At 38.7% G+C, this 144,179-nt stretch overlaps 1 protein-coding gene across 3 annotated transcripts; it reads right to left on the bottom strand.

Annotated features, from left to right (window-relative positions):
- Positions 1-52,416: 52,416 nt before the first annotated feature.
- IPO8 (importin 8) lies at positions 52,417-132,062 on the bottom strand. Of its 3 annotated transcripts, none has more exons than XM_055394441.2 (25): positions 131,769-132,061; positions 127,537-127,618; positions 120,482-120,638; positions 117,816-117,974; positions 116,678-116,834; positions 109,168-109,257; positions 107,488-107,582; positions 106,970-107,054; positions 100,835-100,969; positions 99,883-99,982; positions 92,553-92,629; positions 92,151-92,267; positions 91,449-91,538; positions 89,880-90,045; positions 88,681-88,841; positions 88,102-88,227; positions 85,949-86,015; positions 82,674-82,799; positions 81,922-82,019; positions 78,189-78,284; positions 65,910-66,130; positions 62,878-63,083; positions 57,856-58,059; positions 55,476-55,592; positions 52,417-54,395 (listed from the first exon to the last, which is right to left on the bottom strand). In XM_055394441.2, the coding sequence occupies exons 1-25, from the start codon at positions 131,850-131,852 to the stop codon at positions 54,298-54,300; spliced, it is 3,114 nt and encodes a 1,037-aa protein (XP_055250416.2). In that variant the 5' UTR covers positions 131,853-132,061; the 3' UTR covers positions 52,417-54,297. The 3 variants fall into 3 exon arrangements, with proteins under 3 accessions (XP_055250416.2, XP_055250418.2, XP_055250417.2); XM_055394442.2 differs by having other exon boundaries at positions 54,354-54,488; positions 131,769-132,062; XM_055394443.2 differs by lacking the exon at positions 117,816-117,974 and having other exon boundaries at positions 131,769-132,062.
- Between the last annotated feature and the right edge of the window lie 12,117 nt (positions 132,063-144,179).

Below are 144,179 nucleotides of genomic sequence, written 5' to 3'. Positions count from 1 at the left end.
GAGTCAACTCGTTGCATGAGGTGGCCAAAGTATTGCAGTTTCAGCTTTAGCACCAGTCCTTCCAATGAACACCCAGGATTGATCTCCTTTAGAATGGACTGGTTGGATCTCCTTGCAGTCCAAGGGACTCTCAAGAGTCTTCTCCAGCACCACAGTTCAAAAGCATCAATTCTTTGGCGATCAGCTTTCTTCACAGTCCAACTCTCACATCCATACATAACCACGGGAAAAACCATAGCCTTGACTAGACAGACCTTGGTTGGCAAAGTAATGTCTCTGCTTTTTAATATGCTATCTAGGCTGGTCATAACTTTCCTTCCAAGGAGTAAGCGTCTTTTAATTTCATGGCTGCAATCAGCATCTGCAGTCATTTTGGAGCCCAAAAAAATAAAGTCTGACACTGTTTCCACTGTTTCCCCATCTATTTCCCATGAAGTGATGGGACCAGATGCCATGATCTTCGTTTTCTGAATGGTGAGCTTCAAACCAACCTTTTCACTCTCCTCTGTCACTTTCATCAAGAGGCTTTGAGTTCCTCTTCATTTTCTGCCATAAGGGTGGTGTCATCTGCATATCTGAGGTTATTATAGAATAGGAAAAACAAGAGATCTTTTCAAGAAAATTAGAGATATCAAGGGAAGATTTCATGCAAAAATGGGCTCGATAAAGGACAGAAATGGTATGGACCTAACAGAAGCAGAAGATATTAAGAAGAGGTGGCAAGAATACACAGAAGAACTGTACAAAAAAGATCTCCACGACAAAGATAATCACGATGGCGTGATCACTCACCTGGAACCAGACATCTTGGAATGTGAAGTCAAGTGGGCCTTAGAGAGCATCACGACAAACAAAGTTAGTGGAGGTGATGGAATTCCAATTGAGCTATTTCAAATCCTGAAAGATGATGCTGTGAAAGTGCTGCACTCAATATGCCAGCAAATTTGGAAAACTCAGCAATGGCCACAGGACTGGAAAAGATCAGTCTTCATTCCAATCCCAAAGAAAGGCAATGCCAAAGAATGCTCAAACTACCGCACAATTGCACTCAACTCACACGCTAGTAAAGTCATGCTCAAAATTCTCCAAGCCAGGCTTCAGCAATATGTGAATCGTGAACTTCCAGATGTTCAAGCAGGTTTGAGAAAAGGCAGAGGCACCAGAGATCAAATTGCCAACATCCGCTGGATCATGGAGAAAGCAAGAGAGTTCCCTGGCTTAGCTTCCTGCTTATACTGACACAGCAAATGTTTTAGGTTTGTTCCTTTCATGTGGGCATGTCATCTCAGTCAGCCGCTCCCACACCTGAGAGCCCAGCTCCCTCCAGCTCAGCTCAGCTGTTGAGAATTAGACAGAGGGAACCAGAGGAATCCGGACGAGGGTGGAAGAGGAAGCACCAGGAATGGGCTCCCCACATAGACAGCAGCTGTACAGGCAGAATCTGTCTTGTGGGACAGTGCCAGCGCCTCCAGAAGAGACAAAAAGGATGGAGGCCTTGCTTGCACACCAGCAAGGAAACAGCCAACAAAACCCCCCTCTCACTCTGAATTCACAATGGCACATTGAGGACATATGTTGAGAACCCCGATGCTGAGAGACTTGCACTTCCGTGGCAGAAAATATACAGAGCAACTAGGACAGGAAAGCGGAGGGAAGCAGCAATGTTTTATCCATTTCTGCTTGGTTTCACATAAGCTTCTACTCATACACTTTTTTACACTCACAATATGGAGATCTAATTCAATCTCTCAGCCTTTAATGTGCAAAGACACAAGAGCTTGGATGCTATGAAAGCAGAGCACTTATTCTTGAAGGAGTGAGATATTTTGAAGAGGTCAAGTCTTCCAGGGGTAAGCCAACTGAGGAATGCTAGCCAGAGAAGGTCATTGAAGTCTCAAGAGACATGCAGTATTTAGGACATCCATATACTGAAAAAATGGTCATTCTTTATCTGAAATTCAAATATAACAAGGTATCTGCTTTTCATTTGTTTGTTGTATATCTGGCAATTCTTCTTTACCTGGGAACACTCACTGACATATTTGTCATTTTTGACCCTCTATCTAGAATGACATGTTGGAGAATAATCAAGTCAGTATTCACATTCCTACTGGAAATCTGGCTCCAGGGATGATATGAAAGTAAATTACATCACTTGGTATCCAGAGAACTTGCCCAACACCTTGCGCATGACCATCACTCCTGAAATCCTTGTAGATGGTTGAGGAAGTGAACAATACTGTGGGGCTTTCATATGATTGCTACAGCAGGGCATGTAGGAAGCATAGATACAGATCACAGTGGTTTCAAATTGTCTTTAGGGAATAGGATGAGGCTGGTAATAAAGTTTTTCTTGGGAAAAAAAGATAGTATGCAGAGAGATAGGAATTCCATTTTGAGGGAAATAAATCTGACTGAACCAAAACAAAAACCATTACTATTTTGGTGTGTGTTTTCCCACTGCAATTTGATGGCTTAGAAACAGAAGTTGCTGGCCCATTGTTCTTTTTTTTTCTTATTTGGTTGAAATTTGCCACTTCTTCATAGGTGGTATTTAAATAGAAGGCTTTTTAATTAAGGAGGAAAGTGCTTATCTGAGTATATTTCAGGTATGAGGCCTGCATCAGATTTAGAGCTGAGGACATCAACTGAATTGGGTTTCAGGCCCTGAAACATTGTACTGCTGTTCACCAGTCTTTTTGAAAATATGTTCAACTCCAATAAATTCAACTATCATTTTTGGAGAAACAAGTGTTGTGGGCAATGGTGTATGGACAGAGATTTGTTAGTCTCCCCATAAGAAGCCTGTGGAGAAAGAGACCACTTATTCCTGCCCCTCCAGGAGATCACTCCAGCAACACCCCTGATAGCAGCATTGTAACCAGGCAGGACCCTGTGGGACCTTCCTAGGATAGAACCCTCTCCCCATGTCTTCCACCTGCCTTTTGTCTGTAGAAAAACTCTAGTCAAAGAATAAATTTAATCAGAGAAGTAAGAAAATGCAGAAAGGAAAACAATCAAGCAAGACAAAAATGATTGTTTAGCCATTAAACAAAGTCAAGGACCTTTGGTTCCTCCTTAAGGGCTACAGATAGTATTATGAGCCATGCCCTTTGTGCTGTTTTACAGATACTGAAACGCCCACCAGTGGACAAAGTTAACTGTACACTGCCCACAAGCATGTTGACCCCAGACTTGTTGGAACCAGGTTGATGATGTTGACTCCCAATTACCTCACCACCAACTGGTCAGAAGAACATCCACGAGCTGATCACACACCCCACAACCCTCCTTCCTCACCCTGTCTTTGAAGACTTTCCCTGAAAGCCTTCAGGGAGTCCAGGTCTTTTAAGCACTAGCTGCCTGAATTCCTTGCTTGGTGCCCTCCAATAAGCACTTCACTTTCCTTCACCACAACAGGTGTCAGTAGTTTGGCTTTATGCACAGATGAGTGGGCCCAAGTTTTATCTGGTAACAGCGCCATCACTTCTCTTCTAGGCTGCCCCATCACATACAAACATGCCGCTCTTTCTTCCATCTTAAATTTAGAAAAAAACTTTCTTTAGACCATACTTTTCCTTCTCTACTTCTTTTCACCAAAACTCCTAACAAGATTTTCTAAACTCATTGTCTCCAATGCCTCATCTCCCATTCTCTCTCAGACCTGCTGTAATCAGTTTCTAGCCACCCATCCCCAAGTCTCTGACACTGATTTCTTGTTAAGTTCACTGATAGCTCGTTGTTGCTAAATTCAGTGTCCATTCTCAGCCCACAAAGTATCAATAACAGAGTTAATAGCAGTATTTGAAATCATTCATTGCCACCCTTCCTTGAAGCACTTTCTTAACTTTCAAAAATTTTCCCAGGTGGTGCAGTATACCTACCAACGCAGGAGATACAAGAGACATGGGTTCCATCCCTGGGTCAGGAAGATCCCCTGGAGAAGGAAATGGCAGCCCACTCCAGTATTCTTGCCTGGAAAATCCCCTGGACAGAGGAGCCTGGTGGGCTGCAGTACATGGAGTCACAAAGACTCAGCACCCACACACACAAAATAACTTTCAAAACCACATACTCTCTAGGCTTTCCTTCTTATTCCTCAAATTTTGCCCGCAACAACACCGCACAACAGTCTCAAAATCTCAGTAGCATGAAAATACTGTTTTATTTCTCACTTACAGTTCTGAAGGTGGGCTGTGGCTTAGTTGTTCTAGATTGGGCTCAGCCGGGCCAGACTTCTGGTTCAGCTCTATAGAAGTTTTTAAAGGATTCTTTTACTGAGTGTAACGTTTTTGAAATTTAACCATGTTGTTGCCTATATAAGTAATTCTGAATTGATTATTTTAAAAAACACATATCGTAGCTCTATCTATTGAATGGATCTAAAAACAATGACATCCTGACAGCAATGAAAACAAACACTACTCAGACCTGATTTCTAAATACCATCCCCACTAAAGGGAAACAAAGCTCATGGGAAACACAGCTGATTCCAAGATTGATTCAAGGAAAGTGGAAAGTGAATCTTGAATACTGTCTACCAGAAAGCAAGGAAATGCTTAAAGACTAATGGAAATATGTTAAAAGAACACAACAGCACTTTAAAAATGTTCTCATTTGCCCAATTAATTTATTGAATTGTTAAAAAGAATCCATGAGTCTGTAAAGAGTAATATATGGAATGAAACAGGTGATATTATTCTTTATATAATACCTCCTGTGAATAAATATAAAAGGAATAATCACCATTTTGCAATCTCCAACATAATCTTGATTTAGACAAATATCATCAATGGAATGCTAAAACCATTTTGCAGAACAAGATACCCACACAGTCTCCAACCATGATTTCGCAGGTGATTATTGTCAATTTCTAAGTGCTACTAATTTTAAAGGGAATTAGTACCTTTACTATCAAGAGATCTGTCAGGCACCCGCATAATCAAGTAATCAAACACAGAATTACCAATATTGGGACAAACTAACAGTAAGTGTTTCTTGATGTAATAGCATAGGAAGTACATATCACCTCTATATTATTCTTGCCAAAAATATTTAATCTGAAAGCTAAACATGAGGAAACTATCAGAAAATGCAAACTGTGGGACATTTTATAAATAAGTTGACCCAAGTTTGCCAAAATGTCAATGTCACAAAAGGTTATTTTTTTTTTTTTAAACAAGATTGAGAGAATGTTCTAAATCAGAAATTCTCAAAGTGTGGTCTGTGGCTCCCTGGGGGTCCATGAGACTAGGGAGTCCACAAAGTCAAAACTATCTTCATAATAATAATAATAGATTGTTTGCCTTTTTCACTGTGTTAAGATTTGTAGGGATGGTGCAAAAGCACTGGTGTATTAAACCACCTTAGCAATCCAAACTCTGCAAGTAGTAATATTCTTCTCCAAGAGGTACCCTAGTTTTTAAATGTCAATTTTACTTAAGAATATCTTTGAAGCAGCCAAAATTATTAATTTCATAAAATTTCAATTCATGAATAAACATCTTTTTAAAACTCTGTGTGGTGAAATAGGAAGTATACTTCCAAAGTACTTCTGCAAACCAAAGAGCAATGGTTGTTTCAAGGTAAACCCTGTGCACACCAGTTTGAACTGCACGTTGAACTGGTCACATTTTTCGTGGAACATAATTTTTACATGACAGAACTACTGACAGATATATGGTTTTTCAGGCTTGGGTATTTGGCAGGCAGTTTCTCCAAAATGTACAAAGTGAGCTCATCACTTCAAGGAAATCACTGACAGTATTTTGTTTCCAATAATAAAATCCCAGCTTTTAAGCAAACAATTGAATTTTGGAAAAATCTAATTAATCATATTCATTTACATTCAATATCAATTTTTCAGTTCTCAAAGACTTTTTGTGAAACTGGTGGTATCGGTGTATGTGATTTCTTGATTAGTATCAAAAGAACTAACATTTGAGTTCTCACTATCCACCACACATTGTGCACGGTAGTTTACATACTGCACTGTAACAATTCAGATTTTCTACAAGTCTATGCATGGCTTCACTTCCAAAACAACTGGAAAGAACAGTAATAATGACATGGGGGGAGCTTTAATATAGTTTGGGAAATGCGTTAGATGCAAGGAAAATAAAGAGAAAGGTCAATAAGATGTTAATTAGAAGTTTCCACTGAGGCACTAAAATACAACGAATACTAAGAGTGTCAGGCAGACCCACCCTCATAATATGGTGATTTCAAAGAGTTGAGAGTGTTGATGCAGAAGAGGCCCTCAACGTATTTGCAGAAAACAACTGATGTCCTGACTCATCCTTATGGGAAGGGATGGGTACTCTTCCCTCAGCTCAAGCTTAGGGTTAACAGCTTCAGCAGGCCACCTGGAGAACCTTTTTATGTCTCTGCAGTTATAGGGGTACAAAGGACTGTGCCTGATTCATGAGAGGGACAACAAAAATGGCCTGCACAGAACACAGGACCACATCAAGAGCAGCCCAGTGCTCAGAATTTGTCAGAGCAGGGGAGGCAGGAGTGGTTCCCATGGACTGTAAGTGAGCAGGTGACTGGAATCATTTTGACCACTGCCTGAGAGGGTAATTGGACTTCAAATAGTGAAAACCTGTGCAGAATAGACTATCAGAAAAAGTGGGGCTGAGGGAGAGAATTGTAGAAAAGAAAGAGAATACACCATCCATGTCAAGACAGTTGTAATCAGAGTTTTTAACCAAGCAAACCAGGAAGGCATTCATAGGAGCCAGTTTTAGATTTCTTCCAAGGCCCAAGGATACAAAGCCAGTATATGATGGTACCATTCAAGTAAGAACTGTCTTCTCCCTTTTCCTTGCTTCTTCCAAGTCACTGGCTACAGGCTGCAAGGGGAGATAGGGGAGAAGTCATTTTTAAATCAAGATTGAAGTATTCCATAGTATACTGAACTCTACATTCTAAATTATGAATCCTCAGGATTCACAAATTCTTTCATTTTTTCAATGAAGTCTTTGAGGTTTTCAAATGACATCAAACTTTGCCAAGTAGTGAAGAGGTGGACTTAAAGGATAGACCAGAGCACTGTAGAAAGGCAGTAAGTTATATCCCAGATTGAATGAATCCTCACTGGTCTATAATTCCCTCTGGGGTTTTCCTTGTGAATTGGTGTTTCCTGGAGTGCCTACATATGGCCTAATTTTAAGGAATGTTTACAATATCCACAGTCTACTGTTCAGAGTTAGTTTTATCACATGACACCAATAATGTGGACACAATTCACCCAAAATACTAGTCCTTGACCAAAGATTCCATCTAAAGGCTGGCTGACCAGAGGCCCATCTCACATGCCCTGTCCAGCAAGTGCTTCCTAAACTAATTCTGTTCTCCCTCTTGGGGTGTCTGCTGCTGCTGCTGCTGCTGCTGCTAAGTCACTTCAGTCGTGTCTGACTCTGTGTGACCCCATAGACAGAAGCCCACCAGGCTCCCCCATCCCTGGGATTCTCCAGGCAAGAACACTGGAGTGGGTCGCCATTTCCTTCTCCAATGTGTGAAAGTGAAAAGTGGAAGTGAACTTGCTCAGTCGTGTCCGACCCTTAGCGACCCCACGAACTGCAGCCTACCAGGCTCCTCCATCCATGGGATTTTCTAGGCAAGAGTACTGGAGTGGCTTGCCAGTGCCTTCTCCACTTGGGGTGTCTTAAAAGGCACAAATACAGAACTAAGGGCCTGTGAATAGGTTGAAGATGAAGAAAAGCACAGAGTAAAGAGGTAAATAGAAGTCATGACAATTCCTTTAAAAAATTAAACATAGACTTTCCAGTAATACACGCAAAGCAACTCTACTCTCAGGAATACGCTCAAAAGGATTAAAGACAGTATCTTACAAAGATATCTGCACTCTGCATATCTGTATTCATTGCAGCATGATTCACGAGCCAAGATTTGGAAATGCCCTAAATTTCCATCTATCGATGAAAAGATAAAGAAAATATGGTGCCTACATACAGTGGAATATTCAGTTCAGTTCAGTCGCTCAGTCATGTCCGACTCTTTGCGACCCCATGAAACACAGCACGCCAGGCCTCCCTGTCCATCACCAACTCCCAGATTTCACACAAACTCATGTCCATCGAGTCGGTGATGCCATCCAGCCATCTCATTCTCTGTCGTCCCTTTCTCCTCCTGCTACCAATCCCTCCCAGCATCAGAGTCTTTTCCAATGAGTCAACTTGTCACATGAGGTGGCCAAAGATTTGGAGTTTCAGGTTTAGCATAAGTCCTTCCAATGAACATCCAGGATTGATCTCCTTTAGAATGGACTAGTTGGATCTCCTTGCAGTCCAAGGGACTCTCAAGAGTCTTCTCCAGCACCACAGTTCAAAAGCATCAATTCTTCGGCGATCAGCTTTCTCCACAGTCCAACTCTCACATCCATACATGACCACTGGAAAAACCATAGCCTTGACTAGACGGACCTTGGTTGGTAAAGTAATGTCTCTGCTTTTCAATATACTATCTAGGTTGGTCATAACTTTCCTTCCAAGGAGCAAGTGTCTTTTAATTTCATGGCTGCAATCAGCATCCGCAGTGATTTTGGAGCCCAAAAAAATAAAGTCTGACACTGTTTCCACTGTTCCCCCATCTATTTCCCATGAAGTGATGGGACCAGATGCCATGATCTTAGTTTTCTGAATGCTGAGCTTCAAGCCAACCTTTTCACTCTCCTCTTTCACTTTCCTCAAGAGGCTTTTGAGTTCCTCTTCACTTTCTGCCATAAGGTTGGTGTCATCTGCATATCTGAGGTTATTGATACTTCTCCTAGCACAGTGGAGTATTACTCAGCTTTAAAATGGAATGAACTCTGAAACATACTGCAACATGGAAGAACCTTGAAAACAGCATGTTAAGTGAAATATCAGACACCAAAACACAAATATTGTCTGATTTTTTTATGAGGTACCCAGAAAAGGCAAATTCATAGAGACAGAGTAGAATATGGGTCACTAGGGCTTGGTGGGGAGGTAATGAGGATGGGGAGTTGATGCTTGAGTTGAGTTTCAAGAAGATAAAAGGCTTTGGAGGTAGATGGCAGGAATGGTTGCACAACATTGTGAATGTAGCTATTGTCACAAAACTATACATAAAAATTGCCAAATGGTAAGCTTTATGTCATGTATATTTTACCACAATAAAAACATTTACTTTAAAAATTTGTTCCAAATTTCTCTCCAACAGTTTGTTTCACTGCAGTCTTTTATGAGAATGTGTGCTCATCTTCTCCTGCGAGAACTCCAAAATTAAACTCACTGCTGAACAACCATCAACAGGAGAATGTTGGACTCACCAAAAAAAGATACCACATGTCCAAGGGCAAAGGAGAAGCCCCAGCAAATGGCAGGAGGGGTGAAATCACATTTAGAATCACACCCCATAACCTGCCAGAGACACGCGGAGGTCTCAAAACAAACCCTGTGCTCACCAGGACCCAGAGACCCCACAGAGACTGAACCAGAACCATGTTTGAGTGTCTCCTGCAGAGATCCGGGTCAGCAGTGGACTGCTGCAGGGGCAGGGGACCTGGGTTCTGCATACCTGGGTGTGGCGAAAGCCCTCTTGGAGGAAGTCGCCATTAACCCGACCGTAGAGTCACCAGAACTTACACGGGACTGGGGAAACAGACTCTTGGAGGGCACAGACAAAAGCTTGTGTGTGCCAGGACCCAGGAGAAAGGAGCAGTGACCCCACAAGAGACTGATACAGATGGTCTGTGAGCGTCCAGGAGTCTCTGGTAGAGGCATGGGTCGGTGGTGGCCTGCTGCAGGGCTGTGGGCACTGACGCAGCAATGCCTGCATGGGACCTTTTGAAGGAAGTCACCATTATCTTCATTCAATTCAGTTCAGCTCAGTCACTCAGTCGTGTCCAACTCTTTGCGACCCCATGAATCACAGCATGCCAGGCCTCCCAGTCCATCACCAACTCCAGGAGTTCACTCAAACTCATGTCCATCGAGTGGATGGTGCCATCCAGCCATCTCATTCTCTGTCGTCCCCGTCTCCTCCCGTCCCCAATCCCTCCTACCATCAGACTCTTTTCCAGTGAGTTAACTTGTCGCATGAGGTGGACAAAGTATTTCAGTTTCAGCTTTAGCATCAGTCCTTCCAATGAACACCCAGGATTGATTGCCTTTAGAATGGACTGGTTGGATCTCCTTGCAGTCCAAGGGACTCTCAAGAGTCTTCTCCAGCACCACAGTTCAAAAGCATCAATTCTTTGGCGATCAGCTTTCTTCACAGTCCAACTCTCACATCCAGACATGACCACGGGAAAAACCATAGCCTTGACTAGATGGACCTTGGTTGGCAAAGTAATGTCTCTGCTTTTTAATATACTATCTAGGTTGGTCATAACTTTCCTTCCAAGGAGTAAGCGTCTTTTAATTTCATGGCTGCAATCACCATCTGCAGTGATTTTTGGAGCCCCAAAAAATAAAGTCTGACACTGTTTCCACTGTTTCCCCATCTATTTCCCATGAAGTGATGGGATCAGATGCCATGATCTTCATTTTCTGAATGTTGAGCTTCAAGCCAACCTTTTCACTCTCCTCTTTCACTTTCCTCAAGAGGCTTTTGAGTTCCTCTTCACTTTCTGCCATAAGGGTGGTGTCATCTGCATATTGGAGGTTATTGATATTTCTCCCGGCAATCTTGATTACAGCTTGTGCTTCTTCCGGCCCAGCGTTCCTCATGATGTACTCTGCATATAAGTTAAATAAGCAGGGTGACAATATACAACCTTCACGTACTCCTTTTCCGATTTGGAACCAGTCTGTTGCTCCATGATCAGTTCTAACTGTTGCTTCCTGACCTGCATACAGGTTTCTCAAGAGGCAGGTCAGGTGGTCTGGGATTCCCATCTCTTTCAGAATGTTCCACAGTCTATTGTGATCCACACAGCCAAAGGCTTTGGCATAGTCAATGAAGCAGAAATAGATGTTTTTCTGGAACTCTCTTGCTTTCTCCATGATCCAGCAGATGTTGGCAATTTGATCTCTGGTTCTTCTGCCTTTTCTAAAACCTGCTTGGACATCTGGAAGTTCACAGTTCACGTATTGCTGAAGCCTGGCTTGGAGAATTTTGAGCATGACTTTACTAGCGTGTGAGATGAGTGCAATTGTGTGGTAGTTTGAGCATTCTTTGGCATTGCCTTTCTTTGGGATTGGAATGAAGACTGACCTTTTCCAGTCCTCATTACCTCCACCATATTTGGCCTTAGAGCAAACAACAGGGAGGGAACACAGCCCCACCCATCAACAGAAAATTGGATTAAAGATTTACTGAACATGGCCCTGCCAATCAGAACAAGACCCAATTTCCCCCTCAGTCAGTCTCTACTATCAGGAAGCTTCCATGAGCCTCTTATCCTTCTCCATCAGAGGGCAGACAAAATGAAAACCACAATCACAGAAAACTAACCAATCTGATCACATGGACCACAGCCTTGTCTAACTCAATGAAACTATGAGCCATGCCATGTAGGGCCACCCAAGATAGATGGGTCATGGTGGAGAGTTCTGTAAAAACGTGATCCACTGGAGAAGGGAATGGCAAACCACTTCAGTATTGCCTTGAGAACTCCATGGACAGTATGAAAAGGCAAAAACATAGGACACTGAAAGATGAAATGCCCAGGTTGGTAGGAGCCCAATATGCTACTGGAGATCAGTGGAGAAATAACTCCAGAAAGAATGAAGGAACAGAGCCAAAGTAAAACCAACACCCAGTTGTGGATGTGACTGGGGATGGAAGTAAAGTCCGATGCTGTAAAGAGCAATACTGCACAGGAACCTGGAATCTTAGGTCCATGAGTCAAGGCAAATTGGAAGTGGTCAAACAGGAGAAATCAAGAGTGAACATCAACATTTTAGGAACAAGTGAGCTAAAATGGACTGGAATAGGTGAATTTAACTCAGATGACCATTATATCTACTACAGCGGGCAAGAATCCCTTAGAAGAAATGGAGTAGCCATCAGAGTCAACAGAAGAGTCTGAAATGCAGTACTTGGATGCAATCTCAAAAACAACAGAATGATCTCTGTTCCTCTCCAATGAAAACTATTCAATATCACAGTAATCCAAACTATGCCCCCACCAGTAACACTAAAGAAGTTGAAGTTGAACAGTTCTATAAAGACCTACAAGACCTTCTAGGACTAACACCCAAAAAAGATGTCCTTTTCACTGCTGTTGCTGCTGCTAAGTCACTTCACTTGTGTCCGACTCTGTGCAACCCCAGAGACGACAGCCCACCAGGCTCCCCCATCCCTGGGATTCTCCAGGCAAGAACACTGGAGTGGGTTGCCATTTCCTTCTCCAATGCATGAAAGTGAAAAGTGAAAGTGAAGTTGCTCAGTCGTGTCTGACTCTTAGCGACCCCATGGACTGCAGCCTACCAGGCTACTCCATCCATGGGATTTTCCAGGCAAGAGTACTGGAGTGGGGTGCCATTGCCTTCTCCACCTTTTCACTATAGGGGACTGGAATACAAAAGTAGGAAGTCAAGAGATACCTGGAATAACAGGCAAAGTTGGCCTTACAGTACAAAACAAAGCAGGTCAAAGGCTACCAGTTTTGCCTAAAGACACCACTGATCATAGCAAATACCCTCTTCCAAGAACACAAGAGAAGACTCTACACATGGACATCACTACGATGGTCAATACTGAAATCAGACTGATTATATTCTTTGCATCCAAAGATGGAGAAGCTCTATACAGTCAGCAAAAACAAGACTGGGAGCTGGCTCTGGCTCAGGTCATGAACTCTTTATTGCCAAATTTAGACTTAAATTGAAGAAAGTAGGGAAAACCACTAGACCATTCAGGTATGACCTAAATCAAATCCCTTATGATTATACAGTGGAAGTGACAGATTCAAGAGATTAGATCTGATAGACAGAGTGCCTGAAGAACTATGGGCCAAGGATCATGACATTGTACAGGAGGCAGGGATCAAGATCATCCTCAAGAGAAAGAAATGCAAAAAGGCCAAATGGTTGTCTGAGCAGGCCTTAAAAATAGCTGAGAAAAGAAAAGATGCAAAAGTAAAGGAGAAAAGGAAAGATATACCCATTTGAATGCAGAGTTCCAAAGAATAGCAAGGAGAGATAAGAAAGCCTTCCTCAGTGATCAATGCAAAGAAATAGAAGAAAACACTAGAATGGAAAAGACTACAGATCTTCAAGAAAATTAGAGATACCAAAGTAACATTTCATGCAAAGATGAGCACAATAAAGGACAGAAATGGTATGGACCTAACAGAAGCAGAAGATATTAAGAAGAGGTGGCAAGAATACACAGAAGAACTATACAAAAAATATCTTCATGACCCAGATAACCACAATGATGTGATCACTCACCTAGACCCAGACATCCTGGAATATGAAGTCAAGTGGACCTTAGGAAGCATCACTACAAACAAAGTGAGTGGAGGTGATAGAATTCCAGTTGAGCTATTTCAAATCTAAAAGATGATGCTGTTAAAGTGCTTCACTCAATACACCAGCAGATTGGAAAACACAGCAGTGGCAATAGGACCGGAAAAGGTCTGCTTTCATTCCAATCCCAAAGAAAGGCAATGCCAAAGAATGCTCAAACTACCACACAATTTCACTTATTCACACGCTAGCAAAGTAATGCTCAAAATTGTCCACCAGGCTTCAACAATATGTGAACTGTGAACTTCCAGATGTTCAAGCTGGATTTAGAAAAGACAGAGGAACCAGAGATCAAATTGCCAACATCCGTTGGGTCATTGAAAAAGCAAGAGAGTTTCAGAAAAACATCTACTTCTGCTTTATTGACTATGCCAAAGCCTTTGACTGTGTGGATCACAACAAACTGTGGAATATTTTTAAATAGATGAGAATACCAGACCACGTGACCTGCCTCCTGAGAAATCTGTATGCAAGTCAAGAAGCAACAGTTAAAACTGGACATGGAAAAACAGACTGGTTCCAAATGGGGAAAGGAGTATGTCAAGGCTGTATATTGTCACCCTGCTTATGTAACTTATATGCAGAGTACATCATGAGAAATGCCAGGCTAGATGAAGCACAAGCTGCAATCAAGATTTCTGGGAGCAATACCAATAACCTCAGATATGCAGATGACACCATCATTATGGCAGAAAGTGAAGAACTAAAGAGCCTCTTGATAAAAGAGGAAAGTGAAAAAGTTGGCTTAAAACTCAACATTCAGAAAGCTAAGATCACGGCATCTGGTCCTATCACTTCATGGCTAATAGAAGGGGAAACAATGGAAACTGTGAGAGACTTTATTTGGGGGGGGCTCCAAAATTACTGCAGATGGTGACCACAGCCATGAAATTAAAAGACGCTTACTTCTTGGAAGAAAAGCTATGACCAACCTAGACAGCATATTATAAAACAGAGACATTACTTTCCCAACAAAGGTCCATCTAGACAAAGCTATGGTTTTTCCAGTCATCATGCATGGATGTGTGAGTTGGACTATAAAGAAAGCTGAACACCAAAGAATTGATGTTTTTGAACTGTGGTGTTGGAGAAGACTCTTGACCAACCAGTCCACCCTAAAGGAAATCAGTCCTGAGTGTTCACTGGAAGGAGTGATGTTGAAGCTGAAACTCCAATACTTTGGCCACCTGATCAAAGAACTGACTCATTTGCAAAGATCCTGATGCTGGGAAAGATTGAAAGCAGGAGAAGAAAGAGAGGACAAAGGATGAGATGGTTGGATGGCATCACCGATTCTATGGACAAGAGTTTGAGTAATCTCCAGGAGTTGGTGAAGGACAGGGAAAGCTGGTGTGCTGCTGTCCATAGGGTTGCAAAGAGTCAGACATGATTGAGAGACTGAACTGTGCCTTTTTTTGACAAGTCAGGCAACATGGAATATCTTTTTTAAGTAGAAGAAGAGATGCAATCTCCTTTTATTGATGCCTGCTCTGGACACATTCTTGCTTTTATCTCCAGATTCTGCACTTCTTTGGAATTTTGAGATAGAAATCAAGAAATGAACACCAGTAACAACATGGACTCTATAAAAGGACCCTGAACTTTCAGATGAAACACTGCAGGCTCGAAAAGCAAAACAGGTCACCTGTGCTCATCAAGTCCTCTCAAACTGTCCTACTCAGAGCACAACCCATGGACCCCAGAGAGTATCAGGAAGTAATCAGAGGTCATGACATCACAGACACAAATGTGGGGGCACTGTGGAGGCCATAGGGAATGACAAGAAGCCAAGGGCTTAGCTGGATCCAGATCTTGACAGGGTCTATGGCCTTACAGTTGGACAGGAGGACCAAGACTTCAAGAGAGGACAGCACAGCCATGCCACCAATGTCTGCAGGTGGGGAAGGGGAGTGGGCAGTGGATCACTGGTTGGGGATCACTGGTTGGGGCTCCTGGTTGGGGAAAGGCAGAAGGAGAAGGAAGGCTGGACATGCTGCCTATTGGGAGCTCCAGTCTGAAATGAACTTGTTTGGACAGAATTTCAGGCTATCTTCTAAGCATAAGGAAAGTCTCATCTGTCCACTCCAACTTCTGCCAGGGGAGGGACGCCAAGTAGAACTTTTTATGTTAAGGCTGTGATTATGGAAAAATTCCTTAAGGCAGACAATTATGTCAACATATTTTTCTAGTTTGTATTTTACATTGTCAAGTGTTCCCAGAGGCCTTGTGACAGACACGACTTTTATAAATATAAAGAAGTCAAACAGTCTGCGCAAAACTGCCAGCCTGCTTAAGCCTCCCACCCCTTCCCAATTTAACCCATCAGATTTGTTAAGGATGATTATGTTTTAAAATTTTAAACATGCAGCTAGTTAGGCTGGGAAATGAGAGTTTACTCCAACAACATTGCAAAGAGCATGTCCTCCAACTCTGTTTTTTTCAGCATTAAAGCCCTTTCCTTGAAATAAGAGTCAACAGAGCTCATCACATCACAAAAGATGTGGAGAAAAACCCAGCATGAGATAGGCATGTTTTGGAGTGATGAAGGGAGTGCAGGTTCTGCAGAGATGCCAAGGTTCAAGGCCCAGTCATGTCCCTTCTAAGAGGCATGCCTTGGCCAAGTTATTGAACTTGCAACTCGAGTGTTGGTTTAGTGTGGCAGGTGGACTTTCCTAGGTTCAAATCTTCTTGTGCCTCCTCCTTGCTGGGACTCCTGGCCGTGGGACAGTGACAACACAGCACCCAACTCATGGCATTATTGTAAGGTTATAAATGAGTTAGCTTTCACAGAGTACTTAAGAGAGTATTGTCATGCAGAGAACAGCATATAAATGTTTGCTATTCTATCACCAGTTTTGTTTTTTTTTTAATGCATATGCTCTCTCCCAGGGCACTTGTGATGCAGAGTAGGGCAATATAAGTGGATTCAAATCCTAAAATCTTAGCTCTACCACTTATTAGCTTTATGTCCTAGAACAATTTCTTCTACTTTCCTGTACTTTAATTTTGAAATTGAAAGAGACAATGCACTTTCAGAATTTAGCATAAGACCTTGTACATAGCAAGTAGACAGTAGATGTGGGCTGCTGTCATGTCATATCAACAAACAAGTGTTACTTTCTTCTATCTTGATCATTCTCACTACAAGATTTTTTTTTCTTTGAAGAGGAGAATATCCTCTGGTCTGTTGAAGTGAACAGGTTAGTCCCCAGATGAGGGTTGTTATGGACTGCATTAGGTCCTAATAATCATCACTTCATGGGAAATAGATGGAAAAACAGTGGAAACAGTGTCAGACTTTATTTTTGGGGGCTCCAAAATCACTGCAGATGCTGATTGAAGCCATGAAATTAAAAGACGCTTACTCCTTGGAAGGAAAGTTATGACCAACCTAGATAGTATATAAAAAGCAGAGACATTACTTTGCCGACAAAGGTCCATCTAGTCAAGGCTATGGTTCTTCCCGTGGTCATGTATGGATGTGAGAGTTGGACTGTGAAGAAAGCTGATCGCCGAAGAATTGATGCTTTTGAACTGTGGTGCTGGAGAAGACTCTTGAGAGTCCCTTGGACTGCAAGGAGATCCAACCAGTCCATTCTAAAGGCAATCAATCCTGGGTGTTCATTGGAAGGACTGATGCTAAAGCTGAAACTGCAATACTTTGGCCACCTCATGCGACGAGTTGACTCACTGGAAAAGACTCTGATGCTGGGAAAGGTTGGGGTCGGGAGGAGAAGGGGATGACAGAGAATGAGATGGCTGGATGGCATCACCGACTCGATGGACATGAGTTTGAGTGAACTCTGGGAGTTGGTGATGGACAGGGAGGCCTGGTGTGCTGTGATTCATGGGGTCGCAGAGAGTCGGACACGACTGAGCGACTGAACTGAACTGAACTGAATTCCTGTGTTGAAGTCCTAATCCCTAGAACCTCAGATTGTAACCATAAATACTTTAAAGAGGTAATTCGGTTCAACTGGGCCATAATCCAATATGACTGGTATCCTCATAAAAAGAATAGATTTAGACACAGCGCAACACCAGACACTTGCATATACTGTAGAAAGACCACGTGAGGACACAGCAAGAGGGCAGCCATCTGTCAGCCAGGGAGATCGGCCCCAGAATAAAACATGCTAACACCTTGGTCTTGACTTTCTAGCCTACAAAACAGAGAAAATTAATTGTTGTTGTTTAAGCCATCCAGTCTGTGGTATTTTGTTATGGCAGCCCCAGCAAATTAGTAGAGTAGAAGGGTTTAAATCTATTCTGCATATTTTTAAGAGAAAGATACTCCATTTTCCAAGCTTCCTAATGGGTGCTGATTTATTCAGCAAACATTTGTTGATCACCTGATATGTACGGGGCGCTGTTCTAGTGCTGGTGGTGCCACAAGGAAGTGCCATGTGTCCACAGGGAAGTGCCTTGTGTTCTCAGGGAGCACATGGTCCAGTGCCTCCATGAACATGTGGCCTCCAAAGCCATCACAGCAGGAAAAGAGCAAAAAAGGAGGCAAGTCACAGGCCTTACGTCGGTCCCACTCCCACTTGATTATCACACAGTCCCTAACTTCGCAAGAGGCTGGAAAACATCAGGTTTGGAAAATTTGGTGAGTAACTGCCTCAGGTAGATGCCTTTATTATATCCCCACTCTCTTAGCGAGGTTAAGTGTATTTTCCAAGGCCACACCACTCATAAGCAAAGGAGCCAGGATTTCATCCTACTGTCTGCTACTAAAGCCACATCTTAGCCACTGCACTGTACTGCACTGATTCAGATCATGCAAAACTTTTTATTGTAAGAAGTGTGGCATCATCTTATAGAAAATGGGGGCTACTGAAGAGTTTTAAGCAGAAGAATGGCATGATCATATTCTCCTTTTAGGTAGATCACATGTGCTGTGGTTTGGATGATGAATTTGAAAAAGCAAGACTGGAAGCAAGAAGACCACTTAGGAAGTTATTGCAATTGCTCAAACCAGAGCTGATGAAGCCTCAGGGAGGGCAATGACAGAAGGACTGGAGTGAGGGACATAGTGGAGGAGTTTGGGGATAAAGAGAAAATTAGTCAGACTTATTTAGTGTGGGGATAAGAAGGAGGAAATATTCAAGGAAAACACCCTTGTGTTTGAATGGTGGCCTGGAAGCATGACGTCACTGATGAAAACAAAATACAGAAGGAGGAACAAGTTTGCTGGAGAAAATGGTGATTTCACTTTGGAAATGCTGAGTTTAGAGAACATGGAAGACAAATAGCAATGCATGATCAACTGCTTGTGGAACAATTATTCCAAAGCTTGGGAAAGTTGGAGTAGGGAGTCACGAATATGCAGGCGGCAGTTGAATAAGAGAAGAATTGGAATCTTGTGAAAAACAATCATCAAAAGATCAAGTTCACAAGTGATGATAAAATCAAATGCAGTAGAGTCCCAATATCAATTGGATTTTGTCATTAAAGCCATTGATGACCTTAGTGGTAAGAGCTTTCAAGGAGTGAGAAGATGGGTGGGGGACAGAAGCCAGATCGCCACTTTCTCCAGAGTGAAAATGAATGTAAAATACTACCACTTTCAACCCCCTCAATAAGATGGATATTATCGTCCCTCCTTTATAATGAAACTCTAAGTGGTGGCTTGCAATACTGTGTAGTAGCTGGAAACTCAGACTCAGGAATGCAGCTATCTCGGACTGGGTTCCTTGAGTTAGACTGAGGTGGGTATTTGTATGTAGGCTTGTTAGGGAACATTGTCAAAAACACCTTTTAGGAAATGAGGGAAGCAGGATTGGGCAGAGTTGATGAAAGGACTAGTCTGATCTTTCTGAGAGTTCCTGAGTTGGAAGGGAGTTCAAGTCATCCTTAAGGTGGACAAAGAAGTTTTGACCAGGGTTTTGGCCACATATTGACCAGACATTGGATGTACTATCCCCAAGAAAGAATGTAACTTGAGAGAGGCAGCTTCCTTTGGCCAAATTCCAGAGAGGGACTCAGCTGAGAGGCATCAGGAGCCTGCTCTCCCAGCAGCTGGGAAAATGAGCACCTCAGTTGTGACCAGGCATCTGGGTGGTGATTGATAGCATCCATTACACTGCCTGTCCAGGTGCCAATCTCAGTCCAGCCACTTGCTGTGAGACCTCAGTTGATGTCTTAATTTCTCTGTGCCTCAGTTTCCTCATTTCTAAGGTAGGGATATCAATAAATGTGCCTCATAGGGTTGTTGTGAGAATTAAATGAGTTAATAAAACTGCTAGAAAAAAATGCCTGCATGTGGTCAGCACTTCATAAATTAAACATAGAAAAAACAATGTGCCCAGGTTTTCTGATTTCTAGTCCTGTGCCAGTTCTTCAGACCATTCAGCCTCCATTCTCATTGTTTCCAGTCTATGTAGTGGTAAAGAATCCACCTGCCAATGCAGAAGACATGAGAGACACGAGTTCACTCCCTGGGTTGGGAAGATCCCTTGGAGTAGGAAATGGCAACCAACTCCTGTATTCTTGCCTGGAAAATTCCATGGACAGAGAAGTCTGGCAGGCTACAGTCCATGGAGTCATAAAGAGTCAGACACTACTGAGCAACCAAGCACAACACAACACATACAGCACATTAGTACTGAGGACTGCACTGTGTTATCTGTAACTGTTTTGCATTTTATAAAAGTACATATTGATGTAGTACTACCTAAACAAAGATACCTGACAATTAACCTAGACACTTCAGTAGCTTGCAGAAGCATGCTGCTCCCTCACACATCTGTGGACTCGGCTGATGTGGTCTGGCTAAGCTGGGCCTGACTCCCAGCTGCAGGTTGCATCCAGGTCTGCTCCATGCCTTTCATCCTTCTTACATGAGCAATGTCCACATCATGTTCTTCTCATGGTGAAAGTCAGGAGTTCTAGAGACCAAAACTACATGTGCAAGCACATCTCAAGCCTTTGCTCAGCTCCATTGACATCCCATTGCCTAAAGCAATTCAGGTGACTGAGTCCAGAGTCAAGCCTGGCAGGATGGGAAGGCAGGCACAGCACCCATGGATATTGGGGGAAGAGAAGGATTGGAAATTTGCAGAACAATCATCTTCCATATATCCAGATGAACAAAGATTCTGTAATAGTAAAGAAGATACTTCCTTCCATTCAACTCACAGAAATGAGATATCATCATCCTTATCGATGTATCATGTATTTTTTGAACAATGCAGCACTTCTTTGAATAATAAACTGGCATCTTCTGCCATCTAGCATGCTTCTAAACCTTTACTGAGATTCCAATATGAGCACTGGTCTCCCAAGACTACCATAGAAAGCCAGGAAGATGCAGGAGTGGTGTCCTTAATAAACACAATGGCTGAAATCCAGTGTACTGCAGATTTCTGAAGCACTTGGTCTTCATATTTTGGGCTTCTGCTTATTTTGACAATACTGAGTATATGGTGAGTGATCCATAATTCCTAGTTGCATTTCTTGAATTCCCTATGTTTGCAAGAAGTTAGATTAAGTAACCAAACACTGCTGAGATCTGAAACCCCAATCAGCGACTGGCCTCTGTGAAAAATCTAACACAAGCTCATTGCCTATCTTAGTTACTAAACACTCCATTCAGCACTTTGCTCCTTAATTCCAAAACCTTATAGTTGGACACTACCTATGAAGAAGCAGTGAGTTTCCTCAGAATGGAGTGAAAGAATGATGGTTCAGCAAACTGTAGCTTTTGGTCCCCCAAAATTGTATTTCCAGTTCATTAAATTATAGTGAGACAGTGCCCAACTTTTACGGCTTCAGTGAAATTAGTTTTTACAAAGACAAAATCCACTTCTCTCTGCTTGCCAAAACCAAGGCAAAATTTCTTCATTCCTATAAAAATTTTATTGCTACAAGCACCAGCCAGCTCTTTAAACTCATTTTGAAATCATTTTGATCTCAGGAACTTTTTCATATCTCTGCTGTATTAATCTTACAAAAATGCTACAGGACCTCTAGTTAAAAAGTAGGAGAAACTCTTAGTGATTATATTAGTTTGTTGCTGCTGCTGCTGCTAAGTCGCTTTAGTTGTGTCCGACTCTATGCAACCCCACCAGGCTCCCCCGTCCCTGGGATTCTCCAGGCAAGAACACTGGAGTGGGTTGCCATTTCCTTCTCCAATGCATGAAAGTGAAAAGTGAAAGTGAAGTCACTCAGTCGTGTCCGACTCTTTGCGACCCCATGGACTGCAGTCTACCAGGCACCTCCATCCATGGGATTTTCCAGGCAAGAACACTGGAGTGGGGTGCCATTGCCTTTTCCAATATTAGTTTGCTAGGACTGCTATAACAAAGTACCACAAACTGAATAGCTGAAACAACAGAAATGCATTATATCACAACTCTGGAGAGTGAGAGCCCAAGGTCAAGGTGTTGGAAAGGCTAGTTCCTTCAGAGAGGTGTGAGGAAGAATATGTTCAAAGCCTTTCTCTTCTTCTAGTGCTGTGCTAACATGTGGGGGATGCTTTGGTCTATAGATACATCACATTCTCTCTGTGTATATATGTGGGTATGTGTCTCCAAATTTCTTTTCCTTATAGAAATAATCTGTTATGAAAGTGAAAGTGAAGTCGTGTCTGACTCTTTGCAACCCCATGGACTGTAGTCTACCAGATTCCTCCGTCCATTGGATTTTCCAGGCAAGAATACTGGAGTAGATTGCCATTTCCTTCTCCAGGAGATCTTCCCAACCCAGGGATTGAACCCGGGTCTCCCACATTTTAGGCAAACGCTTTACCATCTGAGCCACCAGGGAAGTAAATCTGTTATGCCTCACCCTAATAAGCTCATTTTAACTTGATTACCTTTACAGAGATTCTTTCTCCATATAAGGTTACATTCCAAGGTAGTCAGGGTTAGGACTTCAACATACTAGTTTGGGCCAGAGTGGGTACATGTTTCAAACAGTAACAGTGACCTTGCATTAGTTAGGCAAAGATATCTCACAAACTATAAAAGAAGAAAATTGATAAGTTGGATGTCATCACAATTACATACTTTGTTCTTTAAAAAACACTGTTAAGAAAGTAGAAAAACAAATGAGCCATAGACTGGGTGAAAAATGTTTTGAAAATATACATTCAATAAAGTACTTGTGTCTAGACGACATAAAGAGATTTTACTCAATAATAAGACCTAATAGGAAAAATACAACTCATGATACAACTCATACAATCCAATTAGAAACAGGCTAAAGATTTGGACAGATACACCATCAAAAAAGATACGTAAATGGCCACAATCAAAACAACGGACAATACCAAGTGGCAGCAAGAATGTGGAGCAACTAAACCCTCATGCAGTTACTCTGGAAACCAGCAGGGCAGCTTCTTTTAAGAGTAATCATTACCTACCACACAACAGTTCACTTCAGTCGCTCAGTCGTGCCCGACTCTCCGCAATCCCATGAATTACAGCACGCCAGGCCTCCCTGTCCACACCAACTCCTGGAATTCACTCAAACTCATGTCCATAGAGTTGGCGATGCCATCCAGCCATCTCATTACGGTCGTCCCCTTCTCCTCCCGCCCCCAACCTTTCCCAGCATCAGAGTCTTTTCCAGTGAGTCAACTCGTCGCATGAGGTGGCCAAAGTATTGCAGTTTCAGCTTTAGCATCAGTCCTTCCAATGAACACCCAGGACTGATCTCCTTTAGAATGGACTGGTTGGATCTCCTTGCAGTCCAAGGGACTCTCAAGAGTCTTCTCCAACACCACAGTTCAAAAGCATCAATTCTTCAGTGATCAGCTTTCTTCACAGTCCAACTCTCACATCCATACCTGACCACGGGAAAAACCATAGCCTTGACTAGATGGACCTTGGTTGGCAAAGTAATGTCTCTGCTTTTTAATATACTATCAAGGTTGGTCATAACTTTCCTTCCAAGGAGTAAGTGTCTTTTAATTTCATGGCTGCAATCACCATCTGCAGTGATTTTGGAGCCCAAAAAAATAAACTCTGACACTGTCTCCACTGTTTTTCCATCTATTTCCCATGAAGTGATGGGACCAGATGCCATGATCTTCGTTTTCTGAATGTTGAGCTTCAAGCCAACCTTTTCACTCTCCTCTTTCACATTCATCAAGAGGCTTTTGAGTTCCTCTTCACTTTCTGCCATAAGGGTGGTGTCATCTGCATATATGAGGTTATTGATATTTCTCCCAGCAATCTTGATTCCAGCTTCTGCTTCTTCCAGCCCAGCGTTCCTCATGATGTACTCTGTATATAAGTTAAATAAGCAGGGTGACAATATACAGCCATGACGTACTCCTTTTCCTATTTGGAACCAGTCTGTTGTTCCATGTACAGTTCTGACTGTTGCTTCCTGACCTGCATACAGGTTTCTCAAGAGGCAGGTCAGGTGGTCTGGGATTCCCATCTCTTTCAGAATTTTCCACAGTTGATTGTGATCCACACAGTCAAAGGCTTTGGCATAGTCAATGAAGCAGAAATAGATGTTTTGCTGGAACTCTCTTGCTTTCTCCGTGATCCAGCGGATGTTGGTAATTTGATCTCTGGTGCTTCTGCCTTTTCTAAAACCTGCTTGAACATCTGGGAGTTCACGGTTCACAAATTGCTGAAGCCTGGCTTGGAGAATTTTGAGCATGACTTTACTAGCGTGTGAGATGAGTGCAATTGTGCGGTAGTTTGAGCATTCTTTGGCACTGCCTTTCTTTGGGATTGGAATGAAGACTGACCTTTTCCAGTCCTGTGGCCACCGCTGAGTTTTCCAAATTTGCTGGCATATTGAGTGCAGCACTTTCACAGCATCGTCTTTCAGGATTTGAAATAGCTCAACTGGAATTTCATCACCTCCACTAGCTTTGTTCATAGTGATGCTCTCTAAGGCCCACTTGATTTCACATTCCAAGATGTCTGGCTCTAGGTCAGTGATCACGTTATCATGACTATCTTCGTCATGAAGATCTTTTTTGTATAGTTCTTCTGTGTATTCTTTCCACCTCTTCTTAATATCTTCTGCTTCTGTTAGGTCCATGACATTTCTGTCCTTTATCAAGCCCATCTTTGCATGAAATATTCCCTTGGAATCTCTAATTTTCTTGAAGAGATCTCTTGCTTTTCCTATTCTGTTGTTTTCCTCTATTTCTTTGCATTGATCACTGAGGAAGGCTTTCTTATCTCTCCTTGCTATTCTTTGGAACTCTGCATTCAGATGCTTATATCTTTCCTTTTCTCCTTTGCTTTTCACTTCTCTTCTTTTCACAGCTATTTGTAAGCCCTCCTCAGACAGCCATTTTGCTTTTTTGCATTTCTTTTCCATGGGGATGGTCTTGGTCCCTGTCTTCTGTACAATGTCCCAAACCTCCGACCAGAGTTCATCAGGCACTCTATCTATCAGATCTAGTCCCTTAAATCTATTTCTCACTTCCACTGTATAATCATAAGGGATTTGATTTAGGTCATATCTGAATGGTCTAGTGGTTTTCCCTACTTTAGTTCGGTAGGTGCCCAGTATGCTACTGGAGATCAGTGGAGAAATAACTCTAGAAGGAATGAAGGGATAGAGCAAAAGCAAAACCAATACCCAGTTGTGGATGTGACTGGTGATAGAAGCAAGGTCCGGTGCTGTAAAGAGCAATATTGCATAGGAACTTGGAATGTTAGGTCCATGAATCAAGGCAAATTGGAAGTGGTCAAACAGGAGATGGAAAGAGTAAATATAGACATTCTAGGAATCAGTGAACTAAAATGGACTGGAATGGGTTAATTTAACTCAGATGACCATTATATTTACTACTGTGGGCAGGAATCCCTTAGAAGAAATGGAGTAGCCATCATGGTCAACAAAAGAGTCCGAAATGCATTACTTGGATGCAATCTTAAAAATGACAGAATGATTTCTGTTCATTTCCAAGGCAAACCATTCAATATTACAGTAATCCAGGCGTATGCCCAACCAGTAACACTGAAGCTGAAGTTGAACGGTTCTATGAAGACCTACAAGAACTTTTAGAACTAACACCCAAAAAAGATGTCCTTTTCGTTATAGGGGACAGGAATGCAAAAGTAGGAAGTCAAGAAACACCTGGAGTAACAGGCAAATTTGGCCTTGGAGCATGGAATGAAGCAGGGAAAAGACTAATAGAGTTTTGTCAAGAGAACGCACTGGTCATAGCAAACACCCTCTTCCAACAACACGAGATAAGACTCTACACATGGACATCACCAGATGGTCAACACCGAAATCAGATTGATTATATTCTTTGCAGCCAAAGATGAAGAAGCTCTATACAGTTAGCAAAAACAAGATCAGGAGCTGACTGTGGCTCAGATCATGAACTCCATATTGCCAAATTCAGACTTAAATTGAAGAAAGTAGGGAAAACCACTAGACCATTCAGATATGACCTAAATCAAATCCCTTACCACATAACACATCAATCAAAATCCTAGGTATTTACACAAGAGAAACAAATATCTATGTTCACATGGAGACCTCTACATGAATGTTCATAACAGCTTTATTCATGGTAGCCAAGCCTGGAAATACTTTAAATGCCCATTAACTGGAGAATGGATAAACAAATTTTATATGTATGTACAATGGAGCACTGCTACTGCTACTGCTGCTAAGTCACTTCAGTCGTGTCCGACTCTGTGTGACCCCATAGACGGAAGCCCACCAGGCTCCCCCGTCCCTGGGATTCTCCAGGCAAGAACACTGGAGTGGGTTGCCATTTCCTTCTCCAATGTGTGAAAGTGGAAAGTGAAAAGTGAAAGTGAAGTCGCTCAGTCGTGTCTGACCCTTAGCGACCCCACAGACTGCAGCCTACCAGGCTCCTCCATCCATGGGATTTTCTAGGCAAGAGTACTAGAGTGGCTTGCCATACAATGGAGCACTACTCAGCAATAAAAAGAATGAATTATTTACACATTGTTCTAGAAAAGATGGTACCGTAGGTAGAGAAAATCAACCAGCGGTTGACAAGAGCTGGAACAGTGAAAGAGAACTGGCTGAAAAGGAACACGGTGGAACTTTTGGGGTTAATGGATGATGGTTAGATGACCATACACTTGCCAAAAGTTCACTGAACTATATTTAAGAAAGTAGTTGAATATTTTTTTTTGCTACAGTACTTTTCACTTTCTCAAGCATTCACAAACATTTCTGGAAAAATGCTTGCCCACTTTCCCCACCAGTCCTCAACAACTGAGTAGTGTACCTACTCTTTTTAGAAAAGGCAGAGGAACCAGAGATCAAATTGCCAACATCCACTGGATCATGAAAAAAGCAACAGAGTTCCAGAAAAGCATCTATTTCTGCTTCATTGACTATGCCAAAACCTTTGACTGTGTGGATCACAATAAACTGGAAAATTCTTCAGGAGATGGGAATACCAGACCACCTGACCTGCCTCTTGAGAAACCTGTATGCAGGTCAGGAAGTAACAGTTAGAACTGGACATGGAACAACAGACTGGTTCCAAATAGGAAAAGGAGTACGTCAAGGCTGTATATTGTCACCCTGCTTATTTAAATTATATGCAGAATACATCATGAGGAACTCTGGACTGGAAGAAGCACAAACTGGAATCAAGATTCCCAGGAGAAATATCGATAACCTCAGATATGCAGGTGATACCACCCTTATGGCAGAAAGTGAAGAGGAACTAAAAAATCTCTTGATGAAATTGAAAGAGGAGAGTGAAAACGTTGGCTTAAAGATCAACACTCAGAAAACGAAGATCATGGCATGTGGTCCCATCACTTCATGGGAAATAGATGGGGAAACAGTGGAAACCGTGTCAGACTTTATTTTGGGGGGCTCCAAAATCACTGCAGATGCTGATTGTAGCAATGAAATTAAAAGACGCTTACTCCTTGGAAGGAAAGTTATGGCAAACCTAGATAGCATATTAAAAAGCAAAAACATTACTTTGCCAACCAAGGTCCATCTAGTCAAGGCGATGGTTTTTCCAGTGGTCATGTATGGATGGGAGACTTGGACTGTGAAGAAAACTGATCGCCGAAGAATTGATGCTTTTGAACTGTGGTGCTGGAGAAGACTCTTGAGAGTCCCTTGGACTGCAAGGAGATCCAACCAGTCCATTCTAAAGGAGATCAATCCTGGGTGTTCATTGGAAGGACTGAGGTTGAGGCTGAAACTCCAATACTTTGGCTACTTCATGCGACGAGTTGACTCACTGGAAAAGACTCTGATGCTGGGAGGGATTGGGGGAGGGAGGAGAAGGGGACGACAGAGAATGAGATGGCTGGATGACATCACTGACTCAATGGCTGTGAGTTTGAGTGAACTCCAGGAGTTGGTGATAGACAGGGAGGCCTGGCGTGCTGTGATTCATGGGGTTGCAAAGAGTCAGACACAACTGAGGGACTGAACTGAACTGAATGGTGCTTTCTCTTTTCAGCTCATTCCTGGAGCCAGTTTCCTAACAGGAATGTAACAGATATTTGCTGAGCCTGTTATTCTCCATCTAATTATTCTATGAAATTTTTACCAAATGGAGTGGAGTCTGCCTGCTCCCTGCCCAAAAGCCAATAAACAGACCAAGTTGGTGGACAGGGAATTTGCTTCATTTCAGATGCTGGCAACTAGGGGTGGAGGTGGTGGACATCTGTGCATAGCCTGACTCTACCAACTGGCAACAAGTCAGGCAAGAGCTGGTTGGATAGAAGGAGGGAGCTACACACAGAAACAGCACAGTCAGCTGGGATAGTCATCTTCAAATTGGTCATCAGTGGTCTGACCAGTGTCACCTTGATTGTTTTAGGTACAGTTAATCTTCCTGAGTGAGACAGAAAGAGAGGAGTGGGAGATGAGATGGCAGAGTAAAAGGATGTGCATTCATCTTCTCCTGTAAGAATACCAAATTGCAACTAGCTGTTGAACAACCATCAACAGGAGGATATTGAAACCTATTTAAAAAGATAACCCATGTCCAAGGACAAAGGAGAAGCTGCAATGATATGGCAGGTGGAGTGCAATCACATTAAAATCAAATTCTACACCTACCAGGTGGGTGATCCAAACTGAGAACAATTATACCAAGGAAGTTCTCCCACAGTTGCAAAGTCTCTAGACCTCACATCAGGTTCCCAAACCTGGGGATCCAGAAAAGGGACTGGGAATCCCAAGGGAATCTTATTTTGAAGGTCAGCGGAATTTGATTACACAATTTCCACAGGACTGGAGGAAACAGAGACTATTGGAGGGCACAAACAAAACCTTGCATTCACCAGGACCCAGGGGAAAGGAGCAGTGACCCCAGAGGAGACTGAGCCAGACTTCCCTGTGAGTGTTTGAGGGTCTCCTGCTGAGGTGTGGGTTGGCAGTGGCCTGCCATGAGGACAGGGGCACTAGCAGCAGCAGTCCTGGGAGGCACGTGTTGCATAAGTCCTCTTGGAGGTCGCCATTAGCCCTACCATAGAGAATGCAGACTCTAGGATTGGGCGACCACAGGCCAAACAACTAGCAGGGAGGCAGCACAGCCCCACCTATTAGCAGACAATTGGGTTAAAGACTTACTGAGCATAGCCCTGCCCACCAGAGCAAGATTCAGTTTTCCCCCAAGCTAGTCCCTTCCATCAGGAAACTTGCACAAGCTTCTTGTCCTCATTCATCAGAGGGCAGACAGAGGAAACAATCCCACAGCCTCCAGAATGACACAGCCTCCAGAATGAAAACCACAATCACAGAAAGCCAACTAAAATAATCACATGGATCACAGCCTTGTGTAACTCAATAAAACTATGCAGGGACACCCAAGATGGATGGGTCATGGTGGAGACTTCTGACAAAATGTAGTCCATTGAAGTAGGGGATGGAAAACCACTCCAGTATTCTTGCCTTGAGAACCTCATGAACAGCATAAAAAGTCAAAAAGATATGACACTGAAAGATGAGCACCCCAGGGCCCTAGGTGTCCAATAAGCTAATGGGGAAGAGTGGAGAATTTGCTCAAGAAAGAATGAAGAGGCTGGGCCAACACAGGAACAACGCCAAGTTGCGCTTGTGTCTGATGGTGAGAATAAAGTCCAATGCTGTGAAAAACAATATTGCTAAGGAACCTGGAATGCTAGATCCATAAGTCAAGGTAAATTGAAAGTGATCAAGCAGGAGATGGCAAGAGAATATTGATATTTTAGGAATCAGTGAACTAAAATGGATGGGAATGGGTGAATTTAATTAGATGACCATTATATCTACTGCTATGGGCAAGAATCCCTTAGAAGAAATGGAGTAGCCCTCATAGTCAACAAAATAGTCTGAAATGCAGTTCAGTTCAGTTCAGTTCAGTCGCTCAGTCGTGTCCGACTCTCCGCGACCCCATGAATCAGCACGCCAGGCCTCCCTATCCATCACCAACTCCTGGAGTTCACTCAAACTCATGTCCACAGAGTCAGTGATGCCATCCAGCCATCTCATTCTCGGTTGTCCCCTTCTCCTCCCGCCCCCAACCTTTCCCAGCATCAGAGTCTTTTCCAGTGAGTCAACTCGTCGCATGAGGTGGCCAAAGGATTGCAGTTTCAGCTTTAGCATCAGTCCTTCCAATGAACACCCAGGATCGATCTCCCTTAGAATGGACTGGTTGGATCTCCTTGTGGTACAAGGGACTCTCAAGAGTCTTCTCCAGCACCACAGTTCAAAAGCATCAATTCTTCAGCGATCAGCTTTCTTCACAGTCCAACTCTCACATCCATACATGACCACGGGAAAAACCAAAGCCTTGACTAGACGGACCTTGGTTGGCAAAGTAGTACTTGGGTGCAATCTCAAAAACAACAGAATGATCTCAATTCATTTCCAAGGAAAACCATTCAATATCACAGTAATCCAAGACTATACCCCAAACACTAATGTCAAAGAAGCTGAAGTTGAATGGTTCTATGAAGACCTATAAGACCTTCAAGAAATAACACCAAAAAATATATATTTTTCATCATAGGGGACTGGAATGCAAAAGTAGGAAGTCAAGCGATACCTCAAGTAACAGACAAGTTTGGCCTTAGAGTACAAAACGAAGCAAGGCAAAGGCTAACAGAGCCTTGCCAAAAGAATGCACTGGTCATAGCAAATACCCTCTGCCAACAACACAAAAGACAACGTTACACATGGACATCACCAGATGGTCAATACCGAAATCAGATTGATTATATTCTTTGTTGCCAAAGATGGAGAAGCTCTATACAGTCAGCAAAAACAAGACCTGGAGCTGATTGTAGCTCAGATTATCAGTTCCTTTTTTGCCAAATTCAGACTTAAATTGAAGAAAGTAGGGAAAACCACTAGGTCATTCAGATATGACCTTAATCAAATCGATTATGATTATACAGTGGAGTGAAAAATAGATTCAAGTGATTAGATCCAGTAAACAGAGTGCCTGAAGAACTATGGACAAAGGTTCATAACATGGTATAGGAGGTAGTGACCAAAACCATTCCCAAGAAAAAGAAATTCAAGAAGGAAAAGTGTTTGTCTGAGGAGGTCTTACAAATAGTTAAGAACAGAAGTGAAAGGCAAAGGAGAAAGGACAAAATACACCCAACTGAAGACAAAGTTCCAGAGAACTGCAAGGAGATAAGAAAGCCTTCTTCAATGAACAATGCAAAGAAGCAGAGGAAAATAATAGAATGGGAAAGACTAAAGATCTGTTCAAGAAAATTGGCAATACCAAGGGAATATTTCATGCAAAGATGAGCACAATAAAGGACAGAAATGGTATGGACCTAACAGAAGCAGAAGAGATTGAGAAGAGGTGGCAAGAATACACAAAAAAATCATATTTAAAAGATCTTAATGACCCAGATATGATGATGGTGTGGCCATTCACCTAGAGCCAGACATTCTGGAGGATGAAGTCAAGTAGGCCTTGGGAAGCATTACTATGAACAAAGCTGGTAGAAGTGATAGAACTCCAGCTAAGCTATTTAACATCCTAAAAGATGATGATGTTAAAGTGCTGTACTCAATATGTCAGCAAATTTAGAAAACTTAGCAGTGGCCACAGGACTGGAAAATGTCAGTTTTCATTCTAATTCCAAAGAAAGGAAATGTGAAAGAATGTTCAAAATATGGTACAATTACATTCACTTCACATGCTAGCAGGATAATGCTCAAAATCCTTCAAACTAGGCTTTAGCAGTATGTGATCTGAGGACCTCAGATGAACAAGCTGTCTTTAGAAAGGGCAGAGGAACCAGAGATCAGATTGCCAACAATCACTAGATCTTAGAAAAAGCAAGGGAATTCCAGAAAAACATCTATTTCTGCTTCATAGACTATGCTAAAACCTTTGACTGTGTGGACCACAACAAACTGTGGAAAATTCTTCAAGAGATGGGAATACCAGACCACTTTACATGCCCCCTGAGAAACCTGTATGCAAGTCAAGAAGCAACTACAGTTAGAATAGCAGAACAACAAAAATTGGGAAAGGATTACATCAAGGTTGTATATTGTAACCCTGATTATTTAACTTATACACAGAGTACACCATGTGAAATGCCAGGCTAGCTGAATCACAAGCTGGAATTAAGATGGCTGGGAGAAATATCAACAACCTCAGATATGCAAATTATACCACTGTTATGGCAGAAAGCTAAATGTAACTAAAGAGACTCTTGAGGAGAGTAAAATAGGATAGTGAAAATGCTGGCTCAAAATTCAACATTCAAAAAACCAAATCATGGCATTCAGCCCCATCATTTCATGGCAAATAACTGGGGGAAAAGTGGAAACAGTGACAAATTTTATTATCTTAGGCTCCACAATCACTGTGGATGGTAAATGCAGCCATGAAATTAAAAGATGCTTGGTTCTTGAAAGGAAAACTATGACAAACCTAGACAGTCTATTAAAAAGCATAGACATCACTTTGCTGACAAAGGTCTATACAGTCAAAGCTATGGTTTTTCCAGTAGTCATGTACGAATGTGAGAGTTGGACCATAAAAAAGGCTGAGCACCGAATAATTGATGATTTTGAATTGCGGTGCTGGAGTAGACTGTTAAGAGTTCCATGGTTGTAAGGAAATCAAATCAATCAATCCTAAAGGAAATCAACCCTGAATATTCATTGGAAAGACTGATGCTGAAGCTGAAGCTCCAGTTCTTTGGCCACCATCTGAAGAACTGACTCACTGGGAAAGACCATGATGCTGGGAAAGGAGAGGAGGGCCACAGAGGATGAAATGATTGGATAGCATCACTCACTCAGTGGATATGAGTTTGCGCAAACTCTGGGAGATAGTGAAGGACAGGGAAGCATGGTGTGCTGTAATCCATGGGGTCACAAAGAGTCAGACATAACTTCACAACTGAACAACAACAATCTTCAGTTCCGGGGTCCACTTGTTCCTATCTCTTTGACGTCATTTCTCAGAATTGTGATAGTTCATGTCTTGGGTACAGTCTGGTGATCATGTAATTAATTTTCTACCCGGGGTTTCTGTATCTATAAGACAACTCACAGGATACGGCTCAGAATATTATCTATAGTCCTTGAGAAGGAACTAATGGTCCTTCATTATGCTTAATGACTACATTATTATTATTTGGCCCCCTTTTTCTATTTTCTTTTGTTTCAGCATTTCTCATCTCTCTCATTAAACTTATTATTTGGCCAAAGTTTTCCACAGACAAAAGGCAGGCAGAGGACATGTGGGGAAGGACCATAGGGTCCTGCTCTGTTTCAAAGTCAGATAAAAATGGTGAATGTTTCAACTCTCCTTTCTATCAAATAAATTGGGTTCTGATTCCATCCACTGCTTAGTTCCTTCCCCCTTCTTCCTCTGAACAGGATTAAGAATATTCAGTCTCTTGGAGGCAGAATTAGGAAAAAGAGTTGAGGACAAAAGGCTTAGTCTAGTGAAAACAAGAATGAAAGTGAAAAGGAGCCTCTGTCCCTAGGGAATCTCACATGTGGAGGTGTGGAAGGCTCAGTGCAATGCTGGGAGAGATGGGTTTGTGGTGGGTTAGACAGAATACAAGGCTTTCTTGGTGGGTCAGTGATAAAGAATTTGCCTGCCAAGCAGGAGATGTGGATTCAATCCCTGGTTCAAGAAGATCCCCTGGAGAAGGGAATGGCAAGCCACTGCTATATTCTTGCCTGGGAAATCACATGGACAGAGGAGCCTGATGGGATATAGTCCATGGGGTTGCACAAGAGCCAGACATGACTTACCAACTAAACCACCAGCAGAGAGAGTAACGGATGGGCCCGAGGGTGAGCGAGAGAGTTTTCTGTAGGAGAGGGGTGACACTGACAGGCTTGAGAGTTGCAGGCTGCTAGAGAACAGGAGGGGGAAGGGATTTTAGTAAGAGCTGCCTTAGAGTTCTGCATTTGATTTGTTAGTGATTTGAATTTCTCTTTGTTCTGTTCTCTAAACATGGTTCCAGTCCTGAATGAATTACAAGGGTTATGATTTTAGTGTGGTCATACATGTAACAAGCATTTATTAAGCACCTTCTGGTGATTCCCTCATCTTACTGTGCAGCTCAGAGGAGGCAAAATATATAAAAGACAATATTGAAGACATTTGGTGAGCTAAGAAGTGAAATTTACAATCATTCATAACTTTCAAAAATCTTCATTTGATACATTAATGTTCGATATGCTCTGATTTTATTGAACCCTTGTAAGAACTCTGTGGGGTAATCTGCACAGAATGTAATTGAATTATCTGAACTAAATGATCTTACGGTGGTTGATACTGAGCTCAAGGGCAAGAATCTGAACCCAGGGACTCCAAAGTGTGTACTCTTTGTTCTTTCTGCAACTTCTTGCTCTCTCTGGTCTGGGAAGAAACATGGAATACAGACAGAGACCCTAAAGCAGACACCTAGTTGCTGGCGTACAGAGTGGTTTTCAGGGTTACAAGAGACAAGTCTGGCGACCTTCAGTGACAAGAGTCTCTCTCAGAGATTCAGGAGCATGTTAATTTCACAAGTAATCCTCTTCCTCTTGGCAGTTCAGTTCCTCTTGATCCCAAAGACTTGGGTAAAGGGCAGGCCCAATGGAGCACCAGCCCGCATCTCAGCAAACATCAGGATACAATTTCCATTTCTGCATGTCTCATGGAATCCACATTTATTATAAAGAATCAAATTGATCAGTTTGTCACCATTCCCTATGGAGTTCCTCTGTAGAACACGGTTTTTGCCCAAAACCCCACAGAGGCATCTGGTCTCCCTCATTTTTTCAGAAGAGGACTGTAGGTGTGGGAGGGGGATAAGGCAGACAGACTGTGACTTCAAGGCAGATGATACAGGTAACCCTGCTATTGTGCTGTTTCCTGAAGTAATAAATATACAGGCTTATGCTTTGTGTTGGGGATGGGAGGAGGGTGTGGCACAATGTAAACTCAGCAACCTCATGTGCTCTTACATTTTTGTTCTAAAATCCTTTCAGGTATCACAGGACTTCAGACCATCTATCTCAATTCCCCCTATTTCTCACCCACTCACCACTTCTCCACTATATTCTCTCAGCTTGGCCACTCAGAGTGTGTTGATCCAGAATTTAGCCAGTAAGTGAGGAGAAACACCCATGCTATTATTTTTTAAATGACCTGAACCCATTTCAAGAGCAGCATTCATATGCAGACATCACTTATCATAAGGGATTATAAAAGTCGCCCAAATAATCATTTTTTAATACTGACACAAATTATCAGTGCATTGTATTATTCATTATAGAAAAAGTTTCCTTAAAAAAATTATGAAACAATCTAGTCTATGATTCAAAGTTTAAGTGTTTTCAAGATAAAAAATTTGATTTTTAAATATAAATATATTTTAATATAGTAGACAAATGAAGAGACATGCCTGTTATATTCAGAGTAACAATATAACTCCATTCTATAACTCTGTCATAAAGAAAGATTATCAGTTCCACAGCTGCACTGTATGTCCATTGTTGTTGTTGGAATTTAGAGGTCTACAAATTATTCCATCATATTCAACTAAACCAAAGCATATACAAAGCAGTTGTTGAATCAATATAGGATTCAAAAAGGACTGTTGGCATTATATCACTTTAATCACAGCTCTTAATCCCTATAATAAAGTCAATCATTACAATGTTTGCAAAAAAAAAGAATGAGATCATAGCACTGACCTTTTAACCTAGGATGAAACACTCCATCTGGCAAGATCACATTACAGCAACAGCTTTCGCTGCCATTCTCTTGCATCCCATCCCAGCATTCCATGGTAGGCCTTCCCATCTTGTCTGGGTGAGTTCATCAGGCGTTATTATGTCTAGACTCAGCAGTCAAAACTTAGTAAGCAGCCATCTATGCTGGGATTTCGAGATTATGCCCTTCCACAAACAGATCTCCTCTAGCTTCTATTAGTATATCTGATATCAGGCTCTTTAGGACTTCCTGACATTTTTGTTGCTAAAAAGGCTGGGTGGTTCTTTCTTCAAAGCACAAGACTTGAAGAGCTGACCTTGTCTTCTGATGGATGGTGATGCATACAACACTAGAACTGCAGGAGTTTGGAAAAGATAACAGACACATGATGAGGTTGATAATCCAGTCATTGATGGCTTTTCTGTTAAAATGTGCATGCGTGCTTAGTCGCTTCAGTCATGTCTGACTCTTTGTGACCCTATGGACTGTAGCCCACCAGGCTCCTCTGTCCACGGGATTCTCCAAGCAAGAATACTGGAGCAGGTTGCTGTTTCCTTCTCCACGGGATCTTACAGACCCAGGGATTGAACCTGAGTCTTTTATATCTCCTGCATTGGCAGGCAGGTCCTTTACCACTAGCACCACCTGGGAAGTCCCTGTTAAAATGAGTAGTAGCTAAATACACAGTATAACATACATAGCAAGACTTTTAAAAATTACATGATACCACTTTAACTGAAGTATATCAATTGAAACAACTTTCTCTTGGTTTACAAATTTAAAATGAAAGTTTTCTGGAAATACCACAAGGCTCTGAAACTGTTTTTTTAATCATTGTATTTATTTATTAATTTTTGGCTGTACTGGGCCTTCATTGCTGTGTGAGCTTTTCCCTAATTGCACCAAGTGGGAGCTACTCCCTAGCTGCAGTGCTCGGGTTTCTCATTGTGGTGGCCTCTTTTGTGGAGCATGGGATCTAGGGCATATGGTCTTTAGTAGTTGCAGCGTGTGGGCTCCAGAGCACAGGCTCAATAGCTGTGGTGCACAGGTTTAGTTGCTCCATGGCATGTGGGATCTTCAGGAACAAGGATGGAACCTGTATCTCTTGCATTGGCCCATTGATTTTTCACCACTGAGCCACAGGGAAGTCCCTGAAACTATGTTTTACACCAAAAACCCATCTGTCCACTTCTGTGTGCTTGCTTGTCTAATCAGAGAAAGAAATCACTTTTTTTCTGTCCTGCTCATTCGCCCAAAACATCATCTCCACTTGCATCTTCTATTCTGTTTGTAGAATTCCATTGCCTTTTCTCTTTCTTTGCATCTTTGACTTATTTCTCTAAGATTAACTGAAGACTTCACCAAGAAATGATAATAGTTTCATATTTGATATAGGTCCTGTTAAGGGGTTTTCCTCAACCTGCTCAAAGTTCACCTTAGACATGTGACCAATCTCTTGTAACATCACACTCCAATCCCCCTGAATGTTGTACACTGAAGTGAACAAAACGACAGACAGAACATCTGACTGAAACTCTGGGCCAACTTTGTTTTTGTCTTGTCTTTCTTCTGAACACCTTAAATAGATTTTAAAAATACACTAGAAATTTTTTAACATGTATGGGGGCTATTTGGTATAGTTATATTGTTCATTTAATGAATGTTCCCATGACTTCTCTTGAAAAACCACAGGAGAAAAAAAAAAAAACAGTTTTTCAAGCCACAAACTCAGTTTTCATGCAACTGGAAAAAACGAAAATCCCAATAAGTCTAAATTGAAATAGTAAGTGCTTTAAAAAACAGCTGAGCAGAATGCAGAAGTGAGAGAGCAAAGGAGTACACAGAGGGATGTAGGAGTAAAAGACCTCAGAAATCACCAGCAAAATATTCCCCCAGAAGGTGAGGACCTCACCCTGAACGAGACCTGTTGTAGACAGGACTGACTTTGAATAGATATCACGTGCTGGGGAAGAGAGAGAGAAAAAGATGGAAGGTGCCTATGGTTATCTGGAGTAGCAAATATGAAAAGCATCAGCCAAAATGAAGGGATCACCTTCCAAGGTAGGTACAGCATTGGGTGAAGAAACCAGGGGCGTGCAAAAGAAGGCTGAAGATGCCATACTGAGCCAGGTGAAGTTCAGAGGGACATACACAGAGGTGCCACTTTTAAAGAGAAAAAGGCAGTGTAGTGGGGGCACAGAAAAAGACTTTAAATAGTAATGATTGAGGTTTCCCAAGTGATCCGAGTGGTAAAGAACCCACCTGTCAATGCAGGAGATATAAGAGACATGCATTCAATCCCTGGGTCAGAAAGATCCCCTGAATGAGGGCATGGCAACCCACTCCAGAATTCATGCCTGGAGAATCCCATGGACAGAAGAGCCTGGCAGGCTACAGTTCATGGGGTCACAAACAGTCAGACACAACTGAAGCAACTTAGCACACACACAGTAATGACTTCCCACATTTGATGAAAAACATTAATCCACACAGCCAAGAAGCTCAACAAACCCTAAGTAGGATAAACTCAAACAGATCCATACGTAGACACATCATATACAAACTGCCAAGGGACAAAAAGAAGCTTTTCCACACAGCAAAAGAAAAGTGATTCACCATAAAGGACCCTCAGTAAGATTAACAGCTTCATCACAACAATGGAGGCCAGAAGACAGTGGGATGATATATTCAAAATGCTAAGATAAAAAAAAAAGTCAACTAAAAAGTATATATCTAGTAAAACTATCCAAAAATGAAGGTGAAATAAAGACATACCCAGATTTTTAAAAGACAGAGAAACTGTTGCTTGCAGATCTACTTTTACAATAAATTCTAAAAGATGTCCCCCTGGCTGAAAAATAAATAAATAAATTCACATGAAAAAGCAAAGAACATGGTAAAGATAATTACATAGTCTGTTAGTTTCTTATGGCTTTAGTTAGAAAGTGAAGTCAAAAGTGAAGTCACTCAGTCGTGTCCAACTCTTTGCGAGCCCATGGACTGTAGCCTACCAGGTTCCTCCATCCAAGGGATTTTCCAGGCAAGAATACTGGAGTAGGTTACCATTTCCTTCTCCAGGAGATCTTCCCGACCCAGGGATTGAACCTGGGTCTCCTACATTGTAGGCAGACGCCTTACTGTCTGAGCCACCAGGGAAGTCATGGCTTTAGTTAACAGATTACCAAAGACTCAGTAGCCTAAAATGATGCAAAAATACTGTCTCATAAGTTTAGAAGTCCAAAACAGATCTCACTGGGCTGAAATCAAGGTGTCAGCTGGTCTACATTCTTTCCTGGTAGTTTTAGGGGAAAATTCACTAAGTTCTCTCATTCAACTTCTATAAGCTATCTGCATTCCTTGACTTGTGGTTCTCTTCCTACATCTTAAAAGACAGAAATGGTGGGTTGGGTCCTTCTCATATCACTCTGATTTTCTCTTCTGCTTCCCTTTTCCACTTTTAAAAACACTGTGATTATATTGTATCCACTGGGCTAATGCAGAATAGTCTCCCCTCTCTTAAAGTCAGCAGCTGAACAGTCTTAATTCTATCTAGAACGTTAATTTTTCTTTGTTATATAACCTAACATAATCACAGGTTTTGAGGATTAAGACATGAACATCTTTGGGGAGTCATTATTCTGTCTACCACACATAGGTAAATATATAACATAATATAAATGCATTTTTTACTTATTTCTTCTCTTACTTGATTTAAAAGACAACTGTAGAAAATAATAATGATATAGCTATATTGATGTACTTCTAACTAACAAAGGTATAATCACTATGATAATGGGCCTCCCTGGTGGCTCAGCTCATAAAGAATCTGCCTGCAATGCAGGAGACCTGGGTTCAATCCCTGGGCTGGAATGATCCCCTGAAGAAGGGAAAGGTTACCCATTCCAGTATTTTGGGCTGGAGAATTCCATGGACTATATAGTCCAAGGGGTCGCAAAAAGTCGGACACAACTGAGCAACTTTCACTTCACTTACACTTCATTATAATAGTCCATTATATATTATTAATAATAACACAAGGGAGGAGGAAGGAAAGAGAGGTATGTTGAAGCAAAATGTATATAATCATAAAATAGATATTATGGAAAGCACAATAAGAGATAGGCAGGAAAGAAATGAGAAAAGCAAGCAAAATTAAGCCAAAATAGAGAAAAATATCAACAGGATTAGAGATAAAATCATAGATACAGAAGACAAGTAAAGTGTATCTTAGACATACAGAGTCCAAAGAAGAAAGTCAAAATGGTAGAATAGAATGCATATTTGAAAATATAACTATAGAAAGTATTTCTGAAATACATGATTTAAACCTACCTATTGAAAAAGCACACTGTATATTAGGAAAACTTGATCCACCTCCAACAAAACAGACATATCTTAGTAAATCCACTATCTTTAAAGAGTCAGAAAATCATTTGGAAATCCAAGCAAAAAGATGACATCATTTATGAAAAAGAAAAAAGAAATGAGGATGATGGTAGATGTCAGATTACTCAAAAATAATTTTCAATGTCAGAAGGTAGTTTTAACACTTAAACTCAAGGTCAGAATGAATCAGCCAAATTTTACTTCTTATATAAAGTTTCAAACTCAGGGTGTATAAAACTAGTCAGAATTCTTGGTTTAGAGCATATTTCACTCTTAGTCCATACATGTCCTCATTTATGTATTATACATATATTTATTCGATTTATTATAATTTATGTTAATTATTGGTTCTTAAAATAAGAAATGTTAAATAATAATCTAAATATCCATGAAACCAACATGAGAACTCAAACAGTAACTTTCATCTACCTTTCTTTCATATCTCATCAATTGGACTTCCCCCACCAGAAGGAATCACCATCCTGACTTTTTTTTTTTATCATCCCCTTGGACGCACATAGTATTGTCATATACGCTGCAGCTGTTGAGTCCCTTCAGTAGTGTCCGACTCTGTGTGACCCCATAGACGGAAGCCCACCAGGCTCCCCTATCCCTGGGATTCTCCAGGCAAGAACACTGGAGTGGGTTGCCATTTCCTTCTCCAATGTGTAAAAGTGAAAAGTGAAAGTGAAGTCGCTCAGTCGTGTCCGACCCTTAGCGACCCCATGGACTGCAGCCCACCAGGCTCCTCCATCCATAGGATTTTCTAGGCAATATTACTGGGGTGGCTTGCCATTGCCTTCTCTGATTGTCATATATACATGCTCGTAAATAAAATTGCTTAGTTTTAGTTGTTTCAACCTTACACAAAGGGCACCATATTGAATGTTATCTTCTGACATTTCATTATGTTACACATTATTACCATATGTCCTTGAATACAAGTCCCCATGAAATGTAAGATACAGTGTTATTTTATATAATAAGAAAAAATAATATCCTCTAATTAAACAATGACATACCATTAATTGTAATATATATCACAATTTTACAAGTGTTAAAATGACAAGGATGGAATTAGTAAAATATAGGACATTTCTAAGATTTTGTCTATACTACTGAATGTGACTATAGATTATTCATTTTGACTGATGTATAAAATTTGAGAAATATACCTTGATTTACTTATTGTTTGCTTTTTGGTGGTCATTCAATTTTTATTGTTATATAGAATTTTGTTATGAACAGCCCTCTATGTGACTTCTGAAAACCTGTGCACGAGTTGTCCCTGAGTAGACAGAGTTGTCCCTGAGTAGACATGAAATTTCTGAGTCATAGAGTAGTGAATGTTTAACTTGATAAGTTGTTGCAAACCTGATTTCCAGTGGTTGTACCAATTTATACTCTTGCCAGAAACAGAGCTTTTAGTCACATTCCTTCCAATAGTTAATACTATCAAATTGCCTTGAACATTCCAGAATTCAGGGAATAATGTTTGTGTGTCTTCTTCTGAAGGAAACTACTAGAGGAAAAACTGTAATCAGCCAAGGGATGACCGAGGAAGCCTCAGTTAAAAGGCTTCTCAATGGCAATAAATATATCTACCACCAGATATAAAATTTAAAAGGAGGGAAAATAGAGTGACAGAATAGAATATATGTGGTATATGACCTGACAACTTAAAAATAATTTTTTTAATGGAAAGAGGGAAAGCAGAAAAAGAATAAACTCACCGATTGCTTCATCTATAATAACAAGAAACCAAGAGATATTTAAAGTTGAAAATTCAAGTTTTAGAAGTAAAACAAATTTGACATTACAAAAGTCAACACTAAGAAAGATAACATTATTTACCAGAACTGTGGGAAGGAGAGGAAGGGATGAAGGAGAACAAGAAAATACAAGCAACTTTAATGCTGCTTATGTTAGGAAAATTTTACATATTATTCTAAAGAAAAAAGAGGATAAAAGTATTAAATAAAGATATAACTATGTAGCCACTATCAGAAAGAAAGAGTCTGCATAGAAGAGAGTTTTAAAATGTTACACATATCATAGGTCTAAAATTAATCATACCAATATGTGTAGGTTTAATTTACCTTATAAAAGAAAAAGATTGATTTTCAGATTGACTTACAGGTCTAGGTCACAAACCCAATTCCTAGGCTATAATACAGAGTAACAGTGAAAACAAAATTATTCAGAAAAGCTAAAAAGATGAACAGCAACAAAAAATACCAGAAAAAGCAAAACAAAAAGAAAGTGGCTAGTGTAATAAAATATTAGAGAAGGTAGAAATCACGCCAAAAAGCAATAATAAAGGCACTTCACAGTATAAAAGCATACAAACCAAAATGAAGATGTAACAGCTCTGAATACCTCTGTACTAAACAATATAGCAACAATGTTGATAAAAACAGAAACTACTGCAAGCACAAAGTGAAACAGAGGAAACAGTAGTGGAAGGCTACTTCATTTCTCTCAGTCCACATCAGATCAAACCGACAAAAAATAAAAGGCATATTTCTGCTTCCGGATATGATGGAATTCATGGCAGGAAAATGCTCCTACTGAGAACTACAAAACCCAGATAAACTTTTGTAAACCTTTAAAATTTTCTAAGGTAACAGAGAGATACAAAAGCAAACAGTACTAGAAGGACTAAAAATCCAGAGACTAACAGACAGAACCTTCTGTAAAGTTGTTGAGAATGGACAGTTGACTTTTCCAGGAGGTATCTGCCAATTCTGGACATGGGCTGGAGACTGAGGATCTGAGCTTGGTCCAGACAGGTCTCTTCTGGGAAGACAAAAGAAATTCACAGAGCTTTGTGTGGGCATTCAGGACTGAAATGCCAAAGCTGGAGATCTGAGACCTGGTCTCTGCCATCGAGGCATTTAGCTAATTCCAAAGATGTGCCTAATGGGAGATTAAAGAGCATTTCTGAAAACCACTGAAAAGCAGGGCAGAAATTCCCATAGTTCTTGGAGCTAAGGAGACCCAGACCTACCAATCTCTTAACTGAAATCCTGAAGGGCAAGTCTAGGTACAAGGGACAAGGAGTAGACTGAATCTTACCAGAACTGCAATCTAACCTCAAATCAGCCCAGTCGCTGTTAGTATTAAAATGTTTCCCCTTCTTCCAACTCTGTTTTCTTAGGGAAATTTTTGAACTTTATCCATGGAAAGACATCATCATGTGCAGCCTCTTTTATTTTTGGCCTTGTGGGATCTTAGTTCCCTGATCAGGGATGAAACCCGTGCCCCCTGTGGAGTCTTGACCACTGGACCACCAGGGAAATCCCAAGACTCTTCCTCTTTTTATTTATTTATTTTTTTTTGGTTTAAAGTTTCCAGTATTAAATAAGAATTTCTCAGCATGCAAAGATAAGAACCATATGACTAATTATCAAGAGAAACAAATAAATAGAGGAGCTTGGTAAGGAAAGGATCTATACAGAGTTTTCCCTAAGTGCATTTTAGAACTAGGGGCAGAGGAAACAGTCAATTTCTCTCATCCCAATCTCCCAGCTACCATTCTGTAACATACCAATTACCTAGAGTTCTTGCAACTTTTAACTTCCCCTGCCTCAGGTACAAGGCTCTTTTTGCCCTTCCTAATTCCTTTCTCTCTACATAGCTTGGCTTAAGCTGGGGGGCATTATATTCTTAATAAGAGATGATAGAGGTTTAGGAACATAAAAACCTAATAAAAATCACAGCAATGGCCATTTCCACCCCAAGAACCAGTCAGCAGTTTCTCAGGCAACTGCTTTCAAAATTTCATCTTGTTTTTTCTTCTTAAAGAAGCATCTACGTGAACAGGTAAAAAAAGATGTGATACATATTAAAATGGACTATTCAGTCAGTTCAGTTAAGTTCAGTCACTCAGTCGTGTCCGATTCTCCGCGACCCCATGAATCACAGCACGCCAGGCCTCCCTGTCCATCACCAGCTCCCGGAGTTCACCCAAACTCATGTCCACAGAATTGGTGATGCCACCCAGCCATCTCATTCTCAGTCGTCCCCTTCTCCTCCCGCCCCCAACCTTTCCCAGCATCAGAGTCTTTTCCAGTGACTATTACTCGGCCATAAAAAAAGAAGTGAAATTGGATCATTTGTAGCAATGTGGATGAACCTAGAATCATACAGAGTGAAGTCAGATAAAGAAAAGCAAATATCGTATGTTAATGCATATATGTGAAATCTAGAAAAACGGTACAGATGAATCTATTTGCAGGGCAGGAATAGGAATGAAGATGTGGAACATGGACGTGTGGACACAGGGTGGGGAAGGGAGGGTAGGATGAATTGGGAAATTAGGTTTGACATAAATATACTTCACTACCCTGTGTAAAATAAATAGCTAGTGAGAACGTGTTGTATAGCACAGGGAACTCAGTTCAGTGCTCTGTGATGACTTAGATGGATGGGATAGAGGGGGGGAGGTCCAAGAGGGAGGGGCCTGGGTTCACTGCTGGGGCTCAGGTTCAATCTCTGGTAGGGGAACTGAGATCCCATACCATGAGGCAAAAAAAAAAAAAAAATTCAGTGTGAACCAGACTGAAAAATCATTCCATCTCTAAAACCCTCAGTTCAGTTCAGTTCAGTTCAGTAGCTCAGTCATGTCCGACTGACCCCATGAATCACAGCATGCCAGGCCTCCCTGTCTATCACCAACTCCTGGAGTTCACTCAAACTCATGTCCACAGAGTCGGTGATGCCATCCAGCCATTTCATTCTCTGTCGTCCCCTTCTCCTCCCGCCCCCAACCTTTCCCAGGATCAGAGTCTTTTCCAGTGAGTCAACTCGTCGCATGAGGTGGCCAAAGTATTGCAGTTTCAGCTTTAGCATCAGTCCTTCCAATGAACACCCAGGATTGATCTCCCTTAGAATGGACTGGTTGGATCTCTTTGCAGTACAAGAGACTCTCAAGAGTCTTCTCCAACACCACAGTTCAAAAGCATCAATTCTTCGGCGATCAGCTTTTTTCACAGTCCAACTCTCACATCCATACATGACCACGGGAAAAACCATAGCCTTGACTACACGCACCTTTGTTGGCAAAGTAATGTCTCTACTTTTTAATATACTATCAAGGTTGGTCATAACTTTCCTTCCAAGGAGCAAGCGTCTTTTAATTTCATGGCTGCAATCAGCATCTGCAGTGATTTTGGAGCCCAAAAAAATAAAGTTTGACACTGTTTCCACTGTTTTTCCATCTATTTCCCATGAAGTGATGGGACCAGATGCCATGATCTTTGTTTTCTGAATGTTGAGCTTCAAGCCAACCTTTTCACTCTCCTCTTTCACTTTCATCAAGAGGCTTTTGAGTTCCTCTTCACTTTCTGCGATAAGGGTAGTGTCATCTGCATATCTGAGATTGTTGATATTTCTCCCAGCAATCTTGATTCCAGCTTGTGCTTCATCCAGCCCAGCGTTCCTCATGATGTACTCTGCATATAAGTTAAATAAGCAAGGTGACAATATACAGCCTTGACGTACTCCTTTACCTATTTGGAACCAGTCTGTTGTTCCATGTACAGTTCTGACTGTTGCTTCCTGACCTCCATACAGGTTTCTCAAGAGGCAGGTCAGGTGGTCTGGGATTCCCATCTCTTTCAGAATGTTCCACAGTTTATTGTGATCCACACAGTCAAAGGCTTTGGCATAGTCAATGAAGCAGAAATAGATGTTTTTCTGGAACTCTCTTGCTTTCTCCATGATCCAGCGGATGTTGGCAATTTGATCTCTTGTGCCTCTGCCTTTTCTAAAACCTGCTTGAACATCTGGGAGTTCACGGTTCACATATTGCTGAAGCCTGGCTTGGAGGATTTTGAGCATAACTTTACTAGTGTGTGAGAGGAGATCCAACCAGTCCATTCTAAGGGAGATCAATCCTGGGTGTTCATTGGAAGGACTGATGCTAAAGCTGAAGCTGCAATACTTTGGCCACCTCATGCGACGAGTTGACTCACTGGGAAAGACTCTGATGCTGGGAAAGGTTGGGGGCGGGAGGAGAAGGGGACGACCGAGAATGAGATAGCTGGATGGCATCACTGACTCTGTGGACATGAGTTAGAGTGAACTCCGGGAGTTGGTGATGGACAGGGAGGCCTGGAGTGCTGTGATTCATGGGGTAGCAGAGAGTCGGACACGACTGAGTGACTGAACTGAACTGAAATGAACTGAGATGAGTGCAATTGTGCGGTAGTGTGAGCATTCTTTGGCATTGCCTTTCTCTGGGATTGGAATGAAGACTGACCTCTTCCAGTCCTGTGGCCACTGCTGAGTTTTCCAAATTTGCTGGCATATTGAGTGCAGCACTTTCACAGCATCATCTTTCAGGATTTGAAATAGCTCAACTGGAATTCCATCACCTCCACTAGCTTTGTTCGTAGTGATGCTCTCTAAGGCCCACTTGACTTCACATTCCAAGATGTCTGGCTCTAGGTCAGTGATCACGTTATCGTGACTATCTTGGTCATGAAGATCTTTTTTGTACAGTTCTTCTGTGTATTCTTGCCACCTCTTCTTAATATCTTCTGCTTCTGTTAGGTGCATACCATTTCTGTCCTTTATAACCCTAGTAGGTATTTAATGAACTTGGCATATAGATTTCCCATGTTTCCTAATATAAACTAAATTTTCAGATAAGAGTACAGTGAAATGAAAAAGAATTTAAAGAAAAATTAGAAGCCAGAGGGGAAAATAAATGAGAAAGATCAGGCATAAAAGAGTGTCAAAAGTAGAGTTAATGACCATTAAACAGAATGTTGGCCCATAAATGTTTTTTCTAAAGGCAACAAAGGTCTGTCTAGTCAAGGCTATGGTTTTCCCGTGGTCATGTATGGATGTGAGAGTTGGACTGTGAAGAAAGCTGATCGCCGAAGAATTGATGCTTTTCAACTGTGGTGCTGGAGAAGACTCTTGAGAGTCCCTTGGACTGCAAGGAGATCCAACCAGTCCATTCTAAATGAGATCAATCCTGGGTGTTCATTGGAAGGACTGATGCTAAAGCTGAAATTCCAATACTTTGGCCACCTCATGTGATGAGTTGACTCACTGGAAAAGACTCTGATGCTGGGAAAGGTTGGGGGCGGGAGGAGAAGGGGACGACTGAGAATGAGATGGCTGGATGGCATCACCGACTCTGTGGGCATGAGTTTGAGTGAACTCCGGGAGTTGGTGATGGACAGGGAGGCCTGGCATGCTGTGATTCATGGGGTCGGCAGAGAGTCAGACACGACTGAGCGACTGAACTGAACTGAACTGAACTGAAAGGCAAGAAAATCTGTACCAAGCATCAAGAATTCTAGAGTGTTTTCAGTTCAGTTCAGTTCAGTCGCTCAGTCATGTCTGACTCCTTGCGACCCCATGAATCACAGCATGCCAGGCCTCCCATCAAAATATTTGTGTGGGGGGGGGGCCGGGGGGAGGGTTTTTTGGTGGCCTAGTGGTTGGGACTTCAGACTCTCATTGCCATGACCTGGGTTCAATCCCTGGTCGGGGAACTGAGATTCTGCAAGCCACTCAGCATGACCCAAAAAAGAAAAGAAAGAGAAAGAAATTTGTGTGGGCAAAAATAGCTCTTAAAATTATGGGAACAAGAAAAGTCACCCTTTCTCTGCCTGGTATTGGTGATAGAGAATGAAGGTGGCCCCAGGCTGAAGGTAGATGGTTTGATGGCCTGTCACTTGCTTGTCCAGTGCGTGTGGGCAAAGCAGAAGCTGGCCATATGGTCCAGCTCACTCCCATATTCTTGTTTGTTGACTTTTAGAAGTTATTCTAAATTTCTAACCACTTCTTTTTTTGCTACTGTGAAATCTTATGCACATGAATATGAATAAGAAACTGTACTTTTCCTGTTTTCCTTTCTTAGGTTAATTCTCAAGACCACAGTTACTGAACCTAAGAGAGCAGAAGAAAAGCTTTTCCTCAATACATGGTTATGCCATAAATGTCGCTCCAATGACATTTACATACATACACACACACACACACACACTGTATATATGTACATATAATCAAATGATTTTAAACAGCATGTCTAAACTTTGTTTTCAAAGTGTCACAGGTTAAAAACTGCCTTGAGTACCACACATACAATCTTATAAAAGCATGCGGTGGAAAGCTAGATCCACCATAACAAAATGCACTTTATAGCATTCAATAACTGAAGGGTTACTTCAGTTATTAAGGTACATTCTAATCACAGTTAGAACAACTGGACCATGTTGCTTTCATTCCATTACAATTTCTCACAGAGGATCTGTCAAACTTGATTGACAGCATAATCCATTACCCTAATTTAGTGGTTCTCCACAAGGCAGAATAAAATAACAGTGTCACCAAATAGCCATCAGCAAGTGACAGCTCAACAAAAGACCTAGGGAGGCAAATGCCTGTGTTATTATATTACAAGAGCAATTCTGTTCTAGTGTTTAAGCCCCACAGTCAATTCTAAACACAGATGTCTCTGAAAATCAAATTTCCAAGTTGAATATAAACAGGACACAGTAAAAATAGAGCCCAAGGGCAGAGACACACGTCCAAACTTGTGAATCTTTTTGAAAGAGACTGAGAAGTAGCTTTACAGCAATGCAAGATCATCATGCGTGTTAAAGTGATCTACTGACAAACTACCTGGACTGCATGAGTTTGTACAGCTGACCCACAGGGTCAGTGTAACTCAAGATAATGTCTGAATACAAAAAAAAATTAATTCAGTCATGGTTTCAAATGATACTTCATGACAATAAAAACATAGCTTATAAACTGCACCATGCCTTTTTACTGATAGAAAGTTTCACATGTTAAACAATATTAGCTGACTAAAAATTAAAATAAATGATAATACTTGAGAATAAATGCCTAACATCCATAAACAAGACATAACCTGCAGGTTTTGTCATATCTGCTTTTAGATGCAGTTCAGTTTGAAAGCAGAAAATCTAGATTATTTTAGGAAAATTCAGCTATTATAGTCAGTCTACAAACTACTGTAGAATCTTGGGGTGGGGAGAAATCTTGGAAAATATCTAGTGCTGCCTCATATCAGATGTCAGCACTCTATTTCCTGGCAATCCAGGGTGTATTATTTATTCATAGTAGAAAGTATAGGAGAGTTTTTGTAAACAGTGTATTAGTTATTTATATGAGCATAACAAAATGTCACCAAACTTAACAGCTAAAATCAACAGTCATTTATTGTCTCAGTGCCTGAGAATCAGGAATCTAGGAGTGGCTTGGTTGGATGTTTATGATTTAGGTTCCCTCATGAGGTTATTACAGTCAAGCTGTCAGCCAGGCCTGCGATCGCTGAAGGCTTGACAAGCCTGAAGGATCTACTTCCTAATCCATGCCTGTGTCTCCTGGCAGGCGTCATTCAGCCCCTCACCATAGGGCCACTCATGACATGGCTCCCATCAGAGCACATGGAGATAGGGAGAGAGAAAACACTCCCAAGATGTAAGTCACAGATTTTTATAACCTAATCTTGGATGTGACACACCATAACTTCTACATGCTATATAGCTCTCACAGCTTAACTGTGGAACAATCTGAGGGGGAGCAACCCAAGAGATATCAAAGCTCGTTGTGGGCCATCACGGAAACTGGCTACCACAGTAAGTAGACTCCATCTGGAGTCACACAGCTCTCTAGATTCAAAGTCTGGGCTGTACCATATTCATCAAAACTTGATTGGAAGGATGAAGGCCTGTCAGATGCTGGCATGGTGAGAGAGTAAACAATCTGTTTATTTAACTTGTCACTGCCTCAGGGAATCTCTGGTGAAAGTGTCCAACCACAGCCCCACGAAGGGGCTGGCCAGAGGGTGTGGCCTGGAACTCCCGCTGGTGCCCCGTTTCCTGGGCTTCCCAGTGAGGTCAGCCAGCTGATGACGGTTTCTAAATACAGCTCCAGCTCCTCGTTTACCAAGTAGTGAAACAAAAACCCAGAGAAGGCGATGGCACCCCACTCCAGTACTCTTGCCTGGGAAATCCCATGGACAGAGGAGCCTGGTAGGCTGCAGTCCATGGGGTCGCAGAGAGTCGGACACGACTGAGCGACTTCACTTTCACTTTTCACTTTCATGCACTGGAGAAGGAAATGGCAACCCATTCCAGTATACTTGCCTGGAGAATCCCAGGGACGGGGGAGCCTGGTGGGCTGCCGTCTATGGGGTTGCACAGAGTCGGACACGACTGACGTGACTTAGCAGCAGCAGCAGAAACGAAAACCAGTTTTCTTGTTCCCACTAAAGTAGAAAAGATAAACACTTCCTGCTGGTATCTACTGATGTTGAGCATTGTTTTATGTGGAAAATGCCCCTAATCTTTGCTACCACTTAGCTGAGGGTTGTCTTATATCAGCGGCTGCAGGAAGCTAAAAATTGAGAAATTGTGTTTGTAGTTTTGGTTATTGGGAATGACCAATATTGGGTTACCTGGCTTGGAAAACTGTAATAAATGTATAAAAGTCTCTTATTTTGAAAATATTTGTATACAATATTAATAAAAAATTTCTCCCCAACTTCACCAAATAAATATTGAGTGAACACTTAAACATGGTACTAGGTTAAAGGGGAGATCAAATTATTAAACTTCTTTAAATAACTGCTTGCGAATTCACTGGTAGTCCAGTGGTTAGGACACGGTGCTTTCACTGACATGGCCTGGGTTCAATCTCTGGTCAAGGAAATAAGATCCAAGAAGCTGAGGGGTATGACAAATATTTGTTGCACTGCAGCCAGGCACAGAAATAATTCAATTTTAGGCGGGATGTTTCAAGTCCCCCTGAATTCTCCGGTCTAGCTATTAGTCTTCTTTGGGGGCAAATGGTACCAATGATGGACTTCTCAAGTGGCTCAGCAGGTAAAGAACCCACCTGCCAATGCAGAAGACTCAAGAGGCACAGGTTAGAACTCCAGATCAGGAAGATCCCTGGAGTAGGAAGTGGCAACCCACTCCAATATTCTTGCCTGCAAAATTCCATGGGCAGAGATCCTGGTGGGCTACAGTCCATGGGATCACAAAGAGTTGGACAAAACTGAGCAACTAAGCACGCACACTCTCTAAGGTCACTCCTGCCTGAGTTGCTCTTAGCTCCAGGTATATTCCAGACCATTTGTGAAGCCTCTGATTCTTAGCTCTTGAGAGGCATCCACATACTGCTTGAACCTTTTTTTCAAACTGGATGATCTCCAAGGTGAACTTCCTCTCAGGCGCTCTGCAGGGAGCATGTGCATTCACTCACTTTCACCCGTGATGGAAGAGTCTTGCACACCTTCTCACAACACAGCCCTGTCTTCTCTCTGCCAGCACTGCTGTCTGCCCCAGACTCTCCTGCCACTCAACCCACCGCTGCATACACAACCTCTCTCCTGGCCACAGAATCAGCCATGGTTGCACTGGTGCTTGTGCTTCTTAAAAATACAGCCCAACCCTTCATTCACTGACTTTGTGGTCTTAGTCACTAATGGACTGCCTGAGATGTTTCCAACCCACTTGTACGCTGATCTCAATGGAGAGAGTGAAATAGGAGCAGGATGGATTTCCTTTTAAGGCTTAACTGATTTTTTTTTTTTACAGATGAAACGTGCGCGCGTGCACACACACACACACACAAAACTGGCAGCCTCTCATCACATGGAGAAGTTTCCTTTGATTTCCTCCATAAATGTATTGCAAGTTTCAACCTCCACTGTTGAACAGAAAACTGGACTGTAATTCACTATATTAAACAAATAACCTAATTTGTTTTCCTTCTTTGTAATTTTCACTGATTAACAATTCACTGGTTCAGGGCAGTCTTAATATAAATCAGAGGTAGGGAGGAGAAGCTTACTGTCATGCTAGGTAAATATTTGAGAATCAGAAGGCCAGAACTTACCATTCCACTCAGTTTCGACTGCTCCTAATTTGATGGTCACCCATCAAAAAACTGGGACTTCAAAGGTGGCACAGTGGCAAAGTATCCACCTGACAATGCAGGAGACACAAGAGACTTGGGTTTGATCCCTGGGTCAGAAAGATCCCCTAGAGGAAGAAATGGCAGCTCACTCCAGTATTCTTGCCTGAAAAATCCCATGGACAGAGGAACCTGGGCGACAGTCCATGGGGTTGCAAAGAGTCAGACATGACTGAGCATGCACATACACATCAGAAAATGGCTCCACCACAGGCATCTTTTCCTTTTCTTCAGGGTCCTGATGTGGTTGAATGATCTTGCTTTTTCAGAGCATCTGCAGTTCTCATTTGGACACTTTGGTTTATAAGATGGGCTCTTGTCCCCAAACACTCCCCACTCTTTAGCTGTTTCTGATGAGCCCTTGTTATCCTCCCCAACCTATGCCCACCTTGCTTCAAGTCCCCAGGAGTCAGGAAAACATCCTGATGAGTGTTTCAGAAAATATTTCACACAGAGGAGTTAGGATCCTGGGAATCAGCCCGCATTTTATTTTACATTCATATGAGTTCCTGCGTTTCCAAGGTTATCAGATCACATTCAGGTTAGCACTGCTGGTAACAAAACTGTACAACTACCCTGGCTTCAAAAACAAGATAGGATGATACACATTAACACTTCTTTCCCTTCAATACTGCAGGAGACAACACATCACAAAAATAAAATCACATGCCTTTTACAATCCAGCGTGAAGGCATACTGTGTTAAAATTAAACCATTTAGGACATAAGGAGAATAAGAAGAGTTTCAAAGCTTGTTAACAGTTTCCCCCAATGCCATCTTTCTCTTCTAACTCCCAGCTGGCACACTCAGTATCAGGGCCTTGGGAAGAGTGAGGCAGAGGAAAGCTGGGGATCATTTAACTGAAACTCACGGCTTCTTGGGCTACTTCTGTAAAATCTACTTAAATAACCTAAAATTCTAAAAAGAGTTCATATTAACAAGGGATGGTAATCTAGAAAGCACCTGGAGGAAATTCCTCCAGTCACTGATGGAAAATATAAGCTGCAAACATTTCATTAAAAAGGACAACTGTATCATATCCAGAAATATATTAAGTTCTGAAAACCCACTTTCACTTTACAGAATGAAAACATTATGACCCACGTTCTGGCACTGAATCAGTTCAGAAAAACAGCTGTAACCTCTATCTGTAATATTTCTCATGGGCTATCTTGCATCATTACAATGTAAGAGTGAGTGACCAATATCCCAACACCCGAAAAATAGAAGAAGCCAAACTGAGCTAAAAAAAAACAGATTCAGTTCAGATTAGATAGGAGAAAAGTCAGATGTGTGAGAAAGCAAGAAGTTAGATTTACTTGGGTCTTTTTCCTAGATAAAAAATATCGTTACAAAATGTTCTGGACCCAGGTCCAACACAGCTGGAATGATAAATTATTGACAATGCAAGCCCCCATCCAGAAAGACAGCATGTTTATGCAGCACCTTTCTCTTAGAAGTTCAATGTGCTTTAACATAATTATCAATTAAGTACATGATTCAGAAAATACTGACTTATTGTTAATTCCAGTGACTAAGGAGTCCCTGCCACTTGCTGCCAAGAAATTTTTGAGTCCTGAACTTACCAGGTTATGAATGAAATCGATACTCATATAGATTGATTCAAAAGAAATACTACCCCTTTCAGGGCTGAAAAATATGACAGAAGAGAGAATAAGACACTTCTTAGGAAAGCCACATGTTTAGGAAAAAAACACATTATGAAAAACCAGAGCCAGTGCATATTGTACAACCCCTGAAGAAAGCCCCCAGCAGCAGGGGGATCAAGGGGAGCAGTGATGATTTTGAAACCAGAGTGATTTGTAGCTAACTGTCTAACAGGAAATTCACATAGTAAAATACAGAATAAATCAACATATAGCCAAGGTTTACATTTATCTAGAAATATGTTTTATGCTTTAAAAAAAATTGCAACACACTCCAAAAAAATTTTTTTCAGATAATTCATGTACAACAGAAGGCACTGTTATTCGCATAAATCCATTGATTCTGCATGGCAAAACCTGAGACGTGCAATTCCATCCAATCCTCTAAATCCACCTTGGTCATTCATCCTTTGGAGCATATGCTTTGTCCTTTTCAGTCCTGTGATTTTGTTTTTCTTTAATTTCATACATTACAGTAGCTGCTTAAAATATATATTTCAGGGTGAGAAAGATCAAAGGGGACACAGGGGCAGAGAAAGGTGCTGCCGGATGCCAAGCAGTAACTGGCACATCAGGTGGCGCAAACAGCAGCCCCTCCCCGGCTCTGCTGACCCTCTCCTTCCGGCTGACGTTCAATGTAACAATGATGTTTGGCCAGTTGATGTTCCTTCTTTCAGTTGTTGGTGGGCATAGTCCCAAAATTAAATGCAGAGAGGACTCCTTTGTTTTCAAAGGTGAAGCCTCCCTGTTGTTCAATCTTCTTCTTTGCCTCTAGAATTTGCAAGAGAAAGCAGGGAAAAGAGAAGAGTATCTAAGGTGACAAAGTTGGAAATATCCTCAAGGAGCCAGATTCTTTAGTTAGCACTGTGAAGGAATGTGAATCATGGTATTAATTATTCTGCCCAATTGAACATTAGCCTTTAACAAACCCATGTCAGTAAGTACCATCATCCAGGTGTCTGGGGATGTGTAACCCACATACATAGGATATAGAGGGCCCACTGCACCACACCATTTTAACAAGGAACTTGAGCATCCTAGGATTTTGGTATTTGAGGGGAGCCCAGGAACCAATCCCCTCTGAAGATATCGAGGAATGACTGCAATTATAATCTCTATTTTGGAAAAACCGTTTGCTAAAACTGAGCAAGATAAAAACAAGGCTCAAAGTCCTAGTGTCTGCTCCTAAAAGGGCACACTCACTTCTCCCATCAGGAGAGGCGATACAGAATCTGGGCAGGACTGAAGTCTGAAGTCCATGCAGAAGAACCTGGGTTCTAAACTCTAGATTCCTATTCTATAATGTCTTCCACTAAAATACTTCTGTAATTACAAAATCTTCCATTAATTTTCCAGAAGTGACCATAATAATGTCTGCGTAAAATAATTTCTCCAGCTCAAAAACTGAAAATCAATAAGAATGACCAACTTCTACATAAAGCCCAACAAAAAGAAATGGAGAGTATTTCATTTCTAGAAATATAAGGTCCTTGCAAGAACTCATAAATTACCTTTGATTCATTGTTTAGATGGTTAGGTGGGTGACCCAGCTGGTTAACTCTCCTTCAGAAAGATTCATCCCAACCTTTATGTCTTACCTTTGGCTCCAAAATAGGATAAAGGTGTGAATAAGAACACTACTAAAGACAGATGTTAACACAGGGTGTTTTACAAAGCTAACATAAGTGATTAAAAAGATCATAAAATAATGATAATTTCTTATTATTTTGAAAGGCTGGCCTCTAAAAACAAATTTTAGTACAGTATTTAGGTGCCACCAGGCTGGTTAAAAAAAAAAAAAAGGCTGACTACCGACACATGCGCTCCAATCAGAAAATCATGCTAGCTGACCTGCCACTGTTCTCCGGTGCTCGGCCAGTGTGTACACCTCCTGCAGCGCCCTCCTCTGATCCTCACTGAGCGGTGCCATCAGCAGTTGATACCACGCAGCATCCCGATTCTGAACAGCTGTTGTAATGTGGGGGTGTTTCAGGGGAGAAGGAATGATAAGGGAGTCCAGTGACAATTATTATTTCAGATAATAACTAATGATATAACCAAATTACAATGAAATGATAACAGACAATAGGTGACAAAACTTATTCCAACAAAGGATGACTCCTGAGTACTCACTTTAGTACTCAACCTATGTGGGGCTACAAAGGAAGACTGAAGTGAAGTGAAAGTCACCCAGTCACGCCCAACTCTTTGCAACCCCATGGACTATACATAGTCCATGGAATTCTCCAGGCCAGAATACTGGTGTAGGTAGCCTTTCCCTTCTCCAGGGGATCTTGCCAACCCAGGGATCGAACCCAGGTCTTCTCACTGCAGGTGGATTCTCTACCACTTGAGCCACAAGGGAAACCCCTGTGGAAGGGTTGGAACACCACAAATGTCTCCTTTGCCTAGTTCTCTGCCTCCTTTGCCATCTCCTCCTCTTCTTGGGGTTTCACCAGCTATGAAAGCTCCCTAAAATTCAGATCATGGGAGACACTTAACTCACTTATCATTTTCCTCAGGAATTCTCATGTTGCCAGCACATGCCACATGCTACCTGCATCTACACCAAAAACTCGAATTTGTACCTTTAGGCAAAACTGTTCCCTAAACTTCCTGGACTTTTATACTGCATAAGTCACCTGAAATTCAGCACAACTATAACCAAATTTAACATTTTACCTCTCAAACTCTCCTTGAATCTCCCCATTTCCATCACTAGTTCTACCAGTCTCCTGGTCAACCACTATCATACCCTCTCCACATCCAATTCTGTGTTGCTTTCTTGATGGTTTTCATGCTTTTTTTCATCAAATGCCATCCTTTCTCTCGAGGGCCCTACTTACTTAATAAAGCAATTTCCTAACACTTGGTTCCCAAGTCTAGCCCACTTCAGTTCTTTTTGGACATTATCAATAGATAATAGCCCTGAAAGAAACTACCACATTCCCAAGATCACCTCTTTATACAAAAACATTCAACAACATTCTAATGGGCAATGGGATAAAGACAACCTCAGTCCAGAATCCAAGGCTGGTACAATTTGATCGTTTTACCACTTCACAGAGACTTAAGTAGTGGTCCCTATATGCTGACTGAGCAGCAGTTGCCTATCTCTTGAGGAGCATTTTCAAAATACATATCCTGAGATCGCACCCAAGACCAAACAGCTTCTTTGTTGCTTATGGTGGACATGCAGGTCCAGCAGCAACTGCCTTAGAGCACACCCTCTGCATTCCAATTTCCACATTTATACTCTTCATCTTCCTCATGTTTTGGAATATCATTCCCTGGACTCTCTACCTCTTGTTCCTGCTAAATTTCAATAAAACATAGAGGTGATTCATTAATGGTATTTATAATAAACAATATATTGGCATACTACATAATGCCAGTATATTAGGTTACCACTACCTTGTTAGTATTAACAACAATATTTTAGGGTTGGTGTTCAAATTGAACAAGGATGTTCAATTTAATATTCTTTATTTATAAACAGCAAAGAAACAAAAAACTGGATATATCCTGTATGTCCATCAGTGAAAATAAGCTAAATTATGATAGTGCCATAGAAATACAATGTAACTATCAAGCAACCCATATAGTGGGGTTTCTTTTCATTATAATTTGTTTATAATAATATTCTAAATATTCTCATCGGTTTATTACTTATTTTTAATTCTATAAGTTTTCTATTTATATATCTCATTCTTATACTAGGTTATTGGTCTTATTCATTTATAGAAGGTTTCTGAAATCTGTGGATCTTACATGACAGTATTTTCTTCCAATCTTTTATGAGTACTTTAACTGTATTTCTAGTGTCCTTTGCTGTACAAAATTGGTATATTGCTTATATGGTTAAGAATTTACTCTCTTATGGACTCCATCCCTTCACATGGAGATTGTGAATTGCTGATAAGTTTACAGCCGCAATTTTTAAGCAAAATATGTGAGATACTTCATTCTGTAAAAATCTTTGTTTATACCTAGAGAATGAACAATACATACAGATACTCTTGCCTTAAATTACTTTTATGAGGATATCCTGCAATCTTACCCTGACATTATGCTATCTGCTCTCATTTTATGTATGCTTGGGGATTTCTATAATTAAAAATAAATACAGTTTTTACAGAGAATCCTAAACCAATTTGGGGTAGACCCTGAAACAACTTCTAAAAGATGGAAACGAAAAACATATCTGATGATTCAGGGAGTAAAAACATACTCAGCAAAGCTTGTGTGAAAAACTGATATTCATCCACACTATTGTCAAGGTCCAGTGGAGTACTGAATCCCTCAAGAGCAGTTTCTTCCAACACTTCTTCATCCCAGTCATCATCATCTTCCTCCTCATCTTCACCTCTTCCATTATTTGACTGCATTGCTTGAGCAGTTACATTAGTCTCCTCTTCATCACTTGAAATCTCTTCTGTGAATCCATTATTTATTCAAAAGAAATCAAATCACATAAGAACAAAAGATAAATCCAAATGAAAACAAAAATTACAAACTGACATCCTAGAAAGGGAAAAAACCACCAAATAATTTTATGTAAAATTATAAAAATATACCTTTACTATAGCTTGCTAAATTGAAGATGACTATCCTCCTCATTTAAAACAATTTCTAACTATCTCTAAATCTGTGATCTAGATGAACTGTTATTACTGTTTTACTATGGCTGCTTCATATCCATTAATATAAAAATACTATTTAGCCACAGATTCCCAAATTAACCTTTTTGTAAAAAAAAGACATAAAATGATTCTGTACTCAGTGCATGTTTTTTAAACAACAACGACCTCCCATTGAGAATGTGAGCCTCTTAACAATTAACTACGTAAGTAAGTGAGTGAAGTCACTCAGTCGTGTCCAACTCTTTGTGACCCCGTGGACTGTAGCCTACCAGGCTTCTCTGTCCATGGGATTCTCCAGGCAAGAATACTGGAGTGGGTTAACAATTAACTAAGATATTAATAATTACCAATTGCTTGGAAATGCTCAAATGAAGAGGTCATTTCTGCTAACAGAAACAGAAAAACTTAGAAATATTAAGGAAAAATAATTAGCTACATATGGGTTAAAAAGTTGACAGCTGAAATGTGTATCTCCATAGACTGAGTTTCTATTTTCAGGGCCAGTCTGTTCCATACAGTTAGACCAGTACTATAAATAACTGGAAGATAGTAAATGCAGGGCAAAAATCAATCTAAGAGGAAAAACCTGGAGTAAACTTAAACCAGGCATTATTAATCTAAATCTAGTTCTATAAAACATACCATACTGAAGCACTTGGATTAAGCTGCAAAATAATTTTAGGGATAAGGCAAGAAACCATAGTTTTTACCACATACACACACAAAAAAACCATATATAAAGGATAATAACAATACAGCAAGAGATACCTTTGTTGGTTAATCATCATACACTTAGGTAGGAAATTCAATGAGAAAGTCTGGGATATTACTAAAAAATCTTCCCTCAAGTCATAATAATTATAAGCCAAGAGAGACCAAAATAAGAAACTAGAAAGAGTGCAACATATTGGAAAAAAGAATTCTGACCGCTTGAAGAAACTAATTTCAGGGTTAAAGACACACACAGACAGAAACGTAGTTTGGTAGTTTTTCTAATGTGGCTAAGTGAACATTACACCAGTTGAACTTAAAAGATATCTACAGGACATTACATCCCAAAATGGCAGACTACACATTTTTTCCAAGTGCACATGGAACATTCTCCAGGACAGAACACATGCTAGGCCACAAAACAAGTCTCACCAAATGTAAAGGGATAGAAATTATATTAAGCATTTTTTTCAGACCACACTATGAAACTAGAAATCAATCACAGGTAGAAAAATGGAAAACATAAACACATGAAGACTAAACAACATGCTACTAAAACATCAATGGATTAATGAAAAAATTCATAAAAGAAATCAGAAAATACCTTGAGACAAATGAAAACAAAAACACAACTTTCCAAATTTACAAGCACTGCAAAATTTAGGTTTACCTCAAAAAACAAGAAAAACATCAAATAAACAGCCTAACCTACCATCTAAAAGAATAAAAAAGGAACAAACAAAGCCCAAAGTCAGAAGAAAGAAATAATAAAGTTTAGAGGGGAAATAAATAAAATAGACCAAAAAAAAAATTGTAGAAAAGATCAAGAACTGTTTTTTGAAAAATAAGCAAAACGTATAAGCCTTTAGCACGGGGAAAAAAAGAGGACTCAAATAAATAAAACAAGAATTAAAAGAAATTGCAACTGATATCACAGAGATACCAAAAAAATCATAAGTGAATGTTACAAATAGTTATAAGCCAACACACTGAACAACCGAGAAGGAATGGAAACATTTCTGGAGATATACAACTTTCCAAAATTGAATAAGGAAGAAATAGACAATCTGAATAAAGAGATCACTCCAGTAAATTGAATTCATAATCAAAAAACTCCCAGCAAACAGAAGTCCGTGACCGGATGGCTGAACATGAAAACTCCTCCAAATGTATAAAGAAAAGCTAATACCTGTCCTCAAACTATTCCAAAAACCCAAAGAGGGGAGAACGCTCCCAAAAGCATTCCATGGGGCCACCAAAAGCAAAGACACTACCAAAAAAGGAGAAAGAGAATTATAGGCTAATATTTCTGATGAATATCGATGCAAAAATCCTCAACAGAATTATTAGCAAACCAAATTCAACAACTTATAAAAAAGGATCATATACTACAATCCCGTGGGATTTATTTCAGGAATGTAAAGATGACTCAATATCCACCAATCAATGTGATACACCACATAAAAAAAGAATAAAATCACATGATGATCATAATACCTACCAAAAAGCACTTGACAAAATTCAACATCCATTCACAACAAAAATTCTCATCGAAGAAAGTATAGAGAGAACATATTTCAACATAATCAAGGCTGTTTATGGCCAACCCACAGCTAACATCATATGCTACAGTGAAAGCTGAAAGATTTTCCTCTAAATTCAGGAACAAGGTAAGGATGCCCACTCTTGCCACTTCTATTTAAGATATTATTGGGAAGTGAGCCATGGCAATCAGACAAGAAAAATAAATAAGAAATAAAGGAATCCAAATTGGAAGGAAGTAAAACTGTCACTATTTTCATATGCCATAATAGAAAACCATAAAGTCTCCATCAAAAAGCTTTAGAACTAATAAATGAATTCAGTAAATCTGCAGAAAGAGAAATCAAGAAAACAAATCTATTTAAAATCATATTGAAGAAAATTAAATACTTATGAATGAACTTAACTGAGGGAAGTGAAAAGACCTATACTCTACAAACTATAAAACACTGAAGAAGGAATGGAAGAAAATACCAAAAAATGGAAAGATATCCTGTGTTTATGGATTGGAAGAATTAATATTGTTAAACTATCCATTCTACCAAAGCAATCTATAGATTTAATGCCTATCAAAATACCCATGACACCCTCCGCAGAATTAGAACAAATCATCCTAAAATTTATATGGAACCACAAAAAATCCTGAACTGTCAAAGCAATCTTGATGAAAAAGAACAGTGTTGGAGGTATCATGTGCTTTAATTTCAAACTATCCTATAAAGCTACAATAATCGAAACAGTATGGTAATGGCACAAAAACAGGCACATAGATCAACGGGAAAGAATTAAAAGCCCAGAAATAAATTTCTATAGTTGGAGTCGATTCACCTACCACAAAGGAAGCAAAAATACACAATGGAAAATATCAGTTCTTCAATAATAAGCAGTATTGGGAAAACTGGATAGCTACATGTAAAACAATGAAATTAGAACATTTTCTCACATCATAGATAAAAATAAACTCAAAATGGATTAAAGACCTAAATGTATAACCAGAAACCACAAAACTACTAGCAGAAAAACAGAACACTCATTGATATAAATTGCAGAAATATTTTGGGGGTTCTGTCTCCTAAAGCAAAGGACACAAAAACAAAAACAAACGGAACCTAATTAACTTAAAAGTTTGGGGGCATCAAAGAAAATCATTGATAAAATGAAAAGACAACCAATAAGTGCAAGAAATGATATAATATGATAGGGGTTAATACTCAAAATATATAAATAGCTCATACAACTCAATGTCAACTGTCAAAAGCCAACTGATCCGATTAAAAAATGAGCAGAAGAACTGAATAGGCATAAAAGATATTCAACATGGCTAATCATTAGAGAAATGCAATTAAAAATCACAATGAGATATTATCTCACCCCTCTCAGTAAGAATGGCTGTCAACAAATAACAAATGTTGGCAAGGCTATAAAGAAAAGGGAAACCTTGCATAATGTTGGTGGGAATGTAAACTGATACAACCATTATGGAAAACTGTATGAAAAGTTTCTCAAAAAACTAAAAATATGATACAGCAATTTCACTACTGGGTATATATACATATATAAAAAAATAACTCAAAAAGATACACACATCCCCAATGTTCACAGCAGCATTATTTACAATAGCCAATATAAGGAAGCAACCCAAATGTCCATCTACAAATGAATGGATAATGAAGATGTGGTGAGATATACAGTGGATTAGTACTCAGCTATAAACAAAGAATGACATCTTGCCATCTGCAACAAAATGGGATAGACCTAAAGGATATTATGGTTAATGAAGTAAGTCAAACAGAGAAAGACAAGTTCTATATGTTACATTTAAATGTAGAATATAAAAAAAATGAAAGAAACAAATGAATATAAAACAGACTCAAAGATACAGAGAAATAACTAGTAGTCACCATTAGGAAGAGGGAAGTGCAGGGCCAAGAGTAGGAGAATAAGAGGTACAAGCTATTAAGTTTTAAAAAAATAAGCTGCAAGAATATATTGAACAGCACAGGGAATATGTTAATATAGTAACTTTAAACAATGTAATCTATAAAAACAGTGAATCATTATATATGCTGTTCATCTGAAACTAATATTGTAGATCAACTATACTTCAATGGGAAATTATGAACTGTTTATTTCTTGAATTTTCCATTTAACATTTTTAGACAACTGAAATCATAAAACCAAAATTGTGGTAAGAAGGGACTACTATAATTCAGTCAATCAAACTCAAAATATTTGTTAAACATGTAGCAGGCCAAGAAATGTAAATCTATTTAATGGTTCTAAATAGACTAAAACTCAAAGAAAACACATACTCAAAAAAATCAGTTCTAGCATTCACTGCAATTAAAACACTTTACCATTTTCTTCTATATTGGCTTTATCTGCTTTTGAGTGGTCTTCCCGGTTTACCAGTTGTCTGGTAGCACAGACCTGCTTTAGTCCAAGGAAAAGGAAAAGAATTGAGGGTACAATCTGTCCCACAACAGCATCCACTGCAGGAGGTCGATTCTGCAATTCCAAAAGGATACTCAGTCCTATTATACACATCTTCCGATCATGATGCCTACAAATCACAAAGGGGAAAAAAGTGTGCACATGAGAAATAAGAAAAATTTCTGAAGAAACTACAAAAAGGAACATCCAAGTTGTGCTCTAAGGTTCATTCACTGGAGCTACACAGAGATAAAACCATTTTGTACTATATGAATTCCTATGTAAATCAAGTTTTGCAAACCAATTATCATCATCAAAGACCTATGGGAGCCTGCAATTGATATGATGAATCTTGCTGTAATATCAATTTATGATTAATACAAACGCTGCAACTGGGCCTTGACAAAACAAGTTTTATTAAAGCAAGAATACCTGTAAATGACAGCATAAAATCCCTATCCAGTGAAAAAATCAAAGTCCCTTAGACTTTGATTCACTGCACTGGTCTACAATGTATACTATACTGTATACTAACTCCCCAGGTACCAAAAGCTAGTCTAAAAATCTCAACATCTAATAAGCTGAACTTAATGTGGGCATGTTCAGTTACTCAGCCATGCCCTATTCTTTCAGATCCAATGGACTGTAGCCTGCCAGGCTCCTCTGTCCATGGAACATTCCAGCCAAGAATACTAGAGTGAGTTGCCATTTCCTGCTTCAGAGGATCTTCCCAACCCCGGGATGGAACCCAGGTCTCCTGTGCCTCCTGCATTGGCAGGTGGATTCTTTACCACTGCACCTCCTGGAAAGCCCTGCTGAACTTAACAGCTGCAATTAAATCTATTAAATGCCCTGTGCTATAAAATAAGATAAGGAAAACAATTCTGAAGGAAAAAAGTTTGACCAATGGTGGAACTAGTGGTAAAGAACTCACCTACCAATGCAGGAGACATAAGATACCCTGGTTCAGTCCCTGGGTTCAGAAGATCACCTGGAGGAGGGGATGGAAACCCCATCCAGTATTCCTGCCTGGAGAATCCAATGAACAGAGGAGCCTGGCAGGCTACAGTCCATAGGGTCACACAGTCAGACATAACTGAAGCGATTTAGCAAATACACAATATACATTACAAAGATTTCTACATGAATGCTTCTAAACTGTTTAAAACTAAAAATGTTAAGACTGAAAAGATTACTGTATTAGTGTAACATTCACACAGGCATGAACAAAAAAATTTACTGGCAGTAATTCAAAATAAAATATACAATAAAAAAAGGGAAAAGTGTTAGTCACTCAAACATGTCCAACTCTTTGAGACCCCATGGACTGTAGCCCACCAGGCTACTCTGTTCATGCGATTCTCCAGGCAAGAATACTGGAGTGGGTAGCCATTCCCTTCTCCAGGGGATCTTCCTGACCCAGGGATCAAATGCCTGTCTCGTACATTGCAGGCAGATTCTTTACTGTCTGAGCCACCAAGAAAGCCCCAATATACACCATGCACTCGTCAATATACAACAAACCTAACAAGAAATACAGCTTCTGTTATTCTTCATTATTTCCACTGCTTGATTCAAGTTACTAATGCCAAAGTAGTATACTATAATAGGTACTGTGCTTGACCTGATGACTTTGTCATTAATGTAGCCTCTACCTAGTAGTGTACACTAAGCGTCAAATGGATTACAGTACAAAAGATGATTATTGAGTGGGGCTCTGAAGAATCCAAGGGAGCACAATCCACGCATGCTCAATCTATATAATTGCTGAGACACCTTCTATTTTTGGAAAATTGCTTACAGATGCTACTAACGGTATAACTGGGCTTTCTTGGTGGCTCAATGGTACAGAATCTGCCTGCCAATGCAGGAGAAGTGGGTTCAATCCCTGGGTCAGGAAGATCCCCTGGAGAAGGAAACGGCAACCCACTTCAATATTCTTGTCTGGGAAATTCCAGGGACAGAGGAGCCTGGCAGGCTACAGTTCATGAGGTTGCAAAAGAGTTGGACATGACTAAGCAACTAAGCAACAACAACTGTATAACTGTGAATGATTAAATCTCTACTCTGTAAACCTTTATCAGATATAACTAAGTACAATTTCTTTCTAAAGTATGCTCTTCCTTTCAAAGTATTAGTAAAAAATCTAAATCTGGGACAAATTCTAGTCTCCTATATGTAGAAAAATTAGAATACACATAGCAGCTTTTAAGTATGTTTCCTTATTCCTTTCCCACCATCCTAATTCAGGCCTCCACCATCTCCCCACCACTTGGAAATATTCTAACTACTCCTGCTGGAATTATTTTCCCCTCAGTAAATTTTTCTAAATGATAGCTTACAAGACGTAAAAAGAACACTAGCTTTTTCTAAATTAATCAGCAGTTTCTCAAATTTTAACACGACAGGGTCACTTATATGTGTCGGGTCATCTGAGGTGGGTATATAACTATGACTTAGGATCTCACTTTTCCTATGTTGGAAAGCTAGAAGAGTGCTTCACACAAAGTCGAACTGTCCTACCAGGATAGGACCTAGACTATAGCTAACAATCCTCTGATTTCACATTTGAGAACAGGCTTCCTTGAGGTTTTCATATTTTTACCAGACTAGTACTTTGCCTTAGAAACATGACTCCATTTACAATGTTGTTACCCACAGACACTTAAAGTCAAGGAACCCAAGTAGACTCTTAATTCTTGTTTCCAAGACATATAACGATACACAGAAGTCCAAAACAAGTGAGGATGGGTAATAAACCTAATTTTCAGAGTCTGTGTTCTTTTCCACTAGATTGTACTCCTGAAACACATTCTTAATTCTCTAAAAATTTATGTTAACAATACACTAAAAAATTCTTAGATATAAAAACTATCTTTCAATATGCTATTAAACATGTATATTACAAGTCAACTTTCCAAGAACAGAAATGCAGTGTAAAATCAAAGATACAGACCCAAGAAAACAATCTGTATCATTCATCCACTGATTTATAAACTGTACAGTTACAGGTCCAGGGTTGTGAGGCAACTGAATTCGTTCTAAAGTGTGTAGCAGCAAATCAGGGTTGTAGTACAATGCAGCAATTGCAACCTGAAGACACATAGTACGAAGCTCACTAGTTTTAACCCCTCGGGTTAATCTCTCCAAAACAAGTTGAACGAAGAGTGGAATGCACTAGAGGAAAAAAGAAAAAGAGAAATCAAGTAACTTTTACAGAAAGCTGAATGCTGGTAAAGTGTAATCATTAAATAAGATACTCTTAAAGACAGTAGAACTTGTTAGTTTAAATCATTTTCAGAATTATTAAACTCAGAGAGATTAAATGGACAAAAATGGTCCTAGAGCAGTACCAAAATGTCTCCTTTCCTTTTAACTGAAGATTACACTTAGATGAAGATTGTCCTACAAGAGTACACAATCAAAAAACTGCAATAATCCAAACATAGACTCAGTCACTTCCATGTTTAAGTTCAAATGGAGTTTTTGTTTGATAAATCAAATTGGAAATACACTTTACCCTTAAACAAAATGGGTTTGAACTATATGGATCCATTTAAATGCAGATTTTTTTCAACAATTAATACTACTATTAATTGTTCTACACTATCCATGGTTAACTAAATCCAGATAGGGAGAAACCATGTATACAGAGGGCCAACTAGAAGTTATACACGGATTTCTAACTGCACAGACAGTGAGTACCTCTAACTCCTGCATTGCTCAAGAATCAAGTGTAAAAACAAAAAAATGAGATTCAGAATAAGCATGATGTGATCAGAATTTCTCTTGAGGAAAAAAAATTCCTAAAAAAGTCACAGGAATATAACATACAACATGGTTTGCTGCTGTTCAGCCACTAAGGTGTGTCTGACTCTTTGCAATTGCATGGACTGAACACCCCAGGCTTCCCTGTCCTTCACTATCACCCAGAGTTTACTCAAACTCATGTCCATTGAGCTAATGATGCCATCCAACCATCTCACCCTCTCACCCCCTTTTATTCCTGCTCTCAATGTTTCCCAGCATCAGGGTCTTTTCCAATGAGTCAGCTCTTAGCATCAGTTGGCAAAAGCATTGTACCTTCAGCTTAAGCATCAGTCCTTCCAGTTGAATATTCAGGGTTGATTTCCTTCAGGACTGACTGATTTGATTGTGCTGTCCAAGGGACTCTCAAGAGTCTTCTCCAGCACCACAATTCAAAAGCATCAATTCTTTAGCACTCAGTCTTCTTTATGGGCCAACTCTCACATCCGTACATGACTACTAGAAAAACCATAGCTTTGACTATATGGACCTTTGTCAGCAAAGTGATATCTCTGCCTTTTAATATGCTGTCTGGGTAACATCAAGCAAAATGCTGGGCTGAAAGACTCATAAGCTAGAATCAAGATTGCCAGGATAAAAATCAACAATCTAAGCTATGCAAATGATACCACTCTAATGGCAGAAAGTGAAGAGGAACTAAAGAGCCTCTTGATCAGGATGAAAGAGGTGAGTAAAACAGCTGGCTTAAAACCCAACATTCAAAAAATTAAGATCACGACATGCAGTCCCATCACTTCCTGGCAAACAGATGGGGGAAAAGTGGAAACAGTGACAGATTTTATTTTCTTGGGTTATAAAATCACTGCAGACAGTGACTGAAGCCACAAAATTAAGACACTTTCTTCTTGGGAAAAAAGTTATGACAAACCTAAAGAGTGTTTTAAAAACTAGAGATATCACTTTGCCCACAAAGGCCCACAGAGTCAAAGCTATATTTTTCTTTTTTTTTCAATTTTTATTTATATTGGAGGCTAATTATTTTACAATATTATATTGGTTGGTTTTGCCATACATTGACATAAATCCGCCCTGGGTGTACATGAGTTCCTCCTCCCGAACCCCCCTCCCACCTCCCTCTGTGTCATCCCCACATACCAGCCCCGAGCAACCTATAACATGCATCGACCCTGAACTGGCGATTCGTTTCACATCTGATAATATATATGTTTCAATGCCATTCTCCCAAACCAACGCACCTTCACCCTCTCCCACAGGGTCCCAAAGACTGTTCTATACATCTGTGTCTCTTTTGGTGTCTCAGATACAGGGTTATCATTTGCATCTTTCTAAATTCCATATGTATGTGTGAGTATATTGTATTGGTGTTTTTCTTTCTGGCTTACTTCACTCTGTATAATAGGCTCTAGTTTCATCCACCTCATTAGAACTGGTTCAAATGCATTCTTTTTAATGGCTGAGTAATACTCCATTGTGTATATGTACCAAAGCTTTCTTATCCATTCCTCTGCAGATGGACATCTAGGTTGCTTCCATGTCCTGGCTATTATAAACAGTGCTGCAATGAACATTGGAGTACATGTGTCTCTTTCAATTCTGGTTTCCTCGGTGTGTATGCCCAGAAGTGCGATTGCTGGATCATATGGCAGTTTTATTTCCAGTTTTTTGAGGAATCTCCACACTGTTCTCCATAGTGGCTGTAGTAGTTTGCATTCCCACCAACAGTGTAAGAGGGTTCCTTCTCTCCACACCCTCTCCAGCATTTATTGCATGTAGACTTTTGGATAGCAGCCATTCTGACTGGTGTGGAATGGTATCTCATTGTGGTTTTGATTTGCATCTCTCTGATTATGAGGGATGTTGAGCATTTTTCATGTGTTAGTTAGCCATCTTTATGTCTCCTTTGGAGAAATGTCTGTTTAGTTCTTTGGCCCATTTTTTTACTGGGTCATTTATTTTTCTGGAATTGAGCTGCAGGAGCTGCTTGGATATTTTGGAGATTAATCCTTTATCAGTTGCTTCATTTGCTATTATTTTCTCCCATTCTGAAGGCTGTCTTTTCACCTTGCTTATAGTTTCCTTTGCTGTGCAGAAGCTTTTGATTTTAATTAGGTCCCATTTGTTTATTTTTGCTTTTATTTCCAATATTCTGGGAGGTGGGTCTTGGAGGATCCTGCTGTGATTTATGTCAGAGAGTGTTTTGCCTACGTTCTCCTCTAGAAGTTTTATAGTTTCTGGTCTTACATTTAGCTCTCTAATCCATTTTGAGTTTATTTTGGTGTATGGTGTTAGGAAGTGTTCTAGTTTCATTCTTTTACAAGTGGCTGACCAGTTTTCCCAGCACCACTTGTTAAAGAGACTGTCTTTTCTCCATTTTATATTCTTGTCTCCTTTGTCAAAGATAAGGTGTCCATAGATGCGTGGATTTATCTCTGGGCTTTCTATTTTGTTCCATTGATCTATATTTCTGTCTTTATGCCGGTACCATACTGTCTTGATGACTGTGGCTTTGTAGTAGAGCCTGAAGTCCGGCAGGTTAATTCCCCCAGTTCCATTTTTCTTCCTCAAGATTGCTTTGGCTATTCGAGGTTTTTTGTATTTCCATACAAATTGTGAGATTATTTGTTCTAGTTCTGTGAAAAATATCGTTGGTAGCTTGATAGGGATTGCATTGAATGTATAAATTACTTTGGGTAGTATACTCATTTTTACAATATTTATTCTTCCAATCCACGAACATGGTATAGTTCTCCATCTATTAGTGTCCTCTTTGATCACTTTCACTAGTGTTTTATAGTTTTCTATGTACAAGCCTTTGTTTCCTTAGGTAGATATATTCCTAAGTATTTAATTATTTTCATTGCAACAGTGAATGGAATAGTTCCCTTAATTTCTCTATTTTCTCATTATTAGTGTATAGGAATGCAAGGGATTTCTGTGTGTTGATTTTATATCCTGCCACTTTACTGTATTCATTGATTAGCTCTAGTAGTTTTCTGGTAGAGTCTTTAGGGTTTTCTGTGTAGAGGATCATGTCATCAGCGAACAGTGAAAGCTTTACTTCTTCTTTTCCAATTTGGATTCCTTTTATGTCTTTTTCTGCTGATTGCTGTAGCCAAAACTTTCAGAACTATGTTGAATAGTAGTGGTGAGAGTGGGCACCCTTGTCTTGTTCCTGACTTTAGAGGAAATGCTTTCAGTTTTTCACCATTGAGGATAATGTTTGCTGTAGGTTTGTCATATATAGCTTTTATTATGTTGAGGTATGCCCCTTCTATTCTCACTTTCTGGAGGGTTTTTATCATAAATGGATGTTGTATTTTGTGGAAGGCTTTCTCTGCATCTACTGAGATAATCATATGATTTTTATTTTTCATTTTGTTAATGTGGTGTATTACATTGATTGATTTGCGGATACTGAAGAATCCTTGCATTCCTGGGATAAAGCCCACTTGGTCATCTTCTTAATGTGTTGTTGGATTCTGATTGCTAGAATTTTGTTAAGGATTTTTGCATCTACGTTCATCAGTGATATTGGCCTGTAGTTTTCTTTTTTTGTGGGATCCTGACCAGGTTTGGGGATTAGTGTGATGGTGGCCTCATAGAATGAGTTTGGAAGTTTCCCTTCCTCAGCAATTTTCTAGAAGAGTTTGAATAGAATAGGTGTTAGCTCTTCTCTAAATTTTTGGTAGAATTCAGCTGTGAAGCCGTCTGGACCTGGGCTTTTGTTTGCTGGAAGATTTCTGATTACAGCCTCTAGTTCCATGCTTGTGATGGGTCTGTTCAGATTTTCTATTTCTTCCTAGTTCAGTTTTGGAAAGGTGTACTTTTCTAGGAATTTGTCCATTTCTTCCAGGTTATTCATTTTATTGCCATATAACTGCTGATAGTATTCTCTAATAATCCTTTGTATTTCTGTGTTGTCTGTTGTGATCTCTCCATTTTCATTTCTAATTTTATTGATTTGGTTCTTCTCCCTTTGTTTCTTGATGAGTCTGGCTAGTGGTTTGTCAATTTTATTTACCTTCTCAAAGAACCAGCTTTTGGCTTTGTTGATTTTTGCTATGGTCTCTTTTGTTTCTTTTGCATTTATCTCTGCCCTGATTTTTACGATTTCTTTCCTTCTACTAACCCTGGGGTTCTTCATTTCTTCCTTTTCTAGTTTTTTTAGATGTAGAGTTAGGTTATTTAGTTGACTTTTTTCTTGTTTCTTGAGGTGTGCCTGTATTGCTACGAACTTCCCCCTTAGCACTGCTTTTACAGTGTCCCAGAGGTTTTGGGTTGTTGTGTTTTCATTTTCATTTATTTCTATGCATATTTTGATTTCTCTTTTGATTTCTTCTATGATTTGTTCATTATTCAGCAGCGTGTTGTTCAGCCTCCATGTGTTGGCATTTTTAATGGTTTTTCTCCCGTAATGGAGATCTAATCTTACTGCATTGTGGTCAGAAAAGATGCAAAGCTATATTTTTCTAGTAGTCATGTACAGATGTGAGAGTTGGTCCATAAAGAAGGCTGAGTGCTGAAGAATTGATGCTTTCAAACTGTGGAGCTGGAGAAGACTCTTGAGAATCCCTTGGACAGCAAGGAGATCAAATCAGTCAATCCTAAAGGAAATGAGTCCTGAATATTCACTGGAAGGACTGATACTCAAGTTGAAGCTCCAATACTTGAGCCACTTGATGCAAAGAGCAGACTCATTGGAAAAGACCTCGATGCTGGGAAAGATTGAGGGCAGGAGGAGAAGAAGGAGACAAAGGATGAGACCATTGGATGGCATCACCAACTCAACAGACATGAGTTTAAGCAAACCCCAGTAGACACTAGGGAAGAACAGGTAAGACTGGCATGCTGCAGTCCACGGGGTCACAAAGAGTTGGACACAACTTTGTGAGAGAACAGCAACGCTACTACTTAAGAAGGTAAGGAGATAATGAATATAATGATTTGCTTATTTTTTAAAATGAAAGTATGAACTAAAACCTGGTGTTGGGGGAGATGGAAATAGGGAAAGAGTAATGGTAGAGTGGACAGGGATGGAAGCAAGATTTTTCTGTATATACCTTGTTTTTTGTAAATCAGACTTTAGACTATGCATATGTTTTATTTATTCATAAAAAATTTAAGCAATCCCTAGGAGTTAAAATGACACGACTGAGCAACTTCACTTTCATTTTTTACTTTCATGCACTGGAGAAGGAAATGATAATCCACTCCAGTGTTCTTGCCTGGAGAATCCCAGGGACGGGGGAGCCTGGTGGGCTGCAGTCTATGGGGTCACACAGAGTTGGACACGACTGATGCAACTTAGCAGCAGCAGCAGGAGTTAAAATAAAATGAATAATCAAACAGGGATTATTTTTATTTTAAAATTTGTGACTTGACATGTTTGGCTATAAATATTCCTAGCATATGAATATATCCTTGAGACAAAAAGAGCTACTAAAAAATATTAAACACACAATGTTTCTGACAACGCTGGTATAAGTACACTGACACTGTCTGTATACTTTTTATTATCATTTTTAAGTGGAGGATAATCACTTTATAATGTTGTGTTGGTTTCTGCCATACATCAATATGAATCAGGCATAGGTATACATTGTTCCCTTCCTTCTGAACCTCCCTCCCATCTCCCATCTATCCAATCCCTCTAGATTGTCACAGAGTACCAGGTTAAGCTCCCTGTGTTACACAGCAACTTCCCATTTGCTATCTATTTTACATATGGTAATATATATGTTTCAATACTACTCTCTCAATTCTTCCCACCCTGTACTTCCCCCACTGTGTCCACAAGTCTGTTCTCTGTGTCTGTGTCTCTACTGCTGCCCTGCAAACATCATCTCATCAGTACATCTTTCTATATTCCGTATATATCCATTAATATTCAATATTTGTTTTTCTCTTCCTGACTTACTTCACTGTGTATAACAGGCTCTAGGTTCATCTACCACACTAGAACTGCCTTAAATTTGTTCCTTTTTATGGCTGAGAAATAGTCCGCCATATATATGTACTACAACTTCTTTAGCCATTCATCTGCTGATGGACATCTAGGTTGCTTTGATGTCCTGGCTATTGTAAATAGTGTTGCTATGAACACTGGTACATACACTGGGTATATGTATGTACCCCACATGTATGGGGTACATATATCTTTTAGAATTGTGGTTTTCACAGGGTATGTCTAGTAGTGGGATGCTGGTCATATGACAGTTTTATTCCCAGTTTTTTAAGAGGTTTCCATACTCTCCATAGTAGCTGTATCAATTTACATTTCTACCAACTGTGCAAAAGAGTTCCCTTTTCTCCACATTGTCTCCAGCATTCACAGTTTGTAGATTCTTTGATGATGGCCATTCCGACTGGTGTGAGGTGATATCTCACTGCAGTTTTAATTTGCATTTCTCTAAAAATAAGCAATGTTGAGCATTTTTTCATGTGTCTATTTGCCATCTGTATATCTTCTTTGGAGAATGTCTATTTAGGTCTTCTTCCCATTTTTTGATTGGGTTGGTTTGATTTGTTTTTCTGGTATTGAGCTGCATGAACTGCTTGTATACTTCAGAGATTAATCCTTTATGAGACTCTATATATTAATACATATTAGTTTGATAAAGTAAATGAGTAATTATGATGAGAACAAGGATTCTGGGTTTAGGGGATATTGATTAGGATCAATTTGGTTAAATAAAAATAATGTAGTCTTGAATTTGAACTGGAAATATCCGTGTCTTCTAATAATGCATTAGTCTTAAAATAATATATGTATTCCCTGGTTCTCTTTTGTGGACATAACGACCAACTCAATAGCAGAGATTATCCCTTTTGCTTATAGTCCTGGAATACCATTTCCCAGGGTAGGGCAGGAAATGTACAAGATGAACCTGGAGCATCTAGTCACACCAGATAGCAGAAAATTCCCAAGCACTACTAGAGTCAGGTCAAAAACACTCATGGCAAACTCAAGAGGCTCCCACTAGCCAAGGCTGAAAGAACTCTGTGTACCTGAAACATTCTGAATTATTATTTTAGTATTATTTGAACTTACAGATTTAAATGAAACACATCAAATAAATTTGAATCTGTAACTTCAAATAATACTAACCCCCCCCCAAAAAAAAGAAACCTAAAATATCTCACTGGTCATGTTTGGAAGATGCTAGGAAACAAGCTTATTGCCTCAGTCATGACAAATAAAGGGAAATACTCAAACTGTTCCTCAGAGGAACCTAATAAATTGATGAGAAAACACTTCTCTTCATGGAAATACTTCTACTCATAAATGAAGAAAGAATGACAGAATAAAAATATCATCACCATCAGCACTAAGATCATAAGATGAGAGACAACCAGACATTTGTTCCTCCTGGTAGGAACACACAACACCACCTATGAAGTATTCTTGCCAAAAAAATCACAAAGGAATCTTACCAAAATATCTAGATGTACCTACCAATTTATAGAAAATACTGAGAAATTTCATTCCAAGGTGTTATAATCCTTCAGCACAGTAATGGTAAGCTCACTAACATTAGACAGTGAGCTAACTCAAATTTCTGACATAGAAATGCTTGGATACCAACTTTTCAATCCCTCTGATAATCCAGTTTTAGAAGTAGAAATCCACAGTATTACACCTGAAATTCTTATTTGCTAACTTCAAATGAGTCTATCCAACTAAAAGCAATTCCTTTACTCAATTTTTCCTTACTAGACTTACTAGACTTCTCCAAACTGAAATTCTTCATTTCTTAACAACTCTATCTAACTAAGAAGATAAAGCCACTGGACTTAAGTTTTGACATCCCTTCTTTCTACCTCAAGACACATCTCTATACCAGCATTATCTAAGGTGGAAATAAGAACATATTTTGAGATGAATGAATATGAACATATACCAAAACTTATTAATGTAGCTAAAGCAGCAGTTAGAGGGAAATTTATAGCTATCAATCTCTATAACAAAAAGCAGGAAAGATAATCTAATAACCTAAATTTCCACCTCAAGACTCTGGGAAAAGAACAGCAAGCTAAACTCAAAGAAAGTAGAAAAGAATAAATTATAAGGATTAAAGCAAAAACTAGTGAAAGAGCAAACAGAAAAACAAGAGAGAGAAAAATCATAAATTGGTTCATTGAAAAAATGAACAAAATTGACAAATTTTTACTTGAAATAACAAAAGGGGAAAAAAGAGAAAGAAAGAGAAGATGATAATTACTAAAATCAAAAACAAACAGGGTCATTATCACTGACCTACAAAAAGATAACAAAATATTATGAACTGCATGCCAACTAATTAAATGAAATGGACAACTTCTAAGAAAGATGCAAACTCGCATATTAACTCAAAAAGAAATAGAAATACAAGTAGACCTATAACAATTAAGAGATTGAACTGGTAATTTTAAAACTACCCACAAAATAACCTCAGGCGAAGATGGCTTCACTACTATATTCTAACATTTAAAAAACACCAACCTTCATAAATTCTTCCAAAAAACAGAAGAAGAGGGAGCCCTTCCCAACTCATTCCACGAGGCCAGCATAACACTGATTCCAAATCCAGACAAAGATACCAAAAGAAAAAAAATTACAGATCAATATCTCCTATAAATACAGACACAAAAATAGTTATAAAAAATACCATCTAACTGAATCTATAAATATATAAAAAGGATCATATTCCATGATCAAGTAGGATTTACACCAGGAATTCAACGTTGATTTAACATCTGAAAATCAACAAATACACCATACTAAAAGAACAAAAACCATATGATCATCTCAAGAGAGGCAAAAAAGCATCTGACACTCCTTCATGATTGAAACACTTAACAAACCAGGAATAAACAGGAATGCACTCAATCTGATAAAAGACAGCTATGAAAAACCCACAGCTAACACTAGATTTAATGGTGGAAGGAATGCTTCCCTACCTAAGATTAAGAACAAGACAAGTTGTACCATACCTATTCACCATTGCACTGAAGGTTCTAGCCAAGGCAACTAGGCAAGAAAAGTAAAATAAAAAGCACCCAAGTAAGAAAGGCAAAACTCTATCTGCAGATGAGATGACCCTGTATTCAGAAAATCCAAAGAAATTCTCCGAAACTATCAAAACTAATAAAGAACTTTGGCAAGGTTGCAAGAAACAAGATAAATATACCAAAAAAAAAAAAAAGTATTTCTAAACACAGGCAATAAACAACTTGAAAACAGAATTAAGAAAACAATACCATTTACAACAGCATTAGAAAGGATAAAATATTTTAGGAAGATTTTAACAAAAGAAATGTACTCGAAAACTACAAAACATTTTTTTAAAAAATTAAAGATACCCTAAATACAAGGAAAAAGAAAGACATTCTATGTTCAGGGATTGAAGTACTCTCAAAGTGACAATACATCCCAAAGTGATCTAAAGATTTCGCACAATGCTTATCACAATTCCAGCTGTCTTCTTTCCTTAAACTGACAAGTCAGTCCTGAAATTCATATGGAAATTCAAGGGTCCAGATTAGCTAAAAGAATCTTACACAGAAAAACTGGAGGACTTAAACTTTCTAATTTCAAAAACGTACTACAAAGCTACAGTAATAGGGCAATCCTGGATTAAGGACAAAATAATTCATCAAAACTGAATGAAAGTCCACAAATACATCCTCACATTTATAGTGAATATATCTGACAAGTGTGTCAGGACATTTTAACGAGGAAAGAATAGTTTTTCAACAAACAGTGCTCCTAGACACCTTGACATCTACATGCAAAATGATGATTTTGTACCCTTTCCTCACACCATCTACAAAAACTAACTCAAAATGAATTAAAGACTTAAATATTAGCGTTAAGACCATAAATCTCTTAGAAGAAAATGGAAATTTTTTGTAAACTTGAATTTAGCAATGATTTCTTAAATATGATGACAACCACAACAACAAAAGAAAAAATAAATTAGACATCATCAAATTAACTTTCCTGTGCTTCAAAGGACATCACCAAGAAAGTGTAACACAAAAACTGGGAGGAAATTTTTACAAAGTACGTATCTGATAAGGAACTTGAGTTTAGAATATATACAAAGAATCCCTACAACTCAAAAATAAACCAATTAAAAATAGGCCAAAAAATCCGAATAAACATTCTTCAAAAAAATACCAACAGCCACATGAAAAGATGCTATCATAAGCCATCTGGAAAAATGAAAACCAAAACCATGAAATATCGCTACTAGGTTGGCTATAACAAAAAGACCAACCAAGTGTTAGTGAGGATACGGAGAAATCAGAACTCTCATTCACTACTGGTAGGAACAGGAAATGGTGCAGCTGCTTTGGAAAAGTTTGGCAGTTCCTCAAATGGTTAAACACAGAATTACCACTCCTATATATATACATATATAAATATATATACCAAGAGAAATGAAGACATGTCCACACAAAAATCAGCATGCAAATATTCATGTCAACATTGTTCACAATAGCCAAAATGCAGAAATAAGAAAAATGTCCATCAATTGACGAATAGCTAAAATAAATGTGATGTAATCATATGATGAAATATTTATCAATTAAAAGAAATACAGTACTGATATATGCTATAACATGAAGGTATCTTTTAAAATATTATGTCCTAAGTAACAGAAGTCATTCAAAGAACCACATATGATTTCATTTATATAAAATGTCTAAAATAGGCAAATCTGTAGAGAAAGAAAGTAGAATAATGGTTGCCTAGGGTTGAGAGTTTTTTAGATGAAATGAGAAATAACTACTAAAGGACACAGAGTTTACTCAGGGGTACTGATGAAATATTCTGAAAACTGACTGTGATAATAGTTGCACAATTTGGTGACTATATTAAAAACCAGTGAGGCATAAACTCTAAATGACTGACTGGATGGTATATAAATTACATCTCAATAAAGCTGTTATGCAAAAATACATGGAGTAAATATTACAGAATTGAAAAAAAAAACTCTATACTTGAACACTTTTCTCAGTAACTGAATATCATACCACAGTTGTATCAAAAACTGAATTAATCTTGTTAAAAATATATAATATTTTTATATCAATAGAGAAAAACTTTTTTCCTTTTCGCACTTTCATTTCTGATTGAAAAAGATATCTGGGAATATTTCAATAGCATACACAAAAACAAAGGAAAAAAGCAAATCTCTGGGAATCAAACTGAGTAGGATTTATACATTTATCTCCTTCATGATTTACTTGTTAGTCTCTTAAGTTATTACATATTTTTGTGTATCCAGAATGTAAGGAACAATTTCCAAATTGCATAGGTACTTTTGTTATAAGATTTGTACCAGTAAATACAAACTATAGGCTATCTTTATAATTTTTCATCATAATATAAATAAAACGTCAAGTAAGCATTGTAAATTTTAAACATCAAGTAGGATGTTTTCTACACATATATTACCTGATCAATTCCCCTTCCTTTGCACTGAAGAATGATGACTTCAAGAAGTTTGGCTGCATGACATTCGGCATCTTCTCCTGCATCTCCACATAGTACCTGCAGTAATTAAAATTTCACTCAGCAGTGAACAGCATCGTAAAACTTTAATCAAGTTTACATAAAGCAAATATCACGTAAAAAACAGCCATTAGAATCATGGTGTTTGCATCATGAGTTTACCTTGCCAACCCAAAAAAAGGAAGTTCAAAATAAAGTCCATCTGTCTTTTTTATCCACTCGAATTCCTTATATGAGTAATAATTCACTTTATTTAACTCTGGATTAAAAAGTAGGCTGTTATATGTCTAGACAAATACAGTTTCCCTTTAAGTAAGGCACCAAAAACAATAAAATGATACAATGAAATTAAAAAAAAAAAACCTTCTTAAACAATGAAACAAATCCCGTATTTTTTGTATTTTTCTGTTCTTTTTGAATTCCTATCTATATCCACCCAGTTTTTCATAACAAAACCATAAATATAATATTACATATCATTTAATTTCTTCACATGGACTTTATAACTTGAAATACTTTCCAAAGATTAATTAAACCATTTAGGACTAAGCAGTATTACAGAAGATGAATATAACAAAGCTTACCAGACTGTTCCCCTAATGACAATTCTGTATTTTCACTGAATGAACAATTATAGAAAGCACATGTTCATACAAAGAATATGACAGCCTTATAATAAGGTTCACAGAAAAGAGATTTATAGAGAACAGGCATATTTATACTAGAAATTAAGAAATATGAAAAAATTAATGAGTTCAAACACAAGACATAAGAAAAGAACAGACTTAACTCAAAGAACAAAGGTAAGACAGAAATTAGGAATACCAGACAAAAAGAGGTAAAAAAGAGAAATCAAAACTAGATTCATTTTTTAAAGACTTTAATAATTTGACAGCTTCTATCAAATGTATTTTTTCAAAATTATTTTAAAAAGCAAAGCAAAATTTTAAAAAATGTTAGGAATGAAAGATACAAATACCTATAAAGGAAAGATTAAAAATGAAAATACTATGAAGAATATTATATTCTTTATATTCTTTTAAATTCAGATGAAGTAGATAATTTCCTGGACAAATATGATTTAAGAAAGCTGAATTTAAAGTCTTTCCAGATAAAGATGACAGATATGAACATCCCCATTCAATTTTATCCCTTCCCAAAGGTCATTAAAATAAAGATAAAAATATTTTAGAGGCATACATCCACAAAGACAGAAAAAAGGAAAAAGAGACAGCTATAAAATTGTGGAAAATGGAAAACAGATGGGTCAGGGAGCTGAACTGTAAACAGGTAGCTAGCAAAACCAAGAATCAACCCTATTTACATAAACAAAATTTCACCTCTAGCGCAGTGTTTCTAGATCTAGATTCTAAGTATGAATGGACTCTGGGACCAGAATGCCTAGGTCTAAATCCTAGCTCTGCCATTTATGAGCTGTGTTTTTAGAAAAGCTATTTCACCTCTATGCCTTACTGTTCCCATCTGTAAAAAGGAATATAATAATATATTTATGTCATAGGATTATATGGTACAGAAAGAAAAAAAAAAATCAGTCCTTTTATCTCAAATTGCATTTACTTGGTTTCTTTGCTGGTTTGAGGTTTTGTTTCTCTTCCTTCCACAAAAGCAAGAGGAGCAAAATATAGTGCAGTAGTTTAAAAATGGGCTCTGGAACTAGATTTGTTGTTTAGTCACCCAGTTGTGTCCAACTCTTTGCGACCCCATGGACTACAACACGCCAGGCTTCCCCATCCTTCACTGTCTTCCAGAGTTTGCCCAAATTCATGTCAACTGAGTCTGTGATGCCATCCAACCATCTCATATCTGTTGTCCCCTTCTTCTCCTGCCCTCAATCTTTCCCAGCATCAGGGTCTTTCTCAATGAGTCGACTATTCACATCAGCTGGCCGGCTGCAGTATCAATACTTCCAATGAATATTCAGGGTTAATTTCCTTTAGGATGGACTGGTTTGATCTCCTTGCTGTCCAAGGGACTCTCAAGAGTCTTTTCCAGCATTACAATTCAAAAACATCAATTCTTCAGCACTCAGCCTTCTTTATGGTCCAACTCTCACATCCATACATGACTACTGGAAAAACCATAGCTTTGACTAGACAGACATCTGTCAGCAAAAATGATGTCTCTGCTTTTAAATACACTGTCTAGGTTTGTCACAGCTTTTCTTCCAAGGAGCAAGCATCTTTTAATTTCACGGCTTCAGTCACTGTCCCCAGTGATTTTGGAGCACAAGAAAATAAAAACTGCCAGTGTTTTCGTTTTCCCCTCATCTATTTGCCAGGAAGTGATGGGACCAGATGCCATGATCTTGGTTTTTGAATGCTGAGTTTTAAGCCAGCTTTTTCACTCTTCTCTTTCACCTTCATTAAGAGGCTCTTTAGTTCCTCTTCTCTTATATGACCTAGGTCACTTTTCTAAACCTCAAGCACAATGCAAAATGCCTCTCTCCTCTTTGACAAAAAGGTGATATAATGCTGAAAAGATTAAAACAATTAATGTATACAAATGCTTAGGAAATATCTGATATACAGTAAGAGTGCACTAATAAGATAATAAGAAATAAATTTTATCTACTTGCTAAGAAGGACATCATTGTGAACATCACTGTTACTCTATCTGCTATAATACAGAGCAGCTGTGAGTTAATTGTCTACTGGTTGCTTTCTCTGCCCCTTTTCCTCACTAGCAGCTATCTCTATAACAGGAAAAACCTGAGGACAGCCAGGTGATTATGACCTAACAAGTTGAGTTCCTACAGAACTATATGAGTCTTCAAAAATCGTGATTCTACTCCTGCAGTTTATATGTGATGAAACTTAGTGACCTCCCCAAATCTCCCAGGCTCTTTAAAACTGAACTGAGACCTAAATTAGATAAACTGATTATAAGTTCAGCACTCTTAACAGAGCCTGGTACGCACCTCTTCTAGGAAGGAAAATGGGCTATACACTAGCAATCTTACTCCCAACTCCAAAGCCAAACTTAGGTTTCTGGCTATTTGAGCTTTCTAAAATCTGCCATCTCTATGTAATACAGTTTTATATTTAGGAATATACACATATTCACCTAAAAGAGGAGGAAAGCATTAGTTATGAATCACTCCTAGATATAACCAAGAGGGGGCATTTGGGACAAAGATAACACAGTAGACAATCATGCTTGTGCATAAATACAACAGTAGTCATTATGTGGCTTACAAACTATCCTCTATTGAGTTAAATAAAGCTATCTTTCCAACTATTCCAATTTTTTTTGTCTCATTTATGTTCAAATTACCTATACCTAGTGTTTTCCAATATATACATTCAATTAAAAGAAAAATCACTAATTGACAAACTGTGATATTTTTCCTAGCACTCTTCTTTAATCAAGTAGTAAGTCTATATTTTTAAAAGAAAAAACACATGGAAAATTATTTACCTAAGCATTGTGAAGTACACAGCTATAGAAGTAGCAAACATTAAGTATAACACACAATATGAAATTTTCAGAATTCCAAACTCCATTTGAAAACACAAAATGACAAATATATGTTCATAAGAGCAATATACAACTAAATATATAAGAAATAAACTGAGAGAGTACCTGAAGTAAAATACAACACTAGTCAGTAAACATTAGTAAGAATCACTACGACAAATGATTAGGACGTGCTTACCTTTCTACACATTGTAAAAAGTATTTCTAAATGTTTTGGATTTGACAGTAAAGTATTTGTATCTATTGTCACATAATTATGCAGAAGAGGCATCATGTCTGGAAAAAAATTCAAACTCTCAATGAGATTTGAGTAACAGAAGTAGAAGCAAATTATTACCACTGAAAGTACATTTCTATAGTACCCACACATTACATCTTCCCTTGCAATCACAAAACGCTAGAAACTAAAATGATACACCTGCCCTATTTATTGATGAGGGAAATGTGGATCAGAAAGGTTAAAGTTCTCATCATTTACTGTAGTGATTGTTATGAATTTTCTTCTTTTTCCCCATAGCACTCATTACCATCTGACACATTCTATTTGCTTATTTGTCTGTGTGCTTCCTAGCCTCTCCCACCCCACACTAGAATGGAAGTGTCAAAAGGGCAAGGGCTGTCTATTTTGTTCTCTAATGTACCGCTGAGCTTATTAGAACAATGCTTGGAATATAGTTGACATTCAGAAAATATTCATTAATATATGGATATATACTCTGACTGCAAAGTAATTTAAGATTCAGTAGGAAATATAGCCTTCCTATTACGATCTCTATTCAAAAATAGTCCTACAACAGCACCACTCAACAGGAAACGAAGAACAATTATTTTCTGATTAGTACTGGAATCATGTCTTTATGTCAAGTGTCAAAGGAAATAATACCTATCTAGACACAGAACAGCAAAAATGTTACATGGTCAAAGGCATACCTGTAAAATATTCAAAACAATCCTGCTGAAAAACCTCATATAATATACCTAGAAGCTGCCACATTTGAGGAGAAATACCATGGCAAGTTAAACTGTAAGCCAGTGAAAGAATTTCTTCATAGAATTCTAGAAAGAAGAAAATCTCCAGTTAGAATCCTAGGAAACAGCAAAAATTAAACACAAAGACCACACAGAAGAGGATTTAGGCTATATACCCACACATATCCTATATCTAACATACTTTTGAGCATCTGTTTCTCAGCTCCCATCTCTTGCTGCCTCTATTAATATTTGCCATCTTCCATTTCTCACTAAGATCTGCCCCCTACTCAATAAGACAAGGCAAAGGTTTGTTTTTACTAAACCTACTTATAATACTGAAAAGTTATACTTTTTGTGTTTTATAATATAGAAAATAAAGTTTATATATAAAACTATATTAGAAATGGATACAAGAAGGAACAGATTATTGTTATGTGTCTCATGTACAGGATATTAAATTTACAACCAATGTTCTTCAGAGAACTTAATTCATCTAGGTGAAAATATCCGTCTGCTCCATGTATTTTTTACAAACTATATATAGAATATATTTTGCCAATTTACAAAGCTTGTAAAATTAGCACAATATTTTTCAACTTACTTCAAGACAATTATACTTACTATTAAAAGAGTCCAAAGGGAATATTCTTGCATTTGTACATATACTTATTATTCTTACCCTCATTCAGAAGGAAATTATATCTAAACACACAATCAGTAAACACAAACCTCAACACAAAAATTTCAAAAATTTCCTACCATGTCACTGAACAAAAAAGTCTAACTTCAAAGTTTTGGGGTGTGTTTTTTTTTCCTTCTTCTTATTCAAGGGAACCAATGTTCACCCTGGAAGCTTGAATAAGATATTTTTCTATAACATTATTCAAAATTTAATATATTTAAAAGCTGGCAATACAGATATTTGCCTTACCAAAAGCAAAATAAGATGGAAATCATAGATATTGGGAAATAATTTATGAAAGACAATCACTTGAAATACAACCAATAGCCTGAATAAAAAATTTCTGAAAGTTCTGTTCAGGAAAGCAAATGCCTCTTCCTAACATGAAGCCTAAAAGAAAGAAAAAAGGCCCAGTATTTCCTTTCATGCTCTTGATGGCCACAGCCTGTGTACTTTACCAGGCCACTCAAGATGCTCAAGACCAGGACTATGAATCTGAGGGAGAAATTAAAAGGCACAAAGCTGTTCCAATTTTTTTTGTCGGGGGCAGGGAAGAATTAGGAGGATCACGGTCTGAGTTGGGAGTCTGGACTACGGTGGGCAGCAGTATAGGACCCAGTGTTGAGCAAGGCAGCACAGGCCTTCTGAGCAGATCATTTTTATGGCAGAATCCTGGCTGACTCTGGCCAACTCCAGCCTTCCCACTGCTTTGGTGAGCTACCAATATCCTTCCACAAATTCCATTTATGCTTAACCAGAAGCTTTTTCATTTAGTCTCAGCCAAGACAACTGACTATTAGGGTAGGATAGTTGTACTTTGACTTACTACATAAGAGCAGTTAAATCAGTAATGGCTAAGCCTGGCTTTTAATAATACATGAAGTTCATGAGTAAATTAGCAATAAAAACAGGCAAAAGAAGGAGGCAAAAGTGAGACAGTAGAAAAAGACTAGACCATGGACATAAACATGATCAGACTGCTATGGTGGGTTCCTGCATTAACAGCCCACAATATCTTCCAGAATTAGGGTTTTTTGTTTAAGCTAAAATCTTACATGACTAAATATTGGTTCAAAAAAAGGGTCATTAACAGTTCATGCATCACAGCTAAAAACACAAGAGATCACCTTGTCACTAGAGATGAGACAGGCAATTGAAACTTTTCTCCTCTGCCCACTACACTCAAGAAATAGGCCCCTTTTCTTTTCTTAACATCCTGATGTTGTAATTGCCCAAATTATAAATCTGGTATAGGCAGATTACAGAAAGTTGGTATAAACCACTTTACTTTGCTTTATTTCACAGTTTTTTCCTCAAGACTACTTACTTTAAATTTCAATGGAGATTACATACTTGTGACTTATTTATTTTACACCTAGTGATTTGTACCTCTTAATCCCCTTGACCTGAAATAGTTACAAGCATGTAATATACACCACAGGGGATATAGTCAGTATTTTATAACTTTGTATTTAGCATATTCTATAAAAATATCGTTACTATGTTGTAAACCTGAAACTAATACAATATTGTAAGTCAAGACAATATTCACGTGTTTGAAATCCTTAAAAGACATATTTTAATGGAGAATTTCCAATTGCAATCTCTTCACAAATAAGGACATAAGTGAACATATTCTTTCTGAGTGTATCAGAATCTCAGGAAGCTTCATTTTAACTAGATCCTCAGTGATTCTTAACCACATCAAAGTTTGAGAACTACTGCTTTATAGTGATGATTTCAAAAGTAAGGACTACTTTGGCAAAGTAGAGGATAATCCTCTAAAATGGGAGAAGAATGTATTAGAACACTTAGTAGAGATAAACATATTCATTTATATTTAATCTCATGTTCTACATTTCTCTTTATGTATGTAAATGTAGCACAGTAACATGTATATTGCATATAAATATATATTCAGGCATTATTCACATACATTAGAAGTACATGCTCTATTTTTTACTAATGGTGTGAATGATAAAAGTTTGGAGATGGCTGCTCCAATGTGGTAACCTGCTTTTGTTCCATCTTTCTATCTCTCACACTATACAGGCTACACTTCTCTCCTACCCACAAGACTTGTGGCTGGTATCTTCAAAATGCTTGGATACTATGAAAAGTTGCCTTTTCTACAAATTCCAATCAATCTATAACATCCAGCATTAACTACTGACTCTACTCAGAAGTCAGGTACCATAACAGAATAACAATTAATTCACACTTCTGATAGAATACATGCCTATCATCTCACATTTTTCGATCCTAAAGTAACCTCACCTGAACCTCATCTTAGTTCTTCCTTTCTAAAAAAAATTTTAAATCTCTGTTCTTTACAAACTCCAACAACAAAAGTTCTTAATTGGGTATATTAAGCTTACCTCTAAATGAAAATCTAGAAATCTAATATTAGAAAGTATATCTAAAAATTGAACAGAAGGCAAGCTTCTCTTTCTCAAAACAGTCCATCTTGTTGAATCTGAAGGGCTAAAATGCATTTTTCATCAAATTTAAAAAGTCTCAATTTACCTTTTTATTCTATCTTTGAACTTACCAATAACATGTTTCTGTAAAACAAGATCAATGATCCGTAGACAGATATTCTCTAACTGCTGAGTAACCTGAAGACAAATTTTAAACATTTAGTTTAAAATTCATAACCCTTAATTTAATCTATAAGTTTAATATTATCCCAATAAAAATACCAATAGGATTTTTTTCCAATAGGACCTTTTGAGAAGAGAAATTAAGAAGTTAATTCTAAACTCCATGTGAAAAATTAAACATGAAAGAATAACCAGGAAATTCTGAAAAGTGGGCTAATGATGGAAATGTGGGTTAAAATCATAATAAAATTACAAGTTAAATTAATTCCTTATCTAATATTTTATACCAATATTTTAATTCCTAATATATCTAGTACTTCAATGTGAAGACTTAAGCCATAAAAATACTAGCCATCTTTTTCAGATTTCTAATTGTACTCATCATACATTAAGTATTTGTACACATGTAAATATTCCTTTTAAGGAAATCTTACTTTCAAAGTAAAGTTCAAAATCCTAAGACTGGCAGTCAGGAGACCAAGATTCCAGTCCTTGTTTTGCCTCTAGTTACCTATGACCTTGGCAAAGCCATCTAGCTAAAGGCTTTAAGATTTTTCATCTGTAGGTTAGGGAAGCTAGATTTGATTAGTGTATCTCAACTTTAACCAATTCCTCCTTTGATAATCACAATAAGGTCACATGCTCCTTTAACTTTATTTGAAATTCAAAATAAAATAATATCAAGAATTAAAAAATTAAAACAGAAAGATAAAATGGTGGGGTTTTTTTTCCTTCAAACTAATCCTGATGCTTATCCTACTACTGTCCATCCTCTAGACAGACATATTTGGGAAAACTTGACAAGATGATTTCTAAGTTCTCTTCAAATTTAAAATACAAGTTCTACATATAAGGGGAAAGAATAATCCTTAAGTATACATGCAATTTAACTTGAAAATCTCACCATTACAGAGAGGCCCATCTACTTGCAACAAGGACAAAGCAATACAATAATGAATAGGGAAACAAAACTTCACATTAAGTCTTTTAGGCAAAGAAAGGCCTGCCCAGGAGAAGAAAATTGAACCATTTTTAAGAACCTGATAAGCATCCGTTAGTATGCAATAAACACAGGATAAGTCAACAGCCACAGGGTTTAACAATGCTATTTAAAGAACCAGCACCTGCTTCCTAAGTCCCACTGTATAAAACGAGAGCTGCCATCATTGCCAAACAAGTCAACTGTGCTAGCAGAAGTAATGAAAACAAATCTAACTTAAGTAAAGGCTATATAATACTTGGGGAGGAGAGCAGCAGGTTTTAGGTAGGCAATAATTGATATATTATCAGGATATATCAATTGACTGCAACTCTAAATCTACAAATTCCCACCTCCGTGAACATGAGATACTGCCTGAACCCTGTGCTCAATTCTGCGAAAGGGCACTACCATTACCAACTCTATGGCAGGGGGACATGGTAACATTCTATCATCTAATGGAGAAGGGGAAGACAGAGGATGAGATGGTTGATGGCATCACCGACTCGATGGACATGAGTTTGAGCCAGCTCTGGGAGTTGGTGATGGACAGCCTGGCATGCCACAGTCCATGGGGTCACAAAAAGTTGGACATGACTGAGTGACTGAACTGAACTGAACTTAATGGATATGAGAGTGCTTGACAAACATCTACACAAATTCTTAATCCAACGTTGTTCTGGAATTCAGCCTAGGAAAGATGATGTTTTAAGCTCTTCTTCGCTTCCATTCTCAGGTATTTGTTATCAGTATTTTGTTCTATTATTTAAAATTTGCCTCTGTAACTGAATGGCAGTCTCTCTCTACCAAGAAGACCAGGCTGTGGATTCCAAACAGCAGGGTTTATGTCTTATTAAATTTGGTTTTCCCCCAAGCCTACCTGGCACATAGCAGATGTGATGAACTGAACTAAGTTAAGCAAAAGAGATATACTATAAACTTTAAAACCACATGCAACATTTCCCTTCAATCATTTTAATATTTTCTTTAAGATTTGAGGGTAATTTTTAAAATCCAGCAATATAAACAGCAATTTAAAGGTCAAGACTTTAAAATTCATGACCAATGATAATATAAATTTCAGTTACTATAATGACATCATAAAACACAAGGAAATCCTACCTCTTTGTGATCTTCTACAACTGTCAAGATAGTGTCAATGGTATGTAAAATTCCCATAGCCATTACAGTCTTGTCTTCAACTTCTTCATATTCATCACTCTGAAGAACTTTGCCAAATATCTCAGCCTACAAAAATAGCAAACACATTCAATAATTAGTACTGCTACATTCACGCTTCTCTATGAAAAGTGAGCAAAAGGACAGTGTCACATCTCCAAATGCCACCACTGCTCAAACTTTAAGATATGCAGTTTGCCAAGTGAATATAGATGATAGAAACTGTCATGTTTTAAATATAGCCATTTTGCCCTTATCAAGTCACTAAAGTGGAATATATATCAGCTATTATAATCAAATAGCAAATAATTAACTTCTGGTTGCCATTCAATAAATAAATCCAAAATCTAGGAAAACTGAAAAGTATACATAGAAATTATTAACTGTCAGAATTATTAGAACAAATATTTTTACATTAGCATTTCAGTTACATAAAAACTAAACTTCAAATTTTGGAGTTTAATTTACTTAGATTATTCCAAGTTTTTATACCAAACTAACATAAAATGTGCCCAGTCTTACCAAATGCTGAGTCATATCCACAGCAATTGAGGCTACCTCTTGGCTGTATTCACATATCATCTTCTGGATAACATTAGTAACATCATCATTTTCTGTCTCTCTAACAATGTGCAACAGCTCCTGCATAATAGGCCTTACATGTGGCTTCATATATTCCTTGGCTAATGCAATAAAAAACAAACTCAGTAAAAAATATTAGCAATTCACAAGTGAAAGTTACTTGGTCTAAATAACACAGCGTAATAGGTTCCAGATACATATTTGCCTGATGGTAAGTAAGTTAAAAAGTTGTACCAAAATAGTGTTTACCAATGTATCCTTTTTCCAATGAGTAACATATGGACAATCAGTCCTGCACAATAAAGAATTCTCCTTCCCCAAATGCCAACAGCTCCCTTGAGAAATTTGAATCACACATGTCCTCTGTCATCAGCATGACTTATCAAACATGAATATGACAGCATGACACAAGTGTAAAAGTCATTTACATAAAGACTATGCCCAACATTGATGATGCTCATTCCCTCTTTCACCCCATCTCCAACCACCCTTCTCCCCACATGTGTTTATCTAATATTGCCTTCCATCGGAATAGTGTTGCATAGGGATAAAGGATAATGTTCTTCATAATGCAGAATTTACTTTCAGAGGTTTATTTGAATTTTGAACAGAGCATTCTTCTAAACAAACAAATGAGATATGTGTTATCACTCACTAGAAATGCAACTTGCTACTTTCAGAAATGGCAGAATCACAGAATCCTAGAGCTGAAAGGAATCTTGAAGCCATCTAGTCAATCCCCCTAAATTTAAATATATGGCAATCTAAACCTTGACAGATCACATGTCTTGCCCAGGTCTAGACAGCAAGGCAGGAGCTCAGTCAAAACTAGACTCCTAGATCTCTCGATTCTCCATCTACCCTAATGTTTAACAATCATCAACTTGTTTCCTAGTCTCAAATTTTTCTGGAAACCACAGTTAACAGACATTCGTAAAAGTGGTAAGAATAAACTCCTATAAAATTCTGAGGGGGCAAAAGCTCAAAAACCCAAACTCTGAACTTTAAGACAAGGAAGTAAACAAAACTATTTGAGAAGACTGCATCAAAATAATTATTTAATTAAAAATACCCTCTAAAAAATGTATTTTTATTCTAAATTTTAAATTTTTTAAGTTTAATAATAATTTTGGCTTTACCTTGTGTCTGGTTAGAAATTAATGACTGAAGAGCAAGGGCAGCTTCAACCTTGACAGGCATCTCCTTATCCTCAATCAGGCTCTTCTTTGCTAGATCAACTGCATTTCTCAGGTTGAGCTCATTATGAAATTTCAAAGAACTGAATGCATGAAGTACCCAACAGGACTATGTTACAAGGAAAAAGTTAGTAGGAAACTATTAGGATTATGGTTTTATGTAATAATGAATATAAAAACTTCTCACTAAGTAAAACATCATTAATCCTACCATGTACTATTTATTTATTGATTTGTTTTTTGGAGGGAAACATATTAGTCTCAGCTGCTAACTTCAGGATTCCATACTTCTTATAAGAAAGGCAATTTTATTACTTCTAAATTACCTTTATGCAATATGATTATTCATAAGAAAGATTAAACAGAGCCAAACTTAAATGTCTCTAAAAAAAAAAATCCTGTCAATGCTCTAATAAATATTATGACTCACAACTTATTATTTATATGCAAAAGCACTACAAGCCAGTATTGACATTGATTTACTGGTTTTCATATCAAATGAATAAAATATTATTTTCCCTTACACTAATCAGCTTAAGAAACTTGATTTTTTCAGTCACAGTTAACGTTGTATAAATTACCAAACTTTAAACTATTAGACCACTAAATCATATTAATTTTTTAAAATCTCTATTGCATAAAATACAATTGAGAGTAATGAATTTGAATGACTAATGATTTGCAAGAAACATACAATTAATAGTCTGTAAAAATAATAGCCTACTTATAAAAATACTTGTGCACCCTCTACATTTCTAACCTACATTCACACAAACATTTCTCTAGTGACTGTTATCACTTTTTAAACATTTTATTTATTTATTTATTTGATTGTTCCAGGTCCAAGTTCCCCGATCAGGAATTTAACCCAGGCCCCCTGCATTGGGAGCACAGTCTTAACCACTGGACCACCTGGGCAGTCCCTGTCTTCTATTTATAAAATGCTTTGGTGTGTACAAGGCACTGTTAACATATATTGGTTTTAGCAAGATATTTTGTTGTGTCCGATATAGTTACAAAAATAAGCACTAGGCTGTTAAAATTTCTATTTTTATTTCTCCATAAAATATATTGCTTCTATAAATAATATACTTAGAATACAAATAAATTTACATGGATTATTATTTTCTCCACATTATTAAAGTGTATCTATTATACTGGAAATCATAATCAAGAGTTTAGCCAAAATATACTTGTCATGCTGTTTTGGACACTAAAAATTAATCAGCTTATGAATTTCCATGGTACCAGTGCTGCAGCATCACCCCTCTCACAGCATGTTCCGCATCTGCAGCAAGTGAGGCAAGGTGGGGCAGCTGGAGTTAAAATCTATACATCCCTTTATTTACTACTTTGCTCTTTGTTCAGCTTTTATGACTATAAAAGACATTCTCACTGACTTCATTTTGTCCCAGTGTGATAAAAGATAAATTTGTCCAAAAGTATTTAGTTCAATAATTAACTTACAAATGAAGATTTCGAGACACTATAATGAAATATGGAAAAACCTACTCTGGCTCGAAGGTATCCCAGGTTAGACAATAGTAATGGAAATACGTGATTCTGCAACAATAACTCCATTTGGTCCTTGAATAAGCTCTTCTGTTAGGAAACAGAAATTGAGTTTAACTTATTAATGTCTTTTTCACATGCAAAAATCACTTCCTAATAAAGCATGTTTCTTATGATTTACACTTAATATACTTCTATTTAAATTTTGTAAAATTATTGACCTACATATTGCATGTTTTAAAACGAGAGAAATAGTCTTTAGATAGAAACTTGATATCAACTGATCTTTCTAGAAACAACACTAAAGTTATTTTGTATCATCTTTTTTATATAGCAACAGTTTCATACTGAAAAAGTGAGCAAAAAGTCATTTTAAATTTTTTTTTTTGGCTTGAAAACTTTTTTTTTTAATTGGAAGCAAATTACTTTACATTAATATATTGGTTGGTTTTGCCATACATTGACACGAATCTGCCCCAGGTGTACATGTGTTCCCCCTCTTGAACCCCCCCTCCCACCTCCCTCTTCCCCATATTCTCCCTCCACGTCATCCCCATGCACCAAAAATAACAGAATGAAAACTATTTACAGTCAACTCAATTATACAGACTCAGCAGTTTTAAATTATCCATAATTCTCATATTATCTCATTTGCCTATGCTTCACAGTGTTATTAAGTAAATTAAATTTGAGTAGCTTAACCTTCAGTAAAATATCAGCTAGGGAACCAATCACATGCAGGGCTCCATCTTTCTTCCTAGGATCAAAGTTCGGGTCTGTTAGGATTTGATAACAGAATGCCATCATTTTTGGCAACACCTAAAGAAATAGAAGAATCCACTTTAGTCTACATGAGCTTTTACTGCTTTACTATCATATTAAAAATGATGTACAAATTTTCAAAAATAAAGACACTTTATTGTGTTCTATCAAGCCACTACAATTAAGAAAAAAATATTCCTTTTCCCTTACAAGGACATAAAAATTTTTTAAAGTTACAGATTATAACTAACATAATTTTTCAATTACAAGGGTCATTCATTAGAATGTCAAATCAACACAGGTCACCTTTCAGTTTTGTATTTAACAAGAATAACTACATACCTCTTTTCTTTTCTTTGCAGCTGTATATAACAGAGTCTGGGCTGCTGTGGTAGGAGAAGCATAATCTTCGAAAATATCTAAGATTTTAGATTTTAAAAGTTTAAACCATGTTAGCAAAAATACAACTACTTATTATAGTTTAAACCTGACTGACCACTATTTCAAAACCAAGAAATAAAACAGTCCATCACTGGTTACAAGCTAAGAACATATCATGCTGCTCTCATACACAACAATATTTATCAAACTCTATAGGTTGTCCTTTTAAATAATCATATTAAAATAAACAATACAGTTCCACTGAGGATAGGAAAAATGCTTTACCTCTATCAGAAAACAATAAAAATTTATTTACTGCTTACTGTGTGCCAGGCTCTGTTCTAAACTCTGGGGATATAAATATCAAAAAAAGGTTCTCATGTTGCTTACACAGTAAGAGAAAGAAACAAACTGGTTACACACAAACACACACAAGACAGTACAGCTGAAAACACCACATCTCAGAGAGGTTAAGTAATTTGTCCACAATTACACAGTAAGCGACTAGACCAGTATTCACATCCAGACTGTCTTAACATCAAGGCCTGAGCTCCTTCAGTCTGTTTTTTTTTTAATATTTATTTATTTCTTTGGTTGCGCTGGGTCTCAGTTGTGGCACATGGGATTACTGATCTTTGTTGGGGCATCTGGGATCTTCTAATTATGGCATGTAGGATCTAGTTTTCTACCAGGGATCAAACCCGGGCACCCGCATTGGTAGCATGGAGTCTTAGCCACTGGACTGGCAGAAAAGTCCCTCTCCTTCAGTTTTTACCAAATCTAAAAACAGCTAGCGGAGGTGATGGAATTCCAATTGAGCTATTTCAAATCTTGAAAGACGATGCTGTGAAAGTGTGCACTCAATATGCCAGCAAATTTTGGAAACTCAGCAGTGGCCACAGGACTGGAAAGGGTCAGTCTTCATTCCAATCCCAAAGAAAGGCAATGCCAAAGAATGCTCCAAATACCGCACAATTGCACTCATCTCACACGCTAGTAAAGTCATGCTCAAAATTCTCCAAGCCAGGCTTCAGCAATATGTGAACCGTGAAATCCCAGATGTTCAAGCAGGTTTTAGAAAAGGCAGAGGCACCAGAGATCAAATTGCCAACATCCGCTAGATCATGGAGAAAGCAAGAGAGTTCCAGAAAAACATCTATTTCTGCTTCATTGACTATGCCAAAGCCTTTGACTGTGTGGATCACAATAAACTGTGGAAAAGTCTGAAAGAGATGGGAATACCAGACCACCTGACCTGCCTCTTGAGAAACCTGTATGCAGGTCAGGAAGCAACAGTCAGAACTGGACATGGAACAACAGACTGGTTCCAAATAGAAAAAGGAGTATGTCAAGGCTGCATATTGTCACCCTGCTTATTTAACTTACATGCAGAGTACATTATGAGGAACGCTGGGCTGGAAGAAGCACAAGCTGGAATCAAGATTGCCGGGAGAAATATCAATAACCTCAGATATGCAGATGACACCACCCTTATGGCAGAAAGTGAAGAGGAACTCAAAAGCCCCTTGAGGAAAGTGAAAGAGGAGAGTGAAAAGGTTGGCTTGAAGCTCAACATTCAGAAAACAAAGATCATGTTATCTGGTCCCATCACTCCATGGGAAATAGATGGGGAAACAGTGGAAACAGTGTCAGACTTTATTTTTTTGGGCTCCAAAATCACTGTGGATGCTGACTTCAGCCATGAAATTAAAAGACGTTTACTCCTTGGAAGGAAAGTTATGACCAACCTAGACAGTATATTAAAAAGCAGAGACATTTGGGACTCTGTGGGAGAGGGTGAAGGTGGAATGATTGGAGAGAATGGAATTGTAGCATGTATATTATCATAAGTGACCAGTCCAGGTTCGACGCATAAATTTTCCTCTGTTCATTTCTTTGCATTTGTGCTTTTTTAATAAAATTCTTTTTTTAAAAAAAATAAAAATAAAAAAATAAAAAGCAGAGACATTACTTTGCCAACAAAGGTCCATCTAGTCAAGGCTATGGTTTTTCCAGTGGTCATGTACGGACTGTGAAGAAAGCTGATCGCCAAAGAATTGATGCTTTTGAACTGTGGTGTTGGAGAAGACTCTTGAGAGTCCCTTGGACTGCAAGGAGATACAACCAGTCCATTCTAGCGGAGATCAATCCTGGGTGTTCATTGGAAGGACTGATGCTAAAGCTGAAACTCCAATACTTTGGCCACCTCATGAAACAAGTTGACTCACTAGAAAAGACTCTGATGCTGGGAAGGACTGGGGGCAGGAGGAGAAGGGGACGACAGAGAATGAGATGGCTGGATGGCATCACTGACTCGATGGACATGAGTTTGAGTGAACTCCGGGAGTTGGTGATGGACAGGGAAGCCTGGTGTGCTGTGATTCATGGGGTCACAAAGAGTCAGACCGACTGAGAAACTGAACTGAACTGAACTGAATTGAAAAACACCATTATTAATATCAGTCAATATACTTAGGAATATTTTGTTCATTTAAATAACTGCACATGACAAAAATATAAAAAGGAGACTAGTAATTGTTTTCCCCAATAGCTTTCTAAAAGTAAAATACACACAATAGCCACTGCATTCTAGTCCACAGAAGGAAACTATTAAGGAAAAAAAGACACTGAACCTAGTCTTGAGTTATCCATGTTCTCTTTTAATCAATAAAATGTAACACACAGAGCTCTTAATTATTATATTTTCCAAAATGTGAGGTACTTTCTTATTTAATATGAAGAATAAGTAAAATAACAGTAGTTTTCTAAAAGCTAAACAAATACACTGCACTTATAAAAGTTCACAGGTATAGAAAAGCCAAACACTAAAAAGAATGCCTTAAAGAAGACAGAAGAAAGACTGGCAAATAATTCTGTGCTATTTAAAGCACTGTGCATGTGCCAAATCACTTCAGTAGTGTCCAACTGTGCAGTCCTATGGACTGTAGCCCACCAGGCTCCTCTATCCAAGGGATTCACCAGGCAAGAATACTGGAGTGGGTTGCCATACTGGCACAGGGATCAAACCGACATCTCTTAAGTCTCCTGCATTAGCAGGTAGGTTCTTTACCACTAGCTCCACCTAGGAAGCCCATTAAAGCATTAGGAAGGGGAATTAATAAATCCTGCAATATGTAACATGATTTTCAAAAGGAAATGATAGAATGGAAGCATAAACTAGTGGTAAATACTTTTGTATTTACTTTTCTCGTACTTTTGCTTTTCCTGTACTTTGTCTCCAAGGGAAAGAGGCACTTCTTTACTTACCAAATCAAATAATACTAAACATAAAGCATTGTGAAAACAGCATGGACCAATAATCTGGCATCTATACTAGTAGGCTTAATTCAGGTAACCAGAAACACATGTCCCAAGAAGAGGAAACACTGTGGTCACAGGCCCTTCAGCAAGCCTTAGGCTTATCATTACTTATTTCAACATTTCACTAAATGCAGATAGTGCCAAGAACTTGCAAAGTAGTGCAGGACTGTAGAAGGGATGGAGAATGCAAAATAAAGCAAGACAGACAGACCACCAGATGGTCAATACTGAAATCAGATTGGCTGATTCTTTGCAACCAAAGATGGAGAAGCTCTATACAGTCAGCAAAAACAAGACCAGGAGCTGACTATGATTCAGATCATGAACTCCTTACTGCCAAATTCAGACTTAAATTCAAGAAAAGAGAGAAAACTACAAGACCATTCAGGTATGACCTAAATCAAATCCTTACGATTATATAGTGGAAGTGACAAACAGATTCAAGGGATTAGATCTGATAGAGTGCCTGAAGAACTATGGACAGAGGTTCGTCACATTGTACAGGAGGCAGTGATCAAGAACATCCTCAAGAAAAAGAAATGCAAAAGGAAAAATGGTTGTCTGAGGAGGCCTTACAAATAGCTGTGAAAAGAAGAAAGCTAAAGGCAAAGGACAAAAAGGAAAGATATATCCATTTGAATGCAGAGTTCCAAAGAATAGCAAGGAGAGATAAGAAAGCCTTCCTCAGTGATCAATGCAAAGAAATAGAGGAAAACAATAGAATGGGAAAGACTAGAGATCTCTTCAAGAAAATTAGAGGTACCAGGGGGAACATTTCATGCAAAGATGGGCACAATAAAGGACAGAAATGGTATGGACCTAACAGAAGCAGAAGTTATTAAGAAGAGGTAGCAAGAAACACAGAAAAACTACACAAAAAAGATCTTCATGACCCAGATCACGATGATGGTGCGATCACTCACCTATAGCCAGACACCCTGGAATATGAAGTCAAATGGGCCTTAGGAAGCATCACTAGAAAGCAAGTGGAGGTGATAGAATTCCAGTTGAGCTATTTCAAATCCTAAAAGATGATGCTATAAGAAAGTGCTGCACTCAATATGTCAGCAAATCTGGAAAACTCAGCAGTGGCCACAGGACTGGACAAGGTCAATTTTCATTTCAATCCCAAAGAAAGGCAATGTCAAAGAGTGTTCAAACTACTGCACAATTGCACTCATTCACATGCTACCAAAGTAATGCTCAAAATTCTCCAAGTGAGGCTTCAGCAGTACGTGAACTGAGAACTTCCAGATGGTCAAGCTGGATTCAGAAAAGGCAGAAGAACCAGAGATCAAATTGCCAACATCCACTGGATCATCGAAAAAGCAACAGAATTCCAGAAAAACATCTAATTCTGCTTTATTGATTATGCCAAAACCTTTGCCTGTGTAGGTCACAATAAACTGGAAAATTCTTCAAAAGATGGGAATACCAGACCACCTTACCTTCCTCCTGAGAAATATGCATGCAGGTAGAAGCAACAGTTAGAACCAGACATGGAGCAACAGACTGGTTCCAAATTGGGAAAGGAGTACGTCAAGACTATATATTGTCAACCTGATTATTTAACTTATATTCAGAGTACATCATGCAAAATGCCAGGCTGCTGGAATCAAGACTGCAGGGAGAAATATCAATAACCTCAGACACACAGATAACACCACCCTTATGGCAGAAAGGGAAGAAAGACTAAAGAGCCTCTTGATGAAAGTGAAGAAGAGTGAAAAAGCTGGCTTAAAACTCAGCATACAGAAAATAATAACATGGCATTCAGTCCCATCACTTCATGGCAAATAGAGTGGGGAAACAACGGAAACAGCACCAAACTTTATTTTCTTGGGCTCCAAAATTACTGCAGATGGTGACTTCAGTTCAGTTCAGTCGCTCAGTCGTGTCCGACTCTTTGCAACCGCATGAATCACAGCACGCCAGGCCTCCCTGTCCATCACCAACTCCCGGAGTTCACTCAAATTCACCTCCATCGAGCCGGTGATGCCATCCAGCCATCTTATTCTCTGTTGTACCCTTCTCCTCCTGCCTCCAATCCCTCCCAGCATCTGAGTCTTTTCCAGTGAGTCAACTCGTCGCATGAGGTGGCCAAAGTATTGGAGTTTCAGCTTTAGCATCAGTCCTTCCAATGAACAACCACGACTGATCTCCTTCAGAATGGACTGGTTGGATCTCCTTGCAGTCCAAGGGACTCTCAAGAGTCTTCTCCAACACCACAGTTCAAAAGCATCAATTTTTTGGTGCTTAGCTTTCTTCACAGTCCAACTCTCACATCCATACATGACCACTGGAAAAACCATAGCCTTGACTAGACGGACCTTGGTTGGCAAAGTAATGTCTCTGCTTTTTAATATGCCATCTAGGTTTGTCATAACTTTCCTTCCAAGGAGTAAGCGTCTTTTAATTTCATGGCTGCAATCAGCATCCACAGTGATTTTGGAGCCCAAAAAAATAAAGTCTGACACTGTTTCCACTGTTTCCCCATCTATTTCCCATGAAGTGTTAGGACCAGATGCCATGATCTTAGTTTTCTGAATGTTGAGCTTCAAACCAACTTTTTCACTCTCCTCTTTCACTTTCCTCAAGAGGCTTTTTAGTTCCTCTTCACTTTCTGCCATAAGGGTGGTGTCATCTGCATATCTGAGGTTATTGATATTTCTCCCGGCAATCTTGATTCCAGCTTGTGCTTCTTCCAGCCCAGCATTCCTCATGATGTACTTTGCATATGAGTTAAATAAGCACGGTGACAATATACAGCCTTGACGTACTCCAAATTAAAAGGCGCTTGCTCCTTGGAAGGAAAGTTATGACGAACCTAGACAGCATATCAAAAAGCAGAGATGTTACTTTGCCAACAATGGTTCATATAATCAAAGCCATGGTTTTTCCAGTAGTCATGTAAGGATGTGAGAGTTGGATGATAAGATAGCTGAGCACTGAAGAACTGATGCTTTTGAACTGTGGTGTTGGAGAAGACTCTTGAGAGTCCCTTGGACTGCAAGGAGATCAAACCAGTCAATCCTAGAGGAAGTCAGTCCTGAGGATTCATTGGAAGAACTGATGCTGAAACTGAAACTGCAATATTTTGACCACCTGATGCAAAGAACTGACTCTCTGGAAAAGACCCTGATCCTAGGAAAGATTGATGGCAGGAGTAGAAGGGGATGACAGAGGATTAGATGGTTGGATGGCATCACCAACTCAGTGGACATGAGTCTGAGCAAGCTCCGGGAGTTGGTGATGGACAGGGAATCCTAGCGTGCTGCAGTCCATGGGGCCACAAAGAGTCAGACACGACTGAGCGGCTGAACTAGACTGAACTGAAGACAGTCCCTGCCCTCAGATAGCTTCTTCACTGTGGGAGAAACAACGGTACACAAGTAACATCTTCCTATACTAACTGCCTGAGTACCCATGAAGTGATTAATTCATACTGAGAATAAAGGGGAATGAATTCGGGCAACCTATAAAGTTCAGCAGCTTCCAGGAAGATGCAAGGCTAAAAGGACCCACAGAGAACAGGGCCACACACTGGTGTCAACGTAAGTAATTTCATTCTCCTGAGGAATATTCAGACCCTAGGATAAGGACACAAACTATATTGGGACATTCCTAAAATATGCAGAAATGCAAAGGATCTCCCAGACCAAGAACAAACAAAAATAGCCCAAAAGGCATAGGAAAGGAATGGACTCTGCAGATCAACATCACAATAGAAAGAGTAGTATAGAGATGGTACGGCTTCTGCATCCTTGAGAGGGTTAGATGAATAAAGTAGCTTCTCATCTCAAGACCACTGGCTCAACAGAACATCAAACTTGTATGCATTTTGGAGTTTATCATGCAAAGCAGAACTACGGGAATTTCACAAAATAATAAAATCTACTTCAAAGTATAAATTTAGTTATACTACTTCATATAACCAGGAACTGATGAGGAATAAAATCATCTCAATTACCAAATTTCATCCTTATATACTCATATGGATCTTCCTGCCACAGTTCTTCATCCTCATCTTTATAGCACATCACAGAAAAAATCACATCTTCAGAGATATTCTAAGAGAAAAAACAAACCAATAAATGGATATAGAGTATTCACATTTGGGGACTATCAATAATGAAAGGCTTTAAGAAGTCAGTTTTCCAAACTGTCATATTAATGTTTCTAACAGATCTTTAAGATCTGTAATAAGATAACACTAAACAAAATCTATCCTAGACACCAAAGATAAAGTAAAAGAATTTGCTTTACTTTTCAGCTACCATCTTAGACATTACAGAATTAAAGAATACATACTTTGAGAGGAAAAATTTAGTTCCTAACATCTCCAAATTATCCAGTTATCTGTATGTAAATATTACTTTATTTATCAATGGTCCATAACTTTTCATTGATATGTTCCTTAATAACAATGCTGAATTTGACCTTTAAGTAAAATTGATACAAACAAAAAACTTTAACTTTTGCTGTAGAATTTAACAACCTAAAAAGAGAAATAAAAACCTACAAAAGAAAATGGTCATGTATCAGGCTCCATTTCCTACAAAAGAACACTACCTTAACTACAGCCTTGGCGACTGTTTTCAAAATGCTATTATACAAAATACCTCATTTGATCCTAGTAACTTGCAGGTAAGGAGGGTAGAAAAATACCATCTGACATATCAGAGGAAAAACAGAGGCTACATGAGATCCCAATCAAGATCAACTCATTTAACTTGAAGGCCCCATTCTTCTCAAACATCTAAACTTCTAAACTCTTTATATGAAACATAAGATACTCTTCTGAAATTATGAATGAAAACAAAAATACGTTAAATATAAAATATTGGATTAGTTAACACTGACCTTGTCTAGAAAATTTTTAACCAGAGGATAATTTCAGAGACCTGCTCACTGACACTAACCTGTATGTGAGGCTTCATCTGCTTCCAGGTCACAGAATGAACAATTCCTTGGTTGAGATAGTTGAAAGCTTGCTGAAGGACACGGGGGGCTACATACTCTTTCTGCCTATACTGGTCTAATATTTTTAGTAGTACCTACAGGAAAATAGGAAGAGAAAGTATAGGAAAACAAACAATTTTAAAGTTAACAGGAAGGGCATTTTAGGCATGACAAAAAAAATCAAGTCAGAAGTTACAGAGATTAAAATAAACTAACAGATTTTTAGAGAAATAAATATTTTGTGAGAAAGCACATGAACTTAGATAGGTCCTTGTTATACTGAACTGAAAGTTATTTCACTGTGATTTTCTGCCATTTACCCTACTTCTAACCTGTGGAAGTATTCAAAATAAGTCTATATTCTATTCCACATACTAGCTCTTCAAATAAAATTAAAACTACTGTAAAATAATAGACTTGACTAAATGAACACTGAAAACACTATATCCAAATAGTGAGAGACATCATAAACATATTTTTAATATTTGATAAAGGTGCATTTCAACAGGAAGAGAAACAAACAAAAAAAAAAAAAACAGTACTGGGATAGTTGACTAGGTAGCTCCTAAAAAATTTATGTAGCTCCCTAACTAAACTTCACACCAAAATAAATTCCAAATGGGGAAAATATTTCAACAGCAACAAAAAAATGAAACCACAGAATAACTAAAAGAGTGTGAAAATTTTTCATTTTATAATCTCAGACCATGGAAATTCTTTGTAGAAATAACACAAAACTGAGTTGTTTTTTTTTTAAAAAGACTGTTTCTAAGGAAGGAACCATGCCCAAAGCCACTGCGATGACCCATGTCAGAGGCTGCACTACCACACAGCTGAAGTATTCCGGTTCCTGATCTCCAGAGTCCTTCACTACAGAAGCTTATCTCTGAACTGCTGCATAAATTAAAAAATGTTCTTTTAAAACACATATAAAATTTATAAATTCAGAACACGAATTCAGTTCAAGTCACATAAAATTCAGGTTTATAAAATTTGTCAGAAGTCCTATCACCAAGAAACTCTTTCTGGAATTCAGACTAAAAAGGGACACTACTGAACACGGTTCTTCCAAATACTACTGTGGTCTACACGAAGTGAGGTGGGACACAACAGTAACGAAAGGAACAGCTTTTGATTAAAAAAAAAGACTTTAAAAAATACCAGGAATATATACCTTAAATAACCAAGGTTCAGTTTATGGCATGGATGCAGTTCAGTTTAGTTGTTCAGTCATGAGCGCCATTTTGTGAAGGGCTTCCAGGGCATGGATGCAACAGCATGAAATTTACATGTGTGTGTATTTACACAAGTTTATGTGACACTGGAAAACCTCTACTGAACACACTATAAGGAGGCATCAATTTTAGGATGCCTCAGTTCAGTTCAGTTGCTCAGTCATGTCTTACTCTCCGCAACCCCACGAATCACAGCACGCCAGGCCTCCCTGTCCATCACCAACTCCCGGAGTTCACTCAAACTCATGTCCACAGAGTCGGTGATGCCATCCAGCCATCTCATTCTCTGTCATCCCCTTCTCCTCCCGCCCCCAACCTTTCCTAGCATCAGAGTCTTTTCCAGTGAGTCAACTCGTCGCATGAGATGGCCAAAGCATTGGAGTTTCAGCTTTAGCATCAGTCCTTCCAACGAACACCCAGGATTGATCTCCTTTAGAATGGACTGGTTGGATCTCCTTGCAGTCGAAGGGACTCTCAAGAGTCTTCTCCAGCACCACAGTTCAAAAGCATCGATTCTTCGGCACTCAGCTTTCTTCACAGTCCAACTCTCACATCCATACATGACCATGGGAAAAACCATAGCCTTGACTAGACGGACCTTAGTTGGCAAAGTAATGTCTCTGCTTTTTAATATACTATCAAGGTTGGTCATAACTTTTCTTCCAAGGAGTAAGCGTCTTTTAATTTCATGGCTGCAATCAGCATCCACAGTGATTTCAGAGCCCCCCAAAAAAAAGTCTGACACTATTTCCACTGTTTCCCCATCTATTTCCCATGAAGTGATAGGACCAGATGCCATGATCTTAGTTTTCTGAATGTTGAGCTTCAAACCAACTTTTTCACTCTCCTCTTTCACTTTCATCAAGAGGCTTTTGAGTTCCTCTTCACTTTCTGCCATAAGGGTGGTATCATCTGCATATGTGAGGTGATTGATATTTCTCCCGGCAATCTTGATTCCAGCTTCTGCTTCTTACAGCCCAGCGTTCCTCATGATGTACTCTGCATATAAGTTAAATAAGCAGGGTGACAATATACAACCTTGACGTACTCCTTTTCCTATTTGGAACCAGCCTGTTGTTCCATGTACAGTTCTCACTGTTGCTTCCTGACCTGCATACAGGTTTCTCAAGAGGCAGGTCAGGTGGTTTGGTATTCCCATCTCTTTCAGAATTTTCCACAGCGTATTGTGATCCACACAGTCAAAGGCTTTGGCATAGTCAATGAAGCAGAAATAGATGTTTTTCTGGAACTCTCTTGCTTTCTCCATGATCCAGCGGATGTTGGCAATTTGATCTCTGGTGCCTCTGCCTTTTCTAAAACTTGCTTGAACATCTGGGATTTCACGGTTCACATATTGCTGAAGCCTGGCTTGAAGAATTTTGAGCATGACTTTACTAGCGTGTGAGATGACTGCAATTAGGATGCTTACTGGGGCTTTAATAGCAGTGGAAAGAGCACAAAGAGAGCTGACCAGCTCCCTGATTATCCTGGTATCCAAAATGAAGTATATATTTCAGTTCAGTTCTCTCGGTCATGTCTGACTCCCTGCAACCCCATGGACTGCAGCACGCCAGGCTTCCCTATCCATCACCAACTCTCAGAGACTGCTCAAACTCATGTCCATCGAGTTGGTGATGCCAACCAACCATCTCATCCTCTGTCGTCCCCTTCTTCTCCCACCTTTACTCTTTCCCAGCACCAGGGTCTTTTCCAAGAAGTCAGTTATGCCCATCAGGTGGCCAAAGTATTGGGGTTTCAGCTTCAGCATCAGTCTTTCCAATGAATACTCAGGATTGATTTCCTTTAGGATTGACTGGTTTGATCTCCTTGCAGTCCAAGGGACTCTCAAGAGTCTTCTCCAACACCACAGTTCAAAAGCATCAATTCTTCAGTGTACAGCTTTCTTATCGTCCAACTCTCACATCCTTACATGACTACTGGAAAAACCATACCCTTGACTAGATGGACCTTTGTTGGCAAAGTAATGTCTCTGCTTTTTGATATGCTGTCTAGGTTCATCAGAGTTTTTCTTCCAAGGAGCAAGCGCCTTTTAATTTCATGGCTGCAGTCACCATCTGCAGTGATTTTGGAGCCCAAGAAAATAAAGTCTGGTGCTGTTTTCATTTTTCACCACTCTATTTGCCATGAAGTGATGGGACAGGATGCCATGATCTTCATTTTTTGACCTTTGAGTTTTAAGCCAGCTTTTTCACTCTCTCCTTCACTTTCATCAAGAGGTTCTTTAGTTCTTCTTAACTTTCTGCCATAAGGGTGGTGTCATCTGTGTATCTGAGGTTATTGATATTTCTCCCTGCAATCTTGTTTCCAGCTTGTGCTTCATCCTGCCCAGCATTTTACATGATGTACTCTACATATAAGTTAAGTAAGCGGTTGACAACATACAGACTTGATGTACTCCTTTCCCAACTGGGAACCAGTCCATTGTTCCATGTCTTGTTCTAACTGTTGCTTCTTTACCTGCATACAGGTTTCTCAGGGGGCAGGTAAGGTGGTCTGGTATTCCCATCTCTTGAAGAGTTTTCCAGTTTGTTGTGATCCACACAGTCAAACACTTTGGCATAGTCAATAAAGGAAAAGTAGATGTTTTTTCTGGAACTCTCTTGCTTTTAAGATGATCCAACAGATGCTGGCAATTTGGTCTCTGGTTCCTCTGTCTTTTCTAAATCCAGTTTGAACATCTGGAAGTTCTCAGTACATGTACTGCTGAAGCCTCACTTGGAGAATTTTGAGCATTACTATGCTAGCATGCAAAATGAATGCAGTTGTCCAGGAGTTTGAACACTCTTTGGCACTGCCTTACTTTGGGATTGGAATGAAAATTGTGTCCTGTGGCCACTGCTGTGTTTTCCAAATTTGCTGACATATTGAGTGTAGCACTTTAACAGCATCATCTTTTAGGATTTGAAATACAAACTGTCTAATGGGCCTTAAGGCAGAAAGCGAAGAGGAACTAAAGAGCCTCTTAAGGAGGGTGAAGGAGGAGAGTGAAAAACCTGTCTTAAAACTCAATATTCAAAAAACTAAGATCATGATATCCAGTCCTATCACTTCATGAAACAGATGGGGAAACAATGAAAATAGTTACAGACTGTATTTTCTTGGGTTCCAAAATCACTGCAGATGGTGAGTGCAGACAAGAAATTAAAAGATGCTTGCTCCTTGGAAGGACTTCCCAGGTGGCTCAAGTGGTAAAGAACCTGCCGGCCAATGCAGGAGACATAAAAGATGTGGGTTCAATCCCTGGATTGGTAAGATCACCTGCAGCAGGGCATGGCAACTCACTCCAGTTTTCTTGCCTGGAGAATCCCTTGGATAGAGGAGCCTGGTGGGTTATGGCCCATAGGGTCACAAAGAGTCAGACATGACTAAAGCAACTTAGCAACGTATGCACACTCCTTAGAAGAAAAGCTATGACAAACCTAGACAGCATACTGAAAAGCAGAGACTGCTTTGCCAACAAAAGTCCCATCTAGTCAAAGCTATGGTTTTTCCAGTAGTCATGTAAGGATGTGAGAGTTGGACCATAAAGAAAGCTGACCACTGAAGAATTGATGCTTTTAAACTGTGTTGTCAGAGAAGATTCTAGAGAGTCCCTTGGACAGTAACAAGATCAAACCAGTCAATCCTAGAGGAAATCAGTCCTGAATATTCATTGGAAGGACTGATGCTGAAGTTGAAACTCCAATACTTTGGCCACCTAATGCGAAGAACTGACTCAATGGAAAAGACCCTGATGCTGGGAAAGACTGAGGACAAGAGAAAGGGATGACAGAGGATGAGATGGTTGGATGGCATCACTGACTCAATGGACACTGAGTTTGAACAAGCTCCAGGAGTTAGTGATAGACAGGGAGGCCTGGCATGCTCCAGACCATGGGGTTGCAAAGAGTTGGATGCAACTGAGGTACTGAACTGAACTTAATGGGCCAATAAAATAATTTGTGAGAAAATTATAGCCATAGCTTTCCTGAAACACTGCAAGGTAATTTTTAGAAATGATAATCCATAAAAAGAATTACTCCATCTAAGATGTCAGGTTTTAAGTATTTAACTTTCTATCACTGACAATAATATGCAGGGATTGATAAAAAATCTAGAAACACCTTCTTTATCATTAAAGCCTTTTACTATGTCTGATTAATCTTGGTTTCCTTAATAGAGCCCTGATATAGCTAATGCTCAATCATTATTAAATTTCATGTGTTGAAATAGAAACAAAAATTTCATAATTCAAATGGCAATACAGATAATCCAGTCTTCATGTCCATCTATCCTTTGTAGTTTGTAAACATTAATACCAAATTGGAGTATTTCTTAAGAGTTCCTAATTTTCACTGTATAGAAAAGTTCCCAAACTTCCATAAAAATGTGTAAGCTCTCAGCTGAAAGTCAACTTCTGAGTTCAACTACTCTTGAAATAGATCAATTCCTATTACCTAAATCTTCTGATATAAAAACTTAAAACAAAGATGTGCAGGCTTCAAGAAATAAAGGGTAAGAAACTGATATGAGATCAGAAAGTTAACTGAAGAACATGATCTAATACTGATGACTGCTGTACAAGTATCAATCAACATAGTTGAAAGGGCTGAGTCCAGCATCAAGGAGGGGAATTCTTTTTTTTGTTTGTTTGTTTGGGAGGGGAATTCTCGCAGTAGCTACCCTAGTACATTTGGTTCTAAAACTGACTGCATTGCATTAGATTCCCAGAGCTGCCATTTCATCCTTAAAAATAGGTAATATATTAATTAATATTTTATAATCTACTCTTAAATGACAGAAGCGACTTTACTTTCAGTAGTAACCATCCTTTTATTTTAAAAATATTAAGTTTATTACCTGCTGAATTCCCACTGCATAAGTTTTCAAAAAGAATTCAGAAAATTCAAAGTATTCTTTTGTGACATTTCCTGGGCTTCCATATCTTAAAACACAAAGAGAAAATGTTTAAATATTGAGAATTTTGTAAACAAAATATGCTCATTAAATACTTTTGATATATACATTCCATTGGGGCAGAAAACTAACGCTTTCCCTTTTATTCACAAGCCCCAAAATGAAATTAGCCCCAAAGCAGCACTTAGACTCCAGTTCATACTTAAAGTTTTAGACAGAAATATCATCTCTCCATCCTTTTTTACAGAGACTAGAAAGACCCGGAGAAGACCGTTCACCTCATTATGACCTCAAAGCCAATGATCACAGTGAAGCTTGCTTTAAAACAAGCACAGGATAACTTTTTGCCCTCTAAAAAAAAATAATCAAATACCATACAGCATCAAGGGGACCTATTCAATTTTATTATATCCAATACTGAGATACTAACCACAGATGGTAAATCTAAGAACCAGAATTACCGTTCAAAGAGACGAGCTACAATGTGTAGTGCCCACTTCTTACATTTCCACCAGACTAGTTCTGGTCTATCATCCTCATCAATCTGCAGAGTCTCCTAGGAGGACAAAACACCCAGATAAAATTCCTACAATGAAAGGGTTTGTGTGACTAACAAAGGCAGAATAAATGTTGATATAAATTAAGCAATATTAAATATGAATTCAGATTGCCATACAAACGCAAGTTCTTACTTTACAGATTGCTAGGTAGCCAAATAAGTAGAAAACAAAATACAAAACATCACATCCCTCAAGGGAACTCTCTGGGATACCAGAAAAGTTCTATATCTTGATCTGGGAGACAGTAACACAAGTGTCAGTCTGTCAAAATTCACTGAACTGTTCATTAATTTCTGTGCATTAATGTGTATAAACTAAACCTCAACATAATTTGTCCCAAGATATAGACAAAGGAAGGAATATTGAGACATCTGGAGACAAATCCAAAATTTTAAATATTTTATAATTTTATATTTTTAATATATTTTATATTTTAATGTTTAATACATAATTTTTAAATTTTAATATATTTTAAGTTAATCTGTATTTTAAGTTAATCTGATTAGTTATTTGAGTTAATCTGATAGATGAAATATAGTATCACATTTATTGCAGATAAAAATGAGACACCATCTTTCACCTATCAAACTGGCAAACTTAGAATTTAACAAAACAGTATCAGTCACTGCTTATTAAAGTATAAGCCAATACACTGTTTCTGGAAAGCTGTTTTCAAGATCTGTCAAAGTAGAAAATTACAGCCATTACTTTCTACTAACTTTTAATAGAATATAATCTATAAAAATACTGACTCACTATGCCTAACACCTGAAACTAATATAACATTGTGAATCAACTCTACTTCAATTAATTAATTTACTAATTAGCTAAAGATCTGTCAAAGCCTTAACACAGCAAGGAGGTTATCCAAACAAAATAATCATGTATGTGCATAGAAATCTAACTACATCCTTATAGTTAAACCTATAACAAGCTAAATATCTAGCAAATGAAGCATTAAGCAAAATTGTACCATACAAAAAAATTCAAAATCATACAAAATATTTTTAAGAAATTTTAAGTGGAAATTAATATCAAAACAGTACCCACTCCAGTATTCTTGCCTGGGAAATCCCATGGACAGAGAAGCCTGGTGGACTACACTCCATAGAGTCACAAGAGTCAGACATGACTGAGTACACATGCATGCACACAACTATCTATATATACCATTTTTACAAATATAATAAAATATAATTGTTCCTCCTGACAGATTTCATTAATGCTTCTTTTTATGTATACCCTTTTTAATCACTTTTTAATAAGATTTTGTCAGTATAGCCTTTTTAATCACTTCTTATATTATTTTCTGTAGGAAATAATATGTTGTATATGAATGAAGACAAAAAAAGACGAATGATTATCAAGTTTTAAAAATGGCTATCTATTTTTAGTAGGGTTAAACAGTTATTTTATTAATTTTGTTTATCTGAATATTCTATAGTGAGTATGTATCATAAATTATTTTTATTACAGTAATTTTTTTTTCCAAATAGCAGACTGGGATAATAATCAGTCTACCACAAATAACCCAAATCCAACTTTTCCCAATTCTTCTTAGAAACAGATGCCCTTTCTTACAGGAGGAACAGTCCTGTCAATAATAGTTCGGAAGATCTCCATCCATGCTGTCATGGTTTGGTTATTCACCAGTTGAAGAGGCAATGCATACTGAAAACAAAGGACAACAATATCAGACAATAATTCCTCCCCTCTAAAAAATCAGCAACTTATCTATATAGAAAGGTTGAAATACATGGAACAGTAACACTTGACCATGAAAATAGTAATTTCAGATGATTCAAACTAAAATTTAACTTAAAACAGCTTTATAAGCATATGTGTGTAAGTTAAATTTTTAAAATCTAGAAAATATACATGCCATAAATTATTTCTCTGAGCACCTTTTTTTTTTCAGCCATGCTGTGCATCATCCAGGATTTTAGTTCCCCAACTAGGGATGAAAGACATGCCCCCTGCATTGGGAGCATGGAGTGTTAACCACTGGACCTCCAATGAAGTCCCTGGTACATTTTTAAGTAAAAAATAATAAAAATAATACAGAAAGAGGTCATTTATTCAGCAAGAGACTCAAGATAAGTGATTTTTTACCATTTACTTCTTTGGGTGTCAAACTTCATCTTTCCAGCTTTATTGAGATAGAATTGATATATAACACTATGTAAGTTTAATATATTGTTAAACTACTTTTACAACAACGTTAGTAAATATTTCTATTACCTCATATAATTATCTTGTTATTTTAGAAATATAGTTCATTTAAAATATTATATTATTTTCAGGTATACAAGTGACCACTATTTTTATAAACTATATTCCATTTAAAGTTATTACAAAATAATGGCTATAGTTCACTGTACAACACATCCCTGTTACTCATTTACTCTATCAGTTCAGTTCAGTTCAGTCACTCAGTCGTGTCCGACTCTCCACGACCCCATGAATCACAGCACGCCAGGCCTCCCTGACCATCACCAACTCCCGGAGTTCACTCAAACTCATGTCCATCAAGTCGGTGATGCCATCCAGCCATCTCATTCTCTGTCATCCCCTTCTCCTCCTGCCCCCAATCCTTCCCAGCATCAGAGTCTTTTCCAGTGAGTCAACTCATCGCATGAGGTGGACAAAGTATTGCAGTTTCAGCTTTAGCATCAGTCCTTCCAATGAACACCCAGGATTGATCTCCTTTAGAATGGACTGGTTGGATCTCCTTCCAGTCCAAGGGACTCGCAAAGGTCTTCTCCAACACCACAGTGCAAAAGCATCAATTCTTCGGCAATCAGCTTTCTTCACAGTCCAAATCTCACATCCATACATGACCACTGGAAACACCATAGCGTAGACCAGACGGACCTTGGTTGGCAAAGTTATGTCTCTGCTTTTTAATATGCTGTCTAGGTTGGTCATAACTTTCCTTCCAAGGAGCAAGCGACTTTTAATTTCATGGCTGCAATCAGCATCCACAGTGATTTTGGAGCCCAAAAAAATAAAGTCTGACAATGTTTCCACTGTTTCCCCATCTATTTCCCATGAAGTGATAGGACTAGAGGCCATGATCTTTGTTTTCTGAATGTTGAGCTTCAAACCAACCTTTTCACTCTCCTCTTTCACTTTCATCAAGAGGCTTTTGAGTTCCTCTTCATTTTCTGCCATAAAGGTGGTGTCATCTGCATATCTGAGGTTACTGATATTTCTCCCAGCAATCTTGATTCCAGCTTCTGCTTCTTCCAGCCCAGCGTCCCTCATAATGTACTCTGCATATAAGTTAAATAAGCAGGGTGACAATATACAACCTTGACGTACTCCTTTTCCTATTTGGAACCAGTCTGTTGTTCCATGTACAGTTCTCACTGTTGCTTCCTGACCTGCATACAGGTTTCTCAAGAGGCAGGTCAGGTGGTCTGGGATTCCCATCTCTTTCGGAATTTTCCACAGTTAATTGTGATCCACACAGTCAAAGGCTTTGGCATAGTCAATGAAGCAGAAATAGATGTTTTTCTGGAACTCTCTTGCTTTCTCCATGATCCAGCGGATGTTGGCAATTTGATCTCTGGTGCCTCTGCCTTCAGAGAAGGCAATGGCAAGCCACTCCAGTACTATTGCTTAGAAAATCCCATGGATGGAGGAGCCTGGTAGGCTGCAGTCCGTGGGGTCGCTAAGGGTCGGACACGACTGAGCGACTTTACTTTCACTTTTCATTTTTCACTTTCACACATTGGAGAAGGAAATGGCAACCCACTCCAGTGTTCTTGCCTGGAGAATCCCAGGGACGGGGGAGCCTGGTGGGCTTCTGTCGATGGGGTCACACAGAGTCGGACACGACTGAAGTAACTTATCAGCAGCAGCAGCAGCCTCTGCCTTTTCTAAAACCTGCTTGAACATCTGGGAGTTCACAGTTCACATATTGCTGAAGCCTGGCTTGGAGAATTTTGAGCATGACTTTAATAGCGTGTGAGATGAGTGCAATTGTGCAGTAGTCTGAGCATTCTTTGGCATTGCCTTTCTTTGGGATTGGAATGAAGACTGACCTCTTCCAGTCCTGTGGCCACTGCTGAGTTTTCCAAATTTGCTGGCATATTGGGTGCAGCACTTTCACAGCATCATCTTTTAGGATTTGAAATAGGTCAATTCCAACACCACCACTAGCTTTGTTCGTAGTGATGCTTTCAAAGGCCCACTTGACTTCACATTCCAAGATGTCTGGCTCTAGGTCAGTGATCACGCCATCGTGATTATCTTGGTAGTGAAGATCTTTTTTGTAGTTTTTCTGTGTATTCTTGCCACCTCTTCTTAATATCTTCTGCTTCTGTTAGGTCCACACCATTTCTGTCCTTTATCGAGCCCATCTTTGCATGAAATGTTCCCTTGGTATCTCTAATTTTCTTGAAGAGATCTCTTGTCTTTCCTATTCTGTTGTTTTCCTCTATTTCTTTGCATTGATCGCTGAGGAAGGCTTTCTTAGCTCTCCTTGCTATTTTTTGGAACTCTGCATTCAGATGCTTACATCTTTCCTTTTCTCCTTTGCTCTTCGCTTCTCTTCTTTTCACAGCTATTTGTTAGGCCTCCTCAGACAACCATTTTGCTTTTTTGCATTTCTTTTCCATGGGGATGGTCTTGGTCCCTGTCTCCTGTACAATGTCATGAACCTCCGTCCAGAGTTCATCAGGCACTCTATCAGATGTAGTCCCTTAAATCTATTTCTCACTTCCACTGTATAATCATAAGGCATTTGATTTAGGTCATATCTGAATGGTCCCAAGGTTTTCCCTACTTTCTTCAATTTAAGTCTGAATTTGGCAATAAGGAGTTCATGATCTGAGCCACAGTCAGCTACTGGTCTTGTTTTTGCTAACTGTACAGAGCTTCTCCATCTTTGGCTGCAAAGAATACAATCAATCTAATTTCGGTGTTGACCATCTGGTGATGTCCATGTGTAGAGTCTTCTCTTGTGTTGTTGGAAGAGGGTGTTTGCTATGACCAGTGAGTTCTCCTGGCAAAACTGTATTAGCCTTTGCCCTGCTTCATTCCGTGCTCCAAGGCCAAATTTGCCTGTTACACCAGGTGTTTCTTGACTTCCTACTTTTGCATTCCATTTACTTTATACATAGTAGTTAATATCTCTTAATCCCATATGCATCTTGACCCTCCCCACTTCCCTCTCCTGTTAATCACTAGTTAATTCTCTGTATCTATGTATCTGTTTCTGTTTTGTTACATACACTTGTCTATTTTATTTTTTAGATTCCACATATAAGTGATAATAGTACTTGTCTTTCCTTGCCTGACATTTTGCTAAGTGTAAAACACTCTAGGTCCATCCACATTGCTACAAATGGCAGGATTTCATTCTTTTTATGGCTGAGTAATATTCCATTGTATGTATATGCATGTGCATAAACACAACATCATTCATTCATCTATTGATGGACACTTAAGTTGCTTCCGTAATATGGCTATTGTGAATAATACTGTTACGAACACTGAGGTATATATATTTTTTGAACTAGTGTTTTCATTTTTTCCAGATATATACCTAGCAGTAGAACCGCTGACCATATAGTAGTCCTATTTTTTGTTTCTTGAGGAAATGCCATACAGTTTTTCATTATGACTGTACCAATTTACATTCCCACTAACAGTGTATGAAGATTACCCTTTCTGCACATCCTTGTCAACATTTGTTATTTGAAGATTTTTTCATGATAGGTATTGTGACCGGGTATGAGGTAGTATCTCATTATGGCTTTGATTTACATTTCTCTGGTGATAAGCAATGCTGAGCATTTTTTCAAGTGCTTGTTGGCTATCTATATGTCTTCTTTGGATAAATGTCTATTCTTCTGCCCATTTTTTAATTGGGTTTTTGTTGTTGTTATTGAGCTATATGAGCTGTTTATATATTTTGGATATTAACCCCTTATTGCTCATATCATTTGCACATATCTTCTCCCATTTAGTAGGCTGTCTTTTTGTTTTGTCAATGGTTTCTTCTGCTGTGCAAAAGCTTTTAAGCTTAATTAGGTCCCATTTGTTATTATTTCCTTGTCTTAGGAAACAAATCCAAAAAAATATTGCTATGATTTATGTCAAAATGTGCTACCTGTTTTCTCTTCTAGGAGTTTTATGGTTTCCAGGTCTTACATTTAGGTCTTTTATCTGTTTTGACTTCATTTTTGTATATGATATGAGGAAATGTCCTCATTCATTTACATATGACTATCCAGTTTTCCCAGCACCACTTACTGAAGGGACTGTCTTTTCTCCACTGTATATTCTTGCTTCCTTTGTCATGGATTGACTATATGTACATGGGTTTACTTCTGAGTTCTCTGTTCCGTTCCATTGATCTATAAGCTTGTTTTTGTGCCAGTATGATACTGTTTTGATTACTGTGTATTTGTAGTGTAGTCTGAAATCAGGGAGCATGATATCTCCAAGTTTGTTCTTTTTTCTCAAAGTTGCTTTGGCAATTCAGGGTCTTTGGTAAATTATCTGTTCTACCTCTGTGAAAAATGTCATCAATATTTTGATAGAGATTTCAGTAAATCTATAAATTGTTTTGGGTAGTATGGACATTTTAACAATATTAATTATGCCAATCCAAGAACACAAAATATCTTTCCATTTATTTGTACTGTTTTCAAACTCCTTCATCAATGTTTATAGCTTTCAGAATATAGATCTTTTACATCCTTGGATAAGTTTACTCCAAGGCATTTTATTATTTCTGATGCAGTTGTAAATAGGGATGTTTCCTTAATTTCTCCTCCCATAATTATCTTTTTGTGATGCAAACTCATTTTAATGACTTTAATGGAAATCTTTCCTACAAGAAACACTTTTTTCAATTAATTTTGTCTACACTGTGGGATGATATCACAGTCCACTACACTATATTACAGTGTACAACTCCCCTCCCTACTACACCTTGAGCTACAGGAGATGAGGCTTAGCACCTCTGCATCCATGCATTCCAAAACCTGCTACATGCTAAGGATATAATAATAAGTAAAGCTTACATTCTAATTGAGGGGGGAAAAACATTTAAATAAAAAATTACAATATGGTGTGATAAACAGAACAGATAAAAGCATTACAATGTTGATAAGAGCACCCATGAGGACCATGTAACACAGCCTGCTAATAGAAGAGACAGCTTCTGTGGAAGAAGTGATACGCAAGCCGAGACATGGAGAAGGAGCACAAGTGGACCAGGGCAGAAGGAAGGAGGGTGCTCCAGGTTGCACGGTGCCTTAAAGGCTCAGCAGTGACAAGAGGACATGACCTGCTCATGAAGCTAAAAGAATTTCCATATGGCTGGAGTGTAAAGAACAAAGCTAAAGTTAACTATAGTATAAGATGAGGTGAGAGATGAAAGGTTTTATAGGCCATGTGAAGAAATTAACACTTTATTCTAAATGCAGTGGGCGGTCAGTTGGTTTTAAGATGGAGCAAAGAGGAGGAGCAGGCTCAGGGTTGGGGGGAAGATAATAATGAGTTCACTTCTGGACAAATGAGTTCTGAAATATGTATGAAATATTCAAGAAACCTGTACACAATAAATATTTAATAAATGCTTAGACAAAATCAATTTCATTATATCATACTTTTTATAACATAAATTTTTCTGCCTTTTCCCTTATAGACAATCACTCTTTACTCACATAAACACTGGAACTATGCTACTTAAAGCCTTCTAAATTTTTGCTTCCAGGATTCCTCACTGAAGAATATTACTATATCAGCACATAATAAATTACTGAAATGGTTTAAAATGATGAGGCTTTTTTTCCCGGATTTTTTAGGTTTTTAGCACATACACGTTAAGGGGAAAAAAAAATTAGATTTTTGCTCTCTTAGCAAACCAAGTAGAGACTTTAAGAAAACTATTTCATCATCCTCTGTCTTACTTAAGAGTTCCTGGCTATGCTTCTCCCAGTGGGAAAGGGAAGTCTGGCTCTGAATAAATGGGATATTACTATGTCTAATGGCAAGATATCTCACTGAATAAAAAATGTTTGCCCCAAAGTGATTCTCCTGAGAAAGATTTCTGAAAAGAAAAACAAAAACAAAAGCATCATACATCTTCCTACTTTATTACTTTTAAAAAAAGGAAAAAAAGGTGACGGAATATGTTTTCTTAGTATTCTAGTTTCTTCTCTTTTCTCAGAGGTGCCTCCTTTCCCCTTCCCACTCCCCCAAAAAAGGCAAAGCTGAAAAAAACACCAAAATCCTCCCTGGACTGTCTCTATTAAAAGTTTAAAAGGTGAGGCTAAAAATATAAATCCTTATTAACGTGAAATATTCTAGAACAATATAAAAGTACTTCAGTCAGACAGAAGCCAAGAACAAAATCAAACTATCCTGACTCTCTAGCTTGATGAAACTACCCTCTTGCCATGACTAAGTTAACAAGAAAGCATGAAATAAAGCTTTAATCCATTCATCATTCAAATAGTTTAAACTGACAGCAATTATTCTTTCTCTACCCAGATCTAAATATCTTACCCAAGCCTTTCGAGGATTAAATTTTAAATATTTTTATATTTAAAACATTCCATATTAATGTTCATTATAGCTTTCAAATAAGAAAAAGAAAATTTTTAAATGAAGGTAAATAAGTCACTCAATCTCATTTGTTAGCTTTAAATTGGGTCAAATGCAAACAAACTACCATCATTATGATTTCTCAATAAAAAAAGAACTCTCTTCTTTTCCTTTCTCCTCTCCTATAACTAATCTACAGGCAGAATGCTATGGACAGATTAGTCAAATCATCAGGTTTTAGGACAGTTAACTGCCTTGTTTCTTCCATACTCAAACTTCAGACACTGGGGTGAAAGACACATGGCCACGGAATCTCAGCTCTGCCACTCAGATAACGTTGGACAATTAAGTTGACCTCTCTAAGTCTGTTCTCTCATAAGGATTTTTTTTTTTAAGAAATACATGTGAGAATATATAATATGTAATTTTCAACAATAAATAATAACTGACACTTACTGAGCACTTCCGATGTGCCAGGCAGAAATACATGACATCAAATTTGTCTTCTGCTATAGAAACTTACCTGCACAAGTGCATAAAAGATTTTCAGAATCTGTTTCTGTATTAATACAGAATAATGTGAGGAATCAGGAAGGAGCTGCATGATTTGTTGCTGAATACGAGGCAGAAATATTTGCATTGCTGCTATAAGAGGTTCTCTTTCCTCTGCTTTCTTATATCTACATGAGCAAAGACAAAACAAGAGAACAATAATTTCTCCCCCCACAAAAAAGCTATACACAATGAATGAATAACAGTAATTCTAAACTATATAAAACTAAAACAATAACTTTCCAAACACTGTATTACATTTCACTTTGGATTGTTAGAATAAACCTGAGAGAAACTCTGAAAAAGTACATCCCTGTTTCAGGCAGAATACCTAAAATCTTTTTAGAAAGAGTTGGACTAATTCAAATAATCAAAAACAGCTTTGGAACGTTCCTAAATCAATTTTTCTAGTACTTAAATTAATTTTCATCATACCACAATTCTTGCCACAAAATACAGGCTGATATGCCAGCTTAAATAGATATTCCTATTATATAACAAATAATGTGGTAGAAAAAACAGTTGTCTATACCGTATATTGAGAAGTTAAAATAGTTTACAAATTTATGTGCTCTTAGATCACTTTATAGGTATAAGTCTAAAATATTCTCTAAAAATCATTTTAAAAGGAGGACTGCAGAACTTTGTATGCAGGAGCAGCAATTCGAAACTAGAAAGCAATGCTATTAAACGTAACACTAGTCCCACACTTTCCAAGCAATTCTTATAGAAACGAAACTCACTAGCAAAGAAACTTGAACATTTTCTACCTTGCATCCAAAAAGGTAAATGTTTGGTTTACTTAATAATGTGCTCACTTGAAGACAAATGTTAAGGTACCTCTCCAACAAAATTTCCAAGGAAAGCTGTTAAATAAATGGTCCTCTGAAACTAACAAATAAGTTTGAGAAGCACTGCCTGAAAGATTAACACATTAGCAGATTAAAGATTCTTTGAAAAACTGTAGTAAATTACCACATCTGTGTTTAATCCAACATTTCCCAAACTAACCTGATTCTGCACAACACCCACAGCAGACCCCTCTATGCAATGTAATTCTTTCTAAGTAACACAAGGCTGGTATCTTCAGCCAATAGAAATCAACTTACTCATATGTCTTCACCAGTTGATATAGACATAACAAACTGCCAAGCCAGCTTCCACTGCTCTGTGATTGCAAGTAATAGTCTATCTTGTCGACTACCGCTGGCCAGTGACCAGGGAAATCGTATTTAATGATGGCACGGAGACACATTGTTAACTGGACTCTATAAGGTGGGGGAAAAAAGTCCACAATCTAAGTAGTTATAAATATCAGGATTCAAAGACCTCTAGTACTGTACACAAAAGCACTTTTGATTCCTATTTATCTACATTATATAGTTTTTTATCTAGGGTGATAAGAAAAAGAATGGTCCTATTTAAAAAACACCTCCTCAGTAACTTAAACTTACTGAAAATAAACAGAATGAGTGACTGCCTAAAATGTATCAAATCTTTTAAATGGTCTTATCCTAAAGATAAGTTTTGTAAAAAAAAAAAAAAAGAAAGAAAAGAAAAATTTAATAAATTCATAAAAAATTCTCCAAAAAAAAAAAAAGACAATGAATCAACCCGAGCTCTTTATAAAATTTCCCACCTTGTCATATTTTGTATTTTTGTTATCATATCCTACAGGGAAATAAAACAAAAAAGTATTTTATTATTTCAACTGGATAAACTTAACCTAAAAATGGTCACAGTAAGTAAAACGGAAGCCTACGTAACAGTGGGAAGCATCTCCATGAGCCAAAGTCTGGAATCAGTAATCAGCAATTCCAGTCATGCAGTATTTTGCACCTATCAAAACTTCCTTAGATCCTAAACTTTATACAAAGTACCAAGTAATAGCTGCAAATTCCTGAAGGGGAATGTTAAGAGCTATTTCCAAAGAAACATAGAAAAAAAGCAACAGGCAAGACATAAAACAGAAAAAAAAGAAACAAATATCTTCAATAAAACCACAAAGCTAAGTGATAAAAGATGTGATCTCCTAACACTTAGGTCAGTAATCATTTCAACTGGATCCCAGTCACAACTGAAAAGAAAGTGGGGGAAAAAATTTCTCTCCTGCAAACTCTCATTGTGTCCTTAAATGGTCACCTGCGAATGGTCAGAAAGTGAATCAAGCTAAATTAGGATTCCACCATGCCAAGAAAAAGATATGTATTCAGTTCAACAGCCAATAACTTGAATTCACTGAAATGTAACAAACAAAATAATGCCTTTTCCTTCTGTCTCCAAATCTGTCTGCAAAAGACCCTTTGCAGTACTTTTAAATAAACTTTGAGAATATTTATTTAAGAGTGGTTACAGTTAAGCCTTCAGGACATAAAAGAAGCAAAGCCACAAAGAACTATCTCATAATAAAGATAACCTCCTATGCCACCAGCAGCTGTTCCTAAACAACCAATAGATCATATCTGTATTCAGTAAAACTGAAACTTTTCATTTTTTTAATTTCATCTTCAGGTTGACCCTCTTAATCCTTTCTCATTCCAAGCCAAGCAAAGGATGTCTATGAACAGCCATCCTTTCATATATTACTGTGTAGAAGCATTGCTTGCAAGATTCAGAGAGATTTAAAAATGTAAAGATTTTGCCAAGAAATGGACACATGATGGTACCACAGGGAAGCCAGTGCCAGACAGGCATGTGGGCAACCAACAAGAATAAAGACAAATTTCCTTCATCAGTACACCTCCTTTCTCCTCTTAATGAAACAACTATACAAAGAGGAGTTCAATGCTTGTCACACTCAGGGATAAAGTTATATCTAATCTCTTGAAGTTAATTTCATTTCCCTACCTCAGATTCATCTATTTCCCTCCTGCCTTTCCTAAAGAAACCTATACACTCTCTCATGTTGAAAAGAATTTGTTTTTCCTATTTTAAGATTGCATAATTTTTTTGACTCTATAGTTGTGCTATCCAATAAGGGCAGCCACCAGTTATATAATTAAATTAGGAATTCAGTTCCTCAGTTACACTAGCCATATTTCAAGTACTCCACTGGCTTCTATGCCACATGACTAAGGATCAGACAGTATGGATACAGATTTCCATCACCATAGAAAGTCTACTGAACTCTACAGCAGCTAATCTAAATTTAAAAAAACAGAGATACTTCCAGTTTATACTTTTTCCATCCTATCTTCTTCAAAGGAACAGATGCTCAGCTCACAAAAATGAATAAAAAGATAGGTAGAGTATTACAAAAGTGGTAAATTAAAACCCCCAGAAGTCAATTTCCCTGTATCAGGGAAAAGAAAAGCAAATAGTGAAAAGTCAAGGGCTCTAACTGAGAACATAGGTTATTTACATACAGGGATCTACACAACAGTTTTAGTTACATGTTTGCCTTAACTCTTTTTGTGGCTACTTATAGTAACTAAATCCTTTCCAAAATATTTTGAGGCAAGGACTTTCTGGAGGTTCAGTGGTTAAGATTTCCTCCTTTCCCACTGCAGGGGGCATGGGTTTGATCCCTGGTTGGGGAACTAAGATCCCACATGCCACATGATGCAGCCAAAAAAAAAGAAACTATATATATATATATATATAAGCAAAGAATTACAAATGCAAAAACAAATAATTAAAACTGTATTCTTTGAGTGACCATCTTCATTACCTTATATCGCTTTTAAAAAACAAACGAGGCTGATGATTAAATCTAATCTCCCCCATCCACATAGTCTGTGCTTCCCACAAAGCACACAGATATAGTATAAAGTACCTCACTAAATCTGGAGACCGAATTATTCCTTCCACAATATTATCACGTATTTGCTGGCGATCGTTTTCATGAATGTTGAATGGAAATACTGCTTCTCCTGGCGGAGGTTCTCGGTCCGGCCAGTACTGTGTCACCATGTTCTTCAAGTAAATGGCAGCTAAATTAGAGGAAAAAAAAAAAGCTAATGTAGCAGTATTGAAAAGATGGCTTTCATTTAGCCTTGCAGAGCATGAAAGGCTAAACCCTTCAATGCTAAATATGACACCCAGCAAAAATGGAAACTCTTACAAATAGCCAAATGGAGAAGGGAAAATGAATAAGAATTTAAAGTTTCTCTTTAGCTAGTAAAGTAAACCTAAGCAGAAAACATCTCATTAAATAAAGCTCCAGAGTTTACATGACAGAAAAATGACCTAGGAACTCAAGTATGAACCTATATACTAAATACAAAATGGTCTAAATGCAACTCTACTAAAAAATTTTCTGATCATGAAAGTCATACTGTTCATAATGCCCAATACTGAACTGACAACAGGTGAAATTCTACAGCCCTTCACATAGATTGCTTTTTCTCTTTCTTTCACTGGGTATTATCATCCCACACTACCATTTTGAAATCTGTATGCTTTTTATAGTATTGGTAATTATTATCTAACCCTTCAGAAACATTTGCCACTTGCAAATAGAGAAAAGAACATTAGCTTTCAAATATTTTTGGAAAATCTCAGGAAATCTCTCATCTGTTTATTTCTATCAAAGTACAATCATCAATGATTTGGTTCCTTTTTTTTAAATTATTTTCAACATTTACCAGGGAGAAGGCAATGGCAACCCACTCCAGTACTCTTGCCTGGAAAATCCCATGGATGGAGGAGCCTGGTAGGCTGTGGTTCACGGGGTAGCTAAGAGTCGGAGACAACTGAGAGTCTTCACTTGCACTTTTCACTTTCATGCATTGAAAGAAGGAAATGGCAACCCACTCCAGCGTTCTTGCCTGGAGAATCCCAGGGAGGGGGAAGCCTGTGGGCTGCCGTCTATGGGGTCGCAGAATCGGACAAGACTGAAGCGAGTTAGCAGCAGCAGCAGTAACATTTAACAAAAGACTTCTGAAAGAAGCTAATATACTGCTACAGAGTTCTGACAGGGAATGCAAAGCTTTCTCACCAACCCAGCTGAGCACTGGGAATACATGTTTTTATAATGTCATATTCTTGCTGCTGCTAAGTCACTTCAGTCGTGTCCGACTCTATGCGACCCCATAGATGGAAGCCCACCAGGCTCCCCCGTCCCTGGGATTCTCCAGGCAAGAACACTGGAGTGGGTTGCCATTTCCTTCTCCAATGTGTGAAAGTGAAAAGTGGAAGTGAACTCGCTCAGTAGCGACCCCACGGACTGCAGCCTACCAGGCTCCTCCATCCATGGGATTTTCTAGGCAAGAGTACTGGAGTGGCTTGCCAGTGCCTATACATAAAATATAAAAATAAAGAGAGATGACTTGCAAAGCATTATAACTGTCTTCCCTTAAGTTTCTCCTCTCCCTCTTCCCCACTCCTCCCTTCATCTCAATTTTAACATAAGCTAAACTGGCTCATAAAAGCATTACACCACAAAGACTAAACCAAAACATGTTCTACATTTGCTGTAATACAACAGAAATCCAATGAAATTATGAACCTGATATCCTATAAGCTCCTCTTTCATTAGTTTTGATTCAACAAAGGTCTGAAAAAGACAATTTCACCCAAGACTTTCATTTTTTAGGATAAAAACAAAAATTATTTGAGACAGTGAAAGAGAGAGGGAAAGGGAGAAAGCGGGGGCCGGGGGAGGGAGGCAGGAGAGAGAGAGAAATGTGCCTATGTGTGACAGTTTGGGTTTTTGTCTTATTAAGTCAGACCACACAGACTCTGGACTAAGTACCATCGTTTACCCCAGTATACTTATTTTATTATGTAACCGTCATCGGCAATAAAAATACACAAACTGTTGGAAAAAATGAATAAATGATCTTAGAATATGGTCCAACCTGTCAGCAGTTCAGACTAATTTCATGAGATTAATCTTTGCAAAAAGAAAAATCACAATGCCATTTTAATCCCTACAGAACTAGTCTTGAAAATAAAAAGCAACTTTCAGACAGCAAAGATACAGACATGGTAAAATCATGGACCTATTCATAATTTATTCATTAAATGCTATTAATTTTATAACTAAAAATACTTTTATTCTGGGACACCATAAGAGATGACCTATATAAAAGACACTGACCAACTGTATAAGTTGCAAGAAACATGCAGTTAGTTAAAATAAAACTCAACTTAATGTAATAATTTGAAAATAGAATATTAATTATGCTTATAATCATGGATTACTAAAGATAATGAAGGGAAAATACCAAAAATAACTGAAACTCTACCAATAATCTAAAAATATCCCTTTAATCATTTAATTCAAATGTCTTTCTAACCATATGCCAGAGCTAAGTAAATACAAATATCTTAATTCATTCATAAAGAAATTAAGTATTAAAATTTGTTTTTCTGCAAAATCTACTTATAACTTCAAGCATCTTAAGTTTGAAATTAACTTTAAAACATTTACGCATTTCTCCCCTTTTGAAACACAATGAATCATCATGTATGCTCTATGTTCTGGACCCAGAGCCACCACCATACAGATCAACTGGGTTCTATAACATCAGAGTGGAAAGGATGCAGTGAAACTTAGGGAAGCGGAATGCTATGCTTTTTGAGTTGATGTTTCTAAGTTTTTCTATTTTTCATAGTAATTTGGTAGCCCTTCTCCCCTTCTCTCTCTTGTTATTACTTTAATCTGGTAAAGGCTAAGAAATAAGGTGATGAAGTGTGTAAATTATATCTAAAACACGATTAAATAGATTCTGAGTAAGAGCCATAGAGTTTCCTACAAATAAGACCCATGAGTTTTAACAGAAGAGCATCCTGAAGTGCTTCTGAACTAATCAAGCAACTTCCTGTTAATTTCTAGGTTCTATATTCTGAAACACTGAGGTTAACACCTTGATAATGCTACTAAGCTTACCAATCAAAAGGAAAACAGTGGAGCAAACATCCAAATTTATCTTGTTTAGCTTGCAAATATCAAAATATTACATTTATTTCATATTTCTTACAAGTAAAGTACTAAAGTACACTCACTAACAAGCTTTCTTGATAATAGCAAGAATATTCAGTTCAGTTCAGTTCAGTCGCTCAATCGTGTCCGACTCTGCGCGACCCCATGAATCACAGCACGCCAGGCCTCCCTATCCATCACCAACTCCCGGAGTTCACTCAAACTCATGTCCATCGAGTTGGTGATGCCATCCAGCCATCTCATTCTCTGTCGTCCCCGTCTCCTCCCATCCCCAATCCCTCCCAACATCAGAGTCTTTTCCAGTGAGTCAACTCATCGCATGAGGTGGACAAAGTATTGGAGTTTCAGCTTTAGCATCAGTCCTTCCAATGAACACCCAGGATCGATCTCCCTTAGAATGGACTGGTTGGATCTCCTTGCAGTCCAAGGGTCTCTCAAGAGTCTTCTCCAGCACCACAGTTCAAAAGCATCAATTCTTCGGCGATCAGCTTTCTTCACAGTCCAACTCTCACATCCATACATGACCACGGGAAAAACCACAGCCTTGACTAGACGGACCTTGGTTGGCAAAGTAATGTCTCTGCTTTTCAATATGCTCTCTAGGTTGGTCATAACTTTCCTTCCAAGGAGTAAGCGTCTTTTAATTTCCTGGCTGCAATCAGCATCTGCAGTGATTTTGGAGCCGAAAAAAATAAAGTCTGACACTGTTTCCACTGTTTCCCCATCTATTTCCCATGAAGTGATGGGACCAGATGCCATTAATTGCCCACAAGCAAAAAAATCAAGAACTGAATATTTCACAGAACCATGTCTTTCCACTTAATATTATAGCATAACTTTTACAAAGAGGCTGATTTTTTTAAAATCAAAGATCACACATTCTGTTTTAAATCTCATGCTAAAATGATAAATTGTCTGAGGGTCACCATGATTCTTGGGGTATCGTTGTATTCTAATACTAGGCTGAATAGAAGAGAAAATTTATAAATGGCACTTAAATTTAGGATAATTATAATGTAGACTTCTACTCAGTATATACACAGACTGTATAATAAAAGTAAAGTAAAAAGTTGTCCTAATAAATTAGGACATGATCAACAACCAAGAGAAATTCTGTCCTGTGGCTAACAGATTTAAAATCTACATAAATTATAAATAAAAAGTGCTTTTAAATGCTAATTACATCTTATATCAAAACTTAATTACCTAAGTTATTAAGATTCAAAATTGTACAGAACTGGTAAGGATATGGGAAACCCAGCATTCTAATGTATCGTGGATAGAGAAAGTAAGCAAATGCAACTTGGTGATAAGATTCAAAATTGTAAATGTTAATATTGTTAATATCATTAACGTAGCATTTCCATTTGTTTCATCCTATGAAAATAGTCCCACTAGTATCCAGAGATATGTGTTCAAGGATGTTCATTTTAGCATTGCCTCTAACAAAAACAATAAAAAGGGGCAATAAGGGACATGCCCACCAGTATCAGATTGCTTAAATACACTATGGAAGTTCTAATGCAAAGAAATACAGAAGGAGAGGATGGGACAAACTGAGAGAATAGCACTGAAATATATACATTACCATGTATAAAGCAGATAGCTAGTGGGAAGTTGCTGTATAACACCGGAAGCTCAGCCCAGTGCTCTGTAGAAGGGGGCACCGTAGAAGGGTGGGATGGGAACGGGGTGGGAGGGAGGCTCAAGAGACTATACGTACACTTACAGTTGACTCATGTCATTGTACAGCAGAAACCAACACAACATTATAAAGCAATTATCCTCCAAACAAAAACAAATTTTTTAAAAAAAAAAAAGAATATATAGAGGAATGGGAGTATGGAAATCTCAGAAATATACTTTCTCTTTAAAAAAAAAGAAATACTAAATAATTGTTACAAAGAATGAAGTATATAGGTATGTGCACTGACATGGAATGATCTCCCAAGGGTATATGGTTAAATGGAAAAAAAAAAGGAAATTACAAAATAGCATGTGTAGTACAAACGGATTTTTATTACTTTTTAAAATCAGCATATCTTACTCAGCAATTAAAAAGAATACATTTGAATCAGTTCTAATGAGGTGGATGAAACTGGAGCCTGTTATACAGAGTGAAGTAAGCCAGAAAGAAAAACACCAATACAGTATACTAACGCATATATATGGAATTTAGAAAGATGATAACAATAACCCTGTATATGAGACAGCAAAAGAGACACAGATGTATAGAACAGTCTTTTGGACTCTGTGGGAGAGGGTGAGGGTGGGATGATTTGGGAGAATGGCATTGGAACATATACATTATCATATGTGAAACGAATCGCCAGTCCAAGTTCGATGCATGATACAGGATGCTCGGGGCTGGTGTACTGAGATGAACCAGAGGGATGGGATGGGGAGGGAGGTAGGAGGGGGGTTCAAGATGGAGAACATATGTACACCCGGGGCAGATTCATGTCAGTGTATGGCAAAACCAATACAATAATGTAATTAGCCTTCAATTAAAATAAATAAATTTAAAAAAAAGAGTTCACATAAAAAAATAAATAAAAATAAAATCATCATGTCTACAGAAAAAGAATTAGAGAACCATGCACCAAAGTTGATAGTAGCTATCTCTCAGGGTAGGTTCAAGAGCAATCTAATAATATAAATTCTGTTTTTTTAAAATAGTTGTATGTCATATAAATAAGACTTATTAATTTAATAAACTGCTTTAGGATCCTTAAAAATACTATTTCTATTGCAAAGCTTTATAGCAAATTCACAATGGCCCTATAAACACTTAGGTTATTAAAGTAAGTTCCATTTAGCAAAATGTGGTTTCAAAACAGCCCTATTTTATAAAACAAACATTAAACTAAGAATTGTGATTTCAAAAACCTTACACTGAAGTCTCATAAACCTTATTAAAGTAAAAATAATTCCACCATGAACGTTTTTCCATAGTTTTTTCATAAGATAATTTAACCACAAAGGGATCGTTTAGGAAATCATACATATTTTTCCAAAATTTAATGATTCTCTACTTTATTCTGTTATGTTCAAGTAAGACTAAATATTTTTATCAGCATGTAGAGTATAATTCCATTTCTATAAAATGGTTCATTTATCCTTCTATCTGAACACATGCACAAAGTAATGGTCACCTAATGTTAATGATGAGTCATTTCTGAGTAATGGATATAGGGTAATTTTTTTTACTTTTTTCTGTGTATTTTTCTATATTGCCAAATTTATTTATGAGTATATATCACATAATTTTTTAAAAGTCTCTTCAATCATATACTTATAAATTAGCTATTGTCATTTTATCCCCTTCACTTGAAATTATTTTCTTTCCAGGACTCTTCATGCTCCATTTTTAACTTTCTGGTTTCTAATGACCAGTTCATTTAAAAAAGGAAGGAGAAGAATAAAAAAACATCAAGGAACTACCCTAAGATCCACAGACCCAAAAGTAAGATTCACGTTTATACCAAAAGTTCTGCTTCCCATCATGCGATTAGGAACACCTGTGCAAACCTTCCCCCTCCATGATCTGACACATGAAATAGAGCCAAATTCATATACACAAATTCATGGTGTTAATCTATGGGTCTAAAGGCAAAGCCACCAGGAATCATTAAAAATTAGGGAGATAAAGCTATTAAAACTGAATAAGCTAAGAAGAAAAATGCCAAAGTTATAGAGAAAAGGAACTGTATTAATGGCTAGAAGGGAGAAGAGGACAGAAAAAGCTATGGAAGATTTAAAAGCTCCGTATGAACCTCTAAATTTCCAGGGAAAAAGAGAGTCAGTTTTCAAGCCATGAGAAATAAATCATGCATGTTTCCTATGTTTTCAAAGAAAGCAGATATTTAGAAACGAAATAAAACTCTAGTTCTAGTTTTACCCATAAATAATCTTATAAAGGACTAATAAAACCAACTCACCTGCCTGGCGCACTGGGAATTCCACATGCTCAGACACTATAATCCGAAGTAGACTGGGGGCAAAATTGATAATCTTGTAAGACTGAAATTACAAAGAAATATTTTATTAAAAATAGGGCAATACAAGTGAATAACTGTCAGCACCTGTTCCTGAATACATTCCTGTCCAAACAAAAGAAAAACTTTTAAAGGAAAAGAAACTCTCCAAAACACAATGAAGATTACTAAAATACAAAAAAATTTACTTAGAATAAATCAATGAATAAAAGAGTAAGAACACTTTTATGTCTTTTTAGACATATATTGTCAAAATATTCTCCAGAAAGGGTGTAGTAATTCTTGCTTCCCACAGTAGATTTTATGTGTGCCCATCTATCTGATATAGAGATTAGCATTATCATTCCTTCAAAACTTTTCATCCTTATTCATATTTTAAATTACACTTATTCTAGCTTGAATTTTTTTCCTGTTGGTTGGCTATTTGTTTTCTTCCACAAATTCTTTATTCCCCTCACTCTTCTGTAAAAGGAATATTTGTTTTATTTTTAATAAATTCTAGGAGCTATTTTATAAATTTCAAGTTTCAAATTTTTATTTGACTCATATATTGTGCTCAGTTGCTAAGTCATGTCTGACTCTTTGCAACCCCATGGACTGTAGTCCGCCAGGCTCCTCTGTCAATGCAGTTTTCCAGGCGAGTGACTTATACAAGTGTTTCTTTCCAGCTTATTTGTGCTTCAATTTTGTTAGTACTTTTGATGAAAAGAAAACATGGGCTCCAGAAAATGAGAGATCCAACAGAGAAAATGAACAATGGCTGTGCATAAGCCAGTCCAGATTGCAACAGTGTATGTACCTCAAGAGACAGGGTTGAGAGCTCTGTCACCAGCTGCGCTCTGATGCCAGAGCATCTTTTAAACTTAGCAGTGCCCAAGTGAGCCTGCACTGATGAAGTGTCTACTGCCTGGGCCATTTCTCCCCACAGACATGTTTTACTCTGACCTACTCCTCAGTTTGGCCATGGTGACTATAGATGCAAAAAAGAGAGAAAGCAAGCAGCATATTCCTTCTGATCATATTCCCTCCATATGTCTAGTACCTGGACCACATTACAGGCCTGCCACATTCCCAGAGCTTACCCTTGGCCTTGCCTGCTGACAGTCCCAGAAAAGACTCATAAATTCTCAGTGAGACTAAGCCAGACAACATCACAAGGAGTCTGTTCTGCTTACCTCCTCCCTAGAACCTGGATTTATGGTGGCATCCCTTTCAGTGCATCACTAGGTTTATGCACACCACTCCTTTTTTAAAATTTATCACCTTTCCTATTATTTATAATAAAATTCATTGAGATAAACATTCAATAAAAAAACTGGAGAAAATTGGTATCTTTAAAATATTGATTCTTTTCATATTCATTGGAAGGACTGAAGCTAAAGCTCCAATACTTTGGCCACCTGATGGGAAGAGCCTCAAGAGACTCATTGGAAAAGACTGAAGGTAAAAGGAGAAGAGGGTGGCAGAGAATGAGATGGTCAAATGGCATCACTGACTCAATGGACATGAATTTGAGCAACTCTGGGAGACAGTGAAGGACAGGGAAGCCTGGCATGCTGCAGTCCTTTGGGGTCACAAAGAGTCAGACACAACTTAGTGGTTTCAATTACAGATAAAGAATTTACTTCATATACAAAAATTTAAGATTCTGTAGTTTATAGAGGATGAAAGGAACAACAATTATAAGATAATTCAAAATATACTCTGTTGTTCAGCCACTAAAATAAATGAGCTGAACCCTAATCACTTGTGGTAGGTTCAGTTCAGTCGTGTCCGACTCTTTGCGACCCCATGAATCACAGCAGGCCAGGCCTCCCTGTCCATCACCAACTCCCGGAGTTCACTCAAACTCATGTCCATCAAGTCGGTGATGCCATCCAGCCATCTCACTCTCTGTCATCCCTGTCTCCTCCCACCCCCAATCCCTCCCAGCATCAGAGTCTTTTCCAGTGAGTCAACTCTTCGCATGAGGTGGCCAAAGTATTGGAGTTTCATACCCACTGGTTTATCCAACAAGGAAGGATATTACAGTGGTGGTATAGGATAAAGTATACAAAATGTGGCATTAAAACCATATTTATTAAAAGGTTATGCGACATTACACTTTGGTCTTCTACTTACAATTCAAAAGAATACTTGGAGCATATTACAATCCAAAGCATTATATTATACTAAATATAAATGCTAAATGAGCGACACAGCAATAAGCTACTTTTAGAAGTTGCAGAGGTAGTTGTGGTCTGTAATGAGGTGGATATGGGGCAGGGCAGAGTTAGGCTGGTATGGATTTGGACTGAAATATCACAAACAAAGGGGCTTCCCAGGTGGCGCTAGTGGTGAAGAACCGACCTGCCAATGCACTAAGAGACACTGTTTTGATCCCTGGGAAGATCCCCTGGAGGAGGCCTTGGCAACCCACTCCAGTATTCTTGCCTGGAGAATCCCATGGACAGAGGAGCCTGGTGGGTTACAATCCATAGGGTGGCAAAGAGTCAGAAAGGACTGAGCAACTAAGCATGCACACACCACAAAGAAAAGGGTATGGGGTCCTAAATATCTCTTGCAGTTCTGTAGGTTTTCCACCTTCCCTTTCCACTTCTATAGAGTCAGCTGCACTTAACATACTGATGACTCAGAAACAACACAAGCATAGGCTAACAGAGGCAGAGCAGTACAACAAGAGAGAAAAGATATGATCCCTGTCCACACTATCAAAATAACATCTGGCCACATTGGGAAGAGAAGGGGGTCATAAACAGGCCAACTCCCCTGTTCATACTAGCAGAATGCAAGTTCAGCTCTTGCTTTGTTCCTCCTAACCAACGCCTGGATTACTACTCTTCCAACTAAGCAACACGTAGTACTTTTACTCTGCAAAGCCTGGGACAGGTACTGACCTTAACTGTCCCCTATTTTGAGAGAGAGTCCTTTTCTCTTTGAAGCACCAATACCCTCCCTATAGGCGTCAGTTGAACTCAACCTTCTCTCCAGAGTCGGTTATTTTCACTCTCTCATCCTGGATTCACACTTAACTCCACCAAGATGTCCCATTAAAACAATCTCTTTCAAAGATTCACAAGAGATATCTGCACTTCAAAGTCAAGTTCATCCCGGGAAAACCTACGACACACTTACTTAGGACAGTCATTCTCACACTTAGGAATCACAGAATTACCTAGCTAGTTAATTAAAAAACAAATGGGCCCCATCCCCAGAAGTTCTAATTCCTTAAGTCTAGAGTGAAGCCCCATAATTTGCATATCCAACAAGTTCCCAAATGATGTTGACGTTGCTCATTCTGGGCAGCACTTTGAGAACCACTAATTCAGGTATATTCCTTTACATTTTAAGGATTACCGCAACCTCAAACCTGTCACTCTATCCTGGGGATAGACCTTAATTCGTACTTTGTAGTTATAAGTTTACGATTCATTCTTACAGGTGAGGAGGAAAATACAATGTAGAGTTTGGGATCATTAAATTTGGCAGTGTCGGTGATATTGCTGGAACAAGGTCAAAGCTAGTTACCAAGAATAAAGGAAAGGGGATAAAAGAAAGTCTCACACATTTTACCGTTTTTTAAAAAACCTCTACAAACTCTTACTATTCGGCGTGGCTTTCGCAAAGCACCACCACTAAATACTGCCTATTCTTCTCCAAAGCACTCTTCCGCCAGCATTTCCCCAGCGCTAACAAACTCTGCCACTCAGCGTCTAAACTGGTCCTGCCAACCCCACAGAAGCAGGTGAACGGACAGGGTTTCCCACAGCAACACCTAAAAATGTCTGGGTCTGCAGGAAAAAAGAACTCAGATTTGAATTTTAAGTGAATTTTCCCACCAACTCGGCGTACTTAAGGAAAAGAAATCACATCCCGAAAACACTAGCAGAGCTTGCTAAAGCTTCTTTCTGCGGACCAGGCGAGCTGAGCAAACTGCACCGGGAAGAAAAACGACAGGGAAAGATGCAAAGGTGGCCAACAGGTGCGTGAGCCGTTGAGAAAAGACCCAGGGAGTGCTGCACCACCGGACCCGCGGGCGGCGGCGGGGGCGGGACCGGCCGAGAGACGCGCTGAGGTCCGGGGCCCGGGGTCCCGGGTCGGGGCCCGGGCGGGGGTGGAGAGCAGGGGCGCCGGAGAGGGAGAGCCCGGCGAGGCGGCGGGCGCCCAATCCTCACCTGGTTGAGTTCATTCTCGGCCGCAATCCGCAGCTTCGGGTCGATGGTGCCCTTCAGCGCCTGGATGATCCGGTTGAGGTCCATCTCCCCAGGCGGGGGCTGCGCGGCCCCCGGACCAGTAGGCCAGACTGCCGCTTTAGTTTTTGTCTTGACCCCCTCAGCCTCCTCCTCCGCGACCCCTGGAACTACCTCACTCCTCACCCCCCGCCACCGTCGCCACCTGCAGCCACTTGCTGCGCCACTCTGACTCCGCGCCCCTTGTCCTCCCTTTCTACCCCCCACAACTCGCTCTCCATTCACCCTTTTACGACAGCCGGTGGGAGGCGGGAGAAGGAAGAAGAGGAAACGGCGCCTCCTTTACGGCGGCCTCTTCCCCCGGGCATGCCGCTATGGCCGCCCCCTCTAGCGGCCACCATGCTGCTGTACGGAAACTGCTCTCGGCTTCTTCCCAGCAGGGAAACCGAGCTCACTAGCTCCAGCAGGCGGTTGTCGTGCTGCTCTGCGGAAAAGAACTTCCTGCCCTTTCCCTTCGGGGGAACCGAGCTCGCAAGCAACTGTCTGTTTACAGTTGCTTCCAAATTAAGCACATATGGGTGGAATGGCACTTTTTATTAGTCTGGAAATTCTTTGGGTATTACATCTGAGATCATCTGCGTGCGTGCTAAGTCGCTTCAGTCGTGTCCAACTCTGTGCGACCCTATGGACTGTACCCACAAGGCTCCTCTGTCCATTGGGATTCTCCAGGCAAGAATACTGGCGTGGGTTGCCACGCCCTCCTCCAAAGGAATCTTCCCTAGCCAGGGATTGAACCCTCATCTCCTATGTCTCATACATTGAAAGGCAGGCTCTTTACCACTAGCGCAAGGCTGTCTCTGTGGGAGCCATTATTCGTTCATTCACTCACTCACTCATATCCTGAATGTTTTTTAAACATGTATTTTTCAGCCAGAGTACCAAGATACTTAGGTATCACACTGTAACAAAATTAATTCAATGAAGGTTACTATGAAGGAACTTACAGTGTGATAGAAGAGACAAACATAAACAAAAAAATATAAAGTAACTGTTCCAGATCAGAGAAACTATATGCCTAAAGTTTGTGAAAAATTTCCAAATCTTCTCAGAAAAGTAGTGAAAGGCAAGAAACGTCATGCTGTCTCCACCCACTGTGGCCATATCTGGCCCCAAAATTTCAATGGCATAAACATATTAAGGAGCTAGTTGTTCCTGAGGCTACTCAGAAAAAGTTTAATTACACTTGTAAAGATGATTGTGGGCAAAATACATCTGAAGAGGTGTGATCTTTCCCAGAGCAGATAATTGAAACAGAATGGTTCAGTTAACTGGGTTCAATCAAGAAGGTAGAAATTTTGTGGTAGAAACTTAGCAGCCTGATTGCTCTCCCCCCTACAGGGGCTGTAAATGGGATCCCGTCCTTCAGCTGGGTGCAAAAGTGCCTAATATGTCTCTGGTTGCTTCCAGTTTTGCCCATTCTCTAAATTTCCATAGAGTAGTGTTTCTTACAGATTAATATTGTCATGTTCCTTCCTTGATGATTTCTCATCAATATCAAGATAAAATACAACTACAAACTCTTTACCACTCAAGGTTTTATGAAACATAGTGCCTTTCATCTTCACACTATTTCCTTATCCTACTTTCTTGGACTTCATGAATCTAAAACTCCTTGACCTCTGGAATCTTAACTCCAATATCTTCTTTTCAGTTTAGGACCTTCTCTTCAGTCTCTGTCTCCCTTAACAACTTTACACCTATTTTCCAACTCAATCACTTTTCAGTCCTTTCTCAAGTCTACCCTTGACCCAATGTGAAAACTGATACCGTTACAAATGTGTGTTATTTCCTTAGGCCCCAAAATCCTGTTCCTTTCCTTTGCTCAGCATCACTTCAGCAACTGTTCCAACCCTCAAGACTCTTCTCAAATTCCCTCTCTTTCCACAGAGCCCTGCAAAGATGAACAAAACCACCAGGCTCAATCACTGAAATACAAATTAATGTGTTTACCCTGCTTTAAGCCTGTTTACCAAGCTTCCCTGTTAGCTCAAAGGGTTAAGAGTCTGCCTGCAGTGCAGGAGACCTGGGTTCAGTCCCTGGGTGGGGAAGGTCCCCTGAAGAAGGAAATGGCAACCCACTCCAGTATTCTTGCCTGGAAAATGCCATGGACGGAGGAACCTGGCAGGGTACAGTCCATGAGGTCATAAAGAGTTGGAAATGACTGAGCAACTTCACTTCCACTATACCCTGCTTTACACCTCCTTGCCTCCAATCTGAACCTAATCTCCCATTCCCCTGGGACCTTGCTCCACAAAACACTATATATTTTTCATTAAAATGAATTTTGAGTATTATTACACTTATGGTTGACAATTTGTGAAACATTTTTCCTCTATTTTCAACCTCTTTCTCTTAACTGATTCAACCTCAGTCTAAAAATATTTCCGTAAATATAGTTTAAAAGTCTTTTTGAAATAATACTCTCTATTGTTCATCCTTTTCCAAAAAATGGTATTCATTTCCTTATCTCAGCTTCCTTACTTTGCTTCAATCTGTTATTCCTAGGCTTCTGCCTTCATTTCTTCCACTAAAACTACCAACAAAAAATGAACACTAATCCCTTAGTTGCTATCTAAGGTAATCACTGACCTAGAGCCAGACATCTTGGAATGTGAAGTCAAGTGGGCCTTAGGAAGCATCACTATGAACAAAGCTAGTGGAGGTGATGGAATTCCAGTTGAGCTATTTCAAATCTTGAAAGATGATGCTGTGAAAGTGCTGCACTCAATATGCCAGCAGATTTGGAAAACTCAGCAGTGGCCACAGGACTGGAAAAGGTCAGTCGTCATTCCAATCCCAAAGAAAGGCAATGCCAAAGAATGCTCAAACTACCGCACAATTGCACTCATCTCACATGCTAGTAAAGTCATGCTCAAAATTCTCCAAGCCAGGCTTCAGCAATACGTGAACTCCCAGATGTTCAAGCAGGTTTTAGAAAAGGCAGAGGCACCAGAGATCAAATTGCCAACATCCGCTAGATCATGGAGAAAGCAAGAGAGTTCCAGAAAAACTTCTATTTCTGCTTCATTGACTATGCCAAAGCCTTTGACTGTGTGGATCACAGTAAACTGTGGAAAATTCTGAAAGAGATGGGAATACCAGACCACCTGACTTGCCTCTTGAGGAACCTGTATGCAGGTCAGAACTGGACATGGAACAACAGACTAGTTCCAAATAGAAAAAGGAGTACGTCAAGGTTGTATATTGTCACCCTACTTACTTAACTTATATGCAGAGTACATCATGAGGAACGCTGGGCTGGAAGAAGCACAAGCTGGAATCAAGATTGCTGGGAGAAATATCAATAACCTCAGATATGCAGATGACACCACCCTTATGGCAGAGAGTGAAGAGGAACTAAAAAGCCTCTTGATGAAAGTGAAAGAGGAGAGTGAAAAGGTTGGCTTGAAGCTCAACATTCAGAAAACAAAGATCATGGCTTCTGGTCCCATCAGTTCATGGGAAATAGATGGGGAAACAGTGGAAACAAGTGTCAGACTTTATTTTTTGGGGCTCCAAAATCGCTGCGGATGCTGATTGCAGCCATGAAATTAAAAGACGCTTACTTCTTGGAAGGAAAGTTATGGCCAACCTAGATAGTATATTTGGAGAAGGAAATGGCAACCCACTCCAGTATTCTTGCCAGGGACAGGGGAGCCTGGTGGGCTGCCATCTATGGGGTCGCACAGAGTCGGACACGACTGAAGCGACTTAGCAGCAGCAGCAGATAGTATATTAAAAAGCAGAGACGTTACTTTGTCAACAAAGGGCCATCTAGTCAAGGCGATGGCTTTTCCAGTGGTCATGTATGGATGTGCGAGTTGGACTGTGAAGAAAGCTGATGGCCAAAGAATTGATGCTTTTGAACTGTGGTGCTGGAGAAGACTCTTGAGAGTCCCTTGGACTGCAAGGAGATCCAACCAGTTCGTTCTAAAGGAGATCAATCCTGGGTGTTCATTGGAGGAACTGATGCTAACGCTCAAACTCCAATACTTTGGCCACCTCATGCGACGAGTTGACTCACTGGAAAAGACTCTGATGCTGGGAAAGATTGGGGGTGGGAGGAGAAGGGGACGACCGAGAATGAGATGGCTGGATGGCATCACCGACTCGATGGACATGAGTTTGAGTGAACTCTGGGAGTTGGTGATGGACAGGGAGGCCTGGCGTGCTGTGATTCATGGGGTCGCAAAGAGTCGGACACGACTGACCGACTGAACTGAACTGAACTGAAGGTATGTGCACTTGATATATGCAAGAGACAGTTTTAGTTCTCATCTTAAAACCTCTCACTGGTATCCGACGCTGTACTGTATATATACATATATATATATATATATATATATACACACAAACATATATACATATATATACGGTATCTTTGTGTAACACAACTAAATGCTACTGAGGATAGAGAAACTGAATCACTCATATATTGTTGGCTGGAGTTTAAAATGGTACAGCCTCTCTGGAAAACATTGGTTAAACAATCTGGCACATTTATACCATGGAATACTACTGAGCAGTATAAAGGAACAATACAGGCAACAACATCCTCCATGAAACCTAGATGAGAATTATGCCAAGTGAAAAAGAGCCAATCAAAAAAGGTTAGATATTATTTGATATTTATACATTTTTTAAATATCAGTTCAGTTCAGTTTAGTCCCTCAGTAGTGTCCGACTCCTTGTGACCCTATGGACTACAGCACGTCAGGCTTTACTGTCCATCACCAACTCCCAGAGCTTTCTCAAACTCATGTCCATCGAGTTGGTAATGCATCCAATCATCTCATCCTCTGTCGTCCCCTACTCCTCCCACCTTCAATCTTTCCCAGCTTCAGGGTCTTTTCAAATGAGTCAGTTCTTCACATCAGGTGTCCCAAGTAGTGGAGTTTCAGCTTCAGCATCAGTCCTTCCAATGAACACCCAGGACTGATCTCCTTTAGGATGGACTGGTTGGATCTCCTTGCAGTCAAAGGGACTCTCAAGAGTCTTCTCCAACACTACAGTTCAAAAGCATCAATTCTTTGGCGCTCAGCTTTCTTTATACTCCAACTCTCACATCCATCTATGACGACTGGAAAAACCATAGCTTTAACTAGATGGACTTTAGTTGGCCAAGTAATGTCTCTGCTTTTTAATATGCTGTCTAGGTTGGTCATAGCTTTTCCTCCAAGGAGCAAGCATCTTTTAATTTCATGGCTGCAGTCACCACCTGCAGTGATTTTGGAGCCCAAGAAAATAAAGTCTCTCACTGTTTCCATTGTTTCCATTATTTGCCATAAAGTGATGGGACTGGATGCCATGATCTTAGTTTTCTGAATGTTGAATTTTAAGCCAACTTTTTCACTCTCCTCTTTCACTATCATCAAGAGGCTCTTTAGTTCTTCCCTTTCTGCCATAAGGGTGGTGTCCTCTGCATATAAGAGGTTATTGATATTTCTCCCAACAATCTTGATTCCAGCTTGTACTTCCTGTAGCCTGGCATTTTGTATGATGTACTCTGCATAGAAGTTAAATAAGCAGGGTGACAATATACAGCCTTGACATACTCCTTTCCCTATTTGGAACCAGTCTGTTGTTCCATATCCAGTTCTAACTATTGCTTCTTGACCTACATACAGATTTCTCAGGAGGCAGGTAAGGTGGTCTGGTATTCCCATCTCTTGAAGAATTTTCCAGTTTGTCATGATCCACACAGTCAAAAGTTTTGGCATAGTCAATAAAGCAGAAGCAGATGTTTTTCTGGAAGTCTCCTGCTTTTTCAACGATCCAAATGATGCTGACAATTTGATCTCTGGTTCCTCTGTCTTTTCTAAATCCAACTTGAACATCTGGAAGTTCATGGGTCAAGTACTGTTGAAGCCTGGCTTGGAGAATTTTGAGCATTCCTTTGCTAGAATATGAGATGAGTGCAGTTGTGTGGTAGTTTCAGCATTCTTTGGCATTGCCTTTCTTTGGGATTGGAATGAAAACTGACATTTTCCAGTCCTGTGGCCACTGCTGAGTTTTCCAAATTTGCTGACACATTGAGTGCAGCACTTTCACAGCATCAGCTATCAGGATCTGAAATAGCTCAACTGGAATTCCATCACATCCACTAGCTTTGTTCAAAGTAATGCTTCCTAAGGCCCACTTGACATCACATTCCAGGATGTCTGGCTCTAAGTGGGTGATCACACCATCGTGGTGATCTGGATCATGAAAATCTTTCTTGTATAGTTCTTCTGTGTATTCTTGCCACCTCTTCTTAATATCTTGTTTCTGTTAGGTCCATACCGTTTCTGTTCTTTATTGTGCCCATCTTTGCATGAAATGCTCCTTTGTAATCTCTAATTTTCTTGAAGAGATCTTTAGTCTTTCCTATTCTATTGTTTTCTTCTACTTTGCACTGATCACTGAGGAAGGCTTTACTCTTCACTGTTACTCTCCTTACTGTTCTATGGGACTCTGCATTCAAATGGGTATATCTTTCTTTTCTCCTTTGCCTTTAGCTTCTCATCTTTTCTCAACTATTTGTAAGGCCTCCTCAGACAACCATTTTGCCTTTTTGAATTTCTTCTTCTTGGGGATGGTCTTGATCGCTGCCTGTACATGTCACAAACCTCAGTCCATAGTTCTTCAGACATTGTCTATCATATCTAATCCCTTGAATTTATTTCCCACTTCCACTGTATAATCATAAGGGATTTGATTTAGGTCATACCTGAGTGGTCTAGTGGTTTTCCCTACATTCTTCAATTTAAGTCTGAATTTGGCAATAAGGAGTTCATGATCTGAGCCACAGTCAGCTCCCAGTCTTGTTTTGCTGACTATATAGAGCTTCTCCATCTTTGGCTGCAAAGAGTATAATCGATCTGATTTCAGTATTGACCATCAGGTGATGTCCATGCGTAGAGTCTTCTCTTGTGTTGTTGGAAGGTGTTTGCTATCACCAGTGCATTCTCTTGGCAAAAGTCTCTTAGCCTTTGACTTGTTCATTTTGTACTCCAAGGCCAAATTTGCCTGTTACTCCAGGTATTTCTTGACTTCCTACTTTTGCATTCCAGTCCCCTATGATGAAAAGGACATCTTTTTTGGATGTTAGTTCTAGAAGGTCCTGTAGGTCTTCATAAGTAAGTAAAGTCGCTCAGTCATGTCCGACTCTTTGTGACCCCATGGACGGTAGCCTACCAGGCTTCTCCGTCCATGGGATTCTCCAGGCAAGAATACTGGAGTGGGTTACCATTTCCTTCTCCAGGGGATCTTCCCGACCCAGGGATCGAACCCGGGTCTCCCGCATTGGAGGCAGACGCTTTAACCTCTGAGCCAACAGGGAAGCCCGTAGGTCTTCATAGAACCTTTCAAATTCAGCTTCTTCACCATTACTGGTTAGGGCATAGACTTGGATTATTGTGATATTGAATGGTTTGCCTTGGAAACAAACAGAGATCATTCTGTAGTATTTTGAGATTGCACCCAAGAACTGCATTTCAGACTCTCTTGTTGATTATGAGGGCTACTCCATTTCTTCCAAGGGATTCTTGCCCACAGTAGTAGATATCATGGTCATCTGAATTAAATTTACCCATTCCAGTCCATTTAGTTCACTGATTCCTAAAATGTCAATTTTCATTCTCCATCTCCTGTTTGACCACTTCCATTTACCTTGATTCATGGACTTAACATTCCAGATTCCTATGCAATGTTGTTCTTTACACATCGGACTTCAGTCACATCAACAACTCGGCATTGTTTTTGCTTTGGCTCTGTCTCTTCATTGTTTTTGGAGTTACTTCTCCACACTTCTCCAGTAGCATATTTGGCACCTAGTGACCTGGAGAGTTCATCTTTCAGTTTCATATCTTTTTGCCTTTTCATACTGTTCATGAGGTTCTCAAGGCAAGAATACTGAAGTGGTTTGCCATTCCATTCTCCAATGGACCACATTTTGTCAGATGTCTCCACCATGACCCATACATCTTGGGTGGCCCTACACGGCATGGCTCCTAGTTTCATTAAGACAAGGCTGTGGTCCATGTGATCAGTTTGGTTAGTTTTCTGTGATTGTGGTTTTCATTCTGTCTGCCCTCATAAGGATAAGGGCCTTATGGACAAGAGACTGTCTGTGGGGAAAACTGGGTCTTGTTCTGATGGTGGGGGGGGCGAGGCATGCTCAGTAAATCTTTAATCCAATTTTCTTTGATGGGCAGGGCTGTGTTCCCTCCCTGTTGTCTGACCTAAAACCAAACTATGGTGGAGGTAATGAAGAAAATGGTGACTTCTTTCAAAAGGTCCCATGCAGGCACTGCTGCGCTCAGTGCCCCCAACCCTACAGCAGGGCACTGCCAACCCATGACTTCGCAGAAGACTCCTGGACACTCACAGGCAAGTCTGGGTCAGTCTCTTGTGGGGTCACTGCTCCTTTCTCCTGGGTCCTGGTGCGCACAGACATTCATAAAATAATTAAGAACAGATCGGGGCTTCTGAGGGATTCAAGTGGGGATGGCTACAAGAGGGAAGTGTATGTCAATATAGAAGGGCAATATGAGGGACTGCTGTGCAAATGGAAATAATCTGTGTCTTAACTGCATCAACCTCATCATTCTAGTTGTGATATTGCATCACAGTTTTGCAAGATGTTACTTTTGAAGGAAACTGAATAAAGGGTACATAGGATCCATCTGTATTATTCCTTACAACTACATGAGAATCTACAATTAGCTCAAAATAATTTTAAGTTACAAAATATATTATTAAAGAAAGAGATGATGTTCCCATGAAAACTGTGTATGCTTTGAAAAGACTCAGTGAAGACAAGTTACTGAAAAATAATGCTGTCAAATTCTGAGACAACAAAAATAAAACACACCAAAAAAAACCCCATAAGCATCTATTTCTTTATAAGTGTTTTAAAGTAGCTTCCCCTAAACTATATCTTTAGCTTATAAATGGCTCGTTGTTTATGACTTCCCTCTTTTTTAATACTATGTACAATATGAGAGAATGTCTGTATAAATTAACACATTCACCTTAAGATAGAATTTGAGTGAGCTGTAATTTCTCATTGCAGTCTGCATATTGCCTCACCTTTCTGGGCCTGTTTGCTCATCTGTTTCCAAAAGCTACTGTGAAGACTGAATGAGGTAAGTACATTGCCCATGCTAATGCTCGGTACTATTATCATTGCATTCTATTAAGGAGAGGAGAGACCTTATTCAACCTTTGATAAATGAGACATAGTCCCACACTATGCCTGACACGTAATAAGCAATTAGTAAATATTGGTTGAATGAATAAATCAGTGAATGTGAGAGAGAGAAGGCATCTGAAACAGGATATACACAGTAAGAATAAAGAAGATAGGACAAACATGAGACATTTCACAGAAACAGAAATTTGTGACTTCATTGAAGCAACAGAAATTTGTGACTTCATTGAAGCAACAGAAATTTCTGACTGATTAGATCCACAAAGTAACAAAAAGGAAGTAAAAAATGATTATAGAGCATCAATATTTGATGACCTTTGAGAAAATGGGAAGAGTACTATATTTTGGAGGAAAGATGAATTTGTCTTTGGACATGTTAAACTAGAAGTGCTTATGGGTTATATACAGGTAGAGGTTTCCAGTGACATCTGGAAATTGACATCTGGATCTCACAGAATAGCTGGGTGAGAAAGAGGAAGCTATGGCAGGGGGTGGGGGTGGTTATAGGAAGGAGTAAAGAGAACCATGAGTCATCTGTGTATGTAAGTTAGTTGACACCATAGAAGTAGATGACATCATCCTAGAAATACAGCTATAGAGGATAACTGGCATGATTACAGCTCAAGTTATGGAAAGCAATTTTCACTCCAAGCGCTACCACTGTGGCCTTTTTTTAAGATTTAACATTTCAGTCATCTAAATGGAATATCACACAGCTGTCCTCCCCATCTGTTGGCAGCAGCTCATCTGCTATGTTAGCAGCAAGTCTATGTTAGCAGGATTGAATCTCGTCCATATGGTAAAGACAAAAATGAGAGTTACAACCCAATGCACAAAAATCTCTATCTGTAAGTTACATGATCTCTTAAATCATCTTAAATCACTGAAATGATCTGTAAGTATGATACATTTTTTGACTAAATGTCTCTACTTCAAAAGGGTCTCAATTGGCTGAACTCTACATCATAGCACCTGAAATACAGGCAACAGTACATACATATGTCTCATAAATGTAAGATCTTCAGTATTGTTAGTATAATAAAGTCAGTGGCATGGTACTCTCCTTCGAACTGTCACATGTAACCAAAAGCCCTGAGTAGAGTTTTTTAGAAGAATCTGACAGACCTCTCAATTAAAGAATTTTTTTAAAACATAAAAATCTATTATTGTTGTTTAGTCACTTAGTCGTGTCTGACTCTGCAACTCCATGGACAACACACCAGGCTTCCCTGTCCTTCACCATCCCCTGGAGTTTGGACATGTCCATTGAGTCGATGATGCCATCCAACCTGTTACCACTGATAAGAAATCAGTATTTATAAGCTAAAGTAATAGAGGATTAGGAAGTTTTGAATCAGAAGCCAGAAATTTCCATCTCCAAGAAACTAAAATGATAGTAGTGGTGAGAGGCATAGAACCTAAAAAGAGTGGTATTAACTAAGGCTGAAGATAAAATTTGTACTTTCAAATCAGTTTTTTTCCTCAAAATCTTCTGTTTCTTCGTTTCCTCAGACTTTCCACATTCCACATTGGAAAAGGAATCATCCTGGTCAAATTCAGGACATATGAAAAACGGTAACAACCGCCTCAACCAGGTTCAGTGTATCCAGTTCACAGTGTTTAGTCTGCCCTAGTAAAAGTTGAGTAGTACCTCTAAAATAACTGTGTGCAAAAAGAAAAGAAAAAGAAAAGCAATGGAAAATACAGTGGAGGAAACAACACCTGAGAACTAAAGAAGAGCAACAAGAAAAATAGGAAGGGCCGCCATTGTACTTGGACTCAAAGCCTGGCTGGGGCACTTCTGCTAGTGGCCTTAGAAAGTCAATCTCCAAGTGTCCCAGTTTTCTTATCTTCTAAAAAAGTATCTGCCTCACCAGGACCACTATAAAGATCAAATAAGATTACACAAATCAGAGTACTCTAAATCAGGAAGTGAAATACAAATATTACTGAAAGGTGAAAGGTTTTTATAGTAAAACTCTTCCATGTGTTATCCCAGGCTTAATGATAAACTAAAGCAGACCCTCAAGCTCTATCCAAGCAAAAACAAGACAGGGTAAGTACCATAGCAATCTAACATTTTATCTTTAAAGTTTTTAACAAAAAAGTGACATGTACATTTAAAGTTCTATAGTAATATGCAGAATGAAAAATACCTACTAACCAACCTCTTAGAGCCAACACTATCACATTCGGTACATACTACTAGGAAAAATAATTCAACCACATATACTTGCTTTCAGAAATTTTTACACAAATGACATTGCACACACTGCAGGATAGTCTTTTCTGACTTAACGAATTCCTACTGAAGGATATCTAGATTGTTTCTCCAGTTTTTGTTGTTATAAGTAATGCTGTACAAATATCTCTATGCATGTATCTCAGCATAACTCCAAAACTATTTGTAAATTACTAGTAGTGGAATTTCTGGGTCAGAAAGCATATACTTTATCTTACCAAAAAGTACTCATTTTATTATCATCTACAGTATGAGTGCCTGTTTTCCCACGTGCTTGCCAAAAGATGCACTTTAAAACTTTACATATGCTTACTGATTTTTTTAAAGTACATATGAACTGACTTTTCGGCCATCTTTTTCTTGCTTTTCTCCCCCTGCAGGCGGTCATTTGTCTTTTGACATTATTTTCCCTAACAGAACTTTAAGGGGAATAAATTCTACATGTCAAATTTATCCATCTTTTACAGCTTCAGTGTTGGACAGCTCTTCCCTACTTCCACACTGGTGCCCTTTCCACAAAAATCATACTACTATGAACTCAAAAGTCAGGAAGTGTCCCCCCTCTGCATCAAAGCTTCCAATCACTTTTAGGTACCACTTCTTAAATATGAATACTCAACCAATAATCACAAGATTCTGATCAAATATAACACCACAGATAAGAGATTAGGACAAACAGAAAGTGCAGGAAATAGACTACAAAGGGAAGAAAACTTGAAGAGCAAAACTATCCTTAGAATTAGACAATAATGCAATCTTAAAACGAATGGACTACACATGTAAGGAACATTCAAGATAACAGAAGTACACTTAAAAATTTAACATACCAGAATTTAAAACTCTAAAAATGTCAGAAGACAAAATCAAGGAAATCTTCTAGGAAGTGAAACTTAGAAACAAG

Source organism: Moschus berezovskii, chromosome 6, assembly GCF_049115385.1.
Source record: "Moschus berezovskii isolate FMDL1 chromosome 6, NW_MosBer_1.0, whole genome shotgun sequence".
NCBI lineage: Eukaryota > Metazoa > Chordata > Mammalia > Artiodactyla > Moschidae > Moschus > Moschus berezovskii.
The sequence above is the reverse complement of the archived record's forward strand: the minus strand, read 5'-3'. Positions and strand labels throughout refer to the sequence as shown.

Excerpts from the sequence above, each read along its gene's own strand:
- IPO8 (XM_055394441.2), bottom strand. The coding sequence starts at position 131,852 with ATGGACCTCAACCGGATCATCCAGGCGCTGAAGGGCACCATCGACCCG. Across the intron at positions 107,583-109,167 it reads TTGACAGGACTGTTCCTCCT|GAGACTCTGCAGATTGATGA; the intron begins GTAAGAAAGGGC and ends TTGTCCTCCTAG. Across the intron at positions 82,800-85,948 it reads TTTACAGAAACATGTTATTG|AATTCTATGAAGAAATTCTT; the intron begins GTAAGTTCAAAG and ends TCTTCTTTCTAG.